We start from the raw sequence: 144,179 nt of genomic DNA on the forward strand, positions 1-144,179 counted from the left end.
AGAATCAAGACTGAACTGCATGTAAAGTACATTTCTCTCATTCTTTTTCATTCATATTTTTTTTCTGATTGTGGCCACAATTCTCTACTTTTTTCAAAATTCCACATCTTGAAAAAAAATTGTCTTCACATATTGTCTCTGCATCTTAACCAGTAATGTATTCTTCAGTCTGTTGTAATCGGCTTCTGTCTTTCCAATCTACTGAATTTGACCTATAAACTGTTAGAATGAAACTTTATGTTATCAGATCAACATTCCCACGTGTTGAAATCAATCTCTCTTCTCTTGGCGATAGGTATCACACTTTCCTATTTTCTACATCACTGGCTTCTCTTTCTTAGTCTCCTGGACTGACCTGCTCTCTGCCCAATCTCTAATGAATGTGACATATCTGAGGGTTTTGATCTGAGCCTCTTCCCCTCTATCAGTACAGAGATTCATATGTTCAATTGCCAATTGTCATCTACACTTGGCTCTGTCCTGGGCTTCTACATATTAGGAATGTTTCCATGCCCTTGATTCTTACACCATCTTATCCATCTCCATAATTCCAGAAAACTAGAATCTATCCTTTACCTCTTCGTTTTTTTCATACCTTTTAATCCATCAGTAAATCCTGTAAGCCCTATCTTTTAAAAATATCATGAGTGCAACAAATTTTTTTCCAACATACACAGCTACCAACCTGGTCCAAGTCATCATGATGTTACACCTGAACTACTGCAATAGGCTCATAACTGATTTTCTCATTTCCATTGATGCCACTCTTTAATTCATTTCAACATAACAGCTAAGCTAGAGGAATCTTTTAAGAATGTAAATCAGATGATTCCTTCTCCTGCTTAAACCCTCTAATATCTTTAGAGTACTCTTAAAATAAAATTCTTAGAAAGGCTTTTCATGGTCTGCCCCTAACCTCCATTCCAGACAGTAGTTTAGATGACTCTCCACATGACCAGTCTACTTCCTTTAGTTACACTGACTTCTGTGATTTCCTTGAACAGACCAAGCATTTTTCTGGCCTCTGGGTCTTTGATCTTCTTGTTCCCTCTGCCAAGACTGTTCTCTTTCATTCCCTTCACATGGTCTGGCATTTCTCCTCCTTGAGGTCTAAGAGATCGCCTAACGCCCTATTCACGTTGTTTCTGTTTTCTTTTTCTTGTTTTCTTGGTAACTGTCTAATCTTTACTTCCTGCTTGTTGTCTCTCTCTCCTCACCACCCACCTGTAAACACTATCATAACATTTGTCATCTTCTTCATAGTGACACTCCAGTGCATACCTTGTAGGCACTCACTGAATATTTGTTGACTGACTATATGAATGGATATTACTAAGTATATGTGTGACACTTGTACCTGTTTTATCATCTGTAAAATGAAAGAATCTGGACTTGATCATGTATGAATTACTTTCCAACTCTCAAATTATTTGAATTTCTAATCATATTAATTGTTGATCTAATGCATGTTTGTATGATAGAGCGTGCAAAACACTGAGCAAAATGATTAGAGTTGCAAAGCAAAGTCAAAATCTTCAAGAAAACGGGATTGGAACTGATTTGCTGGGGCACTTGAGCTCTGAGAAATACATTAAGCACCATGCAAACAAGAGGAAAGAACAGCTAGGAATCAAGGCCTCTGGGCTCTTTTGTTTGTTTTGTATCAGTTTGCTTATATGGTCAAGATATGACTTTGTAAAATTTTGGGTATAATATTTAATGGTTGATTTTAAACCCACTAAAATATTTCAGTATAAAACTGTTTAATTTTGTTTAAAAACAAGAAATTCAGGGTCCTTGAAAAACCATGCTTCATTTTTAAACAAACAGGAATGTCCTATTTTTGGTACCATATATCTGAAATTAGTTTGCAATGAAGGATGGCATTCATAATTTAAAACTCAAAATGTTTACCATAAAAAGTTTCAGTTGCAGTTTTAGCAGTCACTCATGATTATCTACCCAACATCCATCTCCACCTACCTCTTTTTCCTTCTTCCTTATTTTCAAACCTCTGATTTGTTCAGTTATCTTCCCTCCTTTACAAGGTTATGTGCTTTTGAGTAGGTGGACTGCATCCTTTGACAATGGATCCTGACATTTCCCAGCTCTCTGTAATTATTCCATCTTCCTTGGCAGTGACTGGTTTAGTCATGAGCATTTGACACAATTCCAACTAATGAAATATGAGAGTCTACCACATGGCTTCTGCTAAACGTTTAATTGCTCAAAAGGAAACCTCCCAAAAAGATGGTCCCTTTTCTTTCAGTGGCTTATTTCTTTTCCTGGGTATAGATGTCTCCTGGAACACTGCAGCCACCTTACAATAACAGGGAAACTAGTCTAAGGATAAGGTTGACACTCCAGGGATGCATAACAAAAAATGCAAAAGAGTCTGGTTCCTTAAGGATGTTCCTTGATAATACAGTACAACAAATATTTTGCGTGCAATTTCAATGTCCATTTTTGATCTGAAATGATATTCTAAAATTGTCTTATAATGATTGTGGCAAATCACATTTAAACATGATAATATGTTTTAATATGGCAATTGAAACTTCTGTTTAAATATGGATTCAGTCACATTAGAGGTCAAATCAAAGACCCTTGTTGAAATGTCTGATCTTGTTTTCTACAAATAGAAAACACCCCATCTATTAATGGGGCAATTTTTTGAGTTATTTATTTCCATGAGACAAATGAAGTTATATTGAGCCATTGATACACATCACCTCATTCCATTCTACTTATTACCCAAAATACTTATAAGTAGCTGGACAGGGAGAAGAGGGAAATTTAGAGCAGTGGTATTCAATAAAAATATAATATGAGCCATGTGTGTCACATATGTAATTTTAAATTATCTAGTAGCCATATCTAAAAAGTAAAAGAAACAGATAAAAGTAATTTTAATAATGTTTTATTTAATTAAACATATCCAAAATATTATAATTTCAACATATAATCAATATAAAATTACTAATGAGAAATGTTACATTTCTATTTCATACCTCTTCAATATCCAGTGTATATTTTACATTTACAGAACATGTCAGTTCAGAAAGTCACCTGTCAAGTGCTCAGTAGCCACACGTGGCTAGTACATACAGTCCAGCTTTACAATGATATAATAGAGGAATGATAACTGAACCATAGAGAAATGGAATTGATATCAGATTGATATGTGGATTAATTCTAACCTATATAGCTATAATAAATAATCAAGAAAACTTGCCTACATATCTTAAGAGTGGACCTAATAGGGTTTTATTGATCTGTTGGCAGTTTGCAGATGGGTTCTCAATATATTCATATAATAAAAGCTTTTCACTGTTAGACCCCTTCTTGCTCCGTTCCTGACTTTTGTGTTATGTCATATTTCACTGTATCTTTTGTAGACTGGGGACAAATATCCCACTGATAATCATCCCCTCCACTATTACAGGCTAGAATTTATTTTCGTAAATGAAGACAGTGGAATAAGGCCCAGAATTTGCATCAGTTGTGAATTACAGAGATGGATCTAGTTAAAGTGGTTCCACCTGGCATATAATGAGCTAACTGTAGAGCTATTTTAATGGATCAAGAAATGCACATTGTTTGTGCCTAAGGAATTCTAGGAACTACAAAATAAATGTTGAAAAGCATGTCTATAAAACAGTTTAAGTTGGTGAAACTTTGTGAGTCATTTCTCTCTTCTTCTTCATACCTCTCTTCCTGTAGTTATTCTCCTGCTGATCTGTCTCCAGTGCTCAAGAATTGCAGCCTCAGCTGTTAATTACCATAATAAAATCTGAAGCAATAGATTATTTTTGCAATGTGCATATCCTTGATGGCACTCCCTTGCCTAAAGAAAATATGAAAGAACAACCAAGAGGATCCACTACCCAACATAGAACAGGCAGGCAGGCAGTCCCTTTGTACTGCAAGTGATTGCCTATTACCTAGACTTAAGAACAGTTACTAAAAATGTGGAAAAGTATGCATGAGGTAAATATTCAAAGTTTTCAACATGGTGTCTGGAACAGTCAAAAATGTTACTTTCTGTTCACATGTTTCACATTTTCTAAGTATATTCCTTTATCTAAAATAGAAATGTTTGAGTTTTTTTTAAAAGGAAGAGATAGTAAAAGAAGGGAAGCCAGGAAGGGAGGGATGGAGTTCCATCCTTTCAGCCTGTGCATTCCCTAATAGGAAGCAGCATAGCATAGCGTAACAGTTCAGCTTCTGGTATTAGACTTGTCTAGCTATGAATCCTTAATTCTCTTATATTACATGACTTACCAGACTTCTCTGTGCCTCAGCTTCTCCATCTGTTAAATAAAGATAATAATAATACTTTTATCAAAGTAGTGTTATAAAGATTAAACAAGATATTATGTGCAAAGCATTCATAACTCTGTCCATCACAAGGCAAGTGCTTGGTTATTGCCAGTCGTTATTATTACTTGAAGGGATTGTCTTCCAAAAGTACTTCTGCAATACTCTAGGACTCTGGACAAGAAATAGGAACGTATATATTTGACAGCAGTTATTGCTGGCATTCTGTTTCCATTTGCAGAGGGATACAGCTGGAAGCAGTTGCAGCAGAAAATGAGACATCTGGATAGAGAGAATAATAAAAACAAATGAGCACATGAAAAAACCCATCGCTTGGGGAAAAAAAAAAAAAAAAAACTACTTTAAAATTTTCTTTGCCTACCAGCTATGAAAAGAGGTGTAAACTCCCCCTTTTTGGTTGAATTGAGGTCAGAGAGCATAGAAGTTTAGATCTGATCTGAATCCATTCTGCTAGGGAACCTCAATGCACGTGTTCTAAGGAAGAAACCACGAGGAGTCTCAGCCCATGGCACTTCCTAGTGGGGGCAAAATTATGATGAGTCCTGCCTGCATCACACGCTTTCCAAGATCATGTTGCATTTTAATTCAAAAGGATATAAACTGCTTCAAATTTCATCAAAAAATATGCTAATTTTTTTTGCTGCTTCTCTCTATCTTTTCCTCTTATCCTTATCCTCATCCTCATCCTCATCCTTATCCTCTCATCTCCCTTCTATCCACATTTGTTGACTTGCTCTGGAAGTAGGCTATTCTGCTCATGGTGCTTTACATGTTCTTTTGAAACAGTGAGAGCAAGACTCTTGCTCCAGAACAAGAACTGATGTTTCAAGTGGGGCCAGTCAGCTCTCATAGGGACCTCCTAACAGGGACCAGGGAATGTCATGAATGTCATGCTTGATAGTAATCTTTTTTTGTTTGCCAGCTTTTGTAAAGCACTTATCTTTTTTTTTTCCATCATTAGCGCTAAGAAAAAGATTGAAAAATTATTATATCATTTTTTTTGGTCACTGGTATTTTAATCAAAAAAGGGAATGCATAAAAGAATTTTAATTCATTTTATGAGCCTCATTTGGGCACTTTCCATGTGCCACCTGTTATGCTAGTGGGAAGAGAAAGATAAAGGCATGGGCCTCTCAAGTGGCTTAGACTCTAGTAGAGGACACCATCACATAAATAAATACAATGTAATGAACATGGTAAGTGTCACAATAAAGGTTCATAGAAAATAGTGATATAGCACAGTTGAGATGAGACTATATATCTGGGAAGGAGTTGGGGGTTGGTAATTGTGCTAACCTAAAGAATCCACACTTTACTTGGTGGGTGATGTGAAATCCTGGAGGTGTTCTCTTATTATAAAGAAAAAATTTGCTTGCTAACCAAGATAACCAAAAATATTTTTAACATAGAACCAACTCAACTATTTGAAAATTTCAGAAATAAAAAAGTAAAATTGATATACATTCACAAAATATGTATATATATATATACATAAGTATGTGTATATCAACAATATAATCATTAACATCAAAAATGATTTACAATTTGATATGTTTGTGCAAACATGTATGGGCATTTTGAACGTATGTAGTAAACACTTTAACATGTATACAAAGAGAGTGAAATCAAAGAGTGCCACCATGAGGCCATCATGAATACATATTCCAGTCTGCCTTGACCCAGGACTATTTCTGAATCTACTCATTTGTTCTTTGACCATTCATAGAGCTACATTTTTATCTATGGTGATGTACTACTGAGTACAAGATAATCGCAGCAGTAAATGACCACATGCCAGATAATACACACTCATATATAAACACATAATTGTAAATAGAGTGATAAATTTAATAAAGAGCATGAAAAAGCTATAGTATGGCTCATTAAGCAGTGGTTGTCCCAATTTGCAAATGGAATAAGTCTGGAAGGATACAGAGAATATGAAATATCATATCTTATACAATAAGGAGTTCATCAGATCAATGGGCCGAGGTGGGCATTCCAAGCAGAGAAGTTTTATGTAAATGCTGAAGATACAACAAGCCAGTGCTCTTGAGAAACTGCATACAACTCTGAAAGACTGGAGTGTCATTTGTGGAGAAATGGGTGCTACTGGACAAGTTTGGAAGAAAGAGGCTGCAAAGTTAGGCAGTGGTAGGTCAGACAGACAACTGAATGCCAAGACAGGTGACTTTTAGTCTTCCTTTTCCCATTACATCTTCACATGTTCCTCATGCAAGCCCAAATCAAGGATGCCAGGTCAGAACAAATGGAGGTAAGCAACCTTATGTGGCAGTCCAGGGCACTGATCATCATAGGCAGTAACATTTGACAGGTTCATTTTCTTATTACCATCACTCTCTACCCTACAAGCATCCTAATCTAGCTCATCAATTTTTTTTTTTTTTCTTTTCAGATCACATTGTCTTTTTGATCACATTCAGTTAAATGATCAATGCTATTGTTCATAATGGCATCACAAAATATTTTATTGATGAATACGGGCATTTTAACTTTGAATTCAATTTGTATTGATCTTTTTTAAGAAAATTTAATTTTTTATTAATAAAACTTTATATCACAAATAGAGCTGTAATGGTTTATACCCATTCCTAAATCATTTTTTCACTTAATCACCCAATATATGTTGAATGTCTACTATGGGTATGGCACTGTTGCAGGCTTTTAGAATACAAAGATGAATAAGGTAAGGCTTCTCTAAGGAAGTAACGGTCCAATTAGAAAGGAGAAGGCCCCAAAGCTAGGAACTGTAATATCAATCTGAGCTTAATATGCCCTGTGAGAGAGATTCCAGGCTGCCTTTTTCAGAAGGACATTGACAAGAATATTTTTATTATGATGGTATTTAATTTGGTATCTAGTGGTTCATATATATCTAGATATTATGTAATTCTTATAGCAAATGCAGGGCTTTAGCACCAGGGATATGAAAGGACATGAAACACAAACACTTTGCAAAATATCTATTTGACAAAAGTAATAGATAAACTTTTATCTATTCATAGATTTTGATTGTCTAGGTCCTTGACCTGGAAAATCCAACTGAACTATCCTTATGTATTAATTTATTTAGATTGTTGTTTGTAGAGATGTGGATGGACCTAGAGACTGTCATACAGAGTGAAGTAAGTCAGAAAAAGAAAAACGAATTTCGTATATTAAGGCATATATGTGGAATCTGAAAAAATTGGTATAGACGATCTTATTTACAAAGCAGAAATAGAGACACAGAGAACAAATGTATGGATGCCAAGGGGGAAAGGGGGGAGTAGGATGAATTGGGAGATTGGGATTGACATATATACACTATTGATAATATGTATAAAATAGGAAACTAATGAGAACCTACTGTATAACAGAGATAACTCTACTCAGTGCTCTGTGGTGACCTAAATGGGAAGGAAATCCAAAAAAGAGGGGAATATATGTATACATATAGCTGATTCACTTTACTGTACAGGAGAAACTAACACAACATCATAAAGCAACTATACTCCAGTAAAATTTTAAAAAATAAATAAAGAGAATCCTTGGAACAAAAAAAATAAATGGTTGTGAACATGAGCTAATTTGTAGAGAAAGCTTCATCAGACAAACTTGAGAGCTCTGCATGTACTGAACTGAGCAGGAACATTCACGTATTCCAAGATCTGTTCCCACTTGTGTGAACACCACCAGTCTTGACTTAGAGGGCTGCTCTCTAATCATGACTGTACAGAAGGCTGGGCCAAGGCCAAATATGACTGCAACTGAGCTCTTCTTATCTTCCTGCACTTTTCCAAACATATCCGTTTCTGCATGCTATAAATATTCTAATTGGAAAACCCCCAAATTTAAGTCTTAACATAAAGAATGTCAATGTCTTGCTCACTTAAGAGACCAAGGTCAGTGTTTCTTATCTACAGATGGCTCTTTCAATCTTGTGGCTTCCCCATTTCCTAGAAGCACCAAGTTGCTGCAACAGTTGGGGGTGGGGAGGGCAGGGTAAGCAACATGATGAGTCTGCATGGAACAGTTGAATGGTCCAGCCTGAGAAATGGCATATATCACTTCTGGGCAACTTCCACTAGCTGTAACATGCACATACGGCCACACTTAATGCCAAGGAAAGTTGATCAAAGGGATCTGGCTGCAGAACCAGTAAGAAGAGGAAACAGGATTATGGTCAATTACTAGATTCAGTCACACAAAATAGCCACATATCTTTCTCTAATAATTAATATCTGGTATCTTAAGGCCACTGTCCACTTAAACATAATCATTAAATCATGTTTATACTCAATATACAGAAGATATTTAATTGCTTGCGTAATGAGAAAACAATAATTCTTTTGGATAGCAACAATGTAGAACCACTCTTTCCTCTACTCTTTCATTGCTTCTTTATGCTGCCAGGAACATAAACATAATGGCTGTAGCTGGACTGCCACTTTGTCAGCACAAGGGAAAAGAACAGACAGCTGAAGAGAATTTCAAACTGATATTCTTAAGCCACTGAAGCAATGCCAGCAGCTTCCTATCCCTGTGCTGTCTTTTACATGAGAAAACTGAAACCCCTATGGTCATTTAAATACAAATATATTTTCTAGTTCTGACAGTCACACCAATATCTTCAATAAGAAGTAATAGCTACTTTGTAGTTCTGTCTCCTTGGGAGAAGTCAGTTAACCTCTGATGATCCCAACACTCTTATTTATTTTTTAAAATTTTATTAACTTTATTTTTATAAATGTCTTTTTTATTGAAGTATAGTTGATTAATAATATCTGGTGATTAGGACGTGGACATATTTTTTTGATGGAGTGGGGCATTATTCAGCCAGTATAATAATTGATATTTTTATTTTGAAATTGTTTTCAAAATGTTTTGTGTATAGAATTTTCAGAGTCCACCAAATAAGGATGTCAAGTGTAAAAATGGTTTAATTATGTATTGTTTTCTACTATTAAAAAGAGGACTCAAGGTTACACCTCTCTAAAGGAAAAAAGAAAGTCTCTCTCCCACTAGGTAACAGATCTTTTGCTATTTTAGTGAAATAGAGCATAGGTACTGATAGATTTGGTATAGTCATTCAGATATGATGAGTTTTGTGACATTAATGAGTTTGGGTTTATTAAATTTATTGTTTCTAAATACACTATAAAGAGATTTTCCATTTTTGGTTTTTACTGGAGTATAATTGATTTACAATATTATATTATTTTTAGGTGTATAACATAGTGATTCAATATTTTTATGTTATACACCATTTAATGTTATTAAGAAAACAATGGCTATATTTCTCTGTGCTGTACAATATATCCTATTGTTTACCAATTTTATACATAGTGGTTTGTATCTATTAATCCTCTACCCCTATTTTGCCCCTCCTCCCATCCCTTTCCCCACTGATAAACCACTAAAATGGCCATAAAAAATCTATGTCACAGCATTGCTGCTAAACTTACATAAAATGAAAACGTTTAAAAATTATAAAGGCTACTTTATTACTTTTATTTTTAGCATTGTATTAATTATCACACTTAGCTATGTACATGAACAATAACCCATCATGCATTGGCTTGTCAAAATTTTAAAATGGGAAAAAACTAGGCCAGTCATATTATTTCCTTTTTATTCTAATTCTAAAATTATTAAAGAATGAAACACCATCTTGTCCTCATAAACAGGTGATATAAAATTTACACTTGTGTTGCATATATTCTGCACCATGATATGAAATATTAAGAAACTGTGGTCTTCTTTTCTTCCTTTACATTAAGAGAAAGGACTAAAATGTGATTTTGAGGGGTTTAGTAACATAATTTTATGTCATATCTACTTTCTTTTAAAAATGGAGAGAAAATCTGGATGAATTTGGGTGTGGCAGTGACTTTTTAGATACAACATCAAAGGTAAGATCCATGAAATAAATAATTGATAAACTGGACTTCATTAAAATAAGAAAATCTGCTTTGCAAAAGACAATGTCAAGAAAATGCTAAGAAAAGCCATAGACTGGGAGAAAATATGATAGACTGTTATCCAAATATACAAAGAACTCTTAAAATTCAACAATAAGAAAACAAACCACCCAATTAAAAAATGGAACAGAGACCTTAACAGACACCTCACTGAAGCAGATATTGAGATGGCAAATAAGCATACGAAAATAAGTTCCACACACATCATCAGGGAACTATAACTTAAAAAAAAAAATGAGAGACCACTACACACCTACCAGAAAGGCCAAAATCCAGAACACTGACAACACCAAATGCTGGTAAGGATGTGGAGAAACAGGAACTCTCATTCAATGCTGGTAGGAATGCAAAATGACGCATCACTTTGGAAGGCAGTTTGCTTGTTTCTTACAAAACTAAACATACCAATCCAGCAATCACACTCTTTGGTATTTACCTGAACCAGTTTAAAGCTTATGTCTACACAAAACCCTGTACATAGGTATTTATAGCTACTTAATTCATAATTCTCAAAACTTGAAAGCAATCTAGATGTCCTTTAGTAGGTGAATGGATAAATAAACTATTATACATCCAGGAAATGAAATATTATTCAGTGCTAAAAAGAAAGGTGCTATCAAGCCATCAAAAGACACGGAAGAAGCTTAAATGCATATTACTAAGTGAAAGAAGCTACTCTGAAAAGGTTGCATATTATATGATTTCATCTCTATGACATTCTGGAAAAGGCAAAACTATGGAGACTGTGAAAAGATCAGTGGCTGACAGGGGTGGGGTGAGGGGATGAATAGGCATAGCACAGAGGATTTTTAGGGCAGTCAAAATACTCTGTGTGATACTATATTGGTGGATACAGGTCATTATACATTTGTCCAAACTCATAGAATGTAACTGGTGGGGGATATTGATCATGGAGGAGGCTATGGATGTGTGGGAGAGGTGATATATGGTAAATATCCATACTTTCCTCTCTATTTTCTATGTAACTACTCTAAAAAATGAAGTCTTAAAGAAAAGAGAGTATCTTTTTTTGTTTGTTTGTTTTTCCTCCAGAAGTGGAATTTGTTTAAGTAATTTGGAAAATCAATTCTTACCTAGTCAAGGGTCTAAAACAATTTGACATCACCAATGGCCTGACAACTAAAGAAATATTGGGGACCTTATTCCCATGAGTTCTGGGGATAATAATTTCTCAACTAAAATTCTCAAATTGCTATTTGTTTAAAAAAATGTATGGTCAAGGGACAATATTATCTCAGGTTTTGGGAGAGCAAAGTGGCCAAATACTAGTGTATGGCAGAGGTGGTGGGGAGCTGGAGGAGGAGAAAGAAAACATATTTAACATTATTCTTTAATATTTTCTGATACTGCTTTCATATTTGATAAAACCTGAATATTAATGATCTTTCTTAATTATGTTTTTAAATACATCCAAAAGCTCAGCTATACTATCTTTGCCTTAGGTTATAATTTAGTCAGCAATTCATATAGCAGTTTATCACTGCCCACATGACCATTCCTTCCATTATTCTGACTCTTCCAACAGCTACTCAATAATTAGTACTGTATATAAATGATTATGTTCCATAAGATTTTTTTTGGAGGTGATGGTATGCTTATTACCTTGATTGAATGGTGGTTTCATGGGTATATGTATATGTCCAAACTCTCATCAAATTGTATACATTAAATATGCACAGTTTTTTATATATAAATTGTACCTCAATACAGTTGTTAATTTTATAAAAAAGATGTGTGCAGAAGTCTTTAGCAGTAAAGTGTCATGATACATAAAATGTTTTTAAAAAATCATCATCCAAGTAGAGCTCAGAAGAATATTCAGAATTTAGTAAGCGCACCCATAAGACATGGTAGGTCTGGATATTTTGTTGCCTGAATTCCAGATTCCTGAACATGTATGCACTAGCCTTTCTTTTCAATGCCCTGTCCTATAACTTGCCACATTTTATTCCATTAATATCCATCAAGTGTCTACTATGTGCTATGTGCTTGTGACTCAGCAGAATACAAGGAGGCCTTGTGCCTGTACTCTCAAACTTACCATTCCAGTCTTATCTGAAGTACTCAGTTCTCCAAACATACCATGCCCATCCTACCTCCCATTTCTCAGTCACTTAGAGACAGAAGGCTCATATTCACAGAAAAGAAAGTGAATGGTCTTCGTAAAAGATAAAGCAGCTTTATGAATGCTAGCCTCCAACTCCAAACACTTGCAGTTATCTTTATCTAGATAAAGAGAATTAAGTCATTCCCTTCACCCTTCCCAGCACCCCTCATACCAGCACACACATATAAATACTGTAATTGTTAAGAACATTGGCTTCAGAGTCAGAAACCCTCTAATCATGCTGCAAGATTGAACATCTTATTTAACAGTCTGAGTCTCAATTTTTTTGGTGTAGCTCCTTCTTTTTAAAATTTTTTATTGATGTATAATTGTTTTACAATGTTGTGTTAATTTCTGCTGTACAGCAAAGTGATTTAGTTTTATATATATGTATATAAATATATATATATATTTATATATATACATTCTTTTTATATTCTTTTCCATTATGGTTTATCATAAGATATTAAATATAATTTACTCTTGCTCTACAGTAAGACCTTGTTGTTTATGCATTCTATATATAATAGCTTATATCTTCTAACCCCAGCCTCCCACTCCATCCCTTCCCCCATCCCCTTCCCCCTTGGCAACCACGAGTCTGTTCTTTATGTTCCTGAGTCTGTTTCTGTTTCATAGACAGGTTAATCTGTTTCATATTTTAGATTCCACATATAAGTGATATCATATGATATATGTCTTTCTCCTTCTGATTTACTTCATTTAGCATTATACTCTCTAGTTGAATCCATGTTGCTGCAAATGGTATTATTTCATTCTTTTTTATGGCTGAGTAGTATGGCATTGTATATGTGTACCACATCTTCTTTATCCATTCATCTGTCAATGGACATTTAGGTTGTTTCCATGTCTTGGCTATTATGAATAGTGCTGCTGTGAATATAGGGGTGAATGTAATCTTTTTGAATTATAGTTCTTTCTCAATATATGCCCAGGAGTGGGATTGCTGGATCATACGGTAATTCTATTTTTAGTTTTTTGAGGAAACTTCATACTGTTTTCCACAGTGGCTGCACCAACTTACATTCCCACCATACACTCTACAGCATTTGTTATTTGTGGACTTTTTAAAAATTTAAATATATGTAGTATCTTATTCCTGTGTAATATGTTTCCAGTCTACGTAATCATGCTTACAATTTTTATGATTACTGTCATGGAATACAAACTATTTCCATCCTGATTTTCAAAATGCACTCTCAGGTGTCTTACAGGCATATATTTTTATCCTCCATTTTCTCTTTAGAAGAGTAACTTCTTTTCTTTTATGACATAGATTCCTTAGACACTTTCTGTATATCTTTTTTTAAATCTTTTTTTTGTAGACTTTTTAATGATGGCCATTTTGACCAGTGTGAGGTGGTACCTCATTGTAGTTTGATTTGCATCTCTCTAATTATTAGCGATGTTGAGCATCTTTTTACATGCCTATTGGTCACCTGTATTCCTTCTTTGGAGAAATGTCTATTTATGTCTTCTGCCCATTTTTCAATTGACATATTTTTGTTGTTGTTGAGTTATATGACCTGTTTGTATATTTTGAAAATTAAGCCCTTGTCGTTGCATTATTTGCAAATATTTTCTCCCATTCTGTAGGTTGTCTTTTCATTTTGTTTATGATTTCCTTTGCCGTGCAAAAGCTTGTAAGTTTGATTAGATCCCATTTGTTTATTTTTTGTTTTATTTCCATTGCCTTGGGAGACTGACCTAAGAAAACATTGCTACAATTTTTGTCAGAGAATATTTTGCCAATGATGTCTTCTAGGATTTTTATGGTGTCATATTTTATGTTTAAGTCTTTAAAGCCATTTTGAGTTTACTTTTGTGTTTGGTGTGAGGGTGTGCTCTAACTTCATTGATTTACATGTGTCTGTCCAACTTTCCCAACACCACTTGCTGAAGAGACTGTCTTTTTCCCATTATATATTCTTGCCTCCTTTGTCAAAGATTAACTGACTGTAGGTGTGTGGGTTTCTTTCTGGGCTCTCTATTCTGTTCCATTGATTCATACGTCTGCTTTTGTTCCAATACCATGCTGTTTTGACTAATATAGCTTTGTAGTATCATCTGAAGTCAGGGAGGGTTATGCCTTCTGCTTTGTTCTTTTTCTTCAGGATTGCTTTGGCAATTCTGGGCCTTTTATGGTTCCATATAAATTTTAGGATTATTTGTTCTAGTTCTGTGAAAAATATCATTGGTAATTTGATAGGGATTGCATTTAATCTGTAAATTGCTTTGGGTAGTATGGCCATTTTAACAATATTAATTCTTCCAATCCAAGAACATGGGATATCTTTCCATTTCTTTGAATCATCTTCAATTTCATTTATTAATGTTTTCTAGTTCTGAGCAAGTCTTTCACCTCCTAGGTCGAGTTTGTTCGTAAGTATTTTATTTTGGGGGATGTGTTTTTAAAAATAACTGTTTTTTACATTCCCTTTCTGATATTTCATTGTTAGTGTAAAGAAATGCAACCAATTTCTGGATGTGAATCTTGTAACCTGCTACCTTGCCATATTTATCAGTTCTGTAGTTTTTGTGTGGAGTCTTTAGTGTTTTCTATATATAGTACCATGTCATCTGCATAAAGTGACAATTTTACCTCTTGCCTTCCAATTTGGTTACCTTTTATTTTTTTTTAATTTTTAAATTTTTTGTCTGATTGCTGCGGCTAGAACTTCCAATACTATGTTCAATAGAAGAGATGAGAGTGGGCATCCTTGTCTTGTCCCAGATTTTATCAGGAAGGCTTTCACCTTTTCACCATTGAGTGTTATACTGGCTGTGAGTTTGTCATAAATAACTTTTATTATGTTGAGATATGTTCCCTCTATACCCACTTTCATAAGGGTTTTTATCATGAATATAGGTTGAATATTACCAAATGCCTTTTCTGCATCTATCAAGATGATCATGCAGTTTTTGTCTTTTCTTTTGTTTATGAGGTGTATCACATTGATTGATTTGTGTATGTTGAACCATACTTGTGAACTTGGGATGAATCCCACTTGGTCAGAGTGTATGATGTTTTTTATGTGTTATTGGATTTGGTTTGCTAATGTTGAGAATTTTTGCATGTATATTCACCAAAGATATTGGCCTGTAATTTTCTTTTTTGGTGGCATCTTTGCCTGGTTTTGGTATCGGGGTGATGGTGGCTTCATAAAATGCCTTTGGGAGTGTTCCTTCCTCTTCAATCTTTTGGAAGAGTTTGAGAAGGATCGGTATAAGTCCTCCTTTGTACATTCGGTAGAATTCGCCTGTGAAGCCATCTGGTCCTAGACTTTTGTTTGTAGGGAGTTTTTTTTTTTTTTTAAATTACAGATTCTATTTCACTTCTAGGTATCAGTCTGTTCAAATTATCTATTTTTTCTTGATTCAATTTTAATCTCTATTTTATTTCCTCTCTGATCTTTATTGTTTCCTTCCTCTGCTTACTTTAGGTTTTGTTGTTCTTTTTCTAATTATTTTAAGTGGTATGTTAGGATGTTTATTTGAGATTTTTCTTGTTTTCTGAAGAAGACCTGTATCACTATGAACTTTCCACTTAAGAACTGCTTTTGCTGCATCCCATAGGTTATGTATAATTGTGTTTTCATTGTCATTTGTCTCAAGGTATTTTTAAATTTCTTCTTTGATTTCATCACTGACCCATTGGTTTTTTAGTAATATGCTATTTAGTCTCCATGTAATCATTTTTTTTTTCTCATTTCTTCTTCTGTGGTTGATTTCTAGTTTCATGCTATTGTGGTCAGAAAAGATTCTGAGATAATTTCTTAAATTTGTTCAGGCTTGTTTTGGTTTTGTGCCCTAGTATGTGGTCAATCCTAGTGAATGTTCCATGTGAACTTGAAATGAATGTGTATTCTGTTTTTTTTTTTTTTTTTTGGACGTTATGTCCTGAAAATATCAATTAAGTCTAACTATACTATTTTATCATTTAGGATCTCTGTTGCCTTATTGATTTTCTGTCTAGAAGATCTCTTATTGATTTTCTGTCTAGAAGATCTGTCCATTGATGTGAGTGGGATGTTAAAGTCTCCTACTATTATTGTATTCCTGTCAATTTCTCCCTTTATGTCTGTTAGTGTTTGTTTTATGTATTGGGTGCCCTACTATATTAGGTGCATATATGTTGATGAGTGTAAAATCCTCTTCTTGTATTGATCCTTTTACCATTATATAGTGTCCTTCTTTATCTTTCTTTATGATCTTTGTTTTAAAGTCTATTTTGTCTGATATCAGTATAGCAATCCCCACTTTCTTGTCATTTCCATTTGCATGAAATATCTTTTCCATCCCCTCATTTTCAATCTATGTGTGTCCTTTGTCCTAAAGTTCATCTCTTGTGTGCAGTATATGGTAGCCTCTTTTTTTTTTTTTTTCCCAATCTTCCACCCTATGTCTTTTGATTGGAGTGTTTAGTCCATTCACATTTAAGGTAATTATTGATAGGTATGTATTTATTGCCATTTTAAACCTTGTTTTCCAGTTGATTCTGTGTTTCTTCTTTGTTCCTTTCTTTTTCTTTTTGTTTTTCTTTTTGTGGCTTTTTGATTTCCTTTTATTTTATGTTTGTGTTTTCTTATTTTTGGTTTTCGTGAATCTACTGTATGTTTTTGATTTGTGGTTGATTTGTGGTTAAGCTGTTTTTCGAGATGATAATCTTGCTTGTTAGAGTATTCTAGGTTGCATATTATTCCTTTTAGGATTTTGAATATATCTTGCCACTCCCTTCTGGCCTGCAATGTTTCTGTAGAAAAATCAGCTAATAGGCTTATGCGGGTTCCATTGTAATTAACTCTGTTTTTATCTTGCTGCCTTTAGAATCCTCTTTATCTTTACCTTTTGCCATTTTAATTATATCTTGGTATAGGCCTGTTTGGGTTCATCTTGTTTGGGACCCCCTATGATCCCTGTACATGGATTTCTGTTCCCTCTTTAGGCTTGGGAGGTTTTCAGCCATAATTTCTTCAAATACATTTTCAACCCCCCTTTCTCTTTCTTCCACTTCTGGGATCTCTATTATGCACAGATTGGCACACTTTATATTATCTCATAGGTGTCTTATGTTGTCTTTTTTTTTTTTTTTTTAACTCAGCTTTCTGTCTGCTGTTCTTATTGGGTGATTTCCAGTATTCTATCATCCAGATCACTTATTTGTGCTTCTGCATTATTCATTGCCTTTAGCTCAGTTTTCCTCTTGGCAAATGCGTTTTCTAATTTTCCTTGGCTCCCTTTATAATTTCTAGTTCATTTTTACAGTACTCTGCATTTCTATTGATGGCCTTCCTTAATTCCTTCAGTATTTTCATTATTTGTTTCTTGAAATCAGTGTCTATTAGACTGAAGAGGCCTCTTTCACTGTTTGTTCTTTCAGGGGAATTCTCTTCGTCTAATAGCTGGGAACGGTTCCTTTGCTTCTTCATTTGATTTATATTTATCTTACTCTATGAGTTTAGGAGAAATGATTGTCTACTGTGGTCTTGGAGGTTTATTTATATGTGGGAGAGTCCCTGCATAGCTTGTGTGGGTTTAATATTTTGTGTGTGAGGGTCATTTTTAGTACAGACACCTGCCACCTCTTTCCTCAGCATGTGCTGGCCATTATCCCCTTGATAGGAGGTGTGCAGAGGCAGTGTCTGTTGCCTGCTCCTGGGGCTCTAGGCAGCTATGGTGGCTTGCACACACTCCTGGAGCCTGCAATGACAGCAGAGGCGGCTTAAGATCACTCCTGGAGCCTGCAACAGAGGCAGTGGCTCACGTCTGCTCCTAGACCTCATGTAGATGGTGTCCTGGCTCCTGAGAGTGAACACAGGGAAAAAGGCTGCAATGGTGAGTCCCATCCCTCCTCTCAGGCACCCCACACACAATGGCGCCTGGCCTCTTAGGTGGGCCTTGGCTTCCTTCGTGTACACCCTCAGTTGTGGTCAGACCAGACTCCAGCCCCTTCAGGTTGTTTCCGCACAGCCAACCCCAACCCTCTCCCCAGGTCTGATCTCCAAAGCCCAAGCTTCAGCACCCAGTCCCTGCCCACAATGGTGGACACACAGCTCAGGCTGGGGAGCGCTGGGTGGTGGCACTGACCATCTGTGCAGGTTTCTCTCTGTTCTGGCTGCTGCAAACCAGTGGTTGCACTCTCCTTCAAGACTCCAAAGCTCCCCCTCTGTCTTGGTTGATCTCCCTGCCAGTGAGGGGACACCCCAGTGTACAGGAACATTTCCTCTTTCACAGCTCCCTCCCAGGGGTGCAGGTCCCATCCAGCCATGCAGATTCCTTTTTCTCTTTCTTTTTTCTTTTGTCCTACCCAGTTATGTGGAGATTTTCCTACCCCTTCAGAAGTCTGAGGTCTTCTGCCTGCATTCAGTAGATATTCTGTAAGAATTGTTAGACATGTAGATGTAGTTTTGATGTATTTGTGGGAGAAGATGAGCTTCACATCCTACTCCTCTAGCATCTTGATCACTCCTGAGTCTCAAGTTTTATTATGAAATTGGAATAATAATAGTATCTATTTCATAGGGATCTCAGGAAATTTAAAAAATATGCCTAAGGTCACCTGACTCCAGAATGCAATAGACTAAAAGCTTACAATCAGAATAAATGTACCCCTTAAACTAATTGTATTTCTTTTCTAAAAGACAGCTCAGCATGAAGCAGGAGATAGATGGGCCCCAGGTTGAACAGTTTCTGCCCTGTGGACAGATACTCCAAAATAGCAGAGGAGAGGAGCTGAGCCCTGCCCATCTAAGTTTTATCTCTTATCTGAGCCCTGCCCAGATAAGAGATAAAAGACAACATATTCCTCATTCTCCAAGTCAAGGAGACCTCCCTGACTACACATGTGCAGAAAGGCTCCTTGAAGGTCAAAAACGGAGGGGGCACCACCACAGAGCAGATGATGTCAACCTACCCATAGTCCTCTTCAGTCGAATCCATCTTGGCTAAGAGATGTGCATGCAAACAAGGGAGGACCCTGAGATATACCAAATACGGACTCAGAATCAGGCAAAGCAAGATGATTGGCCAAAGGAAACCCAGAAGAAATGTCCCATAAAAGTGATTCAAACTACCACAAGGGCATGACTCTCTCTCTCTGAGCCTGCCCATGTGTCTATCCACACATACTCTTTTCCTCCTAATAAACATTTTAGTTATTTCATGACTTTTTACCTCTATGTGGAAATTCATTTCTACACAGCCTTGTCACTGGTCACTGGGCCCTGTTGGTTTAGTGGCTAGGATTCAGTGCTCTCACTGCTGCAACCTAACTTCAATCTCTGGGTGGGGAACCAAAATCCTGCTTCATGCTGCTACAGGCTGAGGCAACCTGAGATCAAGCATAAGAAAAATGAAAGATACAATAATAATAGGAGTAGACAGGAAATCAAAAATAAATCAATTTCATTTCTTTTTATAGCTGAGTAATATTCCATTGTATATATGTGCTACATCTTCTCTATCCATTCATCCGAGATGGACACCTAGGTTGCCTCCATGTCCTGGCTATTGTAAATAGAGCTGCAATGAACATTTTGGTACATGACTCCTTTTTTTTTTTTTTTTAATTATTATTTATTTATTTATTTTATTATTTTTAGCTGTGTTGGGTCTTCGTTTCTGTGCAAGGGCCTTCTCCAGCTGCGGCAAGCGGGGGCCACTCTTCATTGCGGTGCGCGGGCCACTCTTCATCGCGGTGTGCGGGCCTGTCACTATCGCGGCCTCTCTTGCCACGGAGCACAGGCTCCAGACGTGCAGGCTCAGCAGTTGTGGCTAACGGGCCCAGCCGCTCCGTGGCACGCGGGATCCTCCCAGACCAGGGCTTGAACCCGCGTCCCCTGCATCGGCAGGCGGACTCTCAACCACTGCACCACCAGGGAAGCCCGGTACATGACTCTTTTTGAATTATGGTTTTCTCAGGGTATATGCCCAGTAGTGGGATTGCTGGGTCATATGGTAGTTCTATTGTTAGTTTTTTAAGGAACCTCCATACTGTTCTCCATAGTGGCTGCACCAATCCACATTCCCACCAACAGTGCAAGAATGTTCCCCTTTCTCCACACCCTCTCCAGCATTTATTGTTTCTAGATTTTTTGATGATGGCCATTCTGACCGGAGTTAGAGTCTGTCATACGGAGTGAAGTAAGTCAGAAAGAGAAAAACAAATACAGTATGCTAACACATATATATGGAATCTAAGGAAAAAAAAAAAAAAAAGGTCATGAAGAACCTAGTGGCAAGATGGGAATAAAGACACAGACCTACTAGAGAGCGGACTTGAGGATGTGGGGAGGGGGGAGGGGGAAGGGTAAGATGTGACAAAGTGAGAGAGTGGCATGGACATATATACACTACCAAACGTATAATAGATAGCCAGTGGGAAGCAACCGCATAGCACAGGGAGATCAGCTCAGTGCTTTGTGACCACCTGGAGGGGTAGGGTGGGGAGGGTGGGAGGGAGGGAGATGCAAGAGGGAAGAGATATGGGAACATATGTATATGTATAACTGATTCACTTTGTTACAAAGCAGAAACTAACACACCATTGTAAAGCAATTATACTCCAATAAAGATGTTTAAAAAAAAAAAGAGCTCTGAGGGATACATATTCAGAAGAAATAGAGAGAGATAGGGGCTCAAAAAATAAATAAATAAATAAATAAATCAAAAGAATGGAATGGTGGGTTGCATGAATTGACTAGATTATGGGAGGAAGTGAGGAGCCACTTGTTGAGAAGTGGTAGGATATTCAGACTATGGATATTGAATTTAATAGAATATTAAACCTATTTATTAAAACCACCAGAAGAAAGTCCTTGAGACTATTCACTTTTCCCCGATTTCACTGGTCAATGGTGAAGGTAAAGAAAGTGATCGTGTTTGAAGAAAGAAGACAGAGTTCTTACAATTGATTCTTATATGACATTTACTGGAACTCTTTTGTGATACCCACAGTGGTCTGTCTCTAGGTAAATTTGCATTCTCAATTAAAATGATTCCTTTGGTAGGAACAGTAAGTTCTTCTGGCAGTATGAAGAGAAAAGGATGATGATTCAGGAAAAGAGAACTTGTAGCATTTAGAAAATATATCCTTATACATTTCTAGATAGTCAAGGTATTATCATTAACTTTGTCAATAATAAAAGAGAGACAAGTATGACAAACCCACAGCTAACATCATTCTCAATGGTGAAACACTGAAACCATTTCATTTAAAATCATGAAGAAGAAAAGGATGTCAACTTTCACCAATATTATTCAACATAGTTTTGGAAGTTTCAGCCACAGCAATCAGAGAAGAAAAAATAAATAAATAAATAAAAGTAATCCAAATCAGAAAAGAAGTAGTAAAACTGTCACTGTTTACAGATGACATGATACTTTACATAGAGAATCCTAAAGATGCTACAAGAAAACGACTAGAGCTAATCAATGAATTGGTAAAGTAGCAGGGTACAAAATTAATGCACAGAAATCTCTTGCATTCCTATACACTAATGATGAAAAATCTGAAAGAGAAATTAAGGAAACACTCTCATTTACCACTGCAACAAAAAGAACAAAATACCTAGGAATAAACCTACCTAAGGAGACAAAAGACCTGTATGCAGAAAACTATAAGACACTGATGAAAGAAATTAAACATGATACAAACAGATGGAGAGATATACCATGTTCTTGGATTGGAAAAATCAGTATTGTGAAAATGACTATACTACTCAAAGCAATCTAGAGATTCAGTGCAATCCCTATCAAACTACCACTGGCATTTTTCACAGAACTAGAATAAAAAATTTCACAATTTGTATGAAAACACAAAAGACCCTGAATAGCCAAAGCAATCTTGAGACAGAAAAACAACGCTGGAGGAATCAGGCTCCCTGACTTCAAACTATACTACAAAGCTACAGTAATCAAGACAGTATGGTACTGGCACAAAAACAGAAATACAGGTCAATGTAACAGGATAGAAAGCCCAGAGATAAACCCACGCACATATGGTCACCTTATCTTTGATAAAGGAGGCAAGAATATACAATGGAGAAAAGACAGCCTCTTCAATAACTGGTGCTGGGAAAACTGGACAATTACATGTAAAAGAATGAAATTAGAACACTTCCTAACACCATACACAAAAAGTAAACTCAAAATGGATTAAAGACCTAAATGTAAGGCCAGCCACTATAAAACTCTTACAGGAAAACATAGGAAGAACACTCTTTGACATAAATCACAGCAAGATCTCTTCTGACCCACCTCCTAGAGAAACGGAAATAAAAACAAAAATAAAGAAATGAGACCTAATGAAACTTAAAAGCTTTTGCACAGCAAAGGAAACCATAAACAAGATGAAAACACAACCTTCAGAATGGGAGAAAATATTTGCAAATGAAGCAACTGACAAAGGATTAATCTCCAAAATATACAAGAAGCTCATGCAGCTCAAAATCAAAAAAGCAAAAAACTCAATCCAAAAATGGGCAGAAGATCTCAACAGACATTTCTCCAAAGAAGATATACAGATTGCCAACAAATGCATGAAAGGATGCTCAACATCACTAATCATTAGAGAAATGCAAATGAAAACCACAATGAGGTATCACCTCACACCTGTCAGAATGGACATCATCAAAAAATCTACAAACAATAAATGCTGGAGAGGGTGTGGAGAAAAGGGACCCCTCTTGCACTGTTGGTGGGAATGTAAATTGATACAGCCACTATGGAGAACACTATGGAGGTTCCTTAAGAAACTAAAAATAGAACTACCATATGACCCAGCAATCCCACTCCTTGGCATATACTCTGAGAAAACCATAATTCAAAAAGAGTCATGTATCACAATGTTCATTGCAGCACTATTTACAATAGCCAGGACATGGAAGCAACTTAAGTGTCCATTGACAGATGAATGGGTAAAGAAGATGTGGCACACATATAAAATGGAATATTACTCACCCATGAAAAGAAACGAAATTGAGTTATTTGTAGTGAGGTGGATGGACCTAGAGTCTGTCATACAGAGTGAAGTACGTCAGAAAGAGAAAAACAAATACCGTATGCTAACACATATATATATGGAATCTAAAAAAAAAAAAAAAAAAAAAAAAATTTGGTTCTGATGAATCTAGGGCTAGAACAGGAATAAAGACGCAGATGTAGAGAATGCACTTGAGGACACAGGGAGGGGGACGGGTAAGCTGGGACGAAGTGAGAGAGTAGCACTGACATATATACACTACCAAATGTAAAATAGACAGCTAGTGGGAAGCAGCTGCATCGCATGGGAGATCAGCTTGGTGCTTTGTGACCACCTAGGGGGGTGGGATAGGGAGAGTGGGAGGGAGATGCAGGAGGGAGGGGATATGGGGATATATGTATACATATAGCTGATTCACTTTGTTACACAACAGGAACTAACACAACATTGTAAAGCCATATACTCCAATAAAGATGTAAAAAAAAAAGAGAGACAAATGTTGTGAAAGTTTTTAAAGATTGTCTCCCCTTAGTTTGAGTGGAGGATTATCCTAATGGCTGAGTATTAAGAGTTTTCAAATGAAAGTATAAAGAAATGCTGAGTGGACATTTCAAACTTTGATTTAACATAGTTTTCAATTTTCCCAGAATATTAAACCTTGAAAACATGGTCATTCCAAAAACAACAGATTATTAAAATTCCTGGAGTTAAGGACAAAACTTTCTTTGTGGAGGCAAAAGTAAAAGAAATAAAATATGAAGATACACAAGGGGATTGACAAATGATCTTTAGTAGAAAAGAAAAGAAACTGGTAATACTGGGAGGTTTTCATTTTTATTTTTAAAATATCATTACTATAGAGTATGTCATAAAAAGGTAAGCAAAGGTGCTAGGCACTCCTGTGGTATGATTTATGAGGCTCTCGGAAAACTATTTTGTTAAAAGTATGTTTTTTTTTACTTCTAGTACAGCAGTTCTCAGTACTAAATCAAGGTTAATAGTTAGATGAACACTGGACAGAGGAAATGCAGGATGGGGAAAATGTGAGAAGAATCCAAGGAAATTACCTAGTAGCTTCTATAACTTTGGTTTTTGGTTGATGGGTGAATGCTCTGTGGTTAAGAAGGGTGGAGTCGGCATACATAAATATATGTGTTTCCTGCATATATATATATATATGTGTGTGTGTGTGTGTGTGTGTATATATACACACACACACAAACTGCTTCAGGGGTTACAGCTTTATAGTTAAGAACATAGACTTAAAGGTTAGACAAGAGTTTAAAAAAATTTTTTTATGTAATAATATTTTATTCAAAAAAGGTTTTTAGATCACTATTTTCCCATAATACTGGAACATTGTTTCTCTGAAATAGAAATCTTTTTTGAGGATTCTATCTTGTCTAACGAGTTAGACAAGATTTTAATTCTGCTCCAGATAGTCCTCAAAAATTACTAGTTGACTCTCTGAATTTAGTTTCTTTATTGATAAAACAAAACAACAGCATTTAGCCCTGTCTCATTGTTAGATTATATGTCAAACATACTTCCTGATGTATAATACACACTTAATACATTGTCAAAGTACCTGTATTTTTGTGTCATAATCTATCAGAATGGATATTCAATATTAGCTGATAAATTTCAATTAAACATTACCAAGTTGTGTATGATTATAGGGTTTGGAAGAACAAGAAAGAAAGGTAACTAGACTTTCATTATAAGGTTAGACAATAGCAGTGCCAGTGGACATTGTTATTTTGTTCATAACATCACCAAATATGCTTCTATTCTTTCTAGCTTAAGAATACAGTGGGGTTTGATCTTTTGTGTTTTGAGCATATATGTGTTGGTATGGATTTTGTTTCTTTAAATTGAAATATAGTTGATTTTACAATATTGTGTTAGTTTCTGGTGTACAGCTTCTTGATTCAGTATTCTTACAGATTATTTATTTTTTACTGTTGTTTTTTCTTTTTTAAAAATTTTTATTGAAGTATAGTTGCTTTACAATGTTGTGTTAATTTCTGCTGTACAGCAAAGTGCATCAGCTATATGTATACATATATCCCCTCTTTTTGGATTTCCTTCCCATTTAGGTCACCACAGAGCATTGAGTAGAGTTCCCTTTGCTATACAGTAGGTTCTCACTGGTTATCTATTAATACATAGTATCAATAGTGTATATATGTCAATCCCAATCTCCCAGTTCATCCCACTCCCCCTTTCCCCATTGGTATCCATACGTTTGTTCTCTACGTCTGTGTCTCTATTTCTGCTTTGTAAATAAGATCGTCTATACCAATTTTTTCAGATTCCACATAAATGCATTAATATAAGATATTTGCTTTTCTCTTTCTGACTTGCTTCACTCTGCATGACAGTCTGTAAGCCAATCCACTTCTCTACAAATGACCCAATTTCATCCCTTTTTATGGCTGAGTAATATTTCATTGTATATATATACCACATCTTCTTTATCCATTCCTCTGCTGATGGACATTTAGGTTCTTTCCATGTCCTGGCTCTTGTAAATAGTGCTGCAATGAACGTTGGGGTGTATGTGTCTTTTTTGAATCATGGTTTTCTCTGGGTATTTTAGGTTACTGTAAAATATAATTATACAGGGTATAATTCCTTGTGCTGTATAGCAAATTCTTTTTGCTTATCTATTTTATGAATAGTAGTTTGTATCTGTTAATCCTATACCCCTAATTTGCTCTTCCCCCCTTTCCTCTTCCCTTTGGTCACCGTAAGTCTGTTTTCTGTGTCTGTGAGTCTGTTTCTGTTTTGTACATGCACTCATTTGTATTATTTTTTAGATTCAACATATAAGTGATATTATACAGTATTTACCTTTGTCTGGCTTATTTCACTAAGCAGCATAATATTCTCTAGGTCCATCCACACTGCTGAAAATGGCAATATTTCTGTTTTTCATAGCTAATTAATATTGCATTATATATATATATATATATATATATATATATACACACACACACACATATCACATTTTCTTAATCCAGTCATCTGTTGATCCTCCTTTGGGTTGCCACAGTGTGTTGGCTATTATAAATAGTACTGCTATGAACATTGGGGAGCATGTTACTTTTCAAATTAGTGGGGTTTTTTTTTTCTGGATATATACCCAGGAGTAGAATTGCTGGATGGTATGGTAGTTTATTTTTAGTTTTTTAAGTAACCGCCATACTGTTTTCCATAGTGGTTGTACAAATTTACATTGGTATGGACTTTATTTTTAACTTAATGTAATAAATCATATTCATAGGTTTCTTAATGTTGAACCATCTTTGCATCCACTGATAAAATATAGTCATGATTTATCAATATTTAATTAGCTATGCAAGCTAAATATAATTTGTTAATATTTTACTTAATACTTTAAATCATACTCACGGGTGACTCTGGCCTATACTTCTTTGTCCTTGCCTAAACAGTTAAAAATGATTTTTCCATGTGCTCTAAAAATGCTCCAGTAAGCCTCTTAAAGTTCTGCAAGTTTAACTTTAACTCTAGGAATTATCAGCAAATACTCTTCTTAATTGTACATTAACCAAATTAATAGTTCATTAGGTTATCAAGCTTTCAAAGCACAATCAAAACTACCTAAAAATAGAGTACTAAAATTTACCAAAATGTTTTCAGCCTTTCTTAATGACTCAGAAAACACTTCAATATTTTCCAAGAATCTTATATCAAAGGGGTCCCAATAGAAAACAGATGACGCACTTAAATTAGTATAATTTATGAAGATTTTCTTTATAAAGGACTTATTAAAAGGCTGAGAGTGAGGTGTAGAAGAACCACATGGAACAGTTAAAGATGCCCAGGACTAGTAGCAGAGGACTATTTCCTACCTCCGAAGCTCAAAAAGATGAGAGAAGGGAAGGACCAGGAAAGAGAAAGTCATGTAGAGCAGGCCACCTAGAGAAGCCTGTGTGTTAAGAGACACAATCAGCTTGAAGTAACCCTCAGGGAAGCCAACTAGAGGCCAGAGAGCACAGGAGCTGTTCGTGTAGTCTACAGGGGTCAGCTTCCTGAGATAGTCAGCAGAGCAGAAATGGAGATGAAGCGCATATATGGACTGGCAAAGGAAGATACTCAGCACATCTTTCCAAGGGGTCAGGGACTTCCTGTGTTTTGCTTTTTATTGTATTTCTACTGCCTACAATACTGCCATAAGTATTTGCTGAATAAATACATGAACAATGAAATTAAAAGAAACATCCAGTGGACATTTGGTTAAAATTAAAATTTACAAAAGCATTCCTACCTGAAAATATTTTTCATTTACACTGCATATAATTGTTTAATTAATTTGTTAAAGGATTTATATTAAAATGTCCAATCCAGTAAATTCTTTGTATATAAGTAAACACAAATTAATAAAAATTTATTTTTTGAAAGTACTACATCACGTGCTTTCTTAACAGATCTCTAGCTAACTGAATCTCTTCTTGTAAGGTTCTCCCTTCCCCCTGGAAACACAGACCCTGTTGCCTATGGCACATCCAACACCAATGGCTGATAGCACCACTTCTGCTTCCACAGTTGAATCTGAATTCACCAAGAGTGTGATATTTGCTTGCAAATCACGTTGTACTTGTTAGTATATCATTTAATTTAAATATATGTAAACAGATGATATATAATACGAAAGAGAAGGGTTTTTTTTATGAAAACTAAGTTGAATGCTGAGAAAAGATAATGAAACTGAGTCACAAAATATGGTATTGAATTGGATGTAGAAAAATAATAAAACCCAGATGCCTCTATGTAAATATTGCTTTTCAAATGTATTTTTAAGTGTTTGTTCCATTTTAACTAGATTTAAGTTAAGATCACTGATGAAACAATCTGGGTGTGATTTATGCCAAAAGGTGATATCAAAATCCAATCATAGGAAAACATTCAAAGAAAGTCTATAGAATTCCCAACAAAACCTTTTAACTGAATGGTTACATATTAATAAAAGATATTATATATATATATGTGTGTGTAAAGCATTATTAAATTCTCCTCATTTAACAAGAATTTTTAATTGTGTTTATTAAGAAATCTTCTACTAAAGCTGTATTTTTACATAAAATGAATCAGGAAAGCATTACCTGACATAAAATTCCACAGCATGAGTGTGTTCATGTTCATATCCATGCTTATTCTTTCAAAACATATTTACTAAGGACCTACTATATTTACCTCACGTTATAGGCGATGAATATACAGCCATGAATAAAACAAACAAGTCCTTTCTCCTCTCTAAAACTTGCTTGCTAATAGGAAAGGACAGATAAAAATACATAAATACTTACATACATACCTGTATATGTACACATATAAACAAACAAGCAATGGAAGGAAGAAATGAAGGAAGGAAGGAAGGAAGGAAGGAAGGAAGGAAGGAAGGGGAAGAAAAATAATACAATCTCAAATATGGAGATGTTATATAATGAGTAAAGGGAGTGGGATCTCGTTTAGGGGAAGCCCTCTCTGAGAAGATGGCATCTGAGCACAGACTATTATAGAAAATGATCCAGTAATGAGCAATATGGGAGCCAAATACAACCAATAAATCAATTATCAATTTGGAATCCATTGGGAGCATTCAAAAAAGAAATGTGAGTGTAATTGTGAGGACAGAACCCTGATTATTGTGAGTTAAGAATAGAGTAGCAAGAAGTGGAAAGAGTGAGTATAGATCATTCTAATGAGAACTTTGTTGTCAACATGGAAATAACACCCTCATTCTACCACCTACTCAGTTGGGAAGATATGAAGAAAGGGGAATCCAAAACACTTCCATAAGTGGAAACATCTCCCTTTTAAGCCAGGAGGTGCTGGGAAGAACTATGCAATCACAAATCAGTAGGCTGATTTGTGACTCTGCCACATCCCCTTCTCATTTGTTTGTCTTTTTATGTCCTTAAAGGTGTTAAGTGAGAAAAGGTTTGACCTCACATAAAATTCAGAAGTGACAGGAAGCAAAATCAATTGTATTTTGAAGTAAAACTTAAATTAATGAACAACTATGATCTACTTTTCCTATATAAGGACCTAAAACTATGCATGCAAGTAAACATCCTGTCATTTGATTTGAACATTACATTTCATAGGTATATAGTTCTGTCATATTATAGTGACATACGATGTTGATTAAAAATATAGATTTAGAAAGCTATTCTGATTTGTGTTATTCTGAGAAAAAGGCTCCAAATGGTCATTCTGGCATATTCCACTGGAAAATACAACTTTATCTTCAGTTGGTTTTATAACATGGTAAGTTTTCCCTCAGATATCTGTAAAACTTTGAGGAAATCAGATCATAAGATAAACTATAATGAAAACGGATGACAGCATCTTTTTTCCAACTCTACGGAATATTGCTAAAGTAGGATCCACTCTAATTTTTTCTACTGTCTCGGAATTTTCCAGTAGAAAAATGTCTTGTTATGTATTACAGTGACAGATATCTTTTAGTTCAGGTTGTGTGCTTCACTTGACATAACCTAGAATAAAATAAATCATGACTATATATCTAGTTAGGCTCCCCAGTTGTTTTTTTTCCCTTTAATCAAAACAAATTTCACTACATTTTTTTTAAAAAGAGCTTAAAAGATCCACTTGAAATGCAGTTTAGAAAGCTTAGTCACATTAAATAAACATACAGATAAAAAAGAAAGGAAATTCCTGAGTTTTCAAGCATATGAAATTATAAATGCCTTGAGACAAAAACTGAAATAATTGCACCAACATGTTAATGATGTCTAAATAATATCCTAGCACTAATGGGTAATAGTAGGCAATTCATAAGTAAACAGTTTCCTCTGAATATTAAATATGGTATATTGGAATAAAACAACAAATTTCTCTGCCAAGCTTTCAAAAATTCTCTTTGTTTTAGAACCAGCTCACAAAGTATTGTCAGTTAAGTACACTGGTTATATTAATAATAAAATACATCAAATTATTCACAGAATAGTGAGCACAAAACATCACAGTGTACCTCTTTATTGATCAGGAAAGTTTAAAATTATAAATATGATCACATCAGGCATAGAAATATGCAATTTTGTTAGAGTATGAAGGGCACTAGGAGCCATTTTTCTAGAGAAAAACAACATGGAATCATGGGTAGTTACAGGTTTTGGAGACAGGCATGGGTTTGAATCTTGGCAATACCACTGTATGACAGTTTGGGTTCCCTCAGAAGGAGACTCTAAAATAGGAATTTGTGTGCAAGCAGTTTATTTGGGGGGTACAGGCATCACTGGTAATGGTGTGAGAAAGTATTAGAGTAGGAATAGGAAACACTAGGTAAGAGGGTGAATTTTTAAACCAGCTTTTATAGTGGGTGGCTGGAGATTAATCTCTAGGGATAGCTCTGGGTACTGGTGCAAAACATGTACCTGAGATTCTCCTACTCAGAAAGAAGGAAGCTGAAGTATTTGGTGAGTGCCACTGGTCAAAGATTGTCCCCAGGGGTGTTAATTCCCCAGCACTTCTGGCTGGCATCTGTGGTTGAAGTAAAAGGTCTATAAAACATAGATGCAGGTATTTGCATTTGGAAGTATATGATCACACTGGAAGGCCCTACTGTTAAGGGTGGGGCACTGAAAGCATCCTGCTAGAGGGATCTTGAACATTCACTGGGCTTCTCTGAGCCTTAGTTTCTCCATTTATGAAACAGAGATTATGGGATCTTCCTCTGTCATTCATTGATATGATAATATAATGACATATGGAAAATACTGTCCACTCAATAAGTGTTACTTACCTCCCCTCACCTTGCCTCCTAGGGCCTTTCCACAGGATCTTTCAGATGTTATCTTGTGCCATAACTACTGCATTCTTCTCAACACAGTAATACAGCCTTAGGTTACAATAGACTTTTTAACAGTCATTTTCCACTATTGATGCACAAGAAACTTCAAATTAAAAGATAAAAATACAGTACTATTAAATCAAGCATTGTGTCTTTTTTTCTTTCCATATTAAATATAGGGTAATTGCATTTATTCCTATAAAATTGTTAATTCTGTTTATTATTCTAGCCTTTGATATCATGAATATAAGATGATTCATCTGCAATTTTTTTGTCTCTCCATCTGAGGGTTTCTTTTCTCTAAATTTTCTATGGTTCCTACTTCTCCAATGTGATTCTTCTCACTGGGTTAAATTAAATTACCTTAACTGATTCCCTCACTGTTTTCTTCTCTCTTCTAAAAGATGTATAATCAGCTAGATAAGTCAGAAATGTATTACATGTTCTAATTTTCACAAACCAATATCACTAGTAGCTATCCAAGTGAATAAAGTCCCCATCACCGCTCTAACTTCTTGTCTGTGCCATAGTTCTTTTCTCTTGGACATCACTGTGACACCAACATAGGACAATAGACAATACTAAACTGGGGAAAAGCTTAAAAATGCCTTGAGCCATAGTTCCACTAGGAAGAAGGCTTTATGGCCTTGGAAAACTTTCTGAAAGGCAGTTAGTTTATTTCCAAATTTTAGAGGTGTCACTTAAGTGCTCAATCAAATTAACTTAGTTACATTTGTTGATTCATAGTGAAAAACTTCATTCTTTTATCATGTACCATAAATATTTTCAGTGTTATACATGGGATTTTAAAATATCAACATATATTGCAAAAAGATAAATACAATTCAATAATAGTACCATCATTAGTATGAACAGTATTTTAATAAAAAGAATTTTGAAAAGGAAATAAATAAGAGCAAGGTGCAAGAAAATTCAAATTTTTATTAGAGAATAGTTAAGAAAGTGCAATCACACCTACAAGGGAGAACACAGATATGCTTATACCTAGATGCTCTCTTTGGCACTCTATTACCTTGGCAGCATCCAAAATTCATAAATATTAGTCACAGTAATTAACAGGATGGTAAATGGCAACAGATGGTGTGGTCTTCTACTCTCTTGAATCTTAACATATTTGCCTTTAAGGTTGTTAGGTTAAAACTAATTAAACAAGAATAGCTTATTGCTCTGTCATTTGTACTAACAAAGAGTTTGCAATCATAATTAGGACTCCTGCCAATTAGCTTTACTATGTTAAATTCTATTACCTATCAGCACTCAGCTTGGGTAAGTCATGATGGCTCCCTAATATATCTAACAAAGAAAACTAGTCCATTAAAAAGAGATGGCACTGAATCAATAACTCAGTTGGCAAGAAAAAGAAAGAGATTCAGCAGGAAATGAGCTGAGAGAAAAAAATGAGAGAAGAGTTTTGAATAGAGCTTCTTATTAGTGTCAGAGATTTTAGGTTTAATTTTGTCAAAAACCCAAGAACATATTCTGAAGATTACTGCTCCTTTACTTCATGAACCTATATGAACATGAAATATATGGTCATGCTAATCAATTAATTTCTTAAGTTATTCAAGAAGCATTTTGGAAACTTTTAATTTATTTCAAGAAACAATCTTCAAGCATAACACATTTTAAAAGTTATAATGTCCTACACTAATAGGTACTAAATACATTATTATTGAATAAATATATAAAAAGATAGAGTTTTCATTTACATTTGAAAACTATGCTAGTAATCCTGAGAATAAGAATCCAAATTTCTGCATGTTAAAATAATAATAATTTTTAAAAACCTTTGGCATATAGTATTAAATTTTAAGCTGAGTGTACTTCCTTTTTTTAAAAAATTTTATTTATTTATTTATTTATGGCTGTGTTGGGTCTTCGTTTCTCTGCGAGGGCTTTCTCCAGTTGCAGCAAGCGGGGGCCATTCTTCATCGCGGTGCGCGGGCCTCTCACTGTCGCGGCCTCTCTTGTTGTGGAGCACAGGCTCCAGACACGCAGGCTCAGTAATTGTGGCTCACGGGCTTAGTTGCTCCGCGGCATGTGGGATCTTCCCAGACCAGGGCTTGAACCCGTGTCCCCTGCATTGGCAGGCAGATTCTCAACCACTGCGCCACCAGGGAAGCCCTACTTCCTTTTTTAATAGCAATACAATAAAATCTCCAGGTGTATTAGATTATGTGTCTCTGACTACTGATACAATATTAGTAGCTAATTTATCATTGATTAGTTAATAATTAATACTAGTTCAATGCTAAAACAAAATTAATACAAATCTCTATTATATTTCTCTACAAGCTAACTCAGAACAGTATATAATTATGTGCATATGTACAATATATTACCAATAAATATATGCATACAGGTATTTCATAAAAATCAAGTAAACTAGGTGTTACTGATAAAGGCTTCCTCCATTATAGTATGGTCTTTGACCTAACTTCTTTAATCTTTAATGCTGCTAAAAAAAAAAAGTCAGAAATTTCCGTTTCCTTTTTTCTAACTGAATCCCCACCTTCTCCATCTCAGCCTACAAGATTCTGACCTTATTTTCAAAAATACATATAAATAGAACACTTCCTCCATGAAGCTTTCCCTTGTCATGTGGTTAGAACTGACGTCACTCTCCTTTGACTCCCTTAGTCTTTTAATTATTATTGTTGTCATCACATCTGTAATAAATGCGTATGCACACATTGTCTCTCACTAATATGTGAACTCATTTAAGAACAAAGATTGTTGTTCTATGTATAAGTTTTGTAAGATCAAGAAATGTTTTGTTCTGTTTTGTTTTATTGAAGTATAGTTGATTTACAATATTATGCTTGTTTTGTTTTGTTTTTCTGATCAACTTTGAATCACCTACGCATTTAGCATGTGCCCAGATCGCTATAGCATTCCAGGAATGTTTATTTAATTTTAATATTAATTTAAAGTCCCTTTCAGTACAGCACAGTAATTAAACTACTAGGTGTGTAAAAATGTTTATTTAATTAACTGCTTCCCTAGGAGCTAGCTAAAACTGTAACACAGCGCCATCTGCATTGTGTGGTTTCAGTAGTATGCGTGATTAATAATGCTACTAAGGATTTTCTTTTTTCATAAGGCTTTAAGTTCAGTTGCCTCATTTTAGAATCTATAACTTCAAATTTTAAAAAATTGATTCAGCGTTCCTGAAAACAAAAGAAAAACCTGATGAGCATATTTATTTTGGGAGTTAATCATTGAACCATATCACATTACAATGAGATATTTGTTTTTGTGGCATGAATGCAACTGCATTCTTGGTTCAATAAGTGCTCACAGAATAAGATTAAAGCAGATAACTAGGTTTTTCATGTGACATGCAAAGAATCTTTACTCTGGAGAGTGTGCAGCTTAAAAAATATTACATAGTTCAACTTTGACTTTCAAGTGAAATATCTGCCTACTTGATTACATGAGCGTAGTTCTGAGTTTCCAGCTTTCTGGGGCATTATTTTCAGTTGAAAATAATTCATAAGGAAATAATTTTTAATACTACATTAAATATAGCTGACATGTATTGATTTGACTGTCACCAGCATTATTCACTTAATAAACATTTATCTATCCACTGTTCTAGGTGCTGGCTGGTGAAGAAATGCAGCAGCAAAGAATAAAAACACAAGGCCCCTGCTCTCATGGAGTTTCTTTCCTATATGTCAGGGAGTGATCTCTCATAAGAATAGAGCAGGGTAAGAGGACAAAGAGTGCCAGGGTCAAGGCATGGGGGCGTTCAATTTTGGAAATATTCATCAGGGAAAGCTCATCTGATAAGATGGCATTGGAGTGAAAACCTGAAGGAAGGAAGGGAGAAAATTGTGCAGAAGGGTGAGACAGGGGTAGGAGAAAACAGGTAATTCCAGAAGAGATAAAAGCCATGCCATAACTCTGTTATAGAAGTGGATTGACATATTTGTAAGATAGCAAGGAGGTCATTGTGGCTAGAATGCAAATGGTGGTGGGGTGGAAAATGAGAGAATAAAAGATCAGAGCACTAACAGAGAACCAAATCTCTTACAATGGTACAGGTCTGGTTATGATCTTTATTTCATTCTGAATGACATAAAAAGATATTGGAAAATTCTAAACTGAGGAGTAGCATGACCTAACTTATAGTTTCAAAGATCTCTCGTATTTCTGTGTGGAACATGTTCTGTATTGTGGTAAGGATAGAAGCAAGCAATTTTAGAGGGCTATTCGAACTTCTAGGTTGAGAAATGAAGGTGGCTTGGTCAGAGATGGCAGTAATGGAGGTGGTTAGAAATGCTGAACATACTTTCAAGGTAGTTAAAATATTTTTTTCCTTGATGGTTTGAGTTTGGAGTGTGAATGAAAAATAAAAGTGAATAGAAACTAAAAGGGTTTTGACTTGAGCCAGTGGTAGAATGGAGTAGATATCACTAAAACAAGAAATGTGGGAAGAACAGGAGTGTATGACTAGAGATCTGGAGTAGATGAAAGTCATTAACATGGCTATGGTACAGAAATCTTTGAGACTGGAAAAGATCTCCAAGGAAGTGAGAATAGATAGAGAAGACCAGCTGTTCAAGGACTGAGTGTTGGAGGATTACAATATTTAGAGCTTGGCAAGATGGAAAGAATGGAGAAAAGGAGGCAAAGAGTGGCCTGTGAGGCGGAGAAAAATCAAAGCTAAATTAAGAAAATGAGTCAACAACTGAGCAACTGTATCAAATGCTGTGGATAACTTGAGTAAGACAATGACAGAGTATTGGTGATTGGATTAGATAAAATGTAGGTCATTAGGTAATACAAAAGGAGTAGTTTCATGGAGAGTGGAAAGGAAAACCTCACTGGAATGAATTCAAAAGACAGGGAGGAGATAAAGTGGATATGGCAATTAGTGACAGGTTTTCAAGGAGTTTTGTAAAAAAAAAAAGGGGGGGTGTGGGAGGGGGGACAGAGAAATAGAGTAGCAGGTTGTTCAATTGGATGTGTAGTCAACAGATTAGTTTTTGTTTTGTTTTAATATCTCTCATAAATATTAGAATATATTTATACAGTGATGGCCATTATCCAATTCAGGGAAAATGTTAGCAGACATTTGGTTCTGTCCAAAACATCCATATGACATTTGCTTCATAAGTCATTTGGTTCAAGCCAAAAGGTTCTTGAAATTTGGTCCTGTCCATAGACATTTGGTGGTCCACACCAAAAGGTCTCCTTAAAATTTCATCCTATCCAAAATGTCATGAACATATTTGGTCCATGTTAAATGGTTTTGGAAAGATCAAATATCAATGACCTTTTGGAACAGACCAAATGCCTTCATGGATATTTTGAACAGGATCAAATGTGACCAAATATCAAGGACATTTTGGCATGGACCAAATGTCTTATGCACATTTGGACAGGACCAAATGCCCTGCAAGGCAGGGAAAATAATGATAATGCAGAAAAGTATAGGGAATTATTTCAGGATCAGGTTTCTCGAGTTAGTGAGACTCTGGGATCCAAAGCTCATTCAGAAGAGCTTGCCGTAAGCAGAAGAACAAATAATCCGTCCCTCAAAATAAGAAGGAAGACATAGTATATAGTTTCAGATGTAAGTATATTAATAGATTTAGTGGTGGTGTAAGCACATCCAAGTTTCTTCAGATTCCTTCTTCTGCTGCTGCTTTTTTTGTTTTTCTTTTTTTTAAACCAGTAAGATTTGAGACCAGGTCATCAGCTGAGAGTTTTAACTAGGATGTATTGGAGGTTTGAGGACATGTGAGATTGTATGAAATAGTTGCCTAAGTAAGTGGGTAAGTGAATGGATTAGAGATAAATCTTCAGAGAGTGAAATAAAGGTGCTAAGGGTCAGATAGAGATGATTTTTCACAGGTGATAATGGAATCAAGGCTTGCAGCCCTGCAGTGAATGTAAAGGGATTATAGGCTCCAGCAACCTGGTAGTAAAGATCTAATGGTGGCATCCTAAGCAGACCATTCCTCTGGCAGGATCTTGGCTATGCCTTTTCTCCCTTAGAACCCCAAAAACCTGGTTCTCTGGCATTCAGGTAAACCCTATGATTTACTCAACACTCTCCCACTAGATGACTTTTACTTTTTATGATAACCAGAATTGGTTTCTATTATTTGCAATTAATAACCCTATGTTAACTGGCAATCAAGAATTGTGGCAAACATCTGGGCCCCCACAAGGAATTCTATCATAAATTAATAAACCATAGTCATTTGATCATTTACAAAGTTTGCTTAATCCAATTAACAGGACATCTTTTTCAGCTGGATAATTTCCTAACACAGTCTGTGTATGAGTGTCTCTAAAGCTGTGGGTATTACAAGGACATCGGGTGGTATATTTAGGAATTTAACCATCACTGTCAGGTATGGAATGAAATTTAATCAAATCCAACAAGAAAATTTTGTAACTAGGTCAAGAAAGAAACATATTTCCCTCTAATGAGCTGTATCATGCAAACCACTCCCAAAGAGCATACAGGTGGTGGAAGTCTTAGCTATTACTATAAAAGGTAAACACTCCAGAAGAGAACTCTTGAAAACTGAATCACTGTAGTTTAAAACTGAGAAAAACGAAGAAGCTAAATTTGATTCAAGCCCACAACTGTAACATAAACAGGAATAATAACAATTTCTGAAGACTAGATTGACCACCCACAATACTGTTCCCTACATGGATGTATCAGTCATTGGCTCATAGATCATATGTCTTTTATTGTCCAGGACAGCCCAGATTCACTAAGTTTTTAGCACATTCCCCCATTTTTTTCTCTTACACATGAAGAATTTAAAGGGTCTAAAAATTTCTATACTACTTATGTCAAACTATATCTCCAGACAGCCTCTGGAAACCAGAAAAACACACAAAAAAAATTTTATCATATTTTTTTCATCCAATTTAAGGGTTCAAAAAAATGTGACTTTTCAATAAAGATATAGTTTATTTAAAATTGCATAGGTACACACTCCACTTTAGTATTCAGTAGTGGTGCTGTCATCAGCCGTCCTTAGTAAAATTCATTCAGTCTTCAATCATGGTCTCTTAAATCATTCTTGAATGAATATCTGCTTTCAGTCTTCTCTAAGAGGAAGATGATGGACGTTTTCATCCCATCATTTATTTTTGTTTCACTTACCTTCCAATCCTTTTTGTTTTTACTTTGCTATCTAATTATAAACAGGAAGTATATTTTTACTTGAAGTGTAATCAGTAGAACATTAATTTGACTTTAATAATTTTCTTTTGTCTTTCCTAAGCAAAAATCCTGATAGAAAAAGAGAAAAGTGGGCCCAGGCAAAAATCATAAAGTGGAATGTAATTTGACTCTAGTGTGAAGCCAGTCCTCTATCTGTGCTCCTCTATTGTTAGTGGTTTGAGAACAACCACTATTATGACTAAACCAAAGCTTGACCCTCTCAGAATGTGGTCTCATATTCCAAAATTGAGATATCTTTCTCCATCCCATTCTCACCCATTAAAGTTATAATTTCAAGTGACTCTTTAAAATAATAATAATCGCCAATATTTCCTGAGTCCTTATCCTATGTCAGGTACTATTCTAAGTGTTTTACATGAACCAGCTCACTTAATGTTAATAACCATCCTGTGAGGTAGGTACTATTATTCCTAGTTTACACATGATGAGTCTGTGTTCTAGTTTTCAAAATTGAATGCAGGCAGAAAACACTTTTTTGTGGTAATCAAAGTACAGTATTTCAAATACTATTTGCGGGTTTAAAAGTTGGTGTGTAAGATATGGGGATATATGTGTATGTATAGCTGATTCACTTTGTTATAAAGCAGAAATTAACACACCATTGTAAAGCAATTATACTCCAATAAAGATTAAAAAAAAAAAAAGTTGGTGTGAATAAATATACTACATGAGTATCTGTCTCAGCTTTTTTACCTAAAACACATGAAGAGAATTTTGAAAAGAGTTAAAAATAAAACTTCTGGGGCTTCCCGGGTGGCGCAGCGGTTGGGAGTCTGCCTGCCAATGCAGGGGACACGGGTTTGGGCCCTGGTCTGGGAGGATCCCACATGCTGCGGAGCAACTGGTCCCGTGAGCCACAGCTACTGAGCCTGCGTGTCTGGAGCCTGTGCTCCGCAACAAGAGAGGCCGCGATGGTGAGAGGCCCGCGCACCGCGATGAAGAGGGGCCCCCGCTTGCCGCAACTATAGAAAGCCCTTGCACAGAAACGAAGACCCAACACAGCCAAAAATAAATAAATAAATAAAACTTCTGCTAAGACCTTTTTTATAGAAATAGCAATTATAGCATTTTTCTGAACCACTCTTAAAAATATATTTAAAAAAATTTTCCCATCTTCTGTTGTCAAAAAGTTTCCAAGTGTTCAAATACTAGAATGCTATGTTCAGATTTAATTGCCCTTGCAAAGCTCTTTCTGTATAAGGTTTATGTAGTTTGCAAATAAGCTGATATACAGGGAAAATTCACTTTCTAGCCAGCATTTTTCTCTAAATGAGGTCATCTTTCTTTAATTCTCTGAAGATAAAGCCTAAGAAAACTATATTTGGCCGGGCCAACTCAAATGGCAGACCAGAAAGGAAGCTGTAAAACACAGCCTGACAGGGTTGCCACAGCTCATTTTAGTTCTGTGTACCTCCTTCCTACCCACCTGACTTCATGACAAAGAAAGTCCACAAGGAACCTGGGGGGAAAAAAGTGCTGTGACCTCTGATCATTTGATCTATTCTGTATTAGACTAAGTTAAAATTTATTTTTTACTCCTTTATTAAAACTTTTATCAACAAAATGTGTTCTATATTTCTAATGTACATTTGATTCTGTCAAGAGGTAACCTGATTTTAGCTATTCCCAAGATACAATCTCATTTTGACTATAAAAGTTTGAAAGATAAAAATGGTTTATATTTTTCTCTAAAGGTACATCTGTTCAGAACAAAACATAAAGAGAATCAGCTACTTCACATGATCAGTTTACACAAATAATTTTTTAAAAAGACCTAAATATGAGTATTTTGTGTTTGTATTTTTTTCCATTATTCTCTAAATTAGCTTGTTGTGTGATAGCAAACAATCAAAACACAATGGCTAACTTATTCTTTCCCTTTATGCTAACCTGAGAAAGAAACTATGCATATGAGTAGAGAACCACCTATTGTGTAGCACGAATCTTTTTGACAACAAACTCCTTGAGTAATATTGATCTGGACATCTCATCATGTGGATGGGTAGAAGAACAGTGTTTTTAGTGCATTAGATATGACCTAAGTGAAGGCTTTATATACCTCATTAAATATCACACTTTTTTTTTCTTTTTAAGGGGTTCAAACACAGAAACACAGAAATAGAGGCATTTTCTAAAAGTACCAATGTGCAGAAAAACTCAACATTTTTATGGCAATATTCAAAAAACAAAGATAACTTGTAGCAATGATCCTGCCTTATAAAGATAGCTTAGATGTAGCATTTTTTAATGCAGTTACCCTGAGTACTTCAAGAAGAAGAAATGAATCACAAAAGGAAAATATTTCTTGATGCCAGACTTACTAGCTTCCAAAAGGTTATTTTTTATCTTGACTTGTGTTTTTTCAGAGTCACATTGTCAAGTCTGGATTAAATGCTTGTGTATTATTTGCCTATTCTTTAGGAATGAATGTGGTTTTTTTTAAAATGATGATTCTATAAAAAGAATGTATGAAATCATTATATCTTAAAAGTCTAAATATGTGGAGGCAAAGTTTGTTTGATTCTGTAGTTTGGTGGTAGAAAGAAACCTTTATGAAGTAGCCCTTCAATAGATGCACACATTTAATTTATGACACAACCTCCTTATGAAGAGAGTTTGAATAATCTAAGAAGAATGTGTAAAGTAATTATAAAAACAATTGGGTTTCTCATCTTTTTATTGTTTGTAGTATTACTTTACATCCTGAAAACAGATGTTTCTCCTTTCATAATGTACCTTCCTTTTTCTACACTACTTCTCTACAAATGTGCAGAGCTTCTTTCCCTCCCGTTTTTTACTTGGGTAGCAATAAACCTAACCTCCTTTATTCTATCACAAAATCTTTTATTTAAAACCTCTTATTTTTCTAAGAGAAACACCATTAAACTTGAGCAGCAGTGCTAAAGTATAAAGTAAATTTTGGGTGCGGGGTGTTGTGCAGGTTTTGGGTGTGTGTGAGCACTCATGCGTTTTTATGCTGTTGCTTTTCTCTTTAACATAATCACTCTTATTAAAAGAGCTGTGGTCTCAATCCTGTCTGCATATTAGATACACCCAAGGAGTTTATTCAAATGACATGGACCCATCCCAAACAAACCCCAGAATCTCTAGGTATGAAGCCCTGGTGTTGTTATTTTTAAACTGCTCCCCAGGAGATAATAAGGGCAGATAGGTTTGATAACCACTGACCTAGAGACATCAAGCATTCCTAGAAAATCAAAATGATTATAAGTGAAATCACATGATCTACTTGTCACTTATATGTTTGTCTCTAAATCACAGTTAAGCAAGCTAAAATCAATTTTATTAGGATTTGTAATTACAAATCAGCCTCAAAATTTAAGTGCCCATGAATGCAAACATTCCTATGTGATGGGCTACTATACACCAATAAATATGTGAAATCATAGAGAAGGAATTAATTTCCTATTATTCTTACCTTTATTTTCTCTCATTAATTCTTATAATCTACATGTATACATTAATACATCTGGAGGAATAAATATAGCATTAAAAACATCTTCAAAAGTTTTTCTTTTTTTTGAATGACATACAGAAAATAAAATCATATAAGCCCTTAGCAGAGTCTCCCTTGGGATAATGACTCCTTAATATGAAAAAAACACTTTTTAGAATTTGTGCATTAGTATTCTATACCACTGTTGCTAAAACCATTGTGTTTTGGCTACTAACTAAAAGTAAGCATAAATTTTATGAATTAGAAAATATTGTTGAGGTTTTGAAATCTGATTCACCAATCAAAACTCTCTCTCAGCCTCTCAATCCCCACACAATTACTCCTCTCCTCCATCTCTCTCACTCTCTTTTTCATGTGCATGCACACACACACACTCCAAAGCACATTTGATTTTCTTTCTTTGATTCTATCTTTCTACTTGGTACTTTTGGGGCCAGGATCCAGTATAGATAATAACTCCGCTTTTTACAATATTTTTATTTCTCTTATTTCAATTAACATAGGTTAAAATTGTCTAAAGGAAAAATAGCTATCAAGAATCAACAGAGTGAGGGCTTCCCTGGTGGCGCAGTGGTTGAGAGTCTGCCTGCCAATGCAGGGGACACGGGTTCGAGCCCTGGTCTGGGAGGATCCCACATGCTGCAGAGCAACTGGGCCCGTGAGCCACAATTACTGAGCCTTTGCGTCTGGAGCCTGTGCTCCGCGGCAAGAGGGGCCGCGATGGTGGGAGGTCCGTGCACCGCGATGAAGGGTGGCCCCCGCTCGCCGCAACTGGAGAGGGCCCTGGCACAGAAACGAAGACCCAACACAGCCAAAATTAAATAAATTAATTAATTAATTTAAAAAATTAAAAAAAAAAAAAAAAACTGTCTCCGAGATTCTATTTGAAAAAAAAAAAAAAAAAAAAAGAATCAACAGAGTGGAATGGGAAGAATATATGATTAATTCCATGCACTTTAGTTTCACTTTATATGACCATGGGCAAGTCAAGTAAAATTGGTGAATCTCTATTTCTTCATCTCTAAATTGAAGCTAAAATTAAATCTTCCCTGTTTATCTTATAGAAATTGTGGTAAGAACAAATGATATAATTTCCCTGTGAACATCAGTGTGCTGGTGAATTTTTAGTTGTAGTTCAAATTTTGAAAAGAGGTTTAATAATAGAAGCAACCTAAATTCTAATTTCTTCACTTCTTGAGTGTGTGTGTATATGTGTAAGCAATAAGAGCAATTAAAATCTTTACATCACCCATCGCTCATACCTCTAGTATAATTGGGAAAGAGTTTACTGTGATAATAAACTTACATATAACTGGGGATATAAAAACCCCAGAACCACAGGGCAGGCTCAAGAGATTACAGCAGAGCAGAGAGTCAGGTAGGGCTTGGCTTTAATAAGGGAAAGAGTGGCATGCTTATGATTTTATAAGAAACACTAAGTAGAGTTTACACCCAGAAGCAGATGGTGCCGTACTGAGTGGCTAAAATCTGAAACTTTTGCTCTTCATAAGATACTGTGATTAAACTGAAAAAGTAGTTCAGAGATGGTGAGAAAAAATATATATATGTAGATATATATATATATATATATATATATATATCTACATATATACATGTCTGTGAAAAGATTAAATTTAGAATATGAATAAATTGATAAGAAGACAAGCAATCCAATATAACATGAGCAAAGATTTCAACAACTATTTCATTAAAGAAGATATATTAATGATCAATAAAAACACAGAAAGCCACACAACATCATTGGTCATTGGGAAAATGAAAATTAAAACCGCAGTGTGATGCTACTACACACCTGTTAGAATGGCTGAAATTTAAAGGCTTGATAACTATAAGTGTTGATCCAGACATGAAGTCACAATAATTTTCTTACATTGGGAGAAATCTACTTGGATTAAAAGTTTTGCAGTTTCTTATAAAGTTAAATAACACAGAAATTTCACTCAAGTTTTAACCAAGAGAAATGAAAAGGCACATAAAGATATACATATGGATGTGCAAAGCACTTTTATCCACAATAATTAAACCCTGGAAATAACCCAAATGTCCATCAACAGGTAAATAGATAAACAAGTTGGAGTATTTCCATAAAATGAAATACTATTTAGCAGTACAGGGGAGGGAGGAACCTACTTACACATGCAAAAATATTAATGAATCTCAAAAATAACATACTCAGTGGAAAAAAAGACAGACTCAAAAGGCTGCATAGCATATTATTCCATTTATATGAAACTCTAAAAATGGCAAAACTAATCTATAGCAACCAGAAGTGGATTGATGGTTGGCTGGGGCTGGAATCAATACAAGGGGAACAGGAAGTTTGGGGGGAATGATAGAAATGTTCTATATCTTGCATGTGGTTGTTGTACATGCATACATTTGTCAAAACACATCAAAATATAAACTTAACATGGATACACTTTATTATAAGTTGTACCTCAATAAATAAGTTGATTTATAGAATTTTTTTGGAAACAAGGAAGCATTGTTGTTATTCTGTCATCTAACAAGTTAGAACACAGGCCAAAGACATTTAACCAGAAAATAAGTCATTTTATAATGCTAAAAAACACAATATACAATAAAGATGTAACAGTTATCAATATCTTAGAACCAAAACACAACTTTTATAAAGCAGAAATTATAAGACATGCAAGGAAATATGCAGAATAGCACCAATAATTGGAGTTAACCTGCCACTCTCAGTCTAAGACACATCACATGGACAAAAATAATAAAAGATATTGAAGATCTAAAGTATATAATCAGTGGGATAGATATTATGAATGTATATGAAACATTGTATCCCTATGATAAACATACACTTTCAAGTCCATACTAAATATCTTAAAAATTGAACATATTAGGGTCATAAAACAAACCTCAATAAGTACCATAAATTGAACATTATAGAAATCTCATCCAAAGAAAGAAACAAAAACCAAAGAAACACCTTTCCTAGAAATTTATATGTGTGTATTTGTGTATGCGTGTGAGTGTGTGTGAGTATCAGCCTGAGTCAGTGGAGTGAAGTCAATGCAAGTCAATGCAAAATCGATATTGCAGACTTTCTAAAAAATAATGCTAAAGATAACACATAAATCATAATCTATGGAATAAAATTAAAGCAGTTATATACAAGATTCATAATTTTAAATATTTAACTCAAGAGAAGTTAGGAAGAAATAAAAATAACTAAGTAACCAGCTATTTAAAAAAAAATAAGAACAAAGAAAGAAAGGAGAAAAGACAAAAAAGAAAAAAAATGATAAAAGTAGATAGAAAGCAGAACCTGGGTTAGAAATCAAAAAATCCAGGAAAATAATTAAACAGCAAAACTATTTCCTGAAAAAGCCATTGAACTGAACAGATAGGTAGGTAGCAAACTTAATTTAAAATAAATTCAGGGCTTCCCTGGTGGCACAGTGGTTGAGAATCCACCTGCCAATGCAGGGGACACGGGTTCGAGCCCTGGTCTGGGAAGATCCCACATGCCACGGAGCAACTGGGCCTGTGAGCCACAATTACTGAGCTTGCGCATCTGGAGCCTGTGCTCTGCAACAAGAGAGGCCGCGATAGTGAGAGGCCCACGCACCGCGATGAAGAGTGGCCCCCGCTTGCCACAACTAGAGAAAGCCCTCGCACGGAAACAAAGACCCAACACAGCCATAAATAAATAAATTAATTAATTAAAAAAAATTTTTTTTTAAATAAATTCAACTTTAAGAAAAAAATAACAGGAAAATAACGATTGAAAAAGGAGATTTAAAAGTCTATATTGTGTTCATCAATTCAACTGTACTTGAAAACCTAGATGAAATGGGTAATATTATAGAAAATTATAGTTTACCAAAATTGACCTAAGTGTAAAAGGAAGTACAAACACTAATTTCTATAGAAAAAAATGGAAATTTTCTAAAAACCGACCGCAACACCTGGCCCTGGGAAATTCACAGTGGAATTCGATGAAATCTTCAATTACCAGAGAAGGGCAGTGCTCTTTAAACTCTTCTGACAAAAGGAAAAGAAATTTTCCAGAAGTGTTTTGTTGGTAACTAACTATAACACCAATACTCAAAACTGACAAATATTGCTAAATATAAATAAAAGAAAAAATTAAAAACTGATATAAATCATAAATGCCTATGTAATAATAAAAATATGTAAAAGTATAAATAAAATATGAGCAAACATAACCCAATAGTGTACAATATCACATTACAAAGTAATATATCTTTATCATGTGGGGTTTATTCCAGGATTACAAGGTTGACTCAATATTCAGAAACCCATTAATATATTGCTAAAGTTAAAAATAATGATTACCATATTCAAAGACATTCAACAAACTCAATACCCAATCGATTAAAAATAAACAAATTTCATTACTTAATGGAACAAAGACTGAATTTCTGCTAAAATCAGGAAAAAGACGAGAATGTCTGATAACACTACTTTTTTTTTTAAATCGTTATTGGAGTATAATTGCTTTACAATGGTGTGTTAGTTTCTGCTTTATAACAAAGTGAATCAGCTGTACATATACAATATATCCCCATATCTCCTCCTTCTTGCATCTCCTTCCCACCCTCCCTATCCCACCCCACTAGCTGGACACAAATCACCAATCTGATCTCCCTGTGCTATGCATCTGCTTCCCACTAGCTATCTATTTTACATTTGGTAGTGTATATACATCCATGCCACTCTCTCACTTCATCCCAGCTTACCTTTCCCCCTCCCTGTATCCTCAAGTCCATTCTCTAAGTCTGCGTCTTTATTCCTGTCCTGCCCCTAGGTTCTTCAGAACTTTTTTTTTTTTTTTTTTAGATTACATATATGTGTGTTAGCATACAGTATTTGTTTTTCTCTTTCTGACTTACTTCACTCTGTATGACATTCTCTAGGTCCATCCACCTCAGTACAAATAACTCAATTTTGTTTCTTTTTATGGCTGAGTAACATTCCATTGTACATATGTGTGACATCTTCTTTAACCATTCATCTGTCGATGGACACTTAGGTTGCTTCCATGTCCTGGCTATTGTAAATAGAGCTGCAATGAACATTGTGGTACATGACTCTTTTTGAATTATGGTTTTCTCAGGGTATATGTCCAGTAGTGGGATTGCTGGGTCATATGGTCGTTCTATTTTTAGTTTTTTAAGGAACCTTCATACTGTTCTCCATAGTGGCTGTATCAATTTACATTCCCACAAACAGTGTAAGAGCGTTCCCTTTTCTCCACACCCTTGCCAGCATTTATTGTTTGTAGATATTTTGATGATGGCCATTCTGACCTGTGATACCTCATTGTAGTTTTGATGTGCATTTCTCTAATGATTAGTGATGTTCAGCATCCTTTCATGTGTTTGTTGGCAATCTGTATATCTTCTTTGGAGAAATGTCTATTTAGGTCTTCTGCCCATTTTTGGATTGGGTTGTTTGTTTTTTTGATATTGAGCTGCATGATCTGCTTGTAAATTTTGGAGATTAATCCTTTATCAGTTGCTTCATTTGTAAATATGTTCTCCTATTCTGAGGGTTGTCTTTATGTCTTGTTTATGGTTTCCTTTGCTGTGCAAAAGCTTTCAAGTTTTATTAGGTCCCATTTGTTTATTTTTGTTTTTATTTCCATTTCTCTAGGAGGTGGGTCAAAAAGGATCTTGCTGTGATTTCGGTCATAGAGTGTTCTTCCTATGTTTTCCTGTAAGAGTTTTATAGTGGCTGGCCTTACATTTAGGTCTTTAATCCATTTTGAGTTTACTTTTTGTGTATGGTGTTAGGAAGTGTTCTAATTTCATTCTTTCACATGTAGCTGTCCAGTTTTCCCAGCACCACTTATTGAAGAGGCTCTCTTTTCTCCATTGTATATTCTTGCCTCCTTTATCAAAGATAAGGTGACTGTATGTGTGTGGGTTTATCTCTGGGCTTTCTATCCTGTTCCATTGATCTATATTTCTGTGATAAGACTACTTTTTAAACCATTTTATTAGTGATTTTAGTCAAAGTGATCAGTCAAGTGAAAACAATCAGAGCAGCACTGTGCTTTGTATTGGAAAGGAAGTGAAGCAAAAACTCTCTCTACCTGCAGGTGTTATGATCCTATATCTGGAAAACCCTAAGAGTTCTACCAAACAGCAGAAATGAATTTTCATTATAATTGTTATTAATTTCATCTTTATATTGAGAAAAAGCTGTGTCTCCTTAACAATTAGTGGTAGTCTTCATTTTGTTCTGTGAAGCCACATAGGATAAGTCTGAATATTCTCTCACAAGATACTTTCTTACAAATTTGACAAAAAAAAAAATCTTTGCCATTTGTCAAAGTCTGATCTTTTCCAAGAGCGTGCCTGAATCTTTCAAATAGTTCTTATAATGGTTACCAGACTAGGAAAGCATTTAGCAACTGTTTTGCTCAGCATGAACTAAGACCTAACCTATTGCTCTAATGAATCTGAGGGTAAACATATAATTTATCTTTCATACTGTTACACTTTTAAGAGTGAAAGAGGGTGTTATTAATAGCTATACTGGGACAACAGAAATAAAATGAGTCTGTCTTTTTCAAACAGGAATCTATGTGTCCTCCTCTATTAATCTGCATTCTGTATTTCTTTAATCTTTCACCAGCCTTCTTAGTTCATGAGAGGTACGGTATTATAGGAAAAAGAATCCCATCTGGCGACTGACTTTCATTTATTTAACAAATGTGTACTGTATATGGGCAAGTATATTATTAATAATAATAACAGCAAAGTGTCACCATTATTGAGGGCAGGCACTTTACATTCAAGTGACAGGCACTTTACATTCATTACCTTTAGTCTTCACAAGGACACTGTAGGAGATTTAGTAAGAGAACTGAGGTTCAGAGATAAAAGCTGACTGCCCAAGCTATAATTGCTGAAAAGTAGTGAGACTAAACTATGCCTGACTTTTTTGTGTGCCGTTTTAAAAACTATGGGATATCTCAAATATTCGAAAATAATAGAGAGTAATACGGTAAGCATTAATGCACCAACCATTTATCTATAATAAATCATAATATTTTGCTGTTTGCCACAGTTATATTTTTTATTAAGAAACAAACATAGACACAGGTGAAACCCTCTGAATTTCTCCTAAATTATATTCACTACCACCTTCCCTAGAAGTAACCACCAGTCTTCATTATTTTGTTCCATAAACCTCTATACAGTGTCATTTGTGTTTTGTGACATAATATAAGTGAACTATGCTTTATGCGTTCTTTAGCACTCTGTGTTTTTTCAACTTTATATTTTTATGATTATCCACTTAATACTTGAAGCTGTATTCTACTCATTTTTCTGTATTTCTCTATTATCTTGTTGAACACTTAAGTTAATTTCAATGTTTAATAATTGTAAATAATGACAAGGTGAACATCTGTGTATGTCTCCTCTTGTAAATGGGATGAAATCACTAAGCTACACACTTCCCTAATCCTTCCAAGACCTGACACTAACTACCCTTTTACACTCTGTCTTGTAGTTCTGGAGTTGGGACTCCCGGCTCCCTCGCCAGATGGCTTCCCCTTAGTTTCTGACAACATGAAAAACTGGCAAAAGATTTGGAAAGGAGGAGAAGAGGGGAAGGGAATATGCTTTCTGCTTTCAGGTGAAGCCTGAATCTCTCCAGCAGCAGAGGATTTGAGCAGGACTCCAGTCTCAAACTCCTTTCCACTTCTTCTGAGTAGAAGCAGCTGCTCTGCAGGGAGCCTCCAGCAGGTTCAGAACCAGTCATGCTCAGCCCCAGCCACAGGGGTTGGAGTATCATCCATACCATAACCTCTACTGAAAATTCATAAAGAAAACTTCTCATATTGGATAGAGGTTATTCCAAATACACACAGATCCATAAACTGACATAGACACACATATGCACTTGTCCCTTACTAATTTCTGTAGTTCTCAATGTTTCTACATGGTCCTTATTAAGAAATAAGTAAATTATTTGAACAAGGAACTATTCAAGATGGAAAATTGTAGGCTTCAGTAAAATAAATGACCTTAAAATTCAATACGTCAATTTATGGAAATTGTCTTTTCTATTCATTGCCTGAGTGCTAATGAAATACAACAATGAATATTTTTATTTATTTATGTTACTAATATTTCACACCCCTTGAAGGTATTCCAGAATATTCAGAATATGACAGGCACACTAATTAAAATGGTACAGAACATTTTCTGCATGCTGATATTTTAAAAAGACTTCACATCGTGAAATGTGTTATTAACTTTGTAATGGAAAGAATCAGAATTACATTATTATTTTAAAAATGACTGCTGGACTAAAGAGTGCTATTTAGTTTTCTTGAAAAGTAAGCCAATATTGGAATATAAAGTCTAGAGATGACTAGATTTAAATAAAAGCAAAATGCCTTGTGAAAATTATGTTTATAATGGTATTTTATGACATTAACTATGCTATGACAGTTAAAGTCTGAGATGAGCTTTGATGCATAATTATCTGCAGTCTAGTCTCTCCCATTAGGCAAGTCCTCACATACATGTCAATGGCACTATAAGACTTACAAGTGGTAGTAACTAGTCAATAGAGGTTAAATGAGAATGACATTGAAAATCAGTGATTAGACATAAAAAGAATACGAAGCTGCTATGAGATTTTGGATCTTCTGAAGGGGATTAAAGATGTATGAGTTAAATTTGTAGCTTAGCAGAAGACATCTCTGTTTCTGCTACTTTGGCAGGAATGTTTTTTCACACATTGGATCTTTAATCATCTTTAATCCATCCATCTTTAATCATGGATCTTTAATCATAAACATATCTGTTCATAATTTTGTAATCTGATCATCGTCCTGTTTTGCATCTGTCTCGGCTTTGCTTCATATCTCTCATTACCTAAAGGAACTTTAGAAAGTTTGGATATTTAGAACATTTTAGAGGATTCTGGTTGTTTGAATAGGTTTTTTGTTGACATGTAGGGTTTTGGTTATGGTGAATCAGTGTGTGTGTCGGGGGGGAGGGGCAGGGTTGGAGGGAGTGGGGCAGGCAGAAGAAAAAGAAAGAGAAGGTTACTGTGTAGCGTAATAATCCATGTTAGTTTCCTACTGATAGGTAATGATCAGCCTGGATGAACATATATTCCCCTGTGTGTTTATCAAGAGTAATATGTAAAGGATCATCTATTTATGACAAGGAAAAAAAAGATGTGGAAGACTTGAAAGAGAAGAACAAAAATTAAATATTTGCAGACTCTGTTCTTTTTATAAACACAGGCTTTTAAAGAACATTTGTTCAGTGGTGAATAAGAGGAGGACCAGTGAAAGAAATAAAATGGAGGAGAAAATTTCCTGATTTAAGAGTGTCCTGGGTTCCAACCCCAGTTCTTCCCTCAAATATCAATGGAATTTTGCAACACGTGACTGCTTAGGGTCAACTTCCCTAATCTGAAATATAAAGCAACTCAGAAATGGTTTCTAAGGTACTCTACTCTGACACTACTACACTGTGGGCACCCAGATATTTCTTCGTGTGTTTGGGCTCAGGATAAGAGTTTCTACATAGGAAATTTGATGAAACTCACATATTTTATACTTTGGCTGAGAAAGGATAAATAACAATCAAATAGGAAAAAATTTAGCTCAGCAAGCTAACTACTAGTTGAAGAGCCCAGAAACGGCCACTTCAATTGACCTCAATGACTTTTTAGTTACATTCTTAACTTCCTTTCTAGTCATTGTAGGGGAAGAAACAGAGAGGCTTAATATTTTATTTAAATCCTAATCAACCTAATGCAAGATGGTATTTGGATTTTCCCATATCCTTTCTTTCAGCAAAAACTCATGAAATTTTTGAAAAAAATATTTCAGTAGTGATTTATTTCACATTAGATCATAATAACCTAAGCTTAACATTTTAAATGATTTACAAATATAACCAAATGATGTGAGAAAGTGAAGAAGAGATTGATGGTTTGGAAATTTTAATGCTAAAACACTTCCAATGAAATACTCTCTCCTAAAGTCTCTCTTATAATGACTGAAAAGCAGTAGCTCATGAGAAAGAATTATACTCAAATTGAGAGCGCTTTAGCTTTTAATAGGAAATCACTAGACCTCAAATTAATTTATAAAATGTGCTTTTGAAATGCTTTTCATGCTCTTTAAATTTTATGATAATTTCATTACTATAATCTTTCTTTGCTAATTAATGATTGCAATTTCTTTTGGGTGATTAACAGTTCTTTTTAAAAATTCTGGCTAACTTGAGTGTTTCTTAATATATGGTTATGTTGTCCTGACTAGTGTGCAGTGCAATAGTGGAAAATACTGACAATGCCCATCGTAATATCATAAAAGTTAAGATTTAAAATAGCCTAACAAGTTTTTTTCCCTGCTGGTGTAAAAGGGATTTCTAATAATGCTTTAATATCTGAACTTAGCTCTTTATGATTATCTGGCTAAAATTTGAAAAGAGATAATGAACATTAGCTTGAGATGATAATTTGAAACATTTTGCTATAAAAATGTCTTACACATACAAAGTAACAACTTTCTAATGAGTCCCCATCACATGATAATCCATCACAGATTATCAACACAATTCCTTCCATCAAGGTTTTTCTTTAAATATGAAACTTCATATTTAGATCATCATGAAGAAAAAAATAAATAGGATTTTGAAAGAAAGGCAGAACATTCTCTCAGATGTGCTCAGGTTTAGGAAATTAACATAGCGAGCACCACAGAGTGGAAGGAACACCAGACCAGAAACCATGAGACCGGGGTTCTGGGGTTGGGAGTCATTTGACAATACTGTGGACTTATGTGATTCCTGTAACCTTTCAGTGTTCTTATCTGTATAATGGAGGTAGTATTAGCATCCTACTGACCTCACAGTGTTGTGAAGAAAAATGGACTTCATAGTATTATGGGAGTGTTTAGCAAACTGCATTATATTCATTTACTTATCTGACTTCCCCACTAAACAGAAAACTTCTTAAACTCAGGTATTACATCTGATGCTTCTTTCTATCCCAACACATTGCCTGAAACACAGTAGGTTTGATAAATAGTTATTGAGTAAAAAAATTACTTTAACCAAATAAGTATTATAAAGCAGGCTATTGAAATTTTAAAAGAGTACCAAATTATCTTCCAAAATAAAAGCTACCATGCTACCACTACTGAGACTTGGATGCTGGAGGGGTCAGCCAGGCTTCCTCATTTATGAAATTTGTGAACACAAGGTGAGGAAGAAAATATTAGAACTTTAAATTTTTTTCATCCAGACTTTTAAAATGAAAGTTTTGCTGACATTTAATAATCTGATTGAAACTTGAATACTCTCTTTGTATTTCAAATAAACACAAGTCCCATTAGTTTCAGGAAAAGTGGTCATTCCTGAATGTGTGGGTGTCCTTACACTGTCACATACTTTTTGTATATTGCCACACATTACAAACCATTAAATAGACTTATGTATCCTTTTATCGCATTTAATAAAATTAATCGTCCAAAAATGGATGATTAGCTTTAAAATAATTTTACAATAAACTACACATTAAAAACAATTCCTAATAATGCAAAGGAAAATAAACAAGAGGAAGAGTTGATGCTTCTTTTTGTCCTAAAATGAGTCTTCTGTCAGCCACATTATGAAATGAAAACAATAAATATGTAACCACTCTATGTAGTGAAAAGGTTCTAAAATATCTAGGGCACCATTGGAAATATAGATTTATACTCACTAGTATTGATTATGTACCATTAATATGTAAAACTTAATCACTTAAAATATTGTTCATCTCTTTTATATATTTTATTTATATTTTTATGTATTTATAATGTACGTAGTGCATTAGTATAGCATAATTTTTACATTAGTGGTACTAACATGATTGAAAGATATATATGTTAGGATTGTATATAAAAGTTGTTTTTATTGATAAAGTTAAAAACTTTTAGATCTCTGACAAAAAAGTGATAGTAACAGTTAACATTTATTGGTCACATGCTATATGATACTATAAAATAATTTCCCCATTTTCTTAATCCTTATGAATTTCTATAAATATTATCACTTTATTTTAAAATATGTGATACACCATAATCACATTTATACTGATTAGATAAGTTATGAATTATAATAATGAAATTATTATATTATTATTTATAATATAATATATATTATATATGTTGTACATAATATATTATAAATATAATATATTTATAATGTAATTATTATTATTCCTGAACACAAAACCTAAGAAAAAGAATACTACACATAACCTATAAGCCACCATTGTGTTCCTCCCTTTGCCTCAGATCCCAGAGATAATTGCCATCATGAAATTTAGTGTTGATAATTACTGTGCCACCCTTAAAACACATATGTGTGTATTTTTAAATACTGTGTTTAGTTCTGTATGCTAGCATGCTATGTGTAGCCTTCTGTGACTTGCTTTTCACTTAAGATTATGTTCCCACAATCATTTCATTCATATATATATATATATATATATATATATATATATATATATATATATATGACTCATTAATTTAGTGCTATATAATATATGTGATTGTATGTTCCAAGAGGGATTTTTTCCCATTTTCTTCTGTTTCCATTTTTTTCGATTACATTCAGTGTTAATATGAACATTTTTAGATATTTTTCAGTACATAAATGTGACAGTAAATTTATGTTCTACTTCTCATAAAGGAGTGACCAGTGAGTAAGAAATATGCACGTTCAATTTTTCAAAATAATACCAAAGTATTTTCCAAATTGGTTAGACTAATTCACACACTGACTAACAAAGTCATGTGTTTTTATTTTTGCTTATTGAGTGGTTTCTCACAATGGTTTTAATTTCATATCTCTCAGGACTAATGAGGTTTAGTAACCTTTCATATATGTCTCATTTTTTTACCATAAAATTTTTCATAGAATCTTACTTTTAACTTTTAAATTTCTATTGCATCAGTAATTATTGCTAATATTGTTTCTCTGTCTCTTTCTCTCACCCCCACCTCAATTTATTTTACCATTTTACCATGCATTTCAATTTCATCAATTTCAGTCTTCAGCTTTATTATTGTCTTCTAATTTCTTTGGGTTTATGATACTATATTATTCTTGTAAAAATAACTTAATTTGACAGACATAAAAGATGACATATTTTATGATTATATTTGCATGAAACATCTAAAATAGGTAAGTAGATTGGTAGTTGCCAGGGACTGGGTGGAAGGGAGAATGGCAAGTAAGTTCTTAATGGGGACAAGGTTTCTTTTAGGGTAGAGAAAATAATTTGGAAGTACAGAGAGGAGTGGTTACACAACATTATGAATACACTGAATGCCACTGGGCTGTTAACTTTTTTTTTTTTTTTTTTTTTAGAAATTCACGTTCTTTTATTTATTTATTTATTTTATTTATTTTTTTTATGACTGTGTTGAGTCTTCGTTTCTGTGCGAGGGCTTTCTCTAGTTGCGGCAAGTGGGGACCACTCTTCATCGCGGTGCGCAGGCCTCTCACCATCGCGGCCTCTCTTGTTGCGGAGCATAGGCTCCAGACGCGCAGGCTCAGTAATTGTGGCTCACGGGCCCAGTTGCTCCGTGGCATGTGGGATCTTCCCAGACCAGGGCTCGAACCCGTGTCCCCTGCATTGGCAGGCAGATTCTCAACCACTGCGCCACCAGGGAAGCCCTGGGCTGTTAACTTTTAAATGATTATTTTTTTGTTATCTGGATTTCATCTTAATAAAAATAACTTAATTTGGACCATTAGTCTACTAATTTTCAATCTTTATGTTTTCTAATATAGCCATAGTGGTATATCTATGACAATATTTATATTCTGCATTTGTTGTATCATCTCAGTTTTCAAGGTATTACTTTTGGTACCATAATGTTCTAAATATTTTCAAAAATTCTATTATGAGTAATTGTTTGACCAATGTATTTAACTACTGGAACATCCACTAATAAAATGCTCAGTCATTTGCATGCACTAGATCTTCATTTCCTGAAAGAATACTGCAAGATTAGTGTCACTTGCCCTGTACAGACATAAAAACTTCCCATCTATAAATGTTTAAAACTAGAAATTTTACATCATCAAATTCCAAAGTTTGATTGTACACACATACAGAAGAAGTTATTGAAAGACCTAAATGAAAAGGGACAATATTATGCAACTAGATTCCTGTTTTGAGGGAATTTGCATTTTCCTGGCATAAAACTGTAGTCCCACTACCTTAACATAAATTTTAAATGCTATCAAAGATACCTAGGAAATATTTCTCAGCTATTTTCTTAGATCCACTGAATTCATCTTTTATCTAAAGCAGGTTAAAATGTACCAAACATAGTGTAGGTGTTTAATAAATATGCATTGAATTCACTAGATAATGGAGACAGACTTAGAAAGGATTTCCTACTCTGAAAACTAAACATTGATTGTTCAGGCTTAACCATTAAAACACAATACCTTTAAAAACAAAAGTAAAAGCAAAATTTTAAAATACCTTAATTTTTTCTTTCTTCCATACTTGTATTTTGCAAGACATTTAGTTTTCTTGGCAGGAGGGACCATGGGCTTTTAGGATTCCTCATGATGATTACTCAGAAGAATTTATCAGTCTTTGACTCTCACAACAGATCCTTTGCTACATATGTTGCATTTGACTATGACTAAAGATAGTTTGATCCAAAGTTTGCCTTTACATTTACTCCTTCTGTTGGTTCCTTAAGTGCAAATTTTCTTTATCAGATCATTAATCTCAGTGGGAGCAGTACAAACATTTAGAGGTAGGTAATTAAATAACTGGATATTTTTCTCCATAAGAAGTTTCTAAAACTTGGAACTTGATTATGTGTGATTATGAGTCATTCCTCCACAAAGCCAATATTGATATTGGATTGTTCATTGAATGAGAAATGTATAAATTCTATATTAAGTCAACTCAGACTATACTAAAAAGAGAATCATGAAGTTGATTTACTAAATACTCCAAATTCAAAACACTACAGGCAAATTAGATAATATCTATTCAGAGAAAATATTATTTTAAATTTTTGAAAAATTTGATTAAATATCATTCATAACCAGGTATATAATTTCATTTATTACTTATTTATATATACATTTTTGCTTATTCAGTGATAAGTATACTGTTCTAATAGAAAATAAAAACTATTGTGAAAATTTCTTATTTGAGAAATCAATTTTTAATTGAAAATCTATAATTAAACTTTGCTAGTCTGTAAAGTAATTTTAAGTAATGACTAATAATTATTTTGTTTCTAGCATAAATCAATAAGAAACACAGTTACTATATTCAAGTCACTGTGCTAAACACTGCACTATCCAGTCAATCCTTATATTCACTTACAGAAAAAAAAAAAAAAAACTCCTTACCTGGAAATATTTTTATTTAATACAGTCTACATTTTCCAGGGCTTCATGTTTTGCAAACCTGTTTATTTGAGGTCACATAAAAAAGAACCATTTTTTGCTATTGCTTGCCCATGTTTCATTTGCTTTTTCCAGTGTTTGAAGAGAAAACATCAGCAACACCAGCAAAAGACAACATATATATTGGTAGATTTAATCTCATAGCCATGCACTTACAAAAACAACTTTCTGGAATAAATGTGTCTAAAAATGAGCCCCAAATGAAAAGCACATGAAAGTGCTATCAACTTAAGTTTTGGAAAGTACCTTAGAAATGATCACACCAAATACTTCCTTCAATTTACAGATGAAGAAACTCGTCTATATCATATTATTGGTAGAGCCAAAGTTTATAAAATCTTATGCAATACTCATCTTGTGGCATCAAAAAACTTTTTCTCTTCCTTAGAATGTCTTAGTTTACATTGGGGAAGTATTTTTCCCATGATAATTACAAACATTTAAAATGTGGAGTTTGAATAGAAAGGGAAGCACAACAGCTGATATAATTTTATTAGCACATCGTAGAATTATATATGCATGCACATACATATATGCATAAATAGCTGATAGATGATAGATAGATAGACAGATAGCTTTCTTTAACTGATGAAGTTAAGTTGCTTGGAAACAGTTTGTTTCTTTTGGGTCTTCTTTTTAAGCCTTGTAAGGAGAAAACAGGGTGTCCTTTAATCTAGGATTAATTTACCATTCTACTGAAGCAAGACCCTTTTCAGTTTTCTACTTGATGCCCCATGAATATGAGGTTCCACTCTGAGTGGTGGGAATATGCATTATTACAGAACCTGTAGGGGAAGTAGGTACTGTTTCCTCTAATCCTTCTGGGTAGTTCTTGCCCTGGTCCCAGGTAATTTCCTTACACAGAGCACACTAATCAGAATTCTGCCAAAGACTCAGGAGGGATCCTCTGCAGATTGCCAAAGTCCTCTCTCTGTGCAGCTCTCTCCTCTTCACTGTGCCCTGTACTCTAGAAGCCTACAGCTGCAAGGAGATGATTTGGTCTCCCCATCCTCCCTTTCCTCTCCTCAGCTCAGGGAGACTACCAGAGTCCAACAAGTTTCTGTCTCCCCACTCTGTGGCCTGGAAACTTTCTTCTGGCAGTGGCCTGGGACAATCCTAGGGCATATGTCATTTGTTTCTTATCTCTCAGGGATCACTATCCTTCATTGTCTTATGCCTAATGTTTAGAAAACTGTGGCTTCATGTATTTTGTCTTTTTTTTAGTTGTTTCTTATGGGAGGGTAAATCTGATTCTTGTTACTCCATTTTAGATAGAAGTAGAACTCCTCATTCAGATTTTTTAACTCTTCTTATTCTTACAAGTGAACAGCTCAGTACTCAACAAAAATTTACCAAGAAGCTCTTTTGTGCCAGGTTCTGGGAAATGACAATGAGAAAAGCACAACAACTTACCTTAAGAAACACAGAGTTCATTGTGTACAGCAGACACACAAGTAGTTCCTGACAATATTATACATTAAGTGCTCTAAAGTAAGCTTGTACAAAGCTCTATAGGAACATAATATGCGTTGCTCCCTGGAGAAAGTAAATTGCTTATATGTTTTTGGATTCAGGCATCTAACAGTGCCTGTTACACACCTGTTACTCAATAAATGTTTGAATATTTAACAAATCTGGAGGTTTCCCTCCTGGTAAGCCTTATGATATAACAAATGATATACAACAAAATCTTGAGTTGGCTGAATCCAGTTATATGTTCAAATAAACCAAACTCTGTAAAGTATATATACATAATTCCATGCCCTTGTTGAGATTATGAGCAATAAAAGTACATTTTGTAAAAAAAAAAAAAAATTACATACTAATCTTTGTCCTTCTTGAAACTAAAATTTTAGGATTTATCTTCTTGATTTTTGGAAGCCTTTCAAAGCTTTATAAACTGTATTTTTCAATTTGACTGAGAGATACAGTGAGTTACTAGTCATTACTTATTATTGAGGTCCTATTGATGAATGGAGGTTTTCTTTTCTTTTTCTCCCCTCAGTTCTCTTTAGAAGTAGAAAGGTCACTCAATATCATTTTTAAGATCCTCATTCACCACAGTATTCCCTAGAGAAATGTAAGTTTCACAGGTAGGATGCAAAATATTTATAAATATCAAGACTCAAGCAAGAAGTCTTATTTTATAGATCTTGATAAATATCTATCTCTCTCTCTCTCTCACCAGTCTAACCTTTCTCTCTCCTTCCATCCCCCTTTTATTTTTGGTCCAGGCAGTCAGTTTAGCAGACATACTAAGACTATTTCCAAGAGCAGAAGGGTGGTTTTACCCAACAAGTTCTCTGAAATTTAATGCTTAAAGGTAGGAGGGGTTCCTTAGGCATCATAATCATCCTCATTATAACTTACTGTGATTGCTCACTTACCATGTTCCATGTAAATGCTAAGCATTTTGCATGGATTATTGCATTTAATTCTCAAAACAACCTGATGAAGTTGGTATAATTATTATTTTGGGCTCAAGGGGTTAATTAACACATGGAAGTCAAATGGTAAATACAAAATAAAATTGGAATTCAAACTCTCCAGTTGGGCTTCAACGTCAATTGCTTAATCTCTAGATTACACTGGCTCCTTTCTAGATCATGGAATCTAAGTCACAGTGTTAAGAAAGTACCAGGGATTTAAGGAATAAACTTTGCTTTAGAACAATGCTAGGATATTTGCCTATTTATCCCAAGTGCAATATCCCTCAGGAGTCTAAACCTGAGTGATGGCACAGGAAGGCAGGGACCCCAATTAGGCAATGCCATATGATTCCCTTCTCCTCCTATAACTCATGTTCCTTACTGTGCTAAGTCAATTAGGACTTTCTTAAGAGGGCTATATTAGTGAATACCATAATGAGAAAAGAGGAAAATCAACAGAAATGGTTCTACAAGTTGATGAGTCGAACAAAGTCCCTGAAAACTAAAGCCATCAAGCCTACCTACAAGGTAAAAGTTATCTAGTGGTACAAGGCTTCAATTTCAACCAAGAAAGCTATGTAAATATTAACTGTTCTACTGCATGAAGATCCAATTTTGGAAGGAAAATGAAAATGTATGTTTGTCCCCTTTATAGTCAATCTGTAAATAAAAGTGTAATTCTTAACATCAAAAAATACCATTAAAGCAGCTGTGTCTTACCTGTGTTAAGGCCAAATACAATAAATGTGTCTGACAGCTGTTCATTTAATAAGTGGAATTTATAAGAACGTGTATAGTGTTGAGTAGCTGAAATATCAAAGTGATTACACCTTTCAACTGCCTCACTTATAAGGCTGTTACAAAGCAAACTGCATAATTTTATCACAAACTAAGGACAAATGGTTCCTTTTTGGTATTGTGAAGAAAATTTGACTGACTTATTTCAAGAACACTAAATCTTTTTCAATTACCACCCTTTTATTTTTCACTGTGCAATTGTGCCACATTAATACAAATCAAATACAAAACGTTACTCTAGCTCTCTGAAATTCTGATATGGAATGCAGTCATACATATTTTCCTGGCCTACCTGTAATATACAAGCAACCATAACTCCCAGAATCTTTACACTAAAGTATATAATCAAAGCAAATCAAACTGGATGAATATACACTGGACCTAGAATCCAATATCATTAGGCAATCTGAGTTCAAGGCCTGGCTTTACCACTTACTAGATCTGTGGTAATGAATATGTCAACTTTCCTAGTGGGACTCTAGGAGGAAAAGATGATTTCTATGGTCCCTTACAACACCAGCATTCTACAAAGTCTGAATAACTGGGGCTCATATAATTGAACTTTGCTTATCAAGTTATAACCCAAGTCTATTTGTTGTGACGTATTTCTTAAATATGCTGTGTTTTCAGTAAACAAGACTATAACTGTGAAACCTATATGGAAATCACATTTTTGAACCAAACATTTAGCTTGTAGAACTATTACAGTGGATTAATAATCTTCACTGGCAGAACAACAGTAATTGGGTTGGTGCCTACACTTCCAGGTGGAAACTAATCCTGCCCTGACATTACTGAGCAAAGTAATTAGGAAACCTCTCAATTTGCACAGAATCCACAATCATGTATATGGAGTACTAAAAAATGAAAAGGTTTTTAATTAAAATTGGCATTTATCATCTCACAGCTGCTCCTTCTCATGTCCTATAACGTGCCTTGATTTTGATACCAGGAGGATAGAGATCTATAATATAATTCCAGAAGGAAGATTTTATTTGGCTACAAACAGGGGAATTACTAGCTTGATCAGAATAAAAGCTTCCCTAAGGCACAGCTCAAGACTCAGGTAAAACCTATTTTTGTGGGGGGGGGGGGGAGGGTGTTCAATTTGGTTAGATCAATGTTATTGGAATGAATTTATTTTCATGTATCATAATAAAAGAAGGTAAATCATGAATAGACCATAGAAGAAACAGAAAAAGCAACTGTGAAATTTCCAACTATAGTCAAGAATCTCAGAGATTTTGTAGGTTTTGCAGTAGTGTTAATGAGGTTGAATCAGGCCTTCACTAAGCAAATTATGGTTTTTGCTAGTACCTGAGGTGATTGACAGAAGGAGGTGGGCTGGCCAGATCAAAGACATACATTCAGGAGTCTCTAGGTCAACAGAAACCTGGGGGCAGCACAGTATCACAGCTAAAAGACAGTTTATGTGAAATTTCCAAAGAGAGTCAGAGGAAGTTAATTCCATTTGGATGCAAGAAGCAAGGAAACCAAAGAAGCTGTATGAAAAACTTGTAAGGAATGTGCCAAATCTATGTTCCTACATTGTTAGCAACCATATCAGTTAAAAGGTAAGGCTTGAATTATAGTGTGAAAATGAGATGTGAAAACAAGACATTGAATGATTGCCCCTAGGTTAATGGTTAGTGCCTATTAAATGGCTAATCACATATTTATCGAATTAACCATGTGCAAATATATACAGAAAAGAAATGAAAAGAAGTACACAAAAGTATTTAAAAAGTTATTTTGAAGTAATGAGAATAGGATTTTTTCTACTTTTTTCTGTATTTTCCAAGTTTTTAAAGTTTCCATACCAAGAGCTTGTAATACAAAGATACACTTTGTATCTCAAAATATATATGGGCTAATTTCCCAGATAAAGGACAGAATGCAAGAACAAAACAAATAAAAGCCATTCTATGATGCACTATGTTAGGATGAAAAACAATTCTTAAGTAAGGAAGAATTCTAAGAATAAAATCATAAAAAATGATACTTGGGAGTTTTCTTTGGACTCTGATGCATCTCAAACTTTCTGATTTTGTTGCTGAATTTTTGGATCTGAAAAAGTATACATCTTAATAATGGCAACTTATTGAGGATACAGTGTGTGCTCACCACTATCCCAAGCACTTGGCGTTATTAATATCACTTAATCTTTATCCATACTGGAAGGTAGGGACTAAGTACCCTGGTTTAAAGATGTTAATTTATAGATTCTAAGAGTTTAAGAAATTTGCCCAAGCCACACAACCAATAAGCCGTAGAGTCAAGGTTAAAGCCCATGCTTTTTAGGCACATGTCTCCATTTTTAAGGAGATAGTAATGTTTTATCTAATCAAGACTAGCTTGTTTATGGGGAGACTCAGTTTAAGTTTCAACAATTTCTCAGTTCTCTGTGGTTTGTTCTGAGCAATGCACACGCTAAGGTCCACATATGATTTTCCTTTGCAATTCAAAAAAATCATATAAGTAGATGATTAGAGGCCCCAAGCAGTTTCATTCTGGGTTCTAAGTTGCATTACTTTTAAGTTTTTTAGGGGTATTTAACTTCAAAGACTTCTAAAGCAGATCATTGTGGTTTAATAAAATCTTGGTTGTACTTTGCAGCATCCTTTTGAAGCTGAATTCAATTTCTTTATGCTTTTGTAATCAAAATTCATATTTTCTTTTTTATTTTCTGTTATGTCAGTGCATTGAGCTTTGGAAGTGCTGCTTATCAGTGTATTTTTCTGAGACATTTGAAATTTTGTTCACTTAAAGCTGTTCTTTGGGAAATGTCTGTGATGTCACCATGAGACATCAATGAAAGGTCAATTAACAATTTATTTCCCAAACTCAGTAACTGGAAGAATCTATTCATTTGTAAGTAATGTGACCAAAGTTATAGATTTGAAGTTTTTATACTATAGAGGAAACAACATCTGTGTTTTCACTATAATTGTGAAGAGCATGGGTTTCAAAGTGAATCAGACAGACCTGGGTTCAAATCTCAGTTTTTTAGTTTATAAACCAAGTGACCTTAGGCACATTTCCTTACTTGTAGACTGAGGGTAATGGCATTGCCTCATATATTAATTATTTTAAGCATTAACTGAGCTAATACATTTAGAGTGATTAGCAAATTGCCTGACACCTAGACTCAGTAAAGGATCAAATTCTTTGTCATTATTATTATTGCTGATTGATATTTTATACATTATCTCCTCACATGAAATGACACTAAATAAAGGTTTAAAAGTAAAATTGCTGTACACTTCCCCCACTTCTATATCTTCCTTCCACATCCAATGAATGACTTCAAAGTATGGCTGCTTTCCTGGGGCTCGGGTATCAATTACATTTGACACAATTAGCCTACTTTGAAACCTGAGGAAATGGCCTTCCTGCCTAGGAATGCGGAATAAGAAAGAAGGTATCCTGCTCCTTTGTCAGGAGGACAAAACACCCTCCCATCTTCCAAATGTCAAAGTTTTAGGGAAAACTGTTGGGCCAGACATCTAAATGTTAGCAAATACCTGAGTATCAAAAAACTGCAAAAGGGGGCAGAGTCAAATGCACAGGCTGGCTGCACCAAAGTAATAAAGATAGGCAACTCATGAGAGCCAAAAGCAGGTCACAGCCTGCAGAATGAAATCAGGAAAAAAGTAAAAATCCATGCACGAATAGAGCTAAGAAAACACAGAACCATTCTTTGGATTCAGGAGAGATTGTGTAATGTAATTGACTTACTATGAACCAACTAGAGCCTTCAGAATGAACGTATGTATGTATGTATATATATACATATATATATATATATATATATATATATATATATATACACACACACACACATACATTGTGTCGAGCTATATAAATATACATGGAGAGAGAGAGAGAGAGAGCGTGCCTCAGTTATTGTTTACCACAATCTTGTCATATAGATAATATAGACTTCTAGCTTTTAAATGAAAAACATAAGGTTCGTAAGAACAAAAGGTATTGTGCAGCCTCCCAAATGAAGTGTGAGAACCAGGATTTAAATTTGATTTCTCAGGCTTCAGACCATCATCGTCACTAGAAAACAAGTGAACAGTGAGTAAGCAGCTGCAGTATTGAAGGGCCCTGAAACACTCCTAAGAGGGATAGAGATAAAGACAACAATGTAGATTCTAGAAAGCTGAAGACAAGAGAGAAACTGCTTTTATAATCATAGGCCAGTACTACCTGATTACTGGGTCCTCATATGGAAGGACTGATCAGGAAATGGGTGGTTCTCAGCCTAATAAGACCCAGCACCCTTTACCACATCAAATATTCCATATAACCTCTTTCTTTTCCTATGCTGAAATAAAATTAGTAGATAACATAATCTAACTACACACTTTGTTTTTTTAAGAAAATAAATATTATGCTCTTATTGCAACCTACAGGAGAAATAAATAAAAAACATTTAGAAAAATAATATGCATTACATTGTGTAAGTTACCAGGCAATGACTATCCTAGATAAACTGATGGAATAGTCAGATTCTCATACCTATATGTAGAGTCAAAGGGATGTGACAGCTCCAAACACAGAGTGATATAAATGAGTCTTATTGACAACTTAAATGCCACAAGTGGTTTTCTATCCATGGACAATTTTTGGCAATATTCCAACCCCTCAAAAAAAGTACACTCTCTCTACAATTTGTATGCTGATTGCATCCTTGAACATATAGTATATATCAAAGCCATGCAAAAAACAAAAACACTGGGCACTTAATGAAGCAGAATTAGGTTTTAGGCTCAGATAATAAGAAAAGGGTTTTCACCTTCATGTTATATCTGATTTTTAAACTTCAGCAGGTCACATGGAAGTTCTTTGTTGTATGAAATTGTACCAAGAATTGCAGAAATTCTAGCACCCTTGCCAAACACTCCCCTCTACCTCTGCCACCACCAAGAGCACCAAATATCAGATGCACCCCTTATAATCATTGTCACAAGCAAAAAGCCATCCACGTGTCTACAAATCACCATCTAAGTGGCCAAAACTGTCATTTTATTTTTATTTCATAAAACAATTCATATAGCCTTTAGATGATTTAATTAGTCTAGTGTTTCATTGATCGCAAATAGAGAGAAAATGGACTTTGGAGTACACAGTTCTGAATTCAAATCCCAGCTCTGGAGTTCATTATCTTATGATCTTGGGCCAGTTGTTTTACCTTTCCTAAGATTCCTCACTGAGAAATGAGAATAATGCAACCATCTCAGAAATTTTTTGATGATTATTTAAAATAACACATAGTGATTGGTACAGTGACCACATATTATGATTGCTCACTAAATTTGTATTGCTATACTTGACATATCATTAACCATTATAATATTTGACAATAAAATATTGAAAATATTTTTGGTTAGCATGAAGGGGCAAACTAGACAGAATGTTTGGAGTTGTTTCCTAGCTTAGGCTGGCAGAGTAGTCTGGCATGAAGAAAAGGCACTTGAGTCAAAGTAACAGAATCATCAATTTAGGTTAAGAAGTTACAGCGAATCAACTTTGTCTATATCCCATAATTTTAAAAGCCCCATATGACTGGCATAACTTCCTGTACATATGTCCACTTCTCTTCAAGAAGAAAAATTAGTCTTGTAATGCAGCTGCTGTTTTTATTACTTTCATGATTTTAAATTCAAACAATTTGAGAGGGGATTAGAATACGTTTTGAAGTAAAGAGTTATTTCAAGAAACAGCAGGCGTGGATGTGCAAAATCTATGAACCAGGGACATGCTTATAGACACAGGGAAATACGTAATAATATTTAAACTGTTAAAGCCTTCAAAATAATCTGGCAAAATGTGCTATAAAATTTGTTGTTTTACTTTATAATTGGCTTTAAGATGAATATCACAGACTTTAGTTCTTTTCTCATTCTTATGAAGATAAGCATTTTTTTCCATTCAATGGAAATCTCCATTATTTATGGAGATTATTTTTATTTATTTTAGGGCTCTTATTTTTAGGGCTTCATTGTAAATAATTAATAAAAACAATAAGAAGCTATTTCAGATGTTAAAATAGATAACTAAACTAGGACATAATGAATAAATAACTGAAATAGTCATATCTGAATAGGTCAAGCTGAACTCTTTAAAATGTACTTTAATAGAATAGGCAATATATGATAAAATTATTTCCATGTTATTATAGTATTAAAATACATAGAAGAAATAAGTAGCATAGGGTCATGATCCTAATAATTCATTTCATTTTTGTTTTAATATGTAAAAATTCAAACAATCTACAATGGGGAAGTAACATTTTAGTTAAATAAGCTATACAGAAAATATTTCCTTGAAAATACCTCCCAAATCATCCATATTTGAGATAATACAGTCACCCTAGTTCATTCACAGGAGTTGAAGGGTAGTATGTGGGGTTAGGAATGCAAGACTGAATGTTTTTGGAGAATCACAAGGGTGGTTGAGGACAGAAGAAGGGAAGCTCTGCACTTACCTCCTGGGAGTTTTTAATTAAACAAAGCATGTGTCCTAAATTAATTTGCCATTCAACAAACTGTAAAATTTTTTTTTTCAATTAACACTCATTCCTATCACATATTGTTTTATAATCAAAGGCACAGGTATTGAAGGCAATATAAGTCGTTATTTTGTGTCCCACAGCAGCAGACATGTAAAACTTATATTTTTACTTTTTTGGAATAATGCAACACTATTTATGATTGTATGTGGAGGCTGTAAACATACCAGTTGTATATTATCAATAAAAGAACAAAGTCCCACGTTACCACGTTTGCCTTGGGCTAAGGCATGAAATAAGATATATTAAGCTTTATTAAGCCATAAAGCTTAGTAATGCTTAACAAATAAGACAGTCTGTCCGCCTACTTGGTGTTTCTTTTGCCCAACCTTTGAAAACAGGAATAAAAATTATGAAAGGCATTTAGGAAGAGAAATAGGTTGAATCATAAGATAGACTTCTTTTGAACTAAGAAAAATATAAAAATGAAAATTAAAACAATCTAGCAACTAGTATTTTTCCTTATTATAGTGTGATGTGTGATTATTTGGGCATTGTTTTCTCCAGATTTTTTCACATACATGAATTAAAGACAAACCAAATTTCTAATGATCTTCAAATCTATCTTCGAAAGTACTAATGTGCTTCATAAATTACTGAATTAACATCTCAAAAATTTCCTAAAAGGCCTCTATAAGAGGAACAGAAATGCATCTCAGTATATACACTGCATACTTTAAAGCTGAGTGAGACACATGAAATCCAAGAATGTTATAAAACCCAGGTTTTAAACCCAAAGATCAAGTCCACTCCAATTGTGTACATCAGCTGTTCAGGTAACCTAGAAAAAGTATAGCTTTTCACTACAATGAAATGTATTTTATCTTTTATACTTCTGCTGTTGGGAATGACATATTTTCTACAACTGATTCTTAGAGCTGCAAAGGAATTATAACATTACACAAAAGAAACAAACTCTTTCATTTAGAAGAATGAAATTTCTTTCACACTATCAGTTCAAACATGCAAGGCACATATAAGGGACCCTGGCTACCTCTTTGGTTATAGAACTTGGAAACAGGAACCTGCTGTCTCAGTTTGCCTTTACTTCTGACTAACTGTTCAGTCTGGGGAGAACTCAATTAACAAATCTGGGCCTCAGTGCTTCCCATGGAGAAGAAAGAGCTTTTAAAAGAGCCTTTTAAAACCTAGACAAAACTCTTCTTTTTTTGCGTTTTCTATTTACATTATTTTTTCCATGAATTTTGGATATTTCAAGAGAATTTCTCAGAACTTATCAAAATATTAACTATCAGAATCAATCTAGATTTCACCAAATCAGTAACATCCCAAGATTCTCTTTAGTTTATGACTTTTCTATCCTGCCTATGGAGGATAGCTTACACAAAACAAGTAGTCCTAGGATGTAGGGGAGCGGCAGAAAGTGATAAAGAGGCAGTATTTAATGAGGATTGTTAAGTGAACTAAAAACCATCCTGTGGTCATCAAAAGTTTTAAACAGTAGAATAAAATTAGATTCCTAAACATTGTGAAGAAAATTTGGAGCATGAATTGGAATAGGGAGATAGACTGAAGAAACAATGTCACTGAATGATGTAAGCAAGTGAGAATGATGTCAAAACTAGAGCAGTAAAAGAAGAGGGTCATACAGTGAGGAACTCCCGCTTTTCAACAGGCACATGGTAAAGCATAAGTACTTGTCCTATTATAGTTAGCCTCAAGCTCAAAAGAATTGTCCTTTCTGACATTTATCATAAAAGATGATATATGCCACAGTGCCTTCTCAAATAATCTGCATGTGATATCATAGAATTGTTTTTCTAGAGACTTTCTTCTATAACCTGGCTCTGAATCTGGTTGGACGTCTTTGTCATTCCTTTAACAAACCCAAGGAAGAGGAAAGACAATTTACCTATAACTGTAAAAGTTAGCAATGAAGCAGGTTCACATCAGTTACCACTGTCTCTAACACATACTGAATGAACCTCTACAGTTGTGTGTCTTCTGGTCTCCCCAATCATTGCTTGTATTATCCAGTCTTACTCATGGTCACATCTCTAACAATAATGTTGGACAGGTCCCAAGAAAATGATCACTGGAGAATTTTATTTGGAATATCAATTCCTTTCTTCTACCCATTGCCCCCCCCCACCCCCAGTACAGCCTTACCACACTAATCATTCAAGTCTGCATTCAGAGCTTAGCATTCTTACTGCCATGGAGCCCTGAGCATGGAACCCTATAATGTACTTTGACCTTAAGGAGAATACTCTGGCATATTCCAGCCTGCCATAATCCTGTCAGATTGAGGCTCAAGGATCACTACAATTTTCAACCCTTCAGGATTGGGACACTAGTTCTTTAAAAAATGTTCAAAAACATCTCTCCACAAAAATATATTGAGTTCACCTTATATCAGTTTGCTGCCTTGCCATCCATGTCTCCCAGTTAACTTCTGCCATATTTTTGATCTTCCGTTTTCTAAAAGGGTCTGACTTTCACAGTTATCATGCACAAATAAGGTTCCAGAATCCCTAAGACTCAGATCTTATTTTCTAGACTAAATATTGGTGCCTTGACCAACTTCCTTAGTATTTGACCCTCACCTATGCCAATGTGTCTCTACTATTCCCTTCTAAAAACTAAGAAATTATAACAAGGTTATTCTGCTATGCAAACATCATATCCTGCTGTCTCTCTAATGGACCTTTGGCATCTGATTGGTTAAGATGGGACAAAAAGCTTCCTTTACCTATTAAGTCTTCCAGAAATGTTTCTTTGAATATTCAAGTTGGAGTTCCACCTGCACTGGGGACTACCTAAAGTTAATGATTCAACAAAAAATTATTGAGCCCCAGTACTGTGCCTTGGATTATTTGAGGCATTAAGAGTTAGAAATGTGAATAAGTTACAGACTGACTTGGCAAAGGAGAAAAGCACATGAAAAGTAGTATACAGAATTACACATATATCAGTGAGAACCAACTATTGGGTCAGGAGAGTAGATACCCAATCTTTATGCTCACGGAAGTCTCCTGGAGAAGATTACAAACTGAGTTGAATTTGAAAGAATGAGTAGAAGAAAGAACATTCCCATGAGAAAAGACAGCAAGGTCATCAGTACTAATGCAAGAAATAGCACAGAAGTTATGGAAACCTCTATATGGTGTTACTGGAACATAAAGTGTGAGAGAAGGTGGTAAGTGATGGGACCAGAAAAGACTAAATCAGGGAGAACTACAAGATTATGCTAGGGCATCAACTGAACTTAGTTAAAACAACATCAACAGAAAAAAAAAGTTACAGAGATCTTGCTTGGTAGGGTTCCTTGGGTTAACAGTTATCTGTGGCCTCAAAACTGTCCCCCCCCCCCGATAACTGTTAGTTTTGGTGAGACAAAACTTGAGCTATAATTTTAAATCTTTTATTTCTATAATTGTCTTTCTGCTGATCAAATCTGAGGTATGATGTTTGGTCTGCTAATAGTGATTACAGTGGGTTATAACCTCTCCAAAGGTGCGAAGCAAGGTTGTATTAAGTGAACATTTTATGCAATCTGTTTCACTCAGGAATGCATGACAAACCACAAGAATCCTGAAAGCTGGTCTTACAATATGCTTCTAGTCCTTAAGGAAATTCTTCCAGCTCATTGGGCTGTGAGCATCCTTGTAAGTTCCTGAGACAATCATTTAGGAATTGCTGACTGCTTATGACTATGCTCTGGAAATGCAAGCTCGAGCAGATATTGGGCCAAACATATGTAAAAGCTTACCAAATACTTGAAATAATGATAGGCAAGAGAAGAAAGGCCTCGATGCTAAATCAGCATAGTGATATGAACTATATTGAGCCAGAAGCAAACCAAGGTCAAGCAGTAGCAGAATGAAAAATGTTTCCCCTCATGACATTTACTGTGCATAAGGATCAGAATATTCCTCTGATGCATTATTCATTATGTTAATGCTGCTAAAGAACCCATCCTGGATTTACTCTTTCTCATAAAATATCAACTCTTCAGCCTAGAAATTAAGATCTTTATTTACATTCTTTCTGTATATCCATCATAATTTATTACATGCCAACTGGGTCCTCCCTCTGATCCAACCAAAGTTATTTACTTACCAAAGCCCATTCATCTAAAATATACATGTATGCCTACATGTATAAACACACACACACACAGTCACACACACTACTAATTCCCATTACTTTGGTATATTGCATGTTTCATAATTTTCATGTATTCATTTGTAAAATCAAATCATGCAAATATGAAAGCTTTAATTGAGTCTCCCTTTTCTATTTGTATTTGAAGTTGTTTTACGTTATAGAAAGAACATAAGAAATCTTGGGTTCTATCATCATTTTCATTTATGAATGTGCCCTATTTTATGTTCTGGGGATGTTATTTTAAACCATATGATCTATTGTTCCCTTCCTATGAAAGGAGACTAACAGTATGGATTCATGAGAAGATTATGATGAGTACTGAAAGGGTAAATGAGTGAGAAATTGCTTACCACTGGGATTGGAACATGGAAAATGTTGAATAAATCTTAGGTGAATAAGAATGAACTATCTTACAGAAAACTTTGTATTTATTCAATTAATAAGCATTTACTGAGTGTGCCTGTTCTATGTCAGGTACTATGCTAGATGCTGGAGCATGATTCTGGCCCTCAAAATGATTCACTTCTTTTGGCCCATTTAGTTGAAAAGGAAAGTATGCATGTATATTTATATATGTATACAGATAAAACAGAGAGAGATTTATAATATGAATGAGGGGGTTTTTTTTCACTGTTTTTATTATTATTTTTTTAACATCTTTATTGGAGTATAATTGCTTTACAATGGTGTGTTAGTTTCTGCTTTATAACAAAGTGAATCAGCTATACATATACATATATCCCCATATCTCTTCCCTCTTTCATCTCCCTCCCTCCAACCCCCCCATCCCACCCCTCTAGGTGGTCACAAAGCACCGAGCTGATCTCCCTGTGCTATGCGGCTGCTACCCACTAGCTATCGGTTTTACATTTGGTAGTGTATATATATCCATGCTCCTCTCTCACTTTGTTCCAGCTTACCCTTCCCCCTCCCCATGTCCTCAAGTCCATTTTCTAGTAGGTCTGCATCTTTATTCCTGTCTTGCCCCTAGGTTCTTCATGACCACCTTTTTTTCTTTTTTTTTAGATTCCATATATATGTGTTAGCATACGGTATTTGTTTTTCTCTTTCTGACTTACTTCACTCTGTATGACAGTCTCTAGGTCCATCCAACTCACTACAAATAACTCAGTTTCATTTCCTTTTATGGCTCAGTAATATTCCATTGTATATATGTGCCACATCTTCTTTATCCATTCAACTGTCAATGGACACTTAGGTGGCTTCCACATCCTGGCTATTGTAAATAGAGCTGCAATGAATATTGTGGTACATGACACTTTTTGAATTACGGTTCTCTCAGGGTATATGCCCAGTAGTGGGATTCCTGGGTCGTATGGCAGTTCTATTGTTAGTTTTTTAAGGAACCTCCATACTGTTCTCCATAGTGGCTGTATCAATTTACATTCCCACCAACAGTGCAAGAGGGCTCCCTTTTCTCCACACCCTCTCCAGCATTTATTGTTTGTAGATATTTTGATGATGGCCATTCTGACTGGTGTGAGGTGATATGTTTTGATTTGCATTTCTCTAATGATTAATGATGTTGAGCATTCTTTCATGCATTTGTTGGCAATCTGTATATCTTCTTTGGAGAAATGTCTATTTAGGTCTTCTGCCCATTTTTGGATTGGGTTGTTTGTTTTTTTCATATTGAGCTGCATGAGCTGCCTGTAAATTTTGGAGATTAATCCTTTGTCAGTTGCTTCATTTGCAAATATTTTCTCCCATTCTGAGGGTTGTCTCTTCATCTTGTTTATGGTTTCCTTTGCTGTGCAAAAGCTTTTAAGTTTCATTAGGTCCCATTTGTTTATATTTTTTTTTATTTCCATTTCTCCTGGAGGTGGGTCAAAAAGGATCTTGTTGTGATTTATGTCATAGAGTGTTCTGCCTATGTTTTCCTCTAAGAGTTTTATAGTGTCTGGCCTTATATTTAGGTCTTTAATCCATTTTGAGTTTATTTTTGTGTATGGTGTTAGGGAGTGTTCTAATTTGATTCTTTTACATGTAGCTGTCCAGTTTTCCCAGCACCACTTATTGAAGAAGTTGTCTTTTCTCCACTGTATATGCTTGCCTCCTTTATCAAAAATAAGGTGACCATATGTGCGTGGGTTTATCTCTGGGCTTTCTATCCTGTTCCATTGATCTATATTTCTGTTTTTGTGCCAGTACCATACTGTCTTAATTACTGTAGCTTTGTAGTATAGTCTGAAGTCAGGGATTCCTCCAGCTCCGTTTTTCTTTCTCAAGATTGTTTTGGCTATTTGGGGTCTTTTGTATTTCCATAGAAATTGTGAAATTTTTTGTTCTAGTTCTGAGAAAAATGCCATTGGTAGTTTGATAGGGATTGCATTGGATCTGTAGATTGCTTTGGGTAGTATAGTCATTTTCACAGTGTTGATTCTTCCAATCTAAGAACATGGTATATCTCTCCATCTATTTGTATCATCTTTAATTTCTTTCATCAGTGTCTTATAGTTTTCTGCATACAGGTCTTTTGTCTCCTTAGGTAGGTTTATTCCTAGGTATTTTATTCTTTTTGTTGCAATGGTAAATGGGAGTGTTTCCTTAATTTCTCTTTCAGATTTTTCATCCTTAGTGTATAAGAATGCAAGAGATTTCTGTGCATTAATTTTGTATCCTGCTACTTTACCAGATTCATTGATCAGCTCTAGTAGTTTTCTGGTAGCATCTTTAGGATTCTCTATGTATAGTATCATGTCATCTGCAAACAGCGACAGCTTTACTTCTTCTTTTCCAGTTTGGATTCCTTTTATTTCTCTTTCTTCTCTGATTGCTGTAGCTAAAACTTCCAAAACTATGTTGAATAATAGTGGTGAGAGTGGGCAACCTTGTCTTGTTCCTGATCTTAGTGGAAATGGTTTCAGTTTTTCACCATTGAGGACGATGTTGGCTGTGGGTTTGTCATATATGGCCTTTATTGTGTTGAGGTAAGTTCCCTCTATGCCTACTTTCTGCAGGGCTTTTATCATAAATCGGTGTTGAATTTTGTCAAAAGCTTTTTCTGCATCTATTGAGATGATCATATGGTTTTTATTCTTCAATTTGTTAATATGGTGTATCACATTGATTGATTTGTGTATATTGAAGAATCCTTGCATTCCTGGGATAAACCCCATTAGATCATGGTGTATGATCCTTTTAATGTGCTGTTGGAGTCTGTCTGCTAGTATTTTGTTGAGGATTTTTACATCTATGTTCATCAGTGATATTGGCCTGTAGTTTACTTTCTTTGTGACATCTTTGTCTTGTTTTGGTAGCAGGGTGATGGTGGCTTTGTAGAATGAGTTTGGGAGTGGTCCTCCCTCTGCTATATTTTGGAAGAGTTTGAGAAGGATAGGTATTAGCTCTTCTCTAAATGTTTGATAGAATTCGCCTGTGAAGCCTTCTGGTCCTGGGCTTTTGTTTGTTGGAAGATTTTTAATTACAGTTTCAATTTCATTACGTGTGATTGGTCTGTTTATATTTTCTATTTCTTCTTGGTTCAATCTCAGAAGGTTGTGCTTTTCTAAGAATTTGTCCATTTATTCCAGGTTGTCCATTTTACTGGCATATAGTTGCTTGTAGTAATCTCTCATGATCCTTTGTATTTCTGCAGTGTCAGTTGTTACTTCTTCTTTTTCATTTCTAATTCTATTGATTTGAATATTCTCCCTTTTTTCTTGATGAGTCTGGCTAATGGTTTATCAATTTTGTTTATCTTCTCAAATAACCAGCTTTTAGTTTTATTTATCTTTGCTATTGTTTCCTTCATTTCTTTTTCATTTATTTCTGATCTGATCTTTATGAATGAGTTTTTAAATTGCAATATTTTCAAATTCTGACTCATTGATGCCAAGAATAAATATAAATTGAATACAGTCAAGGAGGAAAAGAACAAGAGGTCAATACAGCTTGCTTTTGATTAAAATTGTTTCACTAAGTTATTGTCTATTATTGTTTGCCACAAACTACCAGCTATTAGAAATTGCAAGTCAACATAAATCTCCTCTATTGCTCTCTTCACCCCACTTCACTCTATTCCAATGGCTACTAGGAATAACATCAAAGAATATTCTTCCTACTGGACCATGAAATTAAAGCTCAGCAAACTGAAACAGTCAGTGTGTCTCTTTGTTGCATAAGGGCCAATCTGTGAAGTCAATAAAGAATGCAATGGGAAAAAGTAATGTCTCTAGGAAAATGTTTAAGTCTTGATATCAGGAGAGCCTAATGATAGGAAGAGGCAACCAGATGTAATCAGAGTAAAGCCTTAGGATTTTGAGTAGGGTACTCAGAGAGCAGATAGAAGAAAGTATACCAGGAAATTTACCTGCCTTTGTTCACATAATTTTTAAATAACAAAAATGGCTTCTTCCCAGAAAAAGAAAAAAAAAAGATGAAAAAAATTCTTTTAAATGAAATCTCTATTTTTCTGGTCATAGGGAAATCTCTTCTAATAGTCCCATGACACTAGGGACTTGAAACTTTGGTATTTGTGGGTAAGATCATGATACCATTTACCATTTTCTTTTCATTTATAAATTCAATTTTACAACAATAGAGAACAATAGAGAATTGTTTAATAAACTATTATTTATTAAGTTCTCATCATAGGCCAAGCCATATTCTAATCACTGTATGTGTATGTATTCATTTAATTTTTATAACAGCTCTATAATGTAGGCATATAATCATCCTTATTTTATCAAAGTGGAGACTGAGGCACAGGGAGATTAAATAATTAGTCTATAGTCATACAGCTAGTATATGACCAAACCAGTATTTAAACCAATGTAATCTGACTCCAGCAGTTTTAAATCACTACACAGCCCCTATTAAGCACTAAGCTATGCAAAGTGTTAAAGATCCACAGAAGAATAAATGTAATATTTGCCCTTTAGGATATGCAGTAGGAGACAGTAGGTAATTTTTAAGGTGTGATAAAATGTAAAATATGCTATCATAGCAGTATATGCTAGGTTAGATGGGGCTACAAAGGAGAGAGCAGTTCATTCTACCTATATAAATGGAGATGGTCAAGAAAATCTTGAGTTAAACATTGGACTAAGTCCTCCTATTAAAATAGGTATGCCTTTAGTAAGAGACAATAAAATTTATTGAATGTGTCCCTATGTCACACATTATTCCAAGCTCTTCACATGAATTCGGTCATTTAGTATCTATAAAAACCATATGAATTAAGAACTATTTGCCCATTTTACAGCTGAAAAATTTGAGGTATGGAATGCAAGATTAATTTACCAGAGTATAAAGGGGTGGGGCCTAAATTGAAACCCAAGAAGTCTAATTCCAGAATCTGAGCTCTTAACTACTATTCTCTTAACTACACTTTTAGAACTAAGGGCCTATAGGGAGACTCCATCAAATTGTAATTGGCAACATTGTTCCTGAGGATTCCTGTAACTGCAAGTTGATCAGGCAGAAGAACAGATCAAAGCTAAAATGTTTATTATCCTTCATGCCAGAATCTATTTTCAAACAGCCTAAAACAGTATTGAGATAAAAGATCAATTGCTGTTTTTCTCTACCATGTTATAATAGAGCTGATAGGCAATCATTAACAATCCTAAAAAGAGTCATAAATGAACAAATAGTGAGAAAGATAATATTTATTGGGGACCTATGATGTTTCAGGTACTGTACACATTTAATTAACCTTATTTAATCCTTACAAATAGCTATCATTATGTTGTGTATGACATATTAAATATAAAGATCAAATCATTTACAAAGGATTGTATAGCTAATAAATCCTGAGTTCAAATTCAAGTCAATATGACTAAAAAAAAAATCCTTTTATTACTTCATTATACCACACTGCTACTTATCTGGAAGTCTAACCACTGAAAGCATCAGAACAAAGTCCAGAATGGTTCCCCAAAAGTTATCATCATCTGTGTTTAAAGTCATGAACTGAAGCAGTTCTTGCTATAGTCTGAAGCATGAAGTGATGGCACAATCTACCTCCCTGGGAAAGATCTGTCAGGGACAACTCAGCAGCCCAGTACCCTCATGATCATATGTGTAATGAATTGGACAATGAATTGGGTAATCCACTGTAATGAATTATCACACTGATGTCACAGAGGTATCACTAATAATTCACAGGTGCTCCAGGTTCAAGGTTGTTTGTATGTTTTGGCTAAAAGTGGCATCTTTGTATCATTGTAAATCTTTGGAGTCAAGATATATGAAGTGTGGCTACATTGTTTATTTCAAATAGTCCAGACACCAGGTTATTTTATAATAATGGACAATTAAGAAAAAATAACTGGGGACAACTAAATTAAAGAGAAACAAAATGAGACTAAAAATAACAAAATAAATCAGTATTACAGAATTTTCCTTCATTAAAAAAGATAGATAGATAAAATTATTTTTTAAATATGCACAGCAATTAAACAAGGGAAGGCATCTTCAGGCAAAAGGTTTATAACTGTGGCCATAAAAAGAAATGGTAAAACTCAGCTATGCCATATTTCAACAATCTCACCCCCACTTCCAGATGAAATGCTGAACAAAAAAAAAAAAGTTTGACAAAATTCTGAGAGTTTTCATGAATATACTCCAATTTGTAGAGAAACAGACAAAGGGAACAAATAGGAAATTCTAAAAATAAATAAATAAATAAACAGATAAGGCAAACCCCTTATCATTAGGACCAACTACATGTTACAGAAGCATCTGCAAATGAATGATAACCAGGACTTGCCATCTTCCAGGGCCATGCTCCCAATCGTGTGCCCTCATGAAGTACTGTGTGGAGTGACACCTAATAGGATCTCAGAAGAGAGAGCAGATGCCAGGTCAATAGTCAGCCTAGCATTTCCTTTCCCCAATCATATACCCTCATACTACCGGACAGTGGCTTGAAAGCAACATCCAGCCGTTGCTCCTACAACTCAAAAGGAAGATGGAAAATTGATCACAGTTCAGATGGGGACTGTGTCAAGGAGAATTAACCTATAATTTTATCAGAGCAAGAAGACGGTCTAGAATCAGAGCACCCAGATTAAGTATAAACAAGATGAAAATAAATGGCATGCCAACTGCACACATGGCACAGCAAAAATACATCAAAATAAAATATGAGGCAAAAAAATAAAATATGAAGAACCAGTCTGGAAGGAAAGATGACTCAAGCAAGAGAAGTAGGTATTTTGCAATTGTCTCATGTTAGATAATTTCTCAAAAATATAGATGTAACAAAAATAGATCTCAAGAAAGAAAAAAGATAATAAGATGGGAATGACAAGGTAAGTTGTGGACTAAAGTGAAATGTTCAAAACACAGCATCATGTCTTACCTAATAAGTAAGTTGGAAACAACAAGAAAAAATAGATACTTCTAAAAATCAAATTAATGATATGGAGAATAGGTAAGGGTAAACTGTGATTGCAGAGGCAAAAAAAAAAAAAAAAACTACTGTAAAGATGAAAATTTCTAGGGTAGATAGACTGGTAAGGTAGACAGACTCAGGATGACTCAACATGAAGAAAATTAATATACAATTGACCCTTGAACAACATGGGTTTGAACTGTGCAGGTCCACTTGCACAAGGAATTTTTCCAATAAATATATTGAAAAATTTTTTGATTTGTGACAATCTGAAAAACCTTGCAGACAAATTACATATCCTAGAAATATCAAAAAATTAAGAAAAATTTAGGTGTGTCATGGATACATAAAATATGTTTAAATACTATTCTATTTTGTCATACACTACCATAAAATATACACAAATCTATTATAAAAAGTTAAAATTTATCCAAACTTATGTACATAAACACTTACAGACCATACGCAGCACCATTCGTAGTTGAAAGAACTGTAAACAAATATAAAGATGCAGTATTAAATCATAACTGCATAAAATGCACTGTAATACATATGGTACTACTAAAATAATTTCATAACCTCCTCCTGTTGCTATTGTGGTGAGCTCAAGTGCTGTATCTGCTTAAAATTCCATGTGACGCCATGAGCAGTTCCTCTCTCCAATAAATTGCATATCACAGTAAAAATTGATCTTTTGTGGTTCTCACATATTTTTCATGTGTTTAATGCAATTCCATAAACCGTGAATAACACCATGGGATTCATAGGAAGTGCCACTAGTGATGCTGGAAGTGTTCCCAAGAAGCAGAGAAAAGTCATGGCATGACAAGAAAAAGTTGAATTGCTTGTTATGTATTGTAGAATGAGATCTGTAGCTGTGGTTGCCCGCCACTTCAAGATAAATACAGTCATTGTTAAAAAAAAAAAGAAAAAGGAAAAAAAGTAAAGAAAATTTGTGAAACAGTTGCTGTAGCTACATATCAGCTGTGAAAAGCTTGCACTTTTTGTGAAATAACCTTTTATCTTATATCAAAAATGCAGCTTTTAGCAAGATTGCTATAAGAAAGGCGTACCTATAGACTCTAATATGATTTGAGGAAAAGCAAATCCATTATATGAAAACTTAGAGCAAAAGGAAGGTGAAGGATCTAAAGCTGGAGAATTAAATGCCAACAAAGGATGGTTTGGTAATTTTAGAAAGAGGTTTGGCTTTAAAAATGTCAAGATAATACGAGAAACAGCTTCTGCTGATCAAGAGGCAGCAACAGACATTTCCCAGACACCATTAAGAAAATCACTGAGGAGAATGGATATCTGCCTGAACAGGTTTTTCAGACAAAAGTGCCCTATTTGGGAAAAAAAATGCCACAAAGGACATTTATCAGTAAGAAAGAGAAGCAAGCACTAGGACTTAAGGCAGGAAGGGATAGGCTAACTCTACTGTTTTGTGCAAATGCAGTTGGGTTTATGATCAGGAATGCCCTTATCTGTAAAGCTGCTAACACTTAAGCCTTGAAGGGAAAAGACATACACAAGCTGCCAGTCATTTGGTTGTACAACAAGAAGATTTGGACAACCAGAACCATTTTTCTGGATTGGTTCCATAGATGCATTGTCCCTGAAGTTAGGAAATACCTTCCTAGTAAGGGACTGCCTTTTAAAGTTCTTTTAGTATTGGAAAATGCCCCTGGCCAACCAGAACCCCATGAGTTCAACATCAAAGGCATCAAAGTGATCTACTTGGCCCCAAATACAACATCTCTAATTCAGCCTCTAGATCAGAGGGTCATAAGGACCTTTAAGGCTCATTACACACGGTACTGTATGGAAAGGACTGTCAACACAATGGAAGAGAATCCCAATAGACAGAACGTCATGAAAGTCTGGAAGGATTACACCATCGAACATGCCATTGTTGTTAAAAAAAAAGCCATGAAAGCCATCAAGCTCAAAACAGTAAATTTCTGTTGGAGAAAACTGGGTCCAAATGTTGTCCATGACTTCACAGGATTTACTATAGAGCCAATCAAGGAAATCATGAAAGATATTATGGATATGGCAAAAAAGGTAGGGGGTAGAGGATTTCAAGATATGGATCTTGGAGAAATTCAAGACCTAATAGGAATCACACCAGAGAAATTAACAGAAGACCACTTGATGAAGATGAGTACTTTCAAACCAGATGATGAGGAAGAGATGTAGCAGCAGCAGTGCCAGAAAACAAATTGACAGACAGTCTGACAGAAGGGCTCTGATTATTCAAAACTACTTTTGACTTCTTCTACAACATGGACCCTTCTATGACATGAGCACAGAAACTAAAGCAAATGGTGGAAGAAGCAAATGGTACCGTATGGAATCATTTCTAGAGAAACGAAAAAGCAAAAAAGTCAGAGAAATTTACAATGTATTTCCAAAAAGTTACACCGAGTGTGCCTGCCTCTCCTGTCTCCCCTTCTACCTCCTCCACCTCTTCTGCCTCTGCCACCGTGACACAGCATGATCAACCCCTTCTCTTCCTCCTCCTCCTCAGCCTACTCAAGGTGAAGACTATGAGGATGAAGATCTTTATGAAGATCCACTTCCACTTAATGAATAGTAAATAATCGTCATGCTGTACTGTTAATAAACTTATCTGTTGTGTATGTGTGTGTCTTCATGTGAAAATCTAGTGACTGTGCAGCATGTACCGTATGAGACATTTTATGTCATCATCATCATTACTAAGTATTCATTGTGCAGAACATCCTACGCAGGACATGAAGTGGAAAGCCTATTCTTACATAGGCATAAGGTGAATGATATTTAACATAGAATTAATAATGTATCAGTTTTCTTACTGTTTTATAACTTTACTTTCAAATAATTACATTACCTATAATATGCCTCCCTCTTAATTGGAGAAATTGCATATCAGCCTATCATTACATGTGAGTTTCCAATACTGTATTATGAATATGACCATAATACTGTATGCCATAAAAATTTTATGATTCATTCATTAGTATATAGCCTAGACTATCATAAAGCAATTAAATTGCTGCTTCTGCATTATTGATGCATGAATACCTGTAAATAAATATGAATTTCTTTTTCACATTATCTTTTTATTTTTGATGTCTAGTGTCAGTAATATGTATAACATCTACAGTGTTTTTTATCATATAAGACTCTATTGATGTAGGTACTGACAGACGATTCATCTTGTAAACAGATGACGTAAAGTTACAGTATCAGTAAGTACAGTTCAGTACTACAAATGCATTTTATCTTCCTTATGATTTTCTTAATATTTTCTTTTCTCTAAATTACTTTATTATAAAAATATAGTATATAATACATATAACATACAAAATATGTGTTAATAGACTGCTTATGTTATTGATAAGGTTTCTGGTAAACAGTAGGGTTTTAGTAGTTAGGTTTGGGGGGAGTCAAAAGTTATACATGGATTTTCAACCTGCTGTGCAGGGGTTCAGTGGTCCCTTACCCCTGCTTTGCCCAAGGGTCAACTGTACTTAAACACACCTAACAGGAAAAGTGACCAGAGATGCCCACTGAAACAAGGAAGAACTGAAGTTACAAAATATAAGATAATATAATGTGTCAATCAAAGATATATAAGTTAATTTTGAGATAAATTCTGATTAAATTATTGAATTACAGGATGAAGTATTGATGGGGAGGGGAAATATAATATAAAAATATATAAGAATGTTAATCACTTCAACACTCATCCAAAGTAGTTTAAAATGTGAGATTAAAAAATTAACAATTTTGGGGCTTCCCTGGTGGCGCAGTGGTTGAGAATCTGCCTGCTAATGCAGGGGACACGAGTTTGAGCCCTGGTCTGGGAAGATCCCACATGCCGCGGAGCGACTAGGCCCGTGAGCCACAATTGCTGAGCCTGCGCATCTGGAGCCTGTGCTCCGCAACAAGAGAGGCCACAATAGTGAGAGGCCCGCGCACCGCAATGAAGAGTGGCCCCCACTTGCCGCAACTAGAGAAGGCCCTCGCACAGAAGCGAAGACCCAACACAGCCAGAAATAGATAAATAAATAAATTAATTAAATTAAAAAAAAAATTAACAATTTTAACATCTTAATGATTTTTATCATCTCTTTTCTTCAAAGAGGAGTCCCTTTATCAAATATTAATTTGTGAATAAACATCTATATGACATTTGCCAATTTAATATCTAATACTTTTTCATTTTTGAAAAGCATGTAAGATAGCATTTCTTATAAAATAATTTTCCTTCATAGGTATTGATCCATTATTCTTTTTATACATCTTTAAATAGTGAATTTTGAAATAATATTGTTAACAGGTTATTTCTTGGTGATGAGAGTTCTTTCTTTCTTTCTTTCTTTTTTTTTGGTGTGTGTGATTCATTGCTTCCCTCTTTGCAGGTTTCAGTATTGTAAGAATTTGTTTCAGGGAATGTATTAATTAATTAATTTTATTTTAAGGAAAGATTTATATAGTGCTTACTATGTTCCAAGGATCATTCTAAGTGTTTTACAAACATTAACTCAATTTTCATAACTACACTATAAATATTATTATTATTATATCCATTTCTTACAAATGATATATATGATATGCAAATGAGGTACAGAGAGGTTAAGTATCTCACTCAAGGTCACACATGTAGAAAGTAGCAGAACCAGGATTTGAACCCAGGCACCTGGCTCTAAAGACTATACCTCTACATACTATACTGAGCTGACTCTAATAAATCATTTCAATAAAGTCCTTAGTTTTAAAAAGTGATGTAAAAGGCTACAATAGGGAAAATCAGCATTTAAAAATTCTGATGAAAAGAATTATAGTATTAATCACCTCAATTGTCACCTCCAATGCCTTGTGACAATTTTTGTTTCCCTTGACAGCCTTTGTGAATAACTGTTACCTATAAATTCTCAAGATCTGCAAAGTTTAACCCCTGCCAAATGGTAATTCCTTGATAAAAAGTTAAGATGCAGTTTGGGAAGTAATAAAATCTAATAACCAGATGCATCCTAATGAAAGACAAGTAGTCCTATATTCTGGAGATATCTATGTATACAAATCAATTTGACTTAATTCTGATAAAATAATTGGTTTTTAAATTTATTTGAATTTAATTTTTTGCATGGGTATAATGTAATGACTGAATAGTTGCATTTTTCCATTGGTTGTTTTAATGTAGATACAACTGATACAGGAGGGAAGAAAGCTGCTTTGACACTTCATCAATCATTACTATTTATTGAGTTTTCACTAAATGCAGAGTATTGTACTGCACTAATTTCACCCACGGTTTCAGATCCTGAAACAAGAATATGCTCCTCAGAATAGCAATGAAGATAATGACTTTATTGAGAATTATTATATGAATGGCAGAAAACCTTTATCTTTTGAAATATTTTATTTTGTTTTAAAAAGACTTCTTTATGTTTTTGTGCTAAATTAAAGCATATTGTCAAAATTGATATTTCCTGATTCTTGTATTTCTCAATTAGCTAATTAGTGACTCCTATTAGCTTTCAGTTGGCAAATAATGTATAGCTTATTCTGTGGAGTGTTAAAAGTGCTAGAAAGTTATTTTATTTAATCATATAAAATATATTACCCCTAAATGAAGTTCTTTACATGTCAGCTTTGACACTGGAACTATGCCTAACAATATTTGAGAGCTTTTGAGCTTTGTTTTAATTTGGAAAGCTCATAAGTTAATCACAATATGCTTTTGGAATTTGAAAATAGCAATGAATAGAAACATAAGAACACTCGTCTAAATCAACATCATCCTGTACGTAAATTGGAAATGTAATTTCTCACTCAGTTAGAATGGCCAGGTATGCTACTGGTATCCACGAGATGAAAACACAGTAGCAATTTTAAACATTTATGTATGGTTCCTGTAGAGATCAGTGGCAGTTGCCTTTGCCAGGTTTAATACTAAAAAAAACAAAACAAAACAAAACAAAACAAACAAGGGACTTCCGTGATGGCCCAGTGGTAAAGAATCTGCCTTCCAATTCAGGGGACACAGGTTTGATCCCTGGTCGGGGAACTAAGATCTCACATGCCACGGGGAAACTAAGCCCGCATGGCACAACTATGGAGCTCACGCGCCTCAACTCTCAACTAGAGAGCCAACATGCCACAAACTACAGAGTCCATGTGCTCTGGAGCCCATGTGCCACAACTAAGGAAGAGAAAACCTGCACGATGCAACTACAAAGAAGCCTGTGTGCCACAACGAAAGATCCTGCATGCCTCAGTGAAGATCCCGTGTGCCACAACTAAGACCCGATGTAGCCAAAAAAAAAAATTAAATAAATAAATAAACATTAAAAAGTTAAAACAAAAAAACGAAAACAAACAGCAAAAAAAGTAGCTTAATACTAATGAGTCACCTAGCTTAAACGTCTGATGGTCAAAGCAGCCCTAATATACCCTGAATCCAGAAGATCCAGTCAAATATATCCAAAACAAAAACTCTAATAAACAGCAGAGTTAAAATGGAAACCGTTGTTATGAAAATTATAAATGAGAGGGTAGAACCAAGAATCTAGAATACTGAATGAGGATAAGTGTGAACTGTGTACAGGTTAGGATTGATCAAAAGAGGTCTGGATAAATTATATAACTATGTTGAAACATTAGTTATCCAAGCCTTGGTTTAAGGATTATTCATTATGGAATGCATGAGTTTTTCAGAACTTTACAGATGTAGGGTTGATATACACATCTAAACCTGCCTTCCACAGCTTCTTTGTCCTGAGCTCCACTCAAATCACACAAATGTACAACTTGTATGCAAGCACTCTATGGAATTACTTGCATTTGACTAAAGAACCTAGTTGTTTCATGCCTTTGTGCATGTTCTGTCTTCCCAGTTAAAATTCTCTAGTTCATCTGTCTGGAAAATTGCTGGTCATTTTTTAAACTGTGTAAGTACTGCTCTGTAAAGTCTCCAAAAACTCCCTACTTCTTAATTTGAGAGGGTCTTTTCCTCCGTTATACACCCACTGGAACGTGCATATATGTTTTTATTATATATACTATACCGTGTTTACAATTATCTATATTCTGACTCCCCTACCATGCTCTGAACTCTTAGATGCTATATATCTACATAATTTACCTTCACATTCCAGTTGCCTGTGACATTCGTTGGCACATAAGAGTCACTCAATATATGAGAGAAGAATGATTAGTAAATTTAGTAAAATCTCTGGTGAATCTATATTGAAAATTAAATAAAAGGGAAAGTTTGCTTGTTCACCATCAATGGCCTGAACCAATCTCTTTTATATATCTTGATAAATAACTGATTACATATTTTAATAGTATAGATACAAATAGTAGAGTGAAGTAAGAAAAAAAAAATGTTATCTTACCGTATGGTGCAGAGTTCCGCATAAATATTTCAGCTTGTTTGCATTGCTCAGGTCTAGGACCTTGGCAGACGTTGCATTGGGACCCCAGGATTCCCGGGCAAAAGCCATTGTCCTGGTGCCAGGCCTTTCAGGTTCCTGAAAGGCTATAGTTTTAGGTCTGCGCATGCGTAGTTCACTTCACAGGTCTGGCTACTTGAGGTCCGCTCCGTGAGCAGCCTTTGTGCCAGAGTTTCCTCCGCACCTGGCCGGGCCACTGGCCCTAGACGTCACTTCCGAATGACTCAGATTTGGGGGGGGGGAGGTGGGGGTGCTGTGAAGAGTACACAAGCACTTGGGATTGTGAGCTCGGTGGTGTGACCCAAATACCCTAAAAACGAGGAAGGAAGGAAGGGCCTTTAAGCACAGGGGCACCCAAGTGTTTCTCATCCCAGGACTCCGCTGCCGCGCGGTAAATCTCCCGAGATCCTGCGATTTCAGGCTTCCTCTGGAAAGGGATTGCAGCTGCAGCGCCTCCAGCCTTGTTCCACCAGTCTCTGAGCCGCTCCTGACACAGAGCATCCCAGCCCATCCTCTCCCTGCCCCTCCATCAGGACCCCGCACTTACAGCCCCCAAACACCGGAAATCACGTAGCACACCTTGACAGCTCGAACTGCACCCTGTTTGCCTTCATAGGAAACTCCACACTCTACTCACCGCAACCAAGCCAGACCTCAACCCCCAGACCTCCCACGTGGTCTCCAAAACTTAGAATATTTCCTGGCCAGGGGGCGGAGGGGTGGATTGGATAAAAGGGTCGCTCCCCCAACACAGGGTACTGATAGGTGAGCTGTGGAAGAAACAGAGTGAGGCCCTGAGGCTGCTTTTCCTGGCAAATGTTCCAGGAACAAGCAGAGATTGTCTCCTGGGATGAATTTTAGACCTTGCAGCTGCTGGGAGGAACAGCTGGCCCTGAGGCTGTTCATGAGTGCCTTGGGGTGTTTTGGGTTTTTTTTTTTTTTCTTTTCTTTTCTTTTTCTTTTTTTTTTTTTCTTTTTTGGTCTTTGTGTGAATGAAGAAAAAAAGGATGACTGAATACATCCTTCAATGGCTTCCTGAGAAACCATCTACGGAGGCTAAATGTTTGGAAGCTTTGCTTCCCTGAAAAATGCCGTTAGTTTTTCTTCACTCACATTTAATTTATAGTTTTGACAGGGAACTATATATAATATCCTGTGATAAACCATATTGGAAAAGAATATGAAAAAAGAATGTGTATATGTATAACTGAGTCGCTTTGCTGTACAGCAGTTAATTAACACAACATTGTACTGGACTGGCCAAAAAGTGCCTTTGGTTTTTAAGTAAAAGTAAAAGACACATTTTTCATTTTCACCAAGAACTTTATTGAACAATGTATTCACCCTTTTGTTCCACTACCTTCTGCTATTTTTCAGGCAACTTCATAATTCCATCTTCCCAAAACTTTTTATCTTTTTGAACAAACTGTTCCTAGTGCCTTTTACAGTCTTCCAGGGAATTGAAATTTTTTCCATTAAGAGAATTTTGTAAAGACTTAAATAAATGGAAATCCAAAGGTGCAATGTCTGGTGAATATGGCGGATGAATCAGAACTTCCCAGCCAAGCTTTAACAGCTTTTGCCTGTCATCAAAGAAACATGTGGTCTTTCGTTATCCTGATGGAAGATTATGTGTTTTCTGTTGACTCATTCTGGATGCTTTTCATCGAGTGCTGCTTCCAGCTGGTCTAATTGGGAGCAGTATTTGTTGGAATTAATTGTTTGGTTTTCTGGAAGGAGCTCATATTAGAGGACTCCCTTCCAATCCAACCATATACACAACATCACCTTCTTTGGATAAAGACCGGCCTTTGGTGTGGTTGGTGGTGGTTCATTTCATTTGCTCCATTCCACATTATTGTACAGTATCCACTTTTCATCTCCCATCACAATTTGTTTTAAAACTGGAACATTTTCATTACATTTAAGTTGAGAATTGCATGTGGAAATACATTCAAGAAGGTTTTTTTTTGCTTAACTTATGTGGAACCCAAACATCAAAGCAATGAACATAACCGAGCTGGTACAAATGATTTTCAATGCTTGATTTGGATATTTTGAGTTTGTCGGCTATTTCCCCTGTGGTATAACGTTCACTGTTCTCAATTAATGTCTCGATTTGATCGCTGTCAACTTCAACTGGTCTACCCGACTGTGGAGCATCGTCCAGCGAGAAATCTCCAGTATGGAACTTCGCCAACCACTTTTGACACGTTCGATCGGTCACAGCACCTTCTCCATACACTGCACAAATCTTTTCTTACATTTCGGTTGCGTTTTTACCTTTCTTGAAATAATAAAGCTTAATATGCTGAAAATGTTGCTTTTTTTCTTCCATCTTCAATATGAAAATGGCTACGCAAAAATTCACCAATTTTGATGTCTTTTTTAAATGCACACTGATATGACAGCTGTCACATACAATTTAACAAAATTGTTTCAAATGAAGTTAAAGACAACTAAATGTACTAGAGCCATCTTATGGTAAAAACAAAAAGAACATTTTGGTCAACCCAATAATTCAACTATACTTCAATAAAAAATAAATTTAAAAAAGACATAAAAAACTAAAAATAAAATATACACATAAAAAATAGTTTTCAGTGAATAAAATACCAGTTTGGAAGAAGTTTTCCTTCAGAAATTTGAAGCTATTTCTTCTTTAAGTTCCAGTGTATAGTTGACCTCTGAATCTGTTCTTATTCTTGATCCTTTGCATGTGGCCTTCTTGTTCCCTCTGGAAAATTTTGGGAATATTTCTTTTTTCTGCAGTGGTCTGAAATTTCTCTGTGATGTGCTTTGGTGATACCTGTATGCATTGTGCTGTGTCCTCAGTAGGCCCTTTTAATCTATAACTGTGGGAATTTTTCTTGAATTATTTCTTTGATGAGTTTCTCTCTGTATTTTCTGTTTTCTCCTCTTGGAGTGCCGATCACTCAGATGTTTGACCTCCCAGAATTAACTTCTAATTTTGTTATACCTCCTTGATCTTTTGCATCATCTTATATATTTTTTATATTCTCTGGAAAAATTTCTCAACCTTCCTCATAAACTTTTTACTTGAGTTCTTTATTTCTCTTAAATTATGTACATATTTTTTTTAACTTTAAAAGTTTATTTTTGGTCTCTGATATTTCTTTTGTTGTTTTTAGTAGCATCCTGTTCTTATTTTAGAGTTAAAATATCTTTTCTTGTTTCTCTGATGAATCAATGGTGGTTCCTCTGCTTTTCATATTAAGGCATTTCTGCTTTCTTGCTGTATACTCTAATTTAGGTAGTTTAACCCTGTGTACAAGTGTAGGGCTTTTGAATTATGGGCTCCACTGCAAGTTAACAGTGCTGTGCCAACTATTTGGAGACTCCAGTATCTTTAAATCTTTCCTCTTAGGCTGGTTGGATTGATGAGGGAAGGATGTTACAAACTCTTGCCTAGAGGGTGTCAAACACATCTATAAGTATTTTAGAAGCTACAAGGGGTAAGAATGCTAGGGTTTTTAACAATGACTTTGCAAATCTCTACAGAATTATTTTTTTATATTGTACCTTTGCCCTACAATATGAGTCAACTTTTCCTGATGTCAAAGTCCTACTGTATTATACTCTCCAGGAAAAGGAGATTTTAAAAAGCAAATAAAACCAACCAACATAAAAACAAAACAACTTTGTATCATCTGCTCAGTACAGGAAAGGAAGTTATCCAGTCTGCTGAGAGAAGAAGTGATCTGGGTGTCCAACTCCTTCTTGAAGAATGTTCATTAACAGCCACACAATAATCCTGCTTCCAGAGTTATCTGGTTCCACCAATTAGTGATCCTTTGGGGATTTCTGCAATGCAAGTTAGGTTATATCTCCATTTCCTCGATGGGATTCAACTTACTCTGGTCTGCTACACCAATGACCATTCTTTCTTTAGCTTTCTAGCTACAAAATATTGCTATTTTTCTTCTAAAGAGTACAGTATGAACATAGAGGAAAGAGCAGCTTTATAGTGTAGAAACCTGACCAACAGTGTTTAGCCAAGTGATCAAAGTCAACATCAATAGTTTTAAAGTCATGTTGATAGTATACATATTGATATGATATGATGAAAATGACTCTTGACCTCTGTGGTATTCCTCCCCAAAACACAAAACCCAAAGCCCAGTCTGGTCAGAAAACAACACCAGACAAATATCAATTGCTTTCACAAAATACCTGACTAGTACTCTTCAAAATTGTCAAAGTCATTAAAAACAAGGAAAGTTTGAGAAAGTGTCACAGTCAGGAGGAGCCTAAGGAGACATGATTACTAAATGTAATGTGGTGTTCTGGATGAGATCCTGGACTAGAAGAGAGACGTCATAAGGTAAAAACTAAAGAAATCTAAATTAAGCATGGACTTTAGTTAATGAGTTAATATTGATATTTGTTCATTAATTGTAATAATGTGCCATACTAATGTAAGATGGTAATAATAGGGGAAGCTGGGTATGGGGCATATGTCAACCTCTGTACTAACCTTGTAAATTTCTGGTAAATCTAAGACTGTTCTAATTAAGTTTATTTTAAAATTCCAGTATCATCTCTTCTTTGTTCTCTCTTTACTTATGAGTTTATATAATAAAATATTTTGCATTACTGTCATTTAGTGTAGCTTTGAAAGGGATGAACACAGTGTTCAGTCCACTGTTCTTACCTAGAAGCATCTAACATTCCATTTTAATTCATCTGCTCTATGAATCTGTGATGACCCCATGACTATCACTGGATCTCCTTAAATGCAAGCACAGCATCCTTATGTGAATGACAATGGGGAGAGGGAGTGAATCAGAGTAATGAAAAGAGTCATAGTCCGTGGATAAGCCACACCTAGGGCATGGTAAACCTAGAGTAGTATCTTGTAAATTAAGTAATGAGAATTCTGCAGAAACTGGAAATCTAATCAGAAGTTACTAGATGAACCAGAAATATCCAGAAATTTTTAAAAAGAGAGAGAGAAAGAATCTTGGGGAATGGTACTAAATCTTGGATGGGCATTTAATATAATTTCAATAGGATTTCAGGGTCAGGGTGACCTTGCTTAGTTGAGTGTGCTGAAGTCTGTCATCCTTAACTCTTGTAACACTCAGTTATTGTAATAAACATTTTTGCAGTCACAACTTTGTCTTCTGTTTCTTTTATATGATCTCTACTGGGCTTGATACTGAGTTTACAATAAAATGGATTTATTAAAAATCCTTCTGACTGAGCGATAAATGAAGAATGCTCCTAAAATTAAGAATGTACTTTGTACTTGTTCTGCCCTAGGACATAGTTAAATATCCTGACTTCCCAATTTTTGCTAGTAGCATTTCCATCCTGTGAAAGGACAGATGCACCAATGACTTTTGAAAGTATTTCTTTAGTGGCAATTAAAAGCTGATTGTCTTACTGAAATCCAATTAAAAATTGTTTCTACATAAGCTGTGCTAAATAATGCCCTTTGAGTGACTTGGTAGATAAGCCTAAAATAGCCAGCAGGACTACAATCCAATAGCAGTTTCAGATATCTTCCATCTTAAACAAATTCCAATGTTCTGTCATGACACTGACCAGAATTCCAAATGGCCAAAACAGTTGGTACTACTTCACTGTAAAAATAACAAGGGTTCTTAAAGATACAGTCTATATTTAAATTTTTATTACTGCATACTTCTGTTCCAGATTCGACTTTGCAGTTTTATGACGCATTTGGCTGTGTCACACCCTTTGATTACCACCATGATTCCTATCTCACGTGTCCCTTTACTCTAGAAATTAGTTCTCTCCTTTCTTCGGTACATATATATCACATATAAAGACACTTTGTTTCCCATTGATCAATCCATCATTTTACATGAACCAAGCCATTCTCTTTCTTTATATTCAAGTTTAAACTCCTATTTTCTCCATTTGAGGAATTTATCTAAATTAGTTGTCTCAGTAGAGGTTAAGATTTTGACTGATGAACGATAAAACTTTCAGAGTTTACAACAAAAGTCTTACAGAATATGTTTTGCTACTCATATGATTATATTTGAAAGTAAGATAAAAGAAGTAAGGCACTTTTCTTCAGCATGTGATCTATTTAATACCTGGCAAGTTATAAATGTATACAAGAATCTTTATAATTCACAACACTTTGTGTTGGTACTGAGTTCAAACTCACTGTGTATATGCTGTGCCCTAGGCCATCGTTAAAATTCCTAATTCCCTGTTTTTCTCTAAGGAAAGATATACCTTAATATGCAATAATTCAGGAAAATACCTAGATCTGGAAAAAAATATTACCATATATGTGTGGCCATTTGATCCTGGCTGAGGTCACTTTATGAAAGAAGAACTTTTAAAATAACTTTTAAAACATTAAAAAATTATTAAGTGGGATGGTATTCTATCTGATCATATTTCATTTATGCCACTTACTACACTATCCCCAGAATCCTTAATCCCAAATCTCACCAGCTTTTGAATTCCTGAAATCAGCTGCTACCAAGAGTTCAGCCAGATGCTGATCTCTAACAAATCGGTTCTCAAAGGAATAGTAGGTAGGAAATTGCACTTTATTTTAACTTTAGTTCTAGTCTCATCTTTAGGGATTTTTAAGAGTTGAGTCATTATTTCCCCTTACCTGTACTCTGAGACACATCTGTTACTCATCAGCTAGAATTGCTCCCATTGAACCTGAGGGTTCAGAACTGCCCACGAAGAAGAAACAGGTCATTCTCAGCAAATGCAAAGACTAAAAAGTGGCAGAATTTTAACTAGAAACAAAAATTATTGGCCAAGTTCTCATTCAGAGACAGCTCATAGGAGCATTTTCCTAAATCCAACATGCACTTTACATCACCTTTATTCAAAATAAGTAAGTCCTATAACTTTGAAAGTATCTGACATGACAGACTGTGGGAAGTTCTGCAAATGTGTGAGGCTTCAGAGGTCCTGACGAAGACAAAATGTATTACTGGCAGCAATTATTTAGAGTGTGAGTATGTAGGGTTAAAAAAAAAAAACACCTGAATATGATGACAGTGTTAGGTAGCTCAAGAAGGGGATGAGTCAAGTCTTAAATGGGCTCATTGTTGACTCTATAACATGGGCTTTCCATATACAATGACATTTTACACTCAGCAATTCCAAGAGATAAACACCACTGTAGCCAGTTTGCAGATGTGGAAGCTGTTTTGGAGAAGCTAAATAACTAGCAGTTTCTGAATCAGTATTGTTGATTCTCATTATTCATAGTAGTTATGTTCTATAAAGTTACTGTGACCACTGAATTAACAAATATGGAACCCTTGCTCCTAGGGGAAATACAGGGTTATACTCCTACAAGCCTCTGGTCAAAACATTTTTGTAAACTGATCCATATATAACACAGTTTTATGTGTATTTTTGTTTAAAGACACCTTATTTAATATATATTATTGACTCATTAACATTGAATTCATGGCCAATAGTACAAGAACTCATACCTGAATGAAGCTTATCTGACACATTTGTTTTCTCTGGTGTAAGGTACACCACAGCCTTCTTGCATTTAGAAACACTAGACAGCACTTCAGCACTACCAAAAAGTGAGGCAACCAACAAAAACACAAAATGAGAAAAACGTGGCACTAAGTAGACCACAAAATGGACACTGGATTACAGTATGAGATGAAACAAGAAAGCGGTGTCACCTTGTTCACCCTCAGCTGGGAACATGCTCTTCAGACAACTCAATTTTTTCACCACCCTGCACGTGTCTACAAATGACTGCAAAAGTGCTTTGAGTATTGATTTTAAGACTACAAATAAATTTTAGTAAGTGGTATATTCACAAATAATGAAGTTGGCTGAATTTAATTTTAGATATGTTGAAATCCAATGTACATTTGCTTTTTTTTGTCCCCCACTTATTTTTCCCTTGGTTATAAAAGTAATGCACTCTCATGTAGAAAAATAAAGCCATATAAAAAATGTTGTCAAAAGATTTTTTTCCATCACCAGAAATCAATGATGTCTTTCTGTATATATGTATATATTTACATATATACATAATGCCTATGAAAACAATTCTGGAAGAGAATAATAATAGAGGTCTTTCCCTTAAGTATTGAGTATAGCTAGCTATCATCATTTAATCTCCTAGTGATGGACATATAGACTACTTGTAAATATCTATTCTGAACACTGCTGAAAAATCTCAATGTCTGCCTGTATATGTTTATTTTTGCAATAAATTCTAAAAAGTACAAGTTATAGTTAATTGCCTATTATATTGCACTTGAGAAATGTTTTCCCAATTTTAAGCCATGCTCTATCTATTGTCCCATCTGCTACAATGTCAACTTCCCTATTTAAGTTGATGCTGGGACTTCATATCTAAGTGGACATCATACTCTGTAGCCATGGGAAAAGAGATGATTACAAGACATGATTCACACAACCAAATGTCTGTAGGTGACACAGTACTAAAAAAGTAAGCACTGGAAGAATTGCAAGAGTATACAAGTTAAAGAGCCAATACTGATGGATTCTGGGAAGGTGTCAGTGGTGGCATTATAAATTTTGAATTTCTCCAAAAATAGAGAAGCTAGGTAGCAAAATCGAAATTCCATGGAGAGCATAAACAACAAAACTAGGGGAAAGGGTATTTAAATCCAAGCAGATTCTCAGCTACAGGACCTGCAATTTATTAGCATCTGTATGGGCAAAAACAGGAAACCAACCAAGCAGCTTGATGAAACTGAAATGGAAGAATCCCAAAATAGCAACATGTAGTCATTGGAAAGCATCCCTGGTCAGTTTGAAAAATACAACTGAAATGGGAGGAACTTACCCTGCTCCAACAGCAGGTGAGTGCAAGGGCCCCACAGTAAGAGCCTGTGATGGAAAGAAGTCTACTAGCCTTTATGAAACTTCAAAACTGACTTTGTTGCCTCCATTCCAGAAAAGGACCTAACACTGAGGAAAACTTACTGAGAGTGGATTCAAAATTTAGCAAGTTAGGTGTGATGGAGATAGAAGAAGGAGAATACCCAGAGAAAAGGAGGGAAATGGAAGTGAAACAGAGCTCACATTCTCACAAACTCTTCATATTCTGAACAAGAGAGGAGAGAGAGAGAGAGAGAGAGAGTGTGTGTGTGTGTGTGTGTGTGTGTGTGTGTTCTGTTATATCCTTTTAAAAAGGACTGTACCATGAACACGTAACCTGCAAATTCCAGAGGCTGTGGAAAACTGTACAGATATAACATACTGGTAGGTAAAGAACTAGATGAAGATTTAAAGGACACAGATTGAAAATTGAAAACGGCAAGGTTAAAGTATGGTGTCTAGGAATGCATGCCTGGGTTAAAATACACACACGCCCACACACACACACAAAAGAAAGTGATTACTCTAAAAGTCAGGATACTGTTTATGTATGGGGAGGAAAAAAGGTAAAATCTAGAATGCGTCACAGGAAAGGAGCTTCTAGAGTGACTGGCAAAGTAATATTTCTTGACTTCTTAGTTTCACCATACATTTGATTTGTGTGGTTTTCTGTGTTTTTGTTTTATCTTACAATAAATGGTTTTAAAAAGGGGCTAATTCTTCCAAGTATATGATTAAATTCCCAAAAGATCTGGACAAGAATATGAAGAAATATGAATATCAAATAATATTTGTTGCAATTACTTTTAATACAAAATGCAATCATCGAATTAAACCATTTAATCTTACAATATGCTAAAACAATTAACTAAATTGTAAAACTTCCACCAAAGATGGCTTTTTTTTATCCAATCTTGCCAAATAGTGATCTAACCAAATTTCATTACCTTAACTATTTTTTCTGAATTGACTGAATTAATTATTGTGTGGCATATTTAAGACAAAGACCCAAGAGCTTGACTAATTGCCTTTGACAACATTATCTACACTCTATTTTTTTTGAAATGAACAACACACAGATATGACAGGAATTAACAACATAGTACATATAACACTTGATAACATGCAAAAAGCCCCTACTATAAGAATAGTTCTCACATTCTCACAAAGATCATCCAATAAAAGTCTTAATCTACACTTCTTCAATCAGGTTTATCCAAAATAGATCAGGCTGACATGGTTGCTATCCCTGAAGTCTGCAGAGAATATTTCCATCTGCATGGTGATTTATTAGCTGGGATTATATTATGGGTCAAGTCAAAGAGGAATTAATGTGTTTGCTTGCTTTTCATTCCTCCACCCCTCTCCATCTTCATTCCCACCTGCAATGGTCCCAGCAGCAGGCAGTTAACGCAAGTAGAAATCTAAAGTTGTGTTCTGTAGGATCGAGGAAGGGCAGGGGGGCAATCAAATAAAATAATCAGAACAGCCAGGTGACTGTGAGAACACTGAGGTTGTTAGCCTCAGGAAGAGCCTGACTACAACCCCAGGTAACAGCTGTGGTCCCTCATTAGGGATCTACTGAAGTTCTGAAGGAAATAAGGAAGCATATTAGCAAGGAGAATCCTACTTGAGGACAAATTAACTTGTGGAATCTTGCAAGTTTTCCCAACGGTCTAACACTGCAAAACAGTATGAAGCAATTTATGAAATTCTGAGCTCTCCAAAATTTAGGACTTTATTTCACTATGGAGATTTTATCTTATTTAGTTTACATTTTTTTCTAAATTTCTATTCATTATATCCTGCTATGGTCCCCATTCTTCAATATCATAAATTAATTCTTTCCTTGTAGCTTTGACTTTTAAATAGATTGCCACCACTTGTCACATGCTGATTACTTAACTCTGCTTCTTCTAAGTCGCTCTCATTATTGCCTTAATCATGGCAGTCAAGCTTCTGTGAATCACCTTCTTACCATGTCACCACTGGTAGTAAAGTGCTGGATCTCAGGGATAATTATTGTTTTGCATTTATATTATTATTACTTTGCATTTATATAGCCTATTTCTTCATCTGATACTTTATTCACAGCAAGCCTTTTTCTGGTTATTCTTGCTAAGCGTACTAAAAATATTAAAGCATTACATAAGGAAATGCAAGAGGAGATTTCATGCATCATTTTACTTTATGCCTTAATTTTCAGATGTGAAAACTCAGCCCAACAAAGTTTGACTGAATTTCCCCAAGGCACTTATTTGTAGCAGAGCCAAAATTAAAGAACAGTTTTCTTGACTTGGGCAGCACAAATCAATTTTGAAATAAGGCAAGATATAAATGCATTAATAAATAAATGAATCAATTAATTAACAAACTAATAAATTATGACTCATAACCAAGAGTAAAAGCTGTACAGTTGTAAGTACTGTTTGCTGAATAAGACTTACTTAATAAAACAACATCCACTGAGGTCAGCTCTTACCCGAATTTGTTCACTCTGGGTGCCAGAGGCTTGACGGATGAGTTCTCCCAGATAGAGCTTCGCACCCATAACATGTCTGGGCGGGGTGGGAAGCAGTATGGAGAATCGTTCACTTTAAGGATGGCCAGAGTAAGTCCCTTTTGTTGTCTCACACACTCTATTCTGCATTCATCTCTTTAGGGTTGCCTTCCTACTAAAGAGCTCTTAATACTTGGCTAGTCTCGGTTTGCTCCAGTTTTCAAATTTTAGATTGTAAATGACCTTTTTGATGTCTTCAATATGTTACTCAAAAGTGCTTGCTACCTGCTTTGCTTGTGAGGGATTTTCTTTCCTTCTCTGTGCAATTTTCTGCAACATTTTCCTAGCAGGCAGGCTTTTACTTAAAAATAAAAATTACTGAAAGGGCAAATTTCTCATTGAGGCTCAAGTTGCAAACAACTTCTCACTGGGCAAAAATATGATGTCATGGTCCTTCTAAGTGTAACACTTTGAAAATTTTACTTGGTTGCAACAGCTAAAGGAGAATGTCTGATTAATTACTTCATTTCCTTATGTGGCAAGCAAAAGAAGAATATTATAAATGTTGCTTTTTAAATTTGGAAATTAGAGAAAATATGTTTGATCTACTCAAAAGTAAAATAGTTACATTTCACAAGTTACATAATCATGGAAAAAATACCTGATTCATCTGTTGTATCATTTTGGGGTGCTGAAAGCTAAGAAAGTTATTAACTAGGTAATTAGAATTGGTATTTACTAGATATCTATTGTGCAGTTAACTCTTTGGCAAGTTCTGTGAATTTGCAAAAGAGATATAGGATATAATTTATGACCTACAGGTGTTTACAATCTAATTGGGAAATAAAACTAACACACGTGAAACAATTAAAGAACAACTAAAGAGTAAGATGGTAAATTCAATCAAACTTCATGGATTGGAATAGTCCAAAGTGGGAGAGATTTGTGGAGCAGGTGAGACTTGGGTTGTGTCCCTGACGTATGGATGGGAGTTAGATAATCAGGTAGAATGAAGTAGGCATGCCGGAAAAGAAAGATTCTACAGGAAAAAAATAATCACAAGAAGGGTAAATAAGCATGTTGTCTGTTGGAAATAGTGAGATGCCCCACTCAACTGAAGCTACATTCCATAGAATAATAAAGAATTATTAATGCCCTTGAAAACATGCTCATGAATTCCAGGCACCTTTGTATCCTGGGCACCAGGCTGCTCAATAAATACTCATTGAGTTAATATTGTCCTCCTCATTCATTTTACAAAAATGAAACTGAGGGTCAGGGAGGTCAGGATATTTGAACAAGGTGTCACTGGTAGTGAATTGCACACACTCACCACGACCTCTCAACTCCACTACAGAAAGTTCCAGATGGTGGAAGTCATTTTTAAATTCACCCACCCCAAATCCACCAGATGCTTGTAAAGTTTCTGTTGAAGGCAATATATAGGCAGAAAAAGTTAAGTATCTTTACAAGCCCTTGTTCAAAGGGAAGTGATCCTCTTCAAATGAGAAGATATAATTCTGACTTAATTTTCCACATGATCTACAGTACAAAGAGGCTGAGACTCTTAGACTGAGGGTTCAAACTTCATTATCAGCTTTTCTCCCAAGGAAAAATGATAAAACTCCTCAGCTAAACTCTTGTATGCTAAGTGATGGGATGGCAGGGTAAAAGCCATCCAGACAGAGTTTGGAGGGCAAAGTCATTCACTGTAAACTTTTATTTATATGCTTTCTCAAGGAAATCTAAGTGTATCAATGCAAAGTGGAAAATGCCCTTCGATCATCAGCTAATTGCTCCATAACCCTCCAGACATCTAGCTTTTCCAAAACATAACAGAATGTGACAAAGGTAATAGTTTCCAGATTCCTTGACATTTTCACTACGAGTATCAGGCTGATGAACTGAATTTCTCACTTTATAGCCAAAATTGTTTTCATAACATAGGAAGTGTCCATTTCTCTCAACGTAAATATGTTCCTATTTCTATTTCAAATCGATAGCTTCTTTAAGTTAAACTATATCTTTGTTGCATTACCATTCTTTGTTTGTGGCTTTCCCTATTTCAGCCTTACTAAAATTAATGAATTAATACTGAAACTAATGAACCTATAGCACACTGAAACTTGACAACATCCAGAGGCTATCCCCTGCTAAATGGTCCTTTCTGTGTTTAGTTTTGTCCCTGTCATTTTGATTTTGCTGTATCTACAGTGCTAATACCAGAAGGCACTCAAAACTATTTGTTGAATGAATAATTGAGTGCTATGTTCTTAAAAGTAAAGAACAAGGAATGCCTAGGAGAGGATAGAAGCTGTAATTGCAAAGAAAAAAAATAACAATGAAATAGTTCATGCGATCGGTCACAAGAGAACTCATTTCTTACATACATTAAACACTTTCATGTCTACTGTTTCTTATAGACCTTCCAATATCCCTATCATCAAGGGAAAGCAGGTATTTCATTGGCCCAAAGGAGTTTATTGACTTATCTAAGGTCACATATTCAGTAAACAGAAGTGTTCAGACTCCTGAATCTGAGTTGATTGTTCCCCCTACTATAACATGCTATGCTCTGAATTGTTTCAGACTTCACAGACTGTAATAATTTGTCCAATAGTTCAGGATTTTGTCTTTAGTAGAATTAATTGATATGAAAGCTAGTAGCTTCTGGATTTTGAGCAGTTAACTGGTGACCTGCTTGGGGAGAGAGTCACTGGAGTTCTGAACACTTTTTTTAATAAAAAGTGCAAACAAGATTTAGCAAGAAGGGTCATGAGTAAAAAAAAATTAGTAAAATAGTTCCATAGCTATTTTTGTTTATTTATTTTCCCCTACAAGAAATGCCAGCCTTTGTTTATTTAAAGATGTGTGACTTTCCAGTTATTAATAACATTTTTAGTTAGACCACATGAGGCAGGCAGGCAATGTTAGATAAAACATCTGCAGAGAAGACTTGCCTTCCATGACTGATGTTGTACCACAGAGATATAAGAAATACATGTGCTGGAAACTCAAATAGCAGCATAAATAAGATATATCCATGGAAGGTTTTGAAAACCTCAAAATAATCCTCCTGTATTTTTATTTTCCTAAGCTTATAATCAGGAACTTGTACTTGCTATTACTTGTCTTATAATCAGTACTTGTCTTGCTATTACAGAGATGTACATCCTCTACCAAAGCGGCTTGCATGGAGACAGATGCTCTGCAGTGCGCAAATATCAAAGAAATAATGAATTGGAAGTGACAAGTGCCTTTAGCCAAAAAGTCCAAAAGGAATTGTCATCTTGAAATCATACATAGCAGAAGGATCCAAAGAAAAAATGAAATGGCAAAAGTGGCAGCGTTAATCCAGAAATTAAACTCAGGGGTTGTGTTAGGCCAAGCTAATTGCACCAACAATGGTCTTTCTTTCATTTTGAATTAAATTGTGTTCAAAAGGAGAGGGCATGCCAAAATATCCTCAACTAGATTAGGGGAAACAGGACAGCAGAATCAGCAGCATAATCAAGAAATATTTCTTAGAGTGATGTGTATTTATTGTGCAAGATAAATAAATGTCTCCATCCCTTAAGAGTTTACAAATTAGGACTGACAGCACTGATCTAGGAAAAAGAAACCATCAAAAACAAAATATTGATTAAGTGACGTTAGGCTAGGAGCAGTTTAAACGTTCTGTGTGTAAGTGCGGTTATTCTAAGAAATATAATAATAGCAATATTAGAAATAACAGTAATCTCTATCATACTTGGCACCGTTTCCTGAGCTACTGGCTAATGCTAAATAATATGCCAAGTGTTTCACATGCATTTTCTCTTCCAATCTAAAACGTTACTATTGTCTTCATTTTACTGTTGGAGAACCTGAGGCTTGGAGATAATAACCTGTCCCAGTCTCGTAGCTAGTAATAGGTGGGTGGATTAAAAGAATCTCACTCCAAAGTGTGTGGGCTATTCCTCTGTATTACTGTGTCCTAAATTAGCCACATGTAGACTGAATTAAAAGAACCACATTACTAATCCTAGGTGTAACGAGATAGTGAAGAAAAGATAATGATTATATCACAAAAAACAAAAGAACAACCAGGACATGTATTAATAAAAGCACTATTTTTGATTGCATAGGGAAGGGATAGCTAGCATACACATTTAACCCCAATTGTAAGTGCTATTGTGTGAAAGCATTGAATGTGAATAAGTTGCAGTTTCAAGAAATGTAAAATTAAAAATTCGACTCTATTCTCTCTTAATGCCATGTGTCAATGACTGCAATGAACAAAATAAGTCTTATTACAGTCAGCCAGTGTTTAATAACTAAAAAGGGATGTTAAGATAATCTTAATTACTAAATTTCTTATTAATGTCTATTTATAAACCTTCATAGTCTTTTAGGCAATGACAGAAACACTAAATCTAAGTTAAAGGCAGGCATAATTTGTTCAGACTTCCTTAAATGATAATGCATGTGAGGTACACCCTTAATTAGAACAGTCAAGAGCCATTTAAATAAATACAAAAATATAGTGATAATGCTCAAAGAACCATAAATGGGAAAAGAGATAGTAGTTCGTCAGTCAAGCCTCCAAAATAAACTCCATTGGTCTATGGAACAGCATATGTGAGAACCAGATCAATCTTTATTAAGGAGAAAATGAAAATAGGTAATAATAACAAACATATTTATTGTTCAACACAGGTAACATTTTTCCATTGCAAGCTCTCTATGAAGACTGTTAAAGTAGGTAAATTTATCTTATTTGGGGGGATGAAGAAAGTGAGCTTTAGGAAGGCTAAGTGATTTTACAAAGAAAAGACAGCCACTGATGGTTGGCATGGTACTTTAGTTAATGTTTTTTTAGTTAGAGCTGGTTGCCTTAAAAGTGAAAGAAAAGGAGAAAATCAAAGAAAACAGATATAACAGTTCTATTTTTAGTTTAATGGGACTATCTGTTGAAATTCTGGAAATCTAAAAAGTAGGTCAAAAGAACCAGTTTTGATGGATAACTTCTGTTTTGAAACAAATATGTCTCTGAGAGTCATATGAAGCTGGCATTACTTGCTCCATCATTGGTGTTAAAATAACACCATTTTGTACAAAAATCATTTGGCATTTCTGCAGATTCCTTGTATTTATCTAAGCCCCCAGTGCTGAAGGTCATCCTAGTACATGGAGAAAGAGTTTATCACTTGTTTTATCTGGCAAGATGATTCACCATCAGCCAAAAGTCTAAAGGAAAATTTCATGTAGAAACTACACACAACAACATGAATAAACAAGCACAATTTATATGAAAAAATGGGGAGCTGGTGGTGGAATATGTAGTCATTTAAAAAAAAATTCATATCCAGAGACCAAAAATGTTTTACTCTAATCTATATTATAATTTAAATGCACAACTATCTTAACTGTGAAAGGTGAGTTCTATTTTCACTTAGGACAAAGAACACTGTAAGAGAACGTCATTCATGATGTACAAATTAGAACAAGACAGGTAACATACAGAATCATAATTTTTGGAGCACATAGCAGATGGCAAAGTTCTCAAGGCAAACTGGCAAACTGAAATCCAAGAGGAGACAGGTCCCTTGAGGAGAATTGCACACATGAATTGGTATAACTTTGACGGAGCCTGGGTAGAAGTGGTCACCATAGAAGCAGGTGAGAAGAAAAAGCTGAAATTTTAACAAATTCTTAAAGTTTGAATGAAGACTATCATGACTGCTTAGGATCCCTAGGGTCCTCAAACACAAGGAGAATCAGCACCCACCTACTCACTCATTTTCATGACTTCTACCAAGTGTCCATGAGAACAACCCGGAACCGAGCAAGAAAGCTGATTAAAACCACCACTTCTGTGGACTATTTTTGTAAAGTCAGCCTAGTTTTAAGGAGAGAGCATTAGGATTAGGAGAAATCCATCTGTACTCTGGACCCACCAGACTGTAAGGTAGTGGTTAGCTACCACTGAGAGATAAGCTGGAAATGTCCTCACCCTGGACTCTCTTCTGATATGAGACAAAAGCCACTGCCACTGGGAGGAAGGACACATAACTCCCCCAGACCCAAGACTCTACTGATTTCAAAAAAATGATGACTACTACTAGAGAAGGGACAATAAATCCTCCTTTTCTGGACTCTGTGCTGAGATAGCCATCTACCACTAGGGTGGAGTAGGAAACATACTCATTCCTAGAATTCTGAACTGATATAAAGCAGATTTCAGTTGCCTTCGTGGTGGGGGAGGGGGTGGTGTAAGAAGGGAGGAAAATAGAAATCTTCTCTATCAACTCTTCACTGGTACAAAATATAGATTGGTTGCACTGAGGAAGAGTAGAAAATTTGCCTGCTCTCTGGAGTCTGGACTGAGTAGGAGGTAGAGATTACTTGCATTTCAGGAAGGGCAAGAATGCTGAAAAACCTGTCTCCCTGCAGTTTACATGCAAATAACCTACCTAAGACAAAGGCAAGATCAGAATAACAAAGAAACACCTCTGCCCCCACAATGTGACTTCAATTGAGTATGAAGCAATAGCAGTATATCATGGGAGGAGGGGCAGGAACTTTGCACAGGCATGAAGAATCTGATGAAATGTGAAGGTAGAATAAGAACACTGAGAGAAAACCTGTAGCATCCTAGACCTCACACTTAGCACACCCCCGGATATTTGAAGCCTGTAATGTCCTTAATGTAACTAAAGCAACAATAAGCCAAATTCAGTTCATATACAAAAAATTTTGAGTCAATCTTTCAGTCTGACAGAAGAAGAGACACGTACAGAAAAGACACTATTGACATCAATCTCTACTATTTTTACATGCAATATTCAGAATTTAATAAAAAATTGGAAGACACATGAGACAAGAAAAAGAGATCTATTATTAAGAGATAAAGTAGTCATCGGAATCAGACTAGAATTTCTTATTCAGAATTTGGACAAAAGATGGTCCAAATGTGATCAGACAGGTAGATACTTTAAATAACTAAGGTTGATATGTTAAAAGATCTAATGTGGAAATGTGGAGAACATGTGTGAATAGGTAGAAAACTTCATCAGAGAGATGCAAACAATAAAAAAGGAAATGCTAGAAATGAATAACACAGTATAAGAAATGACAAATTACTGTGGTGGGATTATTAGCATACTGTACACATAAGAAGAAAGAATTAACAAACAGTAAGATGAATCAATAAAAATTGTGCATGTTTACAGCAAAAGAAACATATGAAAAGAAAAATTCAAATCAGAATAGAGGATCTGAGATTTTAGAACATTAGCAATCTAATACATGTATATTTGATGTCCCAGAAAAATAAGTGACCAAGTATGGGAAAAAATATATATTTGAGGAGATAATGTCCCATTTTTTTTTCTAAATTTAATTTAAGAGAACAAAGACCTAAGAAGCTTAGATAAACTCACATAGGAAGAATATAAAGAAAAACTTAGGTGCATTATACTTAAATGTTAAAACCAAAATAAATAGAAATGTTGAAGGCAGCTGAGTAAAACAAACAAGCAAACTATATCTCTCTCTCTCTCTCGCTCTCTCTCTCTCTATATATATATATATAAAGGGAACTACAGGTAACAATTTCAGCTGACGTCTCATCAGGAAAAACAAAATCCAGAAGTCAATGGAAGGACACCTCTGATGTGCTGAAATTTAAAAAACAAAAACAAACAAAAAACCCCTTAGAATTCTACCAGTAAAAATATCCTTCAAAAATCAAGGGGAAGGGCTTCCCTAGTGGCGCAGTGGTTGGGAGTCTGCTTGCTGGTACAGGGGACACGGGTTCGAGCCCTGGTCTGGGAAGATCCCACATGCCATGAAGCAACTAGGCCCATGAGCCACAATTACTGAGCCTGCATGTCTGGAGCCTGTGCTCCACAACAAGAGAGGCTGCGATAATCAGAGGCCCGCACACCGCGATGAAGGGTGGCCCCCACTTGCCACAACTAGAGAAAGCCCTAGCACAGAAACGAAGACCCAACACAGCCATAAATAAATAAATAAATAAATAAATAAATCTAAAAACACAACTCAAAAAAAAAAAAAATCAAGGGGAAATATAAACACATTCAGAAATACAAATTCACAATGAATTCATCTCCCACAAAACTGCAAGACAAGATAGGCTAAAATAAATTCTTTAAGTTGAAGCAAAATGTTATCAGAAAGAAATTCTCTTACTTTCAACCTGTTTGTGTCTTTAAAATTAAGGTGTGGCTCTTATTTTTAAAAGAAAGAAAAAAAATTATAGTTGGTTCTTGCTTTTTTTATCCAGTCTGACAATCTTTGTTTTTGAATTGGAGTGTTTATTTCATTTACACTTAATGAAACCATTCATATATTTGGAATTAAGCTTTGCCTTTTGTTTTATATTATTCCATCTTCTCTTTGTCCCTCTGTTCCCATTTGCATAACTTTATCTGGGTGAAGAAAATTATTTATTTTATCTTATGTTGAAATAATTACAGTCTTACAGGAAGTTACATAGATAGTACAGAGAGGTGTTGTGTACCCTTCATCCAGGGTTCCCCAATGATTACATCTTGTATTATTGCAGTACAATATCAAATCTGAGAAACTGTCATTAGGATAATGTGTGTGTATACTTCTACACATTTATGGTTGTGTACCAAACACCACAATTAAGACATAAAACTATTCTATCACCACAAAAACATCGTCTATTCTACTCCTTTAAAGTCACACTCACCCACCCAAATCCTTCCTACTATTCCTAATTCCTCGCAACTACTAACCTATTTTTGATCTATATTATTTTGTGATTTTGAGGATGGAATATAAAGAATATGTGACCTTTAGAAATTAGCTTTTTCACTCAGCATGGTACCCTTGAGATTCATCCAAGTTGTGTGTATCAGTAGTTCATTCCTTTTTATTGCTCAGTAGTCATCTATGGTATGGATGTTCAACAGTTTATTTACACATTCACACATTGAAGTGTATCTAGGTCATTTCTAGGTTGGGCTATAACAAACGAAGCTGCTATGAACAATTATGTACAGGTTTTTGTATAGACATAAGTTTTCATTTCTCCAGGATATCTGTAGTGCAAATACTGGGTGGTATGAAAGGTATATGCTTAGTTTTTAAGGAAATGCCAAACTATTATTCAAAGTGGCTGTACCATTTTATATTCACATTTTATATTACACCTTTAGTGTATAAAAGAGACAGTTTCTCCACATACTCACCAGAAACTGCCATGGTCACTTCTTTTTTTATTTTAGTTGTTCTAATTGTTGTTGTGGTGATATCACACAATGATCTTAATTTGCAAATCCCTTATGGGCAGTGAGGTTTAACACCTTTTCATGTGCTTATTTACCATCCGTATATCCTCTTTAGTGAAATGTCTCTTCATGTACTTTGTCCATTTTCTAATTAGATTTGTCTTTTACTGTTGTTGACTTCTGAGATTTCTTTACTATATAAATGTCAAAAAAGGGCAATATTGTTTAGAAATGCACAGATGGGCAGCAAAACTCAAACAAAGCAAAACAATCATTTCCGTACAAGTCCTGACTTGTTAAAACTAGAGGGGAGGAAGAGAGCTGTGATCTCGAAGGTACAAAGTTTCCTGGATTGCAAACAATGCTCTTTTTTTTGATTTAGGTGTTCTTTTTCTCAACACTGGTGTTTATAATAATTTATTAATTTTTGTTTTATGCCCTTTCCTTTATGTCAATTATGCAGTAAATATTTTTTCACTTTTTAAAAAAATGTTTAAATGTTTTATACAATTTTTAAAAGTTACTTTCCATTTATACTTATTACTAATTATTGGCTATATTCCCTGTGTTGTACAACACATTCTTGAGCCTATCTTACACCCAATAGTTTGTACCTCTCACTCCTCCAACCCTATAGTGCACCTTCCCCCACTCCCCACTGGTAATGACTAGTTTGTTCTCTATATCTGTGTCTGCTTCTTTTTTGTTTTATTCATTAGTTTGTTGTATTTTTTAGATTCCACATATAAGTGATATCATACAGTGTTTGTCTTTCTCTGTCTGAATTATTAACTGGCATAATGCCCTCCAAGTCCATCCATGTTGCTGTAAATGGCAAATTTTCATTCTTTTTATGGTTGAGTAGTATTCCATTGCATATATGTACATCTTCTTTATCCATTTATCTGTTGATGGACATTTAGATTGCTTCCATATCTTCGTGATTGTAAATGATGCTATGAACATTGGGGTGCATGTATCTTTTCAAATTAGTGTTTTCATTTTTTCCAGATATCTACCCAAGTGGAATTGTTAGGTCATATGGTAGTTCTATTTTTCATTTTTTGACAAACCTCCAAACCACTTTCCATAGTGGGTGCACCAATTTACATTCCCAACAACAGTGTAAGAGGGTTCCCTTTTCTCCACATCTTCACCAACATTTGATATTTGTATTCTTTCTGATGATAGCCATTGTGACAAGTGTGAGATGATATCTCATTGTGATTTTGATTTACATTTCTCTGATGATTAGCAACGTTGAACATCTTTTCATGTGCCTGTTGGCCATCTGCATTTCCTCTTTGGAGAAATGTCTATTCAGTTCTTCTGCCCATTTTTTAATCAGCTTGTTTGTTTGTTTGTTTTGATGTTGAGTTGTGTGAGCTCTCTATATATATTGGATATTAATCCCTTAATGGTCATATCATTGGCAAATATTTTTCCCACTCAGTAGGTGGTATTTTTGTTTTGTTGATGTTTCATTTGCTGTGCTAAAATGTTTAAGTTTAATTAAGTGGCTTTGTTTATTTTTACTTTTATTTCCTTTACTTTAGGAGACAGATCCGAAAAAATCTTGCTGGGATTTATGTCAAAGAGAGTTCTCCTTATGTTTTCCTCTAAGAGTTTTATGGTATTTGGTCTTACATTCAGGTCTTCAATCCATTTGAAATTTATTTTTGCATATGAGGTGAGAAAATGTTCTAATTTCATTATTTTACTTGTAGCTGTCCAGTTTTCCTGGCACCACTTATTGAAGAGACTGTTTTCTCCATTGTATATTCTTGCCATCTTTGTTGTAGATTAATTGACCATAAGTATGTGGGTTTATTTCTGAGCTCTCTATCTTGTTCCATTGATCTATGTGTCTGTTTTTGGGCCAGTAGCATACTGTTTTGATTAAAATAATAACAATAAACACTAGAATTAAGCAGGATTTACTAACTATCAGGTATTGTGGCAAATACTTTACTGAATTCAGTTGTTTAACCTACCAGTCTCACCAATGATCCCAAGAAATAGGTTCTATTACTATCCCATTTTATATGTAAAGAGGCTGAGTTTCAGATGGTTAATAACTTCTTTGAGGTAACATGGCTAGTAAGTGCTATAACTTAAATGTGCAATTACATCTGCTTGATTCCAGTGCTCACACTCTTAAATATTATGCAATACCAACCACCATATGTATTGGAAAAATAATAGCCAGTGTTTACTATTTAAGTTGTGATTCGTATTTAGGGATTCGAGGCACTGTATAAAAATTGGGACATATAATTAATTTATTAATATGCTTCAAAGGCAGTAGTAATGCTATTTTTGAGGCAGGATCTTTTTATTTTAATAATCAGTTATGATATGGCCAGATGAACTCTAACTCTTACAATTAGAAAGAAAAATAATCACTCCACTACCCAATTTTGCCTCTACTAAATGAACTTAGACACATCATATTCACACTATTTCCTATTATAGTAAAAAATAAGTATCATAAATACCTGTTGTAATCACTTTACAGAATTTGTATGAGGGTGCAGAGGGAAGGTTGTGCTTGAAAATTGATAATGACATTAGTTCTGAGAACCCCAGGATGGTGCATTTGGATAGTAAATCTCATTAGCAGAAACACTCTAACCAATCTCACCAACTATATTTCTACTGGGCTGTGGCTGATTTATTCCATAGGCTCTTCTCCCAGGAATTCAGAAACAAATATGTATCAGTTCAATTCTCCAAGCCATGTAGAAGTCACAGAAGTAGAGAGATTAATAAAAGTTTACCCCTACTTTCACAGCCTAGTGAAGATAGACTCTTTTAAAGTATAATTATAATGAAATGTGAGAAACGTGATGAACGAGCTATGCACAAGTTGTCATAAATAAGCCAGAGGACTCTTAACTCAGGCTTGGGGGGTTAGAGTTATATTCCAAGTGTAAGAATAACTTGGAATATTAAATAATAATAATTATGTTATGATCTGATTATGTGCCATTTCAATACTGTGTTCTCAGTTCCTACATTTATGCTTCAGCTTGCCTTTATTCCTTTAGCTCTTATTCCTTCTTAGAAAGAACAAATTATGTTTTTCCAGATTTGTTTATTCTAAGTGAGCCAGAAAGGACAAGGAATCTAAAAACTAATATTTTTTCACATCTTCATATTATAGTAGGAAAAGGGATCAAACAAGAACCACCATTAAGAAATAGTTGGCTTGCACCAAGTTTAAACATTTTAACATCTAGAAGGAAAAATAATCAATTCTCCAGTGACAATCTACATTTAGCTCCTGCATTCCAAAAATTTGTGTGCAAAACGTATTAATTATACCCTTCAAAAATATGGATTTAAAATTATTTGGCATCTTATAGTAGTTTGAAATAAAAATAAAATCACAATAATAATAAAAACATAATAAACTTGGAGATATTTATTATCACTATGAAAACAAAACCTCAAACAAGTGCATATTACTATTGAACCATGGGACTGAGTTTATAGAACTCTAAATAGGGTAGAAATTTTCCTTATAATAACCTACCGCAAATTAAACACACTTTTAAATCATTTATTCACCTTTTCTCCCCAAATGCTCATGAAACACTCAAATAAGGAAGAGTTTTATTCAACTTCTATTTTCACTTAGGACTTTAACTTAACTTTGGATAAGTAGATTTTGTTGTCTCTAGCTATTCTGAACACATTTTTGCTGCTGTTTGTTTTGTTTTCTTAACTGTCATTTGCAAAGTTTATTAAAATATCCTTCAAATGTCAAATTTCAATATAATAAGCTAGTTTGTAATTATCTTTCTGTGATTTTTTTAAATAGCTATAGCATATTACCATTTATTTTTAATCTATTTAGGCATAATTTATATTTTAAATGCCTCCATTTTAAGTATATAGTTCAATGAGTTTTGAAAAATGTATACACCGGTGTAAACCACTGCAAAATGAAGATATATAACATTTCCATCACCATAAAATGCCCCCTCAGATCTGCAATTAACCCACTAACTTCAGCCATAGGTAATCACTGATATGTTTTCTGTCACCATAGATTAATTTTGCCACTTTAGAATTGTGTATAAATGGAATCACAGAATAAATGTCTTTTTGTGACAACTTCTTTGTCATAGAATAATGATTTTGAGATTCATTCATGTTGTGGCATGCATTTATTTATTTATCACTGAGTAGTGTTTAATTGAATGGATATGCTCCATTTTGTTTATCTACTCATTTGTTGCTAGTCATTTAGATTATTTCAAGGTTTTGGCAATCAGTAATAAAGCTATTATTAACATTCATGTGCAAGTCTTTCTGTAGATAAGTGTTTTCATTCTTCGGGTAAATATCTAGGAATGGTGTTGCGAGATCAAAATGTAAGTGTTTAACTTTGTAAGATATTGTTAACTGCTTTCCTAAGAGTTTGTAACACCAGTAATACCTGAAAATTCCCGTTGCTCAACATCCTCTCCAACATCGCCAATCTATTTAAGGTTATCCATTCTAATGTGTATATAGTGGTATCTCATTGTGATTTTAATTTGCAATTCTCTGATGACTAATGAAGTTGAACTACTTATAATTGGTTTCTCGTCCATGAGTATATCTTACTTTGTGAAGAGTCTGTTCATTTATACCCATTTTTATTTAATTGGGTTCCTGGCCTTTTTATTGTTAAGTTGTATAGATTTGTTAGAATTCTGGCCTATGTTTTATGAAGAGGTTATCCTACTCTGTGGTTTTTCATTCCATTTTCTTAACAGTAGATTCCAAACAGGAGGAATTTTTATTTTTGATGAAGCACAATTTAACATGTTTTCTCTTATGCTTCATGATTTGGAAACTTATATAGGAAATTGTTGCCTAATCCAAAGTTACAATGATTTTCTTCTAAGTGTTCTGCTAGAAGATTTATAGTTTTAGGTTTTACATTTAGGGATAGGATCCATTTAAATTTAATATTAGTAATGATGTGTGGTAGGGGTTGAGAATCATTTTGTATATGAATATTCAGTTGCTTTAGGATCAGTTGTTTGACAGACAATCATATACCTACTGAATGACCTCATAACATTTGTCAAATATCAATTGAGCAGCTGCTGGGGGAGTAAAAGTTTGGCTGAACTTTTCCCAGCAAAACAATAATTATAACTAGTGAAAATTATAAAAAACAATCAATCATTAAAATCTTTGGAAATTGTCCTCAGGGCATATAGTCAGTGGAGAAACAGTCATTCAAAAAAGCCTACTAGAGGAGACCTTCAAGATGGCAGAGGAGTAAGACGTGGAGATCAACTTCCTCCCCACAAATACATCAAAAATACATCTAGGGCTTCCCTGGTGGCGCAGTGGTTGAGGGTCTGCCTGCCGATGCAGGGGATGTGGGTTCGAGCCCTGGTCTGGGAGAATCCCACATGCCGCGGAGCAACTGGGCCCATGGGCCACAACTACTAAGCCTGCGCATCTGGAGCCTGTGCTCTGCAACAAGAGAGGCCACGGTAGTGAGAGGCCCACACACCGCGATGAAGAGTGGTCCCTGCTTGCCGCAACTGGAGAAAGCCCTTGCACAGAAACGAAAACCCAACACAGCCAAAAATAAATAAAGAAAGAAATAATTATTTTTAAAAAAATACATCTACATGCAGAACAATTCCTACAGAACACCTACTGAACACTGGCAGAAGACCTCAGATTTCCCCAAAGGCAAGAAAATCCCCACATACCTGGGTAGGGCAAAGAAAAAGGAAAAAACAGAGAAAAAAGAATAAAGACAGGACCTGCACCTATGGGAGGGAGCTGTGAAGGAGGAAAAGTTTCCACACACTAGGAAAGCCCTTCACTGGTGGAGACAGGGGGTGGGTGGGGGGACATTTTCAGCCATGGAGAATAGCACAGCAGCAAGGGCGCCCAGGGCAAAGCGGAGAAATTCCCGCACAGGGGATCAGTGCCAACCAGCACTCACCAACCTGAGAGGCTTGTCTGCTCACCTGTTCATCCACTGGGATGGGTGGGGGCTGGGAGCTGAGGCTTGGTCTTCGTAGATCAGACCCCAGGGAGAGGACTGGGGTTCGCTGTGTGAAGACAGCCTGAGGGGGCTAGTGCACCACAGCTAGCCGGGAGGGAGTCCAGGAAAAAGTCTGGACCTGCCTAAGAGGCAAGAGACCATTTTATCGGGGTGTGCGAAGAGAGGGGATTCCTTCCTTGTCTTCCCACAGAAGGCAGAGCACCGCCTAAACAAGCTCCAGAGATGGGCGTGAGCCACGGCTATCAGCTCAGACCCCAGAGATGGGTATAACACACTAATGCTGCTGCTGCTGCAGCCACCAAGAATCCTGTGTGCAAGAGCAGGTCACTATCCACACCCACTCCGGGAGCCTGTGCAACACACCACTGCAAGGGTCCCGTGATCCAGGGACAAATTCCCCAGGAGAACACATGGCGCACCTCAGGCTCTTGCAACGTCATGCCAGCCTCTGCCATTACAGACTTGCCCCGCATTCCAATTATAACTACAGTACCCCTCCCTCTCCCCGCAGTGTGAGTGAGACAGAGCCCCCTAATAAGCGACTGCTTTAACCCCATGTCTGGGCAAGAACAGATGCCTGAGAGAGACCTACACACAGAGGTGGGGCCAAAACCAAAGCTGAACCCCAGGAGCTGTGCGAACAAAGAAGAGAAAGGGAAATTTTTCCATGCAGCCTCAGGAGCGGCAGATTAAATCCCCACAATCAATGTGATGTACCCTGCATCTGTGGAATACCTGAATAGAGTTTGCTGTCTGTGACTGATTTGTATATGATTTTTATGTTTATCTTAGTATAGTTTTTACCACTTGTTATCATTGGTAGATTTGTTTACTGGTTTGCTTGCTCTCTTCTATTTTTTTTTATTTTAACAATTTTTTTATTTATTGTTACTTAAAAATTTTTTTTTTCCTTTCTTTTTTTCTCCCTTTTCTTCTGAGCCATGTGGCTGACAGAGTCTTGGTGCACCGGGCTGGAGTCAGGCCTGAGCTTCTGAGGTGGGAGAGCCAAATTCAGGACGTTGGACCACCAGAGACTTTCTGGCCCCACATAATATCAATTGGCAGGAGCTCTACCAGAAATCTCCAACTCAACGATAAGACCCAGCTGCACCCAATGGCCAGCAACCTCCAGTGCTGGATGCCCCATGCCAAACAACTAGCAAGACAGGAACACTACACCACCCACTAGCAGAGAGGGTTCATAGATGCCCCAAAACACACCACTGGATGTGGGCCTACCCACCAGAAAGACAATTTCCAGCCCCACCCACTAGAACACAAACACCAGTCGCCTCTACCAGGCAGCCTACACAACCCACTGAACCAACAGCACCCACTGGGGGCAGACACCAAAAATAAAGGGAAGCATGAACCTACAGCTTGTAAAAAGGAGACCCCAAACACAGTAAGTTAAACAAAATGAGAAGACAGAGAAATATGCAGCAGATGAAGGAGGAAGGTAAAAACCCACCACACCAAAAAAATGAAGATGAAATAGAGAGTCTACCTGAAAAATAATTCAGAGTAATGATAGTAAAGATAATCCTAAATTTTGGAAATAGAATGGAGAAAATACAAGAAACATTTAACAAGGATCTAGAAGAACTAAAGAGCAAACAAACAATGATGAACAACAAAATAAATGAAATTAAGAATACTCTAGAAGGAATCAACTGCAGAATAACTGAGGCAGAAAATGGACAAGTGACCTGGAAGATAAAATAGTGGAAATACCTACAGCAGAGCACAATAAAGAAAAAAGAATGAAAAGAATTAAGGACAGTCTTAGAGACTTCTGGGACAACATTAAACACACTATCATCGAATTATAGGAGTCCCAGAAGAAGAAGAGGAAGAGAAAGGGACTGAGAAAATATTAGAAGAGATTATAGTTGAAAACTTCCCTAACACGGGAAAGGAAATAGTCAATCAAGTCCAGGAAGCACAGAGAGTCCCATACAGAAAAACCCAAGGAGAAACTTGACAAGACACATATTAATCAAACTATTAAAAATTAAATATAAAGAAGAAATATTAAAAGCAGCAAGGGAAAAACAAAAAATAACATACAAGGGAATCCCCATAAGGTTAACAGCTGATCTTTCAGCAGAAACTCTGCAAGCCAGAAGGGAGTGGCAGAACATATTGAAAGTGAAAAAGGGGAAAACCTACAACCAAGATTACTCTACCCAGCAAGGATCTCACTCAGATTCGACAGAGAAATTAAAACTTTTACAGACAAGCAAAACCTAAGAGAATTCAGCACCACCAAAACAGCTTTACAACAAATGCTAAAGGAACTTCTCCAGGCAGAAAACACAAGAGAAGGAAAAGACCTACAATGACAAATCCAAAACAATCAAAAAAACGGTAATAGGAACATACATGTCAATAATGACCTTAAATGAAAATGGATTAAATGCTCCAACCAAAAGACATAGACTGGCTGAATGGATACAAAAACAGGACCCATATATATGTTGTCTACAAGAAACCCACTTCAGACCTATGGACACATACAGACTGAAAGTAAAGGGATGGAAAAAGATATTACATGCAAATGGAAATCAAAAGAAAGTTGAAGTAGCAATTCTCATATCAGACAAAATAGACTTTAAAATAAAGACTGTTACAAGAGACAAAGAAGGACACTACATAATGATCAAAGGATCAATACAAGAAGAAGATATAACAATTGTAAATATTTATGCACCCAGCTTAGGAGCACATCAATACATAAGGCAAATGCTAACAGCCATAAAAGGGGAAATCAACAGTAACACAATCATAGTAGGGGACTTTAACACCCCACTTTCACCAAGGGACAGACCATCCAAAATGAAAATAAATAAGGACACACAAACTTTAAATGGCACATTAAACAAGATGGACTTAATTGATATTCATAGGACATTCCATCCAAAAACAACAGAATACACTTTCTTCCCTAGTGTTCATGGAACATTCTCCAGGATAGATCATATCTTGAGTCACAAATCAAGTCTTGGTAAATTTAAGAAAATTGAAATGGTATCAAGTATCTTGTCCGACCACAACGATATGAGACTAGATATCAATTACAGGCAAAAAACTGTAAAAAACTACAAACACATGGAGGCTAAATGATACGCTACTAAATAGCCAAGAGATCACTGAAGAAATCAAAGATGAAATAAAAAAATACCTCGAAACAAATGACAATGAAAACAGGATGACCTAAAACCTATGGGATGCAGGAAAAGCAATTCTAAGATGGAAGTTAATAGCAATACAATCCTACCTCAAGAAACAAGAAAAATTTCAAATAAACAGCCTAACCTTACACGTAAAGCAATTAGAGAAACAAGAACAAAAAAACCCAAATTTAGCAGAAGAAAAGAAATCATAAAGATCAGATCAGAAATAAATGAAAAAGAAATGAAGGAAACAATAGCAAAGATCAATAAAAATAAAAGCTGGTTCTTTGAGAAGATAAACAAAATTGATAAACCATTAGCCAGACTCATCAAGAAAAAAAAGGGAGAAGACTCAAATAAACAGAATTAGAAATGAAGAAGGAGAAGTAACAACTGACACTGTAGAAATACAAAGGATCATGAGAGATTACTACAAGCAACTATATGCCAATAAAATGGACAACCTGGAAGAAATGGACAAATTCTTATAAAAACACAACCTTACGAGACTGAGCCAGGAAGAAGTAGAAAATATAAACAGACCAATCACAAGCACTGAAATTGAAGCTGTGATTTAAAATCTTCTAACAAACAACAGCCCAGGACCAGATGGCTTCACAGGCAAATTCTGTCAAACATTTAGAGAAGACCTAACACCTATCCTTCTCAAACTCTTCTGAAGTATAGCAAAGCAAGGAACACTCACAAACTCATTCTACGAGGGCACCATCACCCAGATACCAAAACCAGACAAAGATGTCACAAGAAAAGAAAACTACAGGCCAATATCACTGATGAACATAGATGCAAAAATGCTCAACAAGGTACTAGGAAACAGAATCCAACAGCACATTAAAATTATCATACACCATGATCAAGTGGGTTTTATCCCAGGAATGCAAGGATTCTTCAATATAGGCAAATCAATCAATGTGATACACCATATTAACAAATTGAAGGATAAAAACCATATGATCATCTCAATAGATGCAGAAAAAGCTTTCAACAAAATTCAACAGAGATTTATGAAAAAAACTCTCCAGAAAGTAGGCATAGAGGGATCTTACCTCAACAAAATAAAGGCCATATATGACAAACCCACAGCCAACATCATTCTCAATGGTGAAAAACTGAAAGCATTTCCTCTAAGATCAGGAGCAAGACAAGGATGTCCACTCCTGCAACTATTATTCAACATAGTATTGGAAGTTCTAGCCACAGCAATCAGAGAAGAAAAAGAAATAAAAGAATCCAAATCAGGAAAGAAGAAGTAAAACTGTCACTGTTTGCAGATGACATGATACGATACATAGAGAATCCTAACGATGCTACCAGAAAAATACGATCAATGAATTTGGTAAATTAGCAAGATACAATATTAATGCACAGATAGCTCTTGCATTCCTATACACTAATGAGGAAAAATCTGAAAGAGAAATTAAGGAAACACTCCCACTTACCATTGCAACAGAAAGAATAACATACCTAGGGATAAACCTACCTAAGGAGACAAAAGACCTGTATGCAGAAAATTATAAGACACTGATGAAAGAAATTAAAGATGATACAAACAGATGGAGAGATATACCACGTTCTTGGACTGGAAGAATCATCATTGTGTAAATGACTATACTACCCAATGTAATCTACAGTTTCAGTGCAATCCCTATCAAACTACCAATGGTGTTTTTCACAGAACTAGAACAAAAAATTTCACAACTTGTATGGAAACAGAAAAGACAGCAAAAAACCAAATCTACCTTGAGAAATAAAAATGGAGCTGCAAGAATGAGGCTCCCTGACTTCAGACTATACTACAAAGCTACAGTAATGAAGACAATATGGTACTGCCACAAAAAATAGAAATATAGATCAATGGAATGGGATAGAAAGCCCAGAGATAAATCCATGCATTTATGGTCACCTTATCTTTGATAAAGGAGGCAAGAATATATAATGGAGAAAAGGCAGCCTCTTCAATAAGTGGCGCTGGGAAAACTGGACAGCTACATGTGAAAGAATGAATTTAGAACACTCCCTAACACTGTATACAAAAATAAGCTCAAAATGGATTAAAGACTTAAATGTAAAGCCAGAAACTATAAAACTCTTACAGGAAAACAAAGGCAGAACACTCTGTGACAAAAATCACAGCAAGATCTTTTTTGACCCACCTCCTAGAGAAATGGAAATAAAAACAAAAATAAAAAAATGGGACATGTGAAACTTAAAAGGTTTTGCACAGCACAGGAAACCATAAACAAGATGAAAAGACAACCCTCAGAATGGGAGAAAATATTTGCAAATGAAGCAACTGACAAAGGATTAACCTCCAAAATACACAGGCAGTACATGTAGCTCAATATCAAAAAAACAAACAACCCAATCCAAAAATGGGCAGAAGACCTAAATAGACATTTCTCCGAAGAAGATATACAGATTGTCAACAAACACATGAATGGATGCTCAACATCACTAATCATTAGAGAAATGCAAATCAAAACCACAATGAGGTATCACCTCACACCGGTCAGAATGATCATCAAAAAATCTACAAACAATAAATGCTGGAGACCGTGTGGAGAAAAGGGAATGCTCTTGCACTGTTGGTGGGAATGTAAATTGATACAGCCACTATGGAGAACAGTATGGATGTTCCTTAAAAAATGAAAATAGAACTACCATATGACCCAGAAATCCAACTACTGGGCATATACCCCGAGAAAACCATAATTCAAAAACAGACATGTACCACAATGTTTGTCACAGCACTATTTACAACAGCCAGGACATGGAAGCAACCTAAGTGTCCATCGACAGATGAATGGATAAATAAGATGTGGCACATATATGCAATGGAATATTACTCGGCCATAAAAAGAAATGAAATTGAGTTATTTGTAATGAGGTGGATGTACCTAGAATTTGTCATACAGTGAAGTAAGTCAGAAAGTGAAAAACAAATACTGTATGCTAACACATATGCATGGAATCTTAAAAAAATGGTTCTGAACAACCTAGGGACAGGACAGGAATAAAGCTGCAGATGTAGAGAATGGACTTGAGGACACTGAGAGAGGGGAGGGTAAGCTGGGATGAAGTGAGAGAGCGGCGTGGACATATGTACACTACCAAATGTAAAATAGAGAGCTAGTGGGAAGCAGCTGCATAGCACAGGGAGATCAGCTCGGTGCTTTGTGACCACCTAGAGGGGTGGGATAAGGATGGTGGGGGTAGATGCAAGAGGGAGGGGATATGGGGATATATGTATACATATAGCTGATTCACTTTGTTATACAGCAGAAATTAACACAACATGGTAAAGCAATTATACTCCAATAAAGATGTTAAAAAAAATAAAAAAGTCTACTAAATCTCAGTAAGAACAATGAGGGTTTATGGTATTAGAGCAACAACCAGCTCTTTTACCACCACAACCTCTGTGTTATGGAAGCTCAGTGATATGCACTGTACTCCAGGGAGGTCTGACCAAGATCACTGAAGTTTCTTCTCATACCAGCTACCAGTCTGGGGCTATAATTTTGCCCCAGGAGGGGAAGATTTATCAGGAAGTTCTACACCATGTGTAGCAGGCCCAGAACACTGGGGCACTGATTATCACCGCCCCCCCCCCCCAGCTCACTAATAGGTTGAAGGTTCCATTCTGGAAAATGCAAAAATAATAACAGAAGGTGCCAACTATCCACTCAAGTACACACCTGTAGAATAGGGGTATCCTTTCCGGAAAAGCAGGTCTCCATCCTCAGCTTCAGTGCAAAGCACAGGGCTTCTACCCAGGAGGAAAGACAGGCTATAAGGACAAAGATTTCCACAGCTCTACCTGAGGGGAATTACTTTATTTGAGAGAAAGGGTAGAGAACGCCATGCTTAAGGGTCTTGTCAAAAACATTGGAGATCTTGGTGAAAAGCGATTAAAAGAAGGCTGACAGCTCCACGATACAAGGAAAATAGCAGAGCAGTTAGAAGTTTAATAGACAGAACCAAGAAAAGAAACAGCCAAGAAGAGTCCTCCTGGAAATCAGCCACGCTGTGGATCAGGAAGTCTGTGTACATGCACTAGACTGTCCCCACTCAGAAGCAATCAGTGCAGGATGTGGAACAGACTTGAAAGCATTTCCTAAACTGCACGCAGACCCATCAACACAGAATGAACCCTCACTGGCATAAGTACTTTAACCAAACTCCTGATAAATCACAGTCATCCGCACCAATCTGGAAGATTATGTGCTTGCCCAAAGCGGCATCCTCTCATGAAAAAAAAAAAACAAAAAAAACCAAAGAGGAAGCGTCCAAACTACTAATCATTGGGTGAATGTGAGGCAAAACATATAAACTCCCTCAACAGGCTTCAAACTACATATACACATGTAAAGGTAAAGGGTAAAAATTTAACATAGAACCAATAACTGGCATACCTGGGTAGCCAGACCAAAACCTAAAAACAAAGAGAAACAAATAAGAGCAGCAATAACAGAGACTACACACTGCTTTGGAAATAAACCACATGATTAGTTAAGCTGAGTCACTAAACAAACAAATGTCCAAGCAAAAAGTAACCACAACAATTCCTGAGGATAGGGGTCAGCATCCAGATTTTCTACAGTATACTATCTAGTTTTCAACAAAAAATGTATGAGGCATGCAAAGAAACAGGAAGAACATATGACCTATACACAGAAAGTAAGCAGGTAATAGAGGCAGTTGAAGGTACCCACGAGGTGGACCTAGTAAAAAAGACTTCAAAGCAGTGATTATAAATATGTCCGAGGAACAAAGCAAACCATGTTTAAAGAATTAAAGGAAGGTATAATGATAATGTCTCACCAAATAGACAATATATTAAAAAAGAGCCAAGCGGAAATTCTGAATTCCGAAGTATAACAACTCAAACAAAAAATTCACTAGAAGGGTTTAGGAGCAGGTTTATACTGGCAAAAGAATCAACAAACTTGAAGATAGATCAGTAGAGATTATACAATAAAAAGAATAGAAAGAAGAAAAGATGAAGATATATGAACAGAGCCTTAGAGAAGTGTGGGGCACTATTAAAGTCACCAACATACATGTAATGGTAGTATCAGAGGGAGAGAAAAAGAGAAAGGAATATTAAAAATATTTAAAGGGATAATGGCTGAAATCTTCCCAAGTTTGATGAGAAATCTTTATCTACACACACAAGAAGCTCAATGAATTCCAAGTAGGATAGACACAAAGGGATTCACAAATAGACACTGTAGAGACAAAATGAAAGCCAGAGATGAAGAGAAAAATCTTGAAAGTAATAAGAGAAAAGTGCCTCATTATATATAAGGGAACCTCAATGAGAATACAGCTGACTTCTAATCAGAAAGATGTGGAGGCCAGAAGGGAGTAGAAGAACATATTCAAAATGCTGAAAGTAAAAAACTGCCAATAAAAAATCTTATATTCAGCAAAACTAATTTTAAAAAATAAAAGCTAAATAAAGACATTCCCACATGAACAAAAGAGAGAATTCATTGCTAGCAGACATGATTTCCAAAAACTACCAATGGAAGTTCTTCAGGCTGAAAGCAAGTCACACTAAACAGTAACTTAAATCCACGTGTTAAAAAAAAAAAAAGAATACAAGTAAAGGTAAGTGTGCAGGTAATTACAAAATACAGTATAATTTCATGTTTCTTCTTTTCTTAACTGATTTAATAAGAAATTATATAAAACAATATGTATATAATTGTATTATTGGGCCTATCACATATAGAAAAGTAATATATTTGACAGTAATGACAAGAAGTGAGGAGGAGAGAGCAAGCTTTTGGAGTAAGGAAATGATATAAGATGGCAAGTAGAATACACAGGAAGAAATTAAGAGAACTAGAAATGGTAAATAAGACATTAAACTTTATAAATATATACATGCTTTGTTTTCTCTCTCAGCCTCTTTAAAGATATAAGATTATATATTCATTTTAAAAGGTATTTGAAGGGTGCACTATATATAGATGCAATATTAATATTAATTTTAATTTTTAATTATTTAAAAATTTTAATCATTATGATTGATTATTTTTCATATTAACAGTATTAATATAAAGAGATTTGCAGGAATAGAACAGTACAGAACTAAAATTTCTGTATTTAACTAGAACTAAGAGAATATAAGTTTGAAGTCAATTCTGATAGGTTCAGATAAGGTTTAATATAAGACCTAGATTGATCACTAAAAAATACCTCAAAAATATAATAAATTTTTCTAAACCTGAATTACTCTCTGAGATGAATAAGGTAATTAATTTGGATCAGTATCCCTTTTGAGATACTGAGACCTCTGCAACCAAGAGTCACTGAATTTACATTCTAATGTACAAACAGTGGAAAACTTTGTGTCTACCTAAAATGACAAAATTATTGCAAGATAACCAGTTTTGGAATATCTTCCTTAAGATATGACTAATATTATCAGCAAAGCAATGTTCTACTGTATACATACAATTGAATAATTTTGGACTGAGTATTGTAAAATATGTTGGCCACTTGATTTAATTGATTTATCTGATTTTGTGTTGTGTTCATAGTCTTTATTGTTTCAAAGTCCAGTAAATATTTTTGTTTGTACATAAAAATAGTTAACTCGATGAAAAAATAGATTCTTTGAATATCAGCTATTAATTTTTAGCATAATTAGAAGCATGAAACAAAATGGATAAGTCAAATATTTCCGAAAGAAGGTTAATATTGAAATTTTTTCTTATCTTTGGATTTTCACATTATTTTGATTGTGTAAATTCAATATTCAACATTCATTTGAATGTTCTATTGCATAAGATTAAGTTTCTTATAATGTCTGTGTTTCCCTGAATAAAATAAACATTTTTATATTATATGAAGTATTTGAGATTTTTATAATATTATAAATATTTTATTCTGGTATAACTTCATATCAAGTTTCATTTAAATTTCATTATCATTGTATTCCCTGTGAGTAGAAGTAATGATATAGAAAGAAGAATAATTCTGTTTCCCTATGTGATATGAATTTAGTCATAAAAATGTTTTTGTTTTGATTATGTCAAAATTAATTCATCGTTTTCCTAGTTTGCATCTTTATGTGAATCAATGAATAAAACAGAAACTGAATTGTTGTATCCATTTGTTTTATTAACATAAGCAGAAACTGAGCATATGAAACAGAAATATTTTTGATACACATAAAACTCACAGGACTTTAATTTTGAATTTTGTTCTCAAAATGAAAGAACCCCTATCCCATGAAAATTATATTGATTCAAGTTTTTTAACATCTGTATTAAACACAGTATTTCTCTCAGATGGATTTTATTCATTTAGTAGATAAATATGATTCTTTGGAGTAAAATGAAACAATATCTAATTCCCAGAAATCACCCTAAAGCTAAAGCTATCACAAAACTACAGATTTCTTACTAATGAGAGTGTGCATTGTTCTGTAACTCAATAAATACATATTGGGTACCTAATACAAAGCAATATACAAGGTGCTAATAATAAAAACAATACAAAAGAGACATCACGCCAACACTCCAAAACCTTACAAATTAGCACATTCTACTAAATTGGGCTTTGTGGGACTTTCTGAGTTATGGACGTGTGACAAGATGATTGAGGTTTTAACAAATACATCAAAGTTTATAAAACTATGTGGTGTTTGGCTTTATGTAATGTGCATTTATTTCGAAGATGAAGCTAAAGTCATTTGCAGCTCTTCTTTCGAAAATTATTTTAGAGTCTATTTTACATTCTTTTAAATCTCCTGTGGTCTCAAATTTCAACCATTGGAGATAAATTTGAATTTATAAGTAATTAAAAAACTGTAGAATTATGAAAATATTTTTAGCAACAAAATAGTAAATTAAGCATATTTAAGTTTGAATTCGTTGGTTGAAAACAGCATTCTCACTATTTGTACCCTCTACCTCTTTCCAGGAGAACAAGGTTATAGTATTCTTTGAGGCATCTGCTTCGTGGTCTCTAACCCAGTTTAGAAATTTTTGTTTCCCCTTAGCTCAACTTGCCCTCTACAGAATAAATTAGAGTGACTTTATAAGCAACCTGCAGTTTCACAGAATGCGATATTCTGTCAGGATGAGTGTACTTATATGTTGATTATTAATTCTATCAACATGATAACATATTGAATAAAATAATAACAGATTAGAGGCAAAATAGGATTTTATAAAAATAATGCTTAATAGTTGTCATTATAGTAATTTACAAATTAGTCAACACAGCTTGGAGTTTTATGGGAATTCTCCCTGTGACCTTTAACCAAATGATAGTTGCTATGTTAAAGGGTCATGATCTGGATTCAAACCAACCTAGATTTGAATCTTCACTATATCATTTACTAGCTGTGTGACACTGAATACCTTTTTACTTAATCCTCTCATGACTCAGTTTCCTCATCCATAAAATGATCATAATTATACCTACATAATTGTTTTTTTCTTGGATTTAAATAAAAACAATGTAAAGTACTTGAATAGAGTGTGCCTCATGCAATCAAAGTCTAATCCATGCATTTTAGCTTTGGAGTGAAGCTTCTCTCATTCACTCAAAAATCTCTCTCCTGTCCCTTTATGCTCCTTCTCCTATATAAGGTGTTTTACGTTTTATTTCAAGATAATTTATATCAGGCTATAAACATACCCTCTTCCCTCCCAGGTAAACAAAAATAATAAAAGTAATAATAATAACTCACATCTATGAGCTAATGCCTCTTTTCTCTGTGTCTTTCAACAGCAAAGTTTTCAGGTGTGAACCTTTTTATCATCTCTCAATCTTTCCCATTTCCCTCCAACTGGGCTTCTATTCCCATTACTAAGAAAGTTGTGCAAATCCATGTCATCAGAAACCTCCATATTGTCAAATCCATATGACTCTGTACATCCCTTTTTCTAATCTCATAAACTTCTGCTTATCAACACCCAGCATCTTTTTCCTTAGGCCCCTTTAGTCAGTCATCAACATGATCTCTACATTCTCAATCTCCCCTCTAAAATTTCAATCACCTTAAAGCATTAATTAAACCCAGTCTGTTAGTGATGACCCTGATTCCTTGAGGCCTCTCATAAAAGTAACTGTTTGCTCTCCCACTCCTCTCTCATCTCTGGACCTGGATTAGGGTAGGTGTCCCGTTGTTCTGGATTGGCATGACCAGAGAATGCCTCCACTGTTCCTTCCTTACCCTTGAACCTGGAGCATGGCAAGTATTCCCCCTGTCCTTCCTAAAAACCCCTGTTGCTGAATCAGGGCCCGCTGCTCACCACTTACAAAATCAAATTTACAAATGTTGATAGAAAAGAAAGTTGTCTTTAATCAGAATGCCGACAGTCTGGGGAGATGGTGGACTCAGTGTCCCCCAAAAACCGTCTCTGAAGATTCTGTTCAGCCATGAAGAGAAGTAATCTCAATCACTGAGACAGGAAGTCAGAGTCATCACCATCCCCCACTGTGTGCAAGCTCCTCAACTTCTTGTGATCTTCCTCTAGATGTTATCTTGTTCCACAGTTTGGTCACACAGTTTGTTCAAAACATTACTGAAGGGAAAGCTAGAGAAAAGATCTGGTCATGTGTTATTTACTTATTCTTAAATTCTACTTCTTTGACCTATGGAAAGAACTGACAAGTTAGGCAAAGCATTGTGTGATTAAAAGATTTGAAAGGTGTGCCTGGGCTGGAAATGAGTAGAGCACGGGGGTGCCTGATTAAAATTAGTTACAATGTAGTTTTGCTAAAGTGACAAGAAAAGGGGCTTCCTACTGAGGGTAGTTTCCTGCAAAGAGCTGCTTTACACTCCCAACTTTGAGTTATCTGTCATGAGATGAGATTAGTCCTCCTTATTTGAGTCATCTACTGACCCTAAGTGTAACTGTCTTTCATTTCCTGAAGATTTTAGCTCAAGATTCAATGTCATTTCCTACAATATTTCTACTAACCTAATTTTGATGATTTCATTATACACATAGGTAATCCTTACAATAGAATGATTATTTTTCCATGTTATGCCTATTGCCATTGGACAGAATAGTCTTTGAAAGAACACACTCTGCGAAGCAATGGTCTGAAGCTTACATGAGTCTTTAAACAGAAAATTACACATAACTTAGTTTTGAAAATAAAAGTGAAGGACTTCCCTGGTGGTGCAGTGGTTAAGAATCCACCTGCCAAGGCAGGGGACACGGGCTTGATCCCTGGTCTGGGAAGATCTCACATGCCACGGAGCAACTAAGCACGTGCCACAACTACTGAAGCCCATGAGCTTAGAGCCCGTGCTCCGCAACAGGAGAAGCCACTGCAACGAGAAGCCCGCGCACTGTAACAAAGAAGTAGAGCAAGCCCATGCACAGCAACGAAGACCCAATGCAGCCAAAAAAAGAAATAAAAAGTGAGATTTAACAAAACAAAAGGGGCTAAGGTGTAGAGGAATAAAGGGAGGAAACGTGGCCTGAGAGAATAATATTTCAGTATTGTTTTCTTAAACAGATGTCTAAACATCTGTTTCTTAAACAGATGTCTGAGCAGATCTTAAAACCTTCATACAAACATTCCCTGACCCCCTCAATGAAAAGCCAATCAGCCTGCATTTAGAGTTCGAGTGCTCCATAATCAAGACTATCAGTGGAACACTTCTCATACATTTCCTTATCTTACATTTTTTGTGTGTCTTAACACAACTTCCTTACTGCATAGTATATATCATGCATGCTCATGAAGGCAAGGGAAGTGCATAACAGATATTTCATATCTCTCCTTTTAATAAATGAATAAGGGTGGGCTAATATACAAAATAAACCAAAAAAGGAGGAGAATGTAGTCTTTGTGAAAAGAAAAAAAGTTTTTACAAATAAAAGTATATCATTGTTGGGTATTGTGGACCTAAGAATGCCTCCTGCCATATCAGCAAACAAAGGATGTTATGGCCACCAAGCTGTCAGCAGCAGCCACCCACAACAATGTACCCTGAGGGTGATATAGGATGGGAAAGAACATGATACTGGCCCCAGATAGCTGAAGTGCATATCAAAGGAATGATTTCAGTGAGCCCAGACTCTTGCATCTTTCCACAGAAAAGTGCTAAATTCATTAACTTGAGATGTCTGGTTTTCTTTAATTAACAATAATCTTTTGTGTTCAGACTACCTGGTTTTTGTTCGAAAACCCCTATATATCATTGCTCCTCCCTTATCCCTTCAGAACTGTCCCTCAGAGCTATCTGAGAACCTGCCTCCTGGGCTGGAGTCCTCAGAAAGTCCTCCAAATAAAACATAATTCTCAACTTTTAGGTTGTGCATTTTTTTTTCATTTGACAGTGTACATCTTACAAGAGTAGGCATAAGGTTTGCTCCCATGGAATCCCAGGGTCAGAAGTAATAGAAACCTTCTAGTTGTTCCCTTTAATTGTGGAAATGCAAATACTGAGGCTTATAGATAGTAAGAGGTATATACCTATCACAGAGCCACAAGTCTGGAATGGAAACTCGGGGTCTTTTAATTCCTTACTTATTATTCTTTCCACTGCACTACTCTGCCTTACAATTATAATAATTATCAGCATCATTATTATACTTCATTAAGCATATATGAAACTGTGTTTTATTAGAACCCTAAAATCTGTTCGCATGTGTCTGCACATTATCGTTTCCTGCTCATTTCACATTCTTGCCTGCTCATAAATTAATAGGTGCTTCAAGATGCATTGCTTGCCCCAGAACAATATTTGTATTCCTCAGCACCCACATCTCCTTGCTGGAAAATTCCACTCATTAAGAAAACATCTGGTTCTATTAGATTAAGGTACTAGTGATTTTGTGTAAATTTTGTGATAAATTTCCATTTTTCTTCAATAATTTATTTTACTTATACAGCTAAAAAAAACACTGACAATTTTTAAATTCACATTTTACACAAAAGGTTGTTTTAACTACTGTTACAAAGACCACTCCAATATTCATAGGCTCTGAATAAATTTATTTAAATTGGTAATTATATATTTAAGTCCCTTTAACACAATTGGTTTGCTGTTGCAACTGCTTACAGTGGTAAAAAAATTTACTAGAAGATGCTATAATCCAGAGAATAAAATTAAACTACAAACAGCACAGCTTGAAACCCCAAGCTTTGAAAGCCCTATGATTTTTCTGAAAACATTGTTACATGATATGTAACGTGGTCTCATAATACAAAGAAATTAATGTGTTATACAATCATGCCTTTTGTTCATATTATGTTTTTTTCTGTACATTGTCTTTGGTTTTAAATTTCATTATTTAAAACAGCCCTAGCACTTTGCTGGTGTCCTTGGACTTCCAAGTGCTGAGCCCAAGCTACTTTCATAGAATCATACCTAACTTCAATAACTGGGTCCTAAATTTACTGATAACATTGATGAGGTTCACAGTTACATGTGATTGATTTGCCACACACCTTGTAGTGCCTTTGTTGTGTACTCACTAAGAAACAAAGATGGCAGAGACTCATCCTCTGCTCTCAGGTTGCTTACCAAACATAATTATGCAGGAGAAATTCCCTTAAGCAAACCTAAACTTAACAAGCTAACTCTCCATTCTCTTAAAACACTTCTACTAATGTTTATAACATTGTGAAAGGTTGTGGTTAGTAGACTGATATCTTGCTATTTAAACTGTGATCCAAGGACCAATAGCATCAGCCACACCTGAAAACGTTAAAAATGCTGAATCTCAGGCCACCACTCCAGACCTACCAAATCAGAATATGCATTTTAACAATATCAGCAGGCAACTCCTATGCATCCTGAAATTTGAGAAGCACTGCTTTAGTATACCCACTTACTTCTGCTCCCTCTAGCTGGGTTGTATGCTCACCAAGTGTCAGTTGTATTTTATCCATATGCACAACTGCTTACACCAATTGGTATATTTGTATGTTCTTGTAATGCAAAATGATGAAATGAGACAAAAAGATAGTTATTGTTTTTATGGACTAAGTTGAATACTTTGTCAAGGTTCAGTAAATGTGAATTGCTACTATAATTGTCATTGGATTATTTTTAGACAACAACTATTAAAGAACAGGAGAAAACTGTGCTATCTGGAAGAATTCTGAATTCCAATTGTTTCAAGTGCATTTAAGTCTCCACTTTAATTTAAATATACCAAAACAGGAAGTCATAGATGTTTCAGGAAACACAGCTTCCAACTCTTTGACCTAAATCAGATCTGGTAAACAAATTGCATCTGTATAGTTTAAGTGAAGTATTAGTAGAGCCATCTCAGAAATCTGTAGGAAAAAATAGTCAAATACTTTTCCAATCTTGCTTATATAATTCTTTGCACATACACAGTAGGCAGTAAATAAATGATTGCTAAGTGGGGATATGACATTCATGAAACAGAGTATGGCCAATGGAAAGAGTATAAATGCAGTCCTGTATAATTCATGCATTCAACAAATATGTCTGGAAAATATCCAAGACATTGATGGATGCTGGAAATAGAATGTGAGCTAGATACACAAGTATCTGCCTTAAGAAGAGGTTCCTACTGACATATAACCCTGTCAAGTTGCTGGCTTTCATTGAAGCTCAAGCTTCTCCTCCATACATTCTTATCTAATTCATAGAGTTTTGATGAAGGTTATATGAGATTATGTGAAGTGTCTAGAAGTTCAATAAATCTAATACCCCTCCTTACCTTTGTTCAATATACAATGGAAATCATTGAAGTTTCTTGAACAGAGGACTTCCTTGATCAGAGGCAGTTTCTGGAAATCAATTCAGCTTAGGGAGCAATTAGTCTCGGTAAAAAGTAATAAAGACTGCCTTGTATTAAGGAGATATGGGAGACAATTTACAGTAAAAACTTACTTTTCCCAACTGAAAAGTTTCCTGACTAACCTATTTAGTTCATTCTGAAGTGTTAGTTCCCATTTCTACCCTACCAGCTCCACTCTCCAATGATCTGAGTAGCTTTATTCTTGACATACATTACTCATGCATGAGAACAAAAAGAAAATAAAATCTCTGGAGTATTTCTTGCACCTGGAAAGTCATCTACTATGTGATATTTTGAGAGAAATATTTTCTAAAAACTAAACTAGTCACATAGACAAGCTCCAGTTATTTGTAGTCACACCTAAACAAAGTTTTCCCACTGCTTTCAGTACCACAATGGTCCACCTCACCTTCCACTACATGCTCCCAAATCCTATTGTCACTACCAATGCCTTTCTCAAATATCTTTCATTACTTCTTATCTCTTCACAGGCTTTTTTTCCATTAAATGGATTTTATCCAGTAATGGCAATAATCATCTTCTTATTGTGTATATAGTCATTAGAAAAGAAAGATATTTATTTCAATTAAACCAAGTTTCTTAATGATTTAAGAACTATTTGAGAAATATAATTTATTTTATAATTCTGAGAATTTTAAGGAATTCATAAAAAAAAATTAATCTTTGTGTTTCTCAAGTTTTATTTTTAATTCTAGAAAGACTGAGTTCAACTTATAAAACATCTGTGATGCAAAATGCTCTGCTAAGTTATACAATGCTTATAATTCTGTGAAAACTTGAGCACACACTGTTCTCACATACTCTGAATCCAGTCATTTCTTGAAACTTATGGGTCCAGTGGTTCCTCCATGTAACTGTTTCATCTATTTTCCATTTGCAGTCTCAGAGCAGATAAATGGTTGTATCTACCTCCAATTCTGAATAATCAAAAGAATCACGAAATGGATCAACTCAAAAGCAGAATTCTTTTAGGAGTATATTAGTTATAATTAACAAATTATATCATAAATATTAGCTCAGCTGTTGTATTAAGAAGGGAGACAATATTATAGGAATGTGCTGGTCTGACAAACCTCGATGTGATTCCAGGCTTAATAAAAATACAATATTAATGAGGGAAAAAAGTCACTTAAGCCTTCCAAAATTCAGCAAAACGGGTAATACTGTCACAGAGATGTCTTTGAGGATTAAATGTGTAGTTCCCGGCACACTGTAGATTCCAAATAAACAATACTAATTGCTGTGATTTTATTTATTCCTTTTAACTGTTAATTATTTAATATTCTTATCTCTCTTCTCTTACTTTAATCCTAATCTCTTAGAAGAAGAAAAGAGAAGAGCTTGATTTCCGTCTCTCTAACACAGTGTCAGGAACTCAGTATATTTCCACTGTGCATCTCAGTTTACTTTATTTATTCATGTTTCCTCCTTTTATTCATTTATAAAATATTTGAGCACCTGTTAAATAGTTAACCCTGTGCTTGCTGCCATCTGCTGTGCCATAAAACAGAGATATTTTTCTCTGTCATATTGCCTCAACACTAGCAAAATGGAATAAGTTCCTGAAAAGAAAAACCCATTATCCATTTCCCTTATGAACACATACACTACTATAGAACACATACACTACTACAGACAAAGTTTACCTTAGAGTGAGTGTAATCCACTGGATATATACGTAATCTAAGTGTGTGAGCTCTAGGAAACTCTTATATTCTCCTAACCAGAAAAGCTAGAAGCAATTGTGACATGTCCAGGATTTGGCACAATGTGGTAACAGATGAGGGTACAAATATTACTGACGATTAAAATTTTCAGTAGGTACTAAGGTAGGTTTAACTATTGCCAAGAATGCCAAAACACATAATGAAAGGTTTTTTCTATTTGTATTTTAAGCAGTCAGATGGTTAGAATAATAAACATATCACAAATTTAAAAATATATCACAGATTAAAAAACAAATGTTTACATGATAGTTATTACATCCTATGGTTAATATGAATCAAAACCAACTACTTCTGATTTAAATTATAACTTCATTACAATTTAAAAATTAAGAATTTAAGGTCAACAGAATAAAATTAACAAAAGCATAAAATGAATTTGTATGCTAAATAAAACTAAATTCATAAAGATTCATAATCAATTCACAATCAAAGCAATTTTCTAGGATTTATTTAAGAAATAATGCTAAATGATCATTTGCTCTCATAGTTTTTTCTTTTATATTGTTATTAATATGGTTCTATTAAAGTCCATATTAAAGTAAATTTTTTAAATATTAAAGTAAATATTTTAAAATTCAGCTCAACACTTGAATCTGCACATGTCATCTACTCATTCTCCACTTGATAACATATCATTAGTGAAAATACACTACCAAAATTCTGAGCAATTTGAATGTAAATTAAATCAATACAATAACTTAGAAGAATTTGCCCTTGGAAGGAGTGCATATTCAGGCAGCTGCTCAGGATCTTTATTTTGTTTAGTCAGTCTCTAGCAGTATAACTATATTCAAGGCATCTGTTGCAATCTCCATTTTCAAGTGTGAAGGAGACCAGAGCAACGAGACATAACCAAAAGATGAATGTATTCTGACAAATAAGCATTGGATATCAGGTTTCATTCTAATCCTAGTCAAAATAACACATTTGGTCATATAAAAATTATGAAATTCAGTTGTGGAACTAGATAGGAAATGTTTTTATCTGTGTCAATTATTTGTTTATATAACTAGATTGAGTATGACTATAGTTGAAAAAGTATATTGTAGCCATAAAGGTTTTTTTTTTTTAGAATATTCTATTGAATAATTCCAAAAGGAAAAGAAGTTATTCTAGGAGCTTCTTTTCAATTTATAGCTTTTCCTACAGCAAAAATGAACACCAAAGAAGAAATAGCACTACAAAATCAAATTCCGAACAAACATTAAGTAGGAACTAAAATGTTTTTTGAAACAATTTTTAGTGACTTCAACATTTTAATATATATCACCTATAAAGAATAACAGTATAAGTTAGATGTTTTCCTTAGAAGCTTTGGAAAACATGTTATATAAGTTCAGAACATTGTTATAATTAATTTAATCAACAAATAGTATTGAATGCCTATTATTCTCCAGGCCTTTGGACCAGGAAGACTTTGGGAACATAGAGAGGAATACAGCACTCATTTCCTGTGGTGTGGTGAGAGTGTGGGCACATGTGTAAAGAAAAAATAAATGTACAATGTGGTTAGACACACATACAGACTTGGACAATGAGTTCTGGGAACAAAGAGAAAGAAATGCCTAATTGTGCCTTAAAAAAGGTCAAGGTTCTTTGTCTGACTTACTTCAGTTAACATAATACCCTCCAGGTTCATCTACTTTATTGGAAATGGCAAAACTTCATTTTTTTATGGAAGAGTAATATCCCACTCTCTCTATATATAATACCAGATCTTTATCCATTCATCAGTTGATGGACAAGATAGGGGTATGTGATTAAGAGGTATGAACTACTACATATAAAATAAGATATGAGGATGTAATATACAGCACATGGAACATAGCCAATATTTTATAATAACTTTAAATTGGGTATAATCTATAAAAATATTGAATCACTATGTTGTACACCTGAAATTAATATAACATTGTAAATCAACTATACTTTAATTTTAAAAATAATAAAAAAATTTAAAAGTCAGGATTCTTACAAAAGAGAAGATAGTTGAGCTGACAGGAGAAAAGAGCAAAAATGACTCTCACACTTTCTTCAAAATTATGAAGACTGTGAAATACTCCAGAGGCTCCCAAAGTCCAGAGACCACCAGTGAGGAATGAGTACTTTAGGGAGGTTAGACTCTCTTAGCAAACTAAAAGGGCGGTAAATGGAGGTGGTGACTCCCTTATAAGTATTCCAGGCCAAGCTGTGGGATCTACCTGTAGGTCTAGTCTACAGTTGGAAACATTTGGCTAACCGTATGGAAATCTTGTAAGACTGGGCAATGTGCCCATGAGCTATGGGCTTAGCACATGGGTGAGTTCTGACTATGCAGGGTAATACCTATTTTAACTATCAATAACCAAATTGACAAAATGTATTCTTGATTCCTATCTTTGTTAGAACCAAGGATGAATACTCTTTCTTCATCTGTATACCAGTAGTGCTCCCCAAGGCCATGCATTTTCCCTGACTTTTTCTAAATTAAAATCCCTCTCTTCACTTCTCATAGCTTCAGCAACCTTTCAAAACTCCAGAAGGTGTGAGAGAATTAAACAGTATTTGCTACAGTTATTTTCTCCCTGGGATTATAGAAAAGAGAGCCAAGTCATCAAATTCAAGGCCAGAAAACAAGTCAAAATGTTCTTGGAGAATTGACTTTCAGGACAGAGGAAATTAGAGACATTAGGCAAAAATGTGCCAAGACAGAATCCAAAGTCAGATGGATTAGAGTAATCAAAGCCAAAGACAGACAGTACTGATAAAAAAGAATTTAATCAGAAGAAAGAGTACAAGTATATATAAGGTTAGGTCTGCAGACTAAATCATGACCTTTTAAAAGTAGAGGATCTGTTCCAACCTCCTTAAAAAACAAAGTTAAGACACTTAGTTTAGAAAGTATGGAATCATTCTAGTTTCTGCTGGCTGATCTGATAAACAGTTGTGTTGATGATGGATATTTCGCTTAGAAATAAATATATGTTTGAACCCTTACTAAGTAATGTTCATTGCAGTAATTTCAAGCACAAAGGTAAGCAGATGGTGAAGAAATTTTGGGGTAAATGAGACTTTTCCATCCTTAAAAATCTGCACGTCATAGGTTGGAAAGTAGTAGTTCTCTCTGGGAGTCAAATTCCCCAATAGTCATTTAAGCCATGTAGGTTGGGATGGGAAGAGTAGAAGAGTAGAGTATACAGTAAACATTACCTAATGTTGATTTAAAACCACACTAAATAAATTGACTTACTAAGAGAAGAGCAAGAAGTCTACATAAACCACATGAGAACTGTTTTCTCTCTTGGTTCTGTTTTCACCTGACCACGGGTTGCCTCATTCCCCAAATAACATTCAGTTGACAATAAGGAGCAGGAGAAATGATCTTATTATACAGTATAAACAACAAACTAACTTATTTAGCTGTATGCCACCCACATAAATTCTTAGTTCCAGATAAATGAAATATAAATGCGGTCTCTTTAATATTCCATTTAATTCGTATGTCCAAACAAACTAAGGTGTTACTTTGAAACAACACATTTCAAGAGTATTGAAAAATAGCCTAAAACTGTTATATCTGCTTTTTAAAAAGTTATGATACAACTATTCACTTCTGGAGATACGTGTTCATGAGAAATGCATACACAACCTATAAGTCAAAAAAATTCCATTTAATAACACTCAAGTGAAAGAAAGGACTAGAATTACAGCTGGGCAATGTCCCAACTTTCCCCAGGGTGATTCATTAGATTTATGGGATGAATGGCCATTTTGTGGAAATTTTTAAAGGAGCCCTGCTTTACCTGAGTGATATGAGATAAACTGAGAGTACTGGCAGGAGGACAAATCTACCAAGTCAGAGAAACCATAGGTAAGGGAGGAGGGGTGGTTGGAGAAAGCCTACATTTCCAAAGGCCACAGAGATTCTGGAAAACACCTGGGTTATCTGAGGAGAGCATGATTCATGGGTGGCAGGAAAATAAAAATAGACTTTGAGTCACAGAGTTCTGCTTTGACTCCTGAGTATGTAGATGTTAAATTACATCAGTATGATTAGTTCAGCAATAATTGCCACTCAGTTTAATAAGAACCAGAATCTCTTGTTAACTCATCTTCCTTTCTCTAATAGATAATTCTTTTCATATCTACCTTTTGAATAGATTACATTATACTATCCCAGTTAATTACCTTAAGAAGAAAGAATAAAACCTCTACCAAGAGTGTCTAAAATAAAAGCTACTTTTTACAATATGTATAGGGAGATACCACACCAAAGTTTAATGTCTACCAGGGTTGTGCTGTGGTCCAGAAATAGAGGTTTTGTGGGGCTGAATGATTATCCACTCAGGGTGGAGTTCTAAAAAATATAAATAAAATGACAAATGCAAAATTATATATATATATAAGTGTATATTTAGGAAAAAAGATAACAGCAAATTACCTATTTTAAAAGCTGACAAATATATCATCAAAAATTCCAGGAAATAATATAATATTTTATTAGTTAGTTGTCTAATACCCTCTATACTACTCTTTCTTTCCTACAGTTTTCTGGCTGAACACTCTTGGTCTTCTCTTCGAAAAATGATGATATCACAATATAGTTTTCTATAGAGAAAATAAAAAAGATAATTTAACTATTCTTCAGTATGGCTAATTGTCATTTGTTTTTAGTTATTGATAATTTAGAACATTAGTCTGAAATTAAGACATAAACAATAGTAATTCAAAAGCATTTCAAATTGCTGCTGCAGTGTATTGAACTACATAATATGGAAATTACTCTTATGCTACATATATTGATTTATTGATGATTATGTGTGAGAGTTTTATTACTAGAACTCTTGCTTCTTAAGATAATTTAAGTGAGTCTTTGGAAAGTAGTATATATATAGGTCTTGTTTTTGTATTCATTCAGCCACTTTATGTCTTTTGAATGGAGCATTTATTCCATTTATATTTTAGGTAACTACTGATGTGTGTCTACTTATTGCCATTTTGTTAATTGTCTTGAGATTTTGTAGGGTTTTTTTTCCTTCTTTTGTTCTCTTCCCTTGTGATTTGATGACTATCTTTAGTGTTATGTTTGTATTCCTTTCTCTTTTTTGTATGTGTATCTATTATATTTTTTTGATTTTTGGTCACCATTAGGTTTGTATATAGCAATCCATATAAATACATGATTGGTTTAAGTTGCTGGTCTCTTAATTTCAAATGCATTTCAAGAACACTGTATATGTACTCTCCTCACCTCGTGATTTCTGTTTTTGACATCATATTTTACATCTAATTGTTTTGTGTATCTCTTAACTGCTTATTGTGGATATCAATGATCTTACTTCTTTTGTCTTTTAACATTCCTACTCACTTTGTGTTTGATTTATTACCTTTACTGATATATTTGCTTTTACCCATGAGGGTCTTCCTTTCATAATTTTCATGTTTCTAGTTGTGGCCTTTTCTTTTTCATTTCGAGAATTTCCTTTTAATATTTCTTTTTTTTTAATTTTTCTTTTTTTGATGTAGACCATTTTTAAAGTATTTATTGAATTTGTTACAATACTACTTCTGTTTTATGTTTTGGTTTTTTGCCCACGAGGCATGTAGGATCTTAGCTCTCCAACAAGGGATCGAACCCACACCCCTTGCATTGGAAGGTGAAATCTTAACCACTGGACTTCCAGGGAAGTCTCAGTCTTTTTTTTTTTTTTTTAATTTTATTTATTTATTTATTTATTTATTTATTTATGGCTGTGTTGGGTCTTCGTTTCTGTGCGAGGGCCCTCTCCAGTTGCGGCATGTGGGGGCCACTCTTCATAGCGGTGCACGGGCCTCTCATTATCGTGGCCTCCCTCGTTGTGGAGCACAGGCTCCAGACGCACAGGCTCAGCAATCGTGGCTCACGGGCCCAGCTGCTCCGCGGCATGTGGGATCTTCCCAGACCAGGGCTTGAACCCATATCCTCTGCATTGGCAGGCAGACTCTCAACCACTGCACCACCAGGGAAGCCCCCAGTCTTTTTAATATTTCTTGTAAAGCAGGTTTGGTTGTGCTGAAGTTGGCTGTAAATCTTTTGATGTTTCCGTCAAATCTGAATGAAGGTCTTGCTGAGTAGAGTATTCTTGGTTGTAGGTTTTTCCCTTTCACTTTAAATATTGTGCCACTAACTTCTAGACTGCAGAGTGTCTGATGAAAGTTCAGCTGATAGCCTTGTGAGAGTTCCCTTGTATCTAGCTTTTTGCTTTTCCTTTGCTGCTTTTAATATTTTCTCTCTTTATCTTTAATTTTGACCATTTAAATTACAGTGTTTCTTGCTCTGGTCTTCTTGGATGTCAGTTTCCTTTCCCAGGTTAGGGAACTTTTCAGCTATATATCTTCAAGTATGTTCTCTGCCCTTTTATCTCTCTCTTCTCCTTCTAACACCTACAGTGCCTGATGTTTTCTCAGAGGTCTCTTAAATTGTCCCTGTTTCTTTTTATTCTTTTCTCTTTATTCTGTTTATCTTCACTGATTTCCACTACTCTTACTTCTACCTTGCTGATCTGTTCCTCTGTATCATCTAGATGACTATTGATTCCTTCTAGTGTACTTTTCATTGCAGTTACTGTATTCTTCATCTTTGTTTGGTTGTTCTTTATCTTTTCTAACCCTTGTTAAAAACTTCTTAATTCTTATCCTCTTTATACATCTTCTCCCTGAATCTTTGGTCATCTTTACGATTATTACCTTAAACTCTTTCTTGGGTAAATCCCCTATCTATCTCCACCTCACTTAGTTCTTCTTCTGTGGTTTTATCTTGTTCCTTTGTTTGGAACATGTTCCTCTGTTGCCTCATTTTACTTAACTTGATGGTTTTATTTTTATGTATCTGGTAGGTTGGTTATGGTTTTCAATCTTGGATAAGTGCCCTTTTGTAGGTGACGTCCCATGCATAACAGCAGTGCACTCCCCTCTTGTCACCAGAACTATATGTTATAAGGGTGCTCCCTATGTGGGCTGCATGGTTCCTTCTTGTGGCAGGCTGACCACTGTGGGTAGTCTGGTAGGTCTGGATAACCGTCAGTCCAGTTTGTTGCCAGCCCCTGCCTTGTGCGAGGCTGTTGGTCACTGGTTGTCAGGGCTAGGTCATGAGGCAGCTGGCTGCAGATCAGAGGGGTTCATGGGGCTAGTGCTGATTCACTGGTGGGCAGAGTTGAGGCCCAGGAGGTCCCAGGGCTAGTGCTTGCCCACCAGTGGATAAAGCCAGGTCCTAGGGTTTGTATCTGCCCACTGGTATGATGATTTGTGTCCTGGGGTCTGGCTGCTAGGCCTAGGGTTCCCAGAGCTGGTGGTTGGGCCGATTCCTGACACAGCAGGCTGCAGGGTCTGGGGTATCCTGAAGCTTGTGTTGGCCTACTGGTTCGGGGAAGGTGTGCCCCAGCTTGTCCCAGGGCTGCTGTTGACTTTCTGGTGGGTGTGCGGGGTCCACAGGCTGTGGGGTTGTGGTTGCCTGGGGGTTGGTGTCTGCCTGCTGGTAGGTAAGACTGGTTCTGAGTCTAGGACAGGCTCATTGACTGGCAGGGCCAGGGATCCTAGGGCTTGTGTCTGTCCCCTGGGGTCTCTGGCTGTAGAACCTTGGGGCAGGGTCCAACACTGGTGTGTGGGCCCAGGTCCTGGGTCTTCTAGTGGGCAGGGCCATGTGCAGGGGCAGCTGTGGTCTTGGTGGGCCTTAAAGAAGCTTGTCTACTGGTGGGAGGGACTCTGTCCCTGCCCAGTTAGTTGTTTGGCCAGAGGTGTCTTAGTACTGGTATCTACAGGATATTGGGGAAGAGGGCAGTGCTGGGTCCTGAGGCTAATAAGCTAGAGAGAGGATTCCAAGATAATGCTTGCCAACAGTCAGTGTACACATGCTACAGCAAGCTCCCAAAATTGGCTGCCACCAGTGTCTATGTCCCCAGATGAGCTCTAGTTGACTCTTGCCTCTCTGGGAGATGCTCTAAGATCAACAGGTGGGTTTGACCTAGGCTCCTTTCAAAATTTACTGCTTCTGCCCTGGGTTCCAGAGCATGTGAGATTTTGTATGCACCCTTTAAGAGTAGAGTTTCTATTTCCCATGGCCCTCTGGTTCTCCTGAATGTAAGCCCCACTGGCCTTCAAAGTCAGATGATCTGGGGGCTCACCTTCCTGATGCAAGACCCCCAGACTGGGCAGCACAATGTGGGGCTTAGTCTTCTCACTCCTTTGAGAGAACTTCTGCAATTGTAGTTATTCTCCCATTTGTGGGTAGCCCACCTGGAGACATAGGACTTGACTATATTGTGACTCTGCCCCTCCTACCCATCTTGTTGTATTCTTTATATCTTTAGTTGTAGAAGACATTTACTCATAGGTTCCAATTTCTTCTTCAACAATTGTTCTGTAAATATTTATAGTTTTGGTGTGCCCATGAGAGGAGTTGAGCTCAGTGTCTTTTTATTCCTCCATCTTGGCCAGTCTCTCTGTTGTTTTTATAAACACTGCTGTATCAAATACATGACTAAAAGCAGGAAATTTCCATTTGAGTAGTTGTCAATAGAAACTTTCCACATATATTTTACACATCTGATGATTGGGAAAAATTTCTGTAGACCAGCTTTTGGCACAAACATTTTTAAACCTTGTTTCACTTCCACTACCAATAACCTTCTGGGTACTAAGTGTCATGAGACATATTTAAGTCAAGATATAGCATCTGGCTCTGTGATTTCTTGTCATAAATCCAGACATGATATCAGAATGAAAGTATTCTTACAATAGAAAACCAGTTATAAGTTACTCACACATTTACACTTCTTTTGTGTAGATCCAGCTTTCTATCTGATATCATTTTCCTTCTGTTGGAGGGATCTCCCTTAACATTTCTCATAGTGAAGTTCTGCTAGTGACAAATTCTTTCACCTTTAGATGTCTAAAAAAGTCTTTTTAAATCTTTATTTTTAAAAGATTTCACTGGGTAAAGTATTCTAGTTTACAAGAATAAACTCTTTTATTTCTCTTTTGTCATATTGCTACTCTGGTTTCTGGTTTGCCTTGGTTACCCTGAGCTTATATTTTACCCGTCTGATGATTGAAAGAATTTTCCATAGACCAGCTTCTGGTACATGGATTTCAAACCCTTTGTTTTTCTTCCACCATGTATAAACTTTTAGTACTGAATATCTTCTGTCATTCTTATCTTTATTCCTCTGTACACTGTGCAATGTGTCTTTTTTCTTGTGGCTAACTTCAAGATTTTCTCTTTATCAGTGGTTTAGAGTAACTTGAGTAACGTGTTCCATTTTCTTTTTGCTTGGTTTCTTTGAACTTCTTGAATCCATGAGATTACGTGGTGAATCAAATTTTCAGTTACTGTTTCTCCAAGTATTTTTTCTAGTTTTCCTCTTCTTGGACTCCAGTCATGTACATTAGACTGCTTGAGGGTTCTCTGAAGCTCAATGAGACTTTCTCATTTTTTTAAGTATTTTTGTTTCTGTGTTTAATTTTGAATCATACCTATTGCTATGTCTACGAGCATAGGCATATGAGTCTTCATAGACTCATGAATCTTTTGACCCTTTTTAAAATCTTCTATAGCTTTCCTTAACAAACTCATGCTTTTTTTTACCTGAGTACCTGGAATATATTTACAATTGTTTGAATATCCTTGTCACCTAATTTTATTATCTGTGTCATTTTTTAATATGATATCATTGTTAAGTTTTATTTGGAACATGTCATTGTATAAGTTTAAGGTGTACAGCAAAATTACTTGAGTTACATATATTGTGAACTGATTACCACATTGAGTTTAGTTAACGTCCAACATCTCATATAGATACTAAAAAAAAGAAAAAGAAAGTTGTTTTCCTTGTGATGAGAACTTCTAGGATCTACTCTGTTAACAATTTTCAAATATGCCATACAGCAGTATGAAATATAGTCATCATGTTGTACATTACAGCCATAGTACTTAATTATCTTATAGTTATAAACTGGAAGTTTTTACCTTTTGACCTCCTTTATTTAATACCCCCTCCCATACACCCCTGCCTTTGGTAACCACAAATCTGATCTCTTTTTCTGTGAGTATTTTTTTTAATTCCACATTTAAATGAGATCACTTACTATTTGTTTTTCTCTGTCTGACTTATTTCACTTAGCATAGTGCCCTCAAAGTCCATCCATGTTGTCACAAATGGCAGGATTTCCTTCTTTTTCATGGTTGAATAATATTTTATTACATCACAGCTTTCTATATCTATTTGTGTGTCAGTGGACACTTAGGTTGTTTCCATGTCTTGGCTCTCATAAATAATATGAAAATGGGGGTACAGGTATCTCTTTGACATACTGTTTTTTTTTTCCTTCAGATATATACCCAGAAGTGGAATTGTTGGCTCATAAAGTGGCTCTTATTTTTAATTTTTTGAGAAACCTCCATACCGTTTTCCATAGTGGCTGCACCAGTTTGCAATCCTACCAAATGTGCACAACAGCTCCCGTTTCTCCACATCCTTGCCAGAATTCGTTATCTCTTTTTTATAATAACCATTATAATAAGTGTGAGGTAGATCTATGTCATTTCTTGATTCCCTCATTATTAATGTATTTTTTTTTCTTTGCATGCCTTGTAATTTTTCACTGGATGCTAGTTATTATGAATTTTCCTTTGTTGATGTTGGAAATTTCTTGTGTTTCTTTAAATATTCTTCAGCTTTGTTATGAAATGAAGCTATGTGGAAATCTTGTTTTTTCAAGGCTTTCTTTTAAGAGTCATTAAGCTAAACCACAACAATTTTTATTCCAGGGCTAATTTTGTTACACTGTTGAGACAATATCTTCTAAGTACTCTAATTGATGTCTTGTGTATTACAAAGCTCCCTTTCCCCCTAATGGGTCTTAAAGAACATCACAGAGCCAGGGTTAACCTAGCTCTCTTGGGAAAAGTTAACATTTGGGAAAGTAACTGAGGAGGTATTTAAGAACTAAAATCAATGAGTTTGAATTGCCACAAGTTTAGGAGATAAAATATGGAACACACTTGGCCATGCTTTTTAATGAGAGAATGGGCTCATCTACCCTGAAGAAGTATATATTGATATTATAATAACACTATTCTGTTTTTCCTTACTAAAGTACTGGTGAAAGCCCTTGGACAGCACAAATCAAGTCTTAATCTAGCCTGGATTAATTTTTAGTTTGGTTCAAGAGCATCTATTGAGTGCTTACTATATGTCAAGTACTGTACTTGACGGTTTTGATTACAAACTGAAAAATGTTTAGTCTCTCTCCTCGTGAGGTTTCTAGTCTTTTTCATTTAAATAATTAACACATGTAAATATTATGACAGTGCTTGCCTCATAAGTACTAACTATCTGTAGGCAATAACAATGGTAGCATGACAAGCAATATTGGTAGTTGTACTGTATGCTCAAGTTCTGTTAATCTTCTCTTCTTCTCCTATACTGCTTATGACCAAGTTGACAGCACTGAGATTTTCTTTTTATGTTTTCTTTTACATATTCCAATATCAATTACTTATGCAGTTTCATTATACCAGTTTTTCCTCGCATTCATATTCAGAGATGGACAATTGTTTTCTGTTCCTTTTGGTAAAAAGAATAACTTCCTGGATTTGATCTGAGATGAAATAAATTCCTGAATCTCCATCCTTAGGGAAAAATAATAAATGAAATATAATTCAACATACGCCAATTGATTGGATCAGCTCAAGGGTACTACAGTATTTGTCAGCATTAGTACTTTTACTGTCTTTTATTCAAGACACTGAAAATCAGGGTACTAAGGCTTTCCTGATAACTCGGTCATGAATGTTCTCAGTCACTTAGCTTCTCTTTCACTTCTTCCAGTTCGCTCTCTCTCTGTCTTTTTTTTCTTTTTTTCTGTTGCATCCATTAACTCTTGTGGAATTATGGGCTATAGAAGACTATAACAGTCTCTTGACAGAGGTATTTATTTGTAATTCTTCACAACTATTCCGAGGAGTAGGACAGCACAAATTCAGTTTATTCCAGTCCTTTGGAATCTTCACACTGAGGTTGGCCAGATGTTCTGTTGCCTTGGAGAACTACTCACACCTAGTAAAGTTCTTTTTTCTCTTATGCCCACCGTTTCATAGAGAAGCCAATATATAATATATATTTTTTTTAAAAAGGGATGTGTGGAAAGTCTTTTCCAAGATCCCATGGAAAGTTACATTATTGCTTATGAAATATCAATGACCTAAAAATTATCTCTTAGGTTACTTCAGAGGAAATACAAACATCTCTTTCCATTTAAATGCACGTGGTTCTGAATCTGGATAGAGCAAGTTTGTACTGCGAGAAAAACTGTATTTCCCCATGCGTTTCTTCCTGTTTCAGAGAGCCAGTAACAAAAACTTGGTGAGTCCTTTTCCTCCACAGAATCTTATCTCAGAAGCTAAAACTACTAGGCTCTTGAGATTAGATAGCAAGGGATGCCTTTATCTCTATAGCATGAACAATCGGGAGAGAAGTTATCTAATTTTTTTCCTAACACTATGATTTTCTGACATGCTCAAATGCTA

The sequence above is a fragment of the Eschrichtius robustus genome, chromosome 11 (assembly GCF_028021215.1).
Source record: "Eschrichtius robustus isolate mEscRob2 chromosome 11, mEscRob2.pri, whole genome shotgun sequence".
In the NCBI taxonomy this organism is placed as follows: Eukaryota; Metazoa; Chordata; class Mammalia; order Artiodactyla; family Eschrichtiidae; genus Eschrichtius; species Eschrichtius robustus.